Source organism: Kryptolebias marmoratus, linkage group LG11 (genome assembly GCF_001649575.2).
Source record: "Kryptolebias marmoratus isolate JLee-2015 linkage group LG11, ASM164957v2, whole genome shotgun sequence".
NCBI classification, from domain to species: Eukaryota; Metazoa; Chordata; class Actinopteri; order Cyprinodontiformes; family Rivulidae; genus Kryptolebias; species Kryptolebias marmoratus.
The window spans coordinates 10046798-10155195 of NC_051440.1; the positions used below are offsets into that span (position 1 = coordinate 10046798).

The 108398-nt window shown below is 40.1% G+C and overlaps 2 protein-coding genes across 26 annotated transcripts in view; both read right to left on the bottom strand.

Moving 5' to 3' along the window:
* Positions 1–9737: 9737 nt before the first annotated feature.
* Positions 9738–91000, bottom strand: LOC108230054 (neuronal cell adhesion molecule-like). 18 transcript variants are annotated; one of them, XM_017405884.3, is made up of 33 exons: positions 90833–91000; positions 87527–87638; positions 58279–58353; positions 34506–34684; positions 32857–32868; positions 32210–32315; positions 31482–31675; positions 31034–31156; positions 30571–30741; positions 29973–30029; positions 28827–28938; positions 28562–28746; positions 28224–28358; positions 26869–27012; positions 26662–26773; positions 26420–26586; positions 25807–25957; positions 25569–25693; positions 25270–25281; positions 24497–24598; positions 23568–23765; positions 23248–23318; positions 22792–23017; positions 22507–22622; positions 21921–22125; positions 21379–21501; positions 20791–20964; positions 18777–18836; positions 18427–18543; positions 16499–16657; positions 15752–15883; positions 15325–15403; positions 9738–11644 (listed from the first exon to the last, which is right to left on the bottom strand). In XM_017405884.3, exons 4-33 carry the CDS (start codon positions 34585–34587, stop codon positions 11398–11400), a joined length of 3897 nt encoding a protein of 1298 aa, XP_017261373.1. In that variant the 5' UTR covers positions 34588–34684; positions 58279–58353; positions 87527–87638; positions 90833–91000; the 3' UTR covers positions 9738–11397. The 18 variants fall into 18 exon arrangements, with proteins under 18 accessions (XP_017261373.1, XP_017261372.1, XP_017261371.1 ...); XM_017405883.3 differs by lacking the exon at positions 87527–87638; XM_017405882.3 differs by lacking the exons at positions 87527–87638; positions 90833–91000 and adding an exon at positions 62099–62236.
* Positions 91001–96057: 5057 nt separating this feature from the next.
* LOC108230210 (calcium-independent phospholipase A2-gamma) overlaps positions 96058–108398 on the bottom strand; it is a 25101-nt gene continuing 12760 nt past the window's right edge. For all 8 annotated transcript variants that reach the window (XM_025003750.2, XM_017406235.3, XM_025003751.2 and 5 more), the window contains 2 exons: positions 102078–102273; positions 96058–98498 (listed from right to left, as the gene is read on the bottom strand). In XM_025003750.2, coding sequence (XP_024859518.1) covers positions 98230–98498; positions 102078–102273 — 465 coding nt within the window. In that variant the 3' untranslated portion in view covers positions 96058–98229. The remainder of the gene's footprint in view (positions 98499–102077; positions 102274–108398) is intronic.

The following is a 108398-nucleotide window of genomic DNA, read 5'->3' on the forward strand; positions in this document are numbered from 1 at the left end:
AATTACATGTAACTAGCTAAATGTTGTAAAAAGTGACATCAGAAAATCAACACTACATTTTTAAACAGTGTTTGAAGCTAAATGTGACAAAATTTAGGCATGAATTTTTAGCACAAGCTCCTTTACAAACGGCGCCCCATACTGCTGCTCCCCCATATTCTAAAATAGGTGGACATCCTTATGTACAACAACAAAAACAGATAACATTTATTAATTCTAATTTCACTTTATTAGTTACAAACTAGAAAACATTATAAAAAATATAATTGCTACATTTTACACCTGTGGCAAATCTAGAGATTTTTTTTTTTTTTCTTATGGCGGCGAAGGTGTAGCATGAGGTTCCAGCAGGCAGAGGAAATTTATTGTCATGAAATACATCGTAGCTTTTATCTGGTAATAAAAAGGATGAACTTTAACCTGTCGCCTGCCGCTCGGGGGGTAGAGCATCTGTAGCCTTCCAATAACCACTTTAATGGTTGCAAAGTCTTGATTCTGTCTCTTCTGGTGAGGTTCCCAGGCAGGTTAAACAAGCTCGAAATTCAAGAGATGTGTGTGCAAATTCTAAGCCAATGAGTTTAGGACCGAGGTTGGAGTTCTGCAGAGATGTCCTTGACTTTTAGCATTGTGCAAAATGCACAAAAGCAGCCTACAAACAGAGCGCCAAGATATATTTTCCCAGGAGCGGCTCCAACTCTGTGCCACCCCTCTAGAACCACCACTGCCTCCTTCCTCGGCTCAAGTCCAAGTCAACATCACCTTGGACATTATTAAAGATGGATGAAGTGTTTCCACCTTCTCTCATTGTTCAAAACGGAAGCCAAAATGTCAGTTTTTGTAGGTTCTGCCTAGCTTGTAATTTCAGAGCCAGCAACTGTGCACTAGGGAAGTGAGGCTGTACTTCTGATAAGAAAGTCTCGTCGACACATCCTCCCAACTCTCTAACAGGCTGTGTGTAATTGGCAGCCCTACATAATGCAGATACTTGCTACATACCTGGTACGTACCAGGTACATATATTACAGGGTACTTGTTGAGTAAATACTTGGTACCTACAGGGTATATACTCCGTATAAATTAAAAATCTTGCACATACTGGGCTGTAATATGTATTGTTCTTCTCTTTGACATTCAGCAATGCCAACAGAAACCATCTGAATATGTTTGTTGACCACTGAGGAAAAATAAAACTCATTCTCCTTTTGACTCTGAGTTGCTCTCAGCTAAAATCTTTAAATGCTTTGGTTTGTCAATAATGTTTGTTTCCCACCATTAAGTTTTATTAGCCGCAACCAAGAATTAAGTATGATTATGCAGTCTGTGTCCTCAAGGTGTTTGGAAGACAACATCGTCTACAAGTTTAATCCTCACGAGTCTAAGAGCAGCTGAAGTCAGACAGCAAATCTGATGTGATGACAGGAAAAAAGAAACAAGAAGAATCTTGTTAGCTGTGTCTTCATCCTTCATAATTTATCCATTTTCCTTTTCAGTGTGGTGTCGTTAATGGTGGCTTTCAGTACACTCAAACACAGAGTGTATTTGTTTTCCCCCAATTAACAGAAGCCACATTTATAGAGACTGAAAGCCACTTTGGCATCCTTTGTCCAAAAATAATTGAGTCTGCTATAATAGAACTGAATAGTTGCAAAACTGGTTTTAATCTCATTCAGCCACTTCTCTAATAGTTTCCTCTATTTCCTGTTGTGATTTGGACTCTCCTATCTGATCCCATGGTGAATTTCCTCATTTGTTGTGAATAACAAATGATTATTTGGAGAGCAAGACTGTGTAAGATAACACTGTAAAACTACAGGTATGCAGTAAAAACAAAAAAGAAATCCAGATTGTTTCTGTGTTTTTAATATAGATCAAAAAATATTTATATTTCAATGAACAGGCCTCCATTTTTCACATTTTAGTTTGACTGTCAATGTTTTTACTGCTGAGTGATATCCATTATTTAGTTCACAGCTGAAGCCTCTCTGCATGGAGTTTGCATGTTGTCCTTGTGCATGTGTTGGATTTCTCCATGTACTTTGATTTCCTCTCACTGTCCAAAAACATGCATGTTATGATGACAGAGACTCTAAATTGACCTTAGGTGTGAGTGTGCGCGCGTTCGTAGTTGTTTATCTCTGTGATGGACTGGGTCTACCCAGCATCTCGCCCTAAAACACAAGGAGGTACCCACCAGCCTTCCTTAATCAGGTTTTATAGATGGTGGATTGGACCCAGAATGCAGGCTGACACGAAGAGCTTCCGAAGAAAAAAACGTATTTCTTGCTATAACAAAACTAAACAACATGAAATTGCAGGGAGACACAAGGAGGTAACCAGATTGCAGCATGAGCTGACAATTAACCAGCGAAGAAGAGAAGGCAGAGACTGAATATAAAGGCCTGAGGGTGAGTGGAAGATTAACTACAGCTGGACTGAACAGGTGAAGCGGGTGTGGCAGGCTGACTGGAAAACTACTGAGGAGATGAACTGAGGGAAAGTGAGCAGGGGCACAAGGATCAAAACTATGCAAGATATAATGGAAAACAGGGATAAGAACAGAACTGAATGAAAGTAAAGCACATAAGATCACAGAAACAGCACAAAACACCTAAATCCTGACACCCATGACCCTGAACAAGATCGAGAGGCCATAAAACAGGGTTGACTTATGGATTTTTGTCATTATAAACCAAGTTGATAGTTTTACTATGATATTTTGTCATTTATGAGGGGATAAATCTTGTTTTTGGTATATTTTTATATATGTTTATAATGAAACACAGTTAATATGCAGGCATTTCCTGTTATTCCAAGCCCAATGTTTCTATTGTGACAGTTATCTACTAGATATGTTTTTATTTTACTGCCATTACATGTAAAAAAAAATCTTCATTTAAATTTACTCATTGTAAAATATGAAATCAAACACAAAAAATGTTATCCTGAACTGTGGTAAATGGTGCAGTTGACAACTCCAGTAGCTGTCCACGCTCCATCTGAGAAAACACATTTAGGTGGAAATATGAGAGTTACTCTGCAACTAAACAGAAAGATCGAGAAAGACGACTGTCAAGCATAAACATCGAGGGTGAAGCAGGGCGGTGGAGCACCATAAAGATGGAACTTCAAATATATATTTATATTCTACTGTAAAAATTCCAGCAAAGTTATTTTTATTTCACATGAACACTGTCACCACTCGCACATTCAGAGAAAATACATCACTTGTTCTGGACATGTTTTCAGATGCCACAAACTAAACTTCATTCTATCAATTCTGCAAAATCTTCTGAGCCAAATATCTTTAATCCTAAATAAATAAATTGATCTGCATGTTTGCACACCACCTGGAGTGGATGTGAAACGAGTCGGCGTCGTTAACTCTCGGCCTGTTTTCCATTAGACCGATATCAAAAGGCCACCTCTTCTAATTACGACGCCTCGTGCTCGTGTCGGTCCATACACAGGACGGCCTCAATCCCCTGAGATTAGATTGAAATCTTGGATGTAAACACCAAACAGACAAATAATAATCCACTCTGGCAGATCCCCTATAAATAATTCAGGGAATCTTTGCGAAAGAGCAGAGTGGAATTAATTGAAGGACTTAACCTTATTGGATGAATTTGGGAGGGAAGATATCAAAGAAGTTGTTTTTAATGTTATCTAAAGCTGGAGATTACATTCTGGCTGTATCAAGCTGAATGTGGCAGATTTGTTGTTTGGTGGGTTTTACTCTGACTTTTGTTTTTATCGAAAAAACATTTTGTTTCCTCTGAGGTGGGAATTATTAATAATACAGAAGAAAAAAAAGGAGGGATTTATCCACAGCCCACAAGGATGGATCAGAAAAACTCCTACACTCCACAGGAGAGAAAAAAGAAAAGCTAAGGGGATGTAATAACTCCGAGCAAATTCACTGAATCCATAATTAGCAGGATAATAAGCGGCCCAAAAGAATACCAGTATTATTTTGTGTGTAGGTTATCTGAGCTCCAGATATAGTCAGCCGTCAGACAAACGCGTTTGCTTCTCTTCCTACATGACAGGGCAAATAGAGACAGACCCTGCTGGTGAATAACACTGTTACAAGGTCGGTCTCTGGGGTGGATAAGAGGAACAGCAAACACCCTGCTGTCTGAGGGGAAGAATAGGTGGCTGTCATGTACCAGCCAGGCAGGGGAGGAGGAGGGGGAGGAGGAGGAGGAGGAGGAGGAGGGATGGGAGGAAGAGTAAATGTGATTTAGCCCCAGTGATCTTCAAGGGGTCTCAATCAAAGGTCTAACTTCCCCCTCCTTCTCTCACACACACACACACACACACACACATATACAATCATCAAACTAAAGACACGACACATGTAATGGGGGTGGGGGTGTAAGAATCAGGATGTAGAATGATGATTATCTTGATGTTATAATGATAGAAACATAGGGGGAAGAAGTTTATGGAGAGGGTTATTGTTAGATCGATAGGACTGAACATTTCAGCTTTCGCAGTTTTGTGCACTTTATGAGCACATTGACCCCCTGAGAAGAAACAAGCTGTTTAGGTTAATAGAAACACCAGTTATAAAAAAAAAAAAATAATAGCATCATACAAGAGGAAATGAATCCCCTCCTATAGCTGTGCTGCCACTTAGGCTCCAAATACTTCGCTCTTGGCAGACGACTGTATGTGCGTTGTTATTATTTCAGCTTACAGGAACTTTCTGATGTTCCTCAAACGAATAGAGATGAAAGTGTCTTCCCAATCATTATGAAGCAACTTTTACAGGCTGGTTCAGACCTTAAAGTTCCGTGGAAACATTATAAACGATCAATATCTTACCTGTTGTAGATAGCTCTTTGAGCGACCTCAGTTTGGAGAAATTGTTCAATTTTGACTAGATTGAACTTTGTAAAATAAACATTGGGTGTGTATCTACAACTAAATAACTTTTCATTTCAATTCAAGATGACCACCACTTCTAATTAACATTAGCCAACACAAAAATGGCTATGACTCTCTATTTTAAAGATTCTCACCACATACTCTGAGGGTGACGTCTTATGATATTGCATGAGGTCGTCCTTGACATTATTTTCAAGGTGCAACCAATATGGCGGGCGTTACTTAAATAGAACTACATAGTGGTTTGCAAGCAGAACAAGCTGCAACAGAAGCTAGCTGGAGCATTTCCGGTGCACCCATGGGGCATTTCCAGCAGGAATATCATAATATTTCCATCAGAATACTTGTTTAATGTGGAATTTGTGGCAGTGTTAAGGTTCATAAAACAGCTTTTATACAAATGACTATAAAACCTTTCAAGATGGCAGCAATCCACTTTGGTCTTGGCCGTGTTTGAGCTCCCTGTTAATCAAACCACTTAGAATAAAACTCTGTTCAAAGAGTCATCAACAACAGGTAAGGTTTATTGTTCATAACCTTTTTAACAGAACCCCACCTTGAAAGAATCTGAACTATCCCTTTAAGACTTGTTTTTAGGTTTGGGATAGAATTAGATCACTGATAGGTTATGGCGTTTTTTGTGATGGTCAACATTAGGGTAATAAGAGAATGCATTGCGTCAAATGAGGTATCTTGTAGAGCTATAAAACAATAAAAGTGTGTGTGCGTGTGTGTGTGTGGTAGGAGTGCTGGCAAATCATTTGACCAGCATATGGAAATGTCACTGAGTAATCATAAACAATTATCCTCCCCAGCTTTTAGAGCATCAGAATAGGTCAAATTTACATAAAGAGACACAAAGGCTGCACCATGAACACTCAAGGAACAGACTCTGAAGCTCAGCACACTCTTTATCCATGTCCAATACTAAATTATAACGTTTTACTAATGCCTGCTTTTAGTTTCTTTGACTCTGTTCCTCAGAAGCACCAGGGATGCAAAGCCTTCTTTTTAAAGCTGTTTGTTCAGAAACAGAAAATCACAACAGGACTATGTCATAATGTTTTTTTTCTCCCCCCCCACTGCATGCGTGTACACTCTGGGTCGACATAAAAACCAGCTGCAGATCAATTCAGACCAGGCTCTCCACCCAGCGGTAAATCAAAGATGGGAGCTGGGAATGGTTAATGATGCTGTAGCAGACGAACAGCCAACGCAGGATGGAGTCACTGAGGGAGCGAGAGAGGAAAGAAAAGACGGAGAAAATGGGGTTGATGTGGGCTGGGAGGAAAAGGGGGCGGGTGGAGTTCAGAAGGGTAATGGGGCAGCTGCTTGGTTGGTGGCAATGATCATCAGTTGACAGATAAATGATTCTGCTGCTGTGGAAACAAATAGGGAAGCCTTTGAAAGGAGGGCCGCATAATTGAAAAAGACAAAGTGACACACTGCTAAAATGTGAGTTAATTTCAAATATTAGGACTTGAACATTATGTCTCATAAAAATACACCTGAGATCCACAATATGATGCTTATTTATGAAGACTATCGTCATCAACAATAAACGGTGTGCAACAGTTTAATGCCTACAAAGTAAGTAGTGTTTTTTAAAAGCTTGTTGATCAGTACAGCTGTCAAGGTTGAAGCAACCTCTTTTTATGTCTGAATGGTTCTCAGGTCAGAGATACAGTAAGTGGCAAATAAAACTCCTCTGAAAATGATCAGTTACTAAATGGGAAACAAGTGAAGAAGCAGCTGTGGAGTCAAAATTACATTCATGTTTAGACTGCTTGCAAAACATTTTATATTTGTAGATGGAAATGGTATTATGACCACCTGCATATAAGAACATTTCATTGTGACCATGCCATATAAATTCTTTATATTTTGACTTCTGAGATAGGGAATCGAGCAAGCGTGAATCATAAAACCTCTCTTCAGCTGATTGGTTCTGCGGTTCGTGCACACTCGGTCCGCGGGTGCCTCCTGGAAGCTGATTGGCTTGTGGGTCCGAATATGCACGGATCATTAGCCCCCATGAAGATATATGCACCCCATGTGGCTTTTTGTATTCTGTTGACTTGCAATTATAATAAACCACCACAAAAGACAATTCTCTTGTTTAAAGTCTTGAGTCCATCACTATTTCAAAGCAATTCATCACACAGCCGAAGAAAAACTTTGAAAGACTTTCAGAAAGCCTGAAGAACTATTGATCAAGACCACTTTTAAAGATTACAAGAAGGTTTGGCTGCTTGGAAGTGAAGCACAAAGAAATAGGAGACGACTCAAGACTTTTGCACGGTACTGTAAATGTCTAATTTCACTAGATGGCAGTAAAGTCAAGAGATGTAGTCAATCAAACAGCAACAGACTGATGAATAAATCTGTCACAGGCGGCTGAGAAACCTTTTGAGATCACTGTGGCAGAAACTGAACTGTTTAAATGTCTGAAATCTAACTAAACGAAGTTCACAGTAATATTTAAATTCTCTGAAAAAAAAATCCAAACCTATTCTTAGAAACTTATAGTTGTGGGAGAAACATTTCCCTTTTAATGACTTCCTTAACCAAGTTCAAATATCCTCAACTACCAAAAAGTGCTTCAACTAACAGAAGGGAAAACAAATCTTGCCAGAGGGCTATTTTTTTTTCCCCCCGAGAGCAGACTTCCTCACATCCTGACACCATTGCTGTGTGATAATGCAGCAGATGGCAGTCTGTTCTCTTCCTATTACTCTGAAAATATGACTGTAATGGAAGTCGAAGTGCCACAAGTGAGCACCAAACATGATGGAGGCCAACTGTTGTGGTCCATAAGGTCTTTGGATCGCTGCTTCACTCTGATGGGACTGAGGCAGATGTTGTCATCCATATTTACGCATCCGTTAGATTCTTCACACTAAATAGTTGAAGAAGTTTCTGTATGTGTGCCTGAAAGATCAGCAATCAGTAGATATTTCTCATGTCTCATATTTATGAATCCATCCTAATTATCTAAAGAAGGCATTTGTCAGTATACATCCTGTACATGATTAAGTACTTGCTTAGACACTGAATATGAAGATGTATTGTTTTTGTAATTATTTATTAAGCTTTACAAAATTTACAAAGTCTTGTTAAAGGGATAGTTCAGATCTTTTGTAGTGGAGTTCTGTGGAGTTGTTATCATCAGTTAATATATTACCTGTTATAGATAGCTCTCTGAACAACCACTGTTTTGAGAAATAGTTCAATTCTGATTGGACTGACATAGTGTAAAGGTTCCGTCATACTCCATAAGATGTCAAAAAGTCGGTTTGCTGTCACATGGTTGCGAGCCATTCGTTTTCACACAGACCTTTCATCGTCTAGGAGACACTTGGATCAGAACTTCGGGGAAGCTCCTCCCTCCTCCTCCTCCAGCGTTAAAATGGGTTTCTTCCCGCCTGTTTCTCAGCCCTCCTGTCCTTGTACAGATTTTTGTTTCCCTTACCACAACCAAACAATTTCATTCAACAGACTGAGATGGTACACGCTGTTTGGCATTTGCAAATTTGACAGTGAACAACAATGAGCAAACAAACGTACTTCCTCCCAGCCACCACAAGTTTGTTTTAAGTTTATATGTTTATAAGAACATATGAACTGGAACAGTTGTAAAAACTACTGGTTTTTTTTTTTCAAAGTAACACCATTTTCGTCATGCAACCCTGTGAATGAGAGACGATTTTGTAATTTCTCATGGAGTACGACAACAGCTTTAGTCTGAGGGGGCCAAGACCAAACTGGGTTGCTGCCATCATAAAACAACTCCAGTCTCAAAAATGTTATAGCTCTTTTGTATTACAAAGTTATTACAGCACAAATATTGTAATATTCCTGCTGAAAGTCCCCCAGGCTGCATTTAAAGTGCAGCAGCGACGATTTGTAGTAATAAATTTCTTAGTGGTTTTTGGGAGCATTATTTTAAATCACTAGGAAACTTTTCAGACTGGAGTTGCTTTTATATATATTTAGACCTCCAACTGGAACCTGGAAGTATGAAGCGAGACCAGCTTCCATGCAGGGTGGTACCAGTAAAAGTTTTAGGCTGCGCCCCCTTCATATAAACAATCGGAAAGAAACAAAAGTACACCTCAAATCTTTTTTTCCCTGTGTTGCCTCTTGATACATCATGTAGTTATTTGCCCGTGTATGTTCAAAAATCTATTTTTCTAACACATTCAGCTTTAATTGTAATAATAGTTAGTTATAGTTTATTTTAATTATTTATTTCATGCTTAAAATGAAGCTCAAATGACACCATGATCGTGTGCAGGAGATTAGGTGGGGTGTAAGGCCCCCCAGTTCCCAGTGCACAGACTGTGCATCCAAAAATACAACATGGCAGCTTCTGTAAACCCAGTGCTGCTGGCTTCAGCTCCCAACAATAAAACAAGGTAGGGACACTTGGACAATGACATGCAATCTATGTTTTAAGATGACAATAATCCACTTTGTGTCGTTAGCTCATCATTTAAATAGATATCTACAACAGGTAAGATATTTGTTGTTCATAACCTTTACACAGAACCCCACTTTTAATTATCTGAACAATCATATTAAAGAGGATTGTGTTCCCTTCACACCTAAACAGTCTGCAGAAAAGCTGCTCTGGATGTCAATGTGTTGGTGTAAAGATGTATTTTATTGCATAATTATTTCCTCTTGCTACAGTGAAATAAGTGTCTGCTGCATATCATACTGCAGGAGCAAATCATTTCTTTTATGGGCTATCATTGTCAGAGAGCGAATCATTGATGGCTACAATATGTCGCACTAAAGGTGCAGAGCCAGAACAGAGAAAGGACATTATGAGTTAAGAGTCAGAAAACTTTAGGCAGATTATCATTTATTTAGCTGTTATAGTTCCTGCAGCACAAATGTCAGACTTGCAATAAAAGGAATAAAACTTAAAATTGAGGAAAAAGAAAAATGTTAGTACAATTCTGTTTCGTAAATGCAAAACCATTTGCAAAACTGTCACAAAAGAAGAATTAAAATGGTAAAGAGTAAAACCAGCACAAACTGAGAAGATAAGTCTGTGCATCACGATGTTGATGGAAGATACCTAAGTTATAGTACTGTAATTAGAAAAACAATAATTTATGTATAAAAAAATCAGCCCAGTTAGTTGCATTACAATGTACAATTTGCACAGCAAGAAAAAAACAAAACAAAACAAAAAAAACCAGTTACCTTTATGTATATATTTTCTACAAGTTGTCTACATTTATTACAGTCCTATGAACAATTGAAACCAATTCATGCACAACATTGCCACTTATTGACTGCCATATATGCTGCTTGTCCCTGTACAATCAATCAAAGTATTTACAAATTCAACAAATACTCTACAGGTCTTAAAAAAAATGAAACTTGATGCAAGTTAAGAAAAAAAAAATCTTCATCCCATCCAAAGGCCCTCTGGGTTAGTTGGTACATATGAACAAATTTTGCCTAATAGAAACTAAATAATAACTGGCACGCACACACACACAGGTCTACATTCATCAATACACTGCAGATATAATGATCAATCACTCTTTCATGCACCACAATGTTTTGAGCTGATTCATTGTGAGGGTGATAATTCGGGGAGGAATCAAAGTTTCCATCAGGTCCTCGGGTTCATCTTCGCGGATGAGACATCTGCAGTCCCATTACTGTCTCCTTTACGGTACATGAACTCAAAGAAAAGAGTCTTTAGAACTGAATGATTGTGTGAAAAGGCACAAACTGCTGAAGTAGCACTAAGGGAAGCTACTGCGCTCTCAGCATTCCCTTCTGGCCTTCGAACTGAGCTCAATAAGCGAAAATCACGTGTAGAGAAAATACCCCCACACACACAAAAGAAAAAAAAACAAAGAAACTGACATGCCTATCAGTTTCTACATTTGAACATAGATGACGTATAAGGTAGCATCAGCGCTGCAAAATAAAGCCCCCTGCATGCTTTTCACCAAAACTCCTCCATACTGTGCATGATGTGCCCTGTGGGCTGCAAATGATTATTAGAAAAGCATCAACGTTAATGTATAACATCATCACAGCTTCCGACACGTCTCAGTTGAGAAAACAGATGGTGGAAAAAGCATTTTCCCCAATGCATTTAACACTCTTTCAATAGCAGATAATGTAGTAACCAATAAACAGACATAATCCAGAAAAGCAGTGTTTATGTGAGACTCCTTGCGTGGGAAGCAGCCTTTGTTAATATCAGCGTTAATAACATTTGAGTATAGGTGATGACTGAGAAGCCCCCCCCCCCCCCTGCTATTGACAGTTTCCAAATGTCTCTGTAAAGAAGCGAAAGCGTAAATATCTTCCATCGGTCTGTTTATGTTTTTTGAGTCATGTACGAATGCGGAAGGGATGTATGATGAAGAAGCCATGCAGCGCAGAGATAGGGGAGATGTCTGGGACTGAGGGGGGGATGCAGGCAGTCCGTGCAGCACACCATCCTGCTCCGCTAGCACCGATTAGCTACACAAAAGAGTTCAAGGAGTTCATGGCATTTATAGGAGACGGGGCCTCCGAGCTCTCGGGGCCCTCAGCATTGTCCCTGCAGGAGCTCTTCCCACTATACTGGCCAATAAAGGAGCCGTCTTCGTTGAACTGTCCGTCTCCTCCTTCCCCGTAGTCAACTAAACTGTCGTCACTGTCGTCTCTCTTAACTGTGCCGTTGGATGGTGTGCGGCTCCCCTTTAACGGTTTATGGTCCTCATTGTCACTGAGGGAGAAAATAACATGCAGATGTTACAGGTGAGATGAAGTGACAGATGCAACAGGTAGATTAGTGATCAATTTTTTTTGTGTAGATGGAGCATGCAGCTGCCAATTATTACTTTTAACCATGAGTGTGGAAAATAATGCTCTGTACTACTTTTCAACTTGACTTGCTCCATGTCTAAAACCCCGACCGTGCAAAATGTTGGGATCTTGTGTACTATGTAAATAAAACAGAATGCAAGCTCATGAACCAATATTTTATCTGCAATGAAACATAATAAACATATTAAATGCTTAGACTAAGAAATTGAACCATTTATACAAAAAATAGGTAACTTTGAATACAGTATTATGGCAACAACACATTTCAAGAGTTGGGACAAAGCCGTGATTCCCACTGTGAAGCATCTCCTCTTCTTTTATTGACATTTACAGTCTGTAAAAGTCCCATTCTTGTCTAGTGGAGGATTCTAGATGTTCTAGCTGGGTCTTTTTTAGTGATTTTGTTTTGTTGGATGGGAGCACAGGTTGTTCTAAAACCTGTATATACTTTTCTGCATTGATGGTGCCTTTCCAGATGTGTAAGCTGCCCATGGCAGAGGCACTAATGCAACCCCATACCATCAGAGAGGCAGACTTTTGAACTGTGCGCTGACAACATACCAAATGTCTCTCTCATCTTTAGTACAGAAGATGTGGCATCTATGGTTTCCAATGGATATTATGAACTGTACATGATGGAATATTCAGTCTTCCCAAGTTTCCATTAAGGAACTATACTGTAAAATCGTTCCACTATTTTTAGATGCAGTTTTCTCACAGACTGGTGAACCTTTGCCCATCTTTACTTCTGATCGATAAAGCCTCACTTAAATGCTCCTCCTTTTGAAAAATGCTCCTCCAGCTGTTTATTTGTAGCACTAACCTTTACAGCCTTTTGTTGCCCCTGACCCTTCTTTTTGAGATTGTTGCTGCCATAAAATTAAAAATTATTTAAAAAATTGTTTATTCTTTGTTTAATCATTTGATATGTTTACTATGTCCCATTGTGAATAAAATATGGGTTTCTGAAATTTGCAAATCATTGCATTTAGTTTTTATTTACATTTTACACAACATCCCAACTTTTTTGGAACTGGGGTTGTGAAAAAAAAAACCAACAGAATGATTACTTGGTTTCTATCAGGCAACAGGGGAATAAAGCTCAAGCAATCAGACTGTGTTCAAATTCCCCTTGAAACCAAATATGAAGGTGTGTGACCAAAGCATTGCCACCCTCCCAAGACAGAAGTTGCAATGAGAAACAGAAGATTTGGTGCAATGAAGTGAATAAAACTTGGAAAGCAAGTTTTCAGCCAGACATCCCTCCCCTAAAAGCAAGCATGAGAGTAATCACAAGTTGCATGAAAAGTTGGCAAAGAAAGTTTTCTTTGGCTCTCGGATAATTAAAAACATTCCATGAGTTAAACATCAGTGATGTATGATCACAAAGCCGTCATAATGTTGAGAAATCTTTTGAACCAATTACAAGAAACAAAGCCGTAAAATATCTCTAAGAAGCAGAATGGCACAGTGAAGCCACAGACCGTAATAGAAAAAAGGTTTTAATAACCGCTGAACATGATGAAGGCTTCATGAGCAAATATTAAACTGGATGACAGAAACTGTTTTTCTCCACAGTGACCTCAGTGTCTACAGGACCCCCCACCCTTACCTTTACTCAGACTTACACCCCCGAGACCAGATGGGGACATATCACTGAAATCCCACACAAAGTCACTCCTGTACATTATTTCACTACACATGTGGGAAGATGTTCTGCTCGTAGATTAGTGACATACAAAGAACAGATCAGATGAGTTAAGTTGTGCCTTTATTGACATCCAGTTCCTGCTTAGTAAACAAAAACAGCATGAGGAAAAAAAAAAGAAATCTCTCACAAAGGCACCATGTAGTTTGTACACTTTGCCTTGTGATTAGTCTAATCTGTTCTGAGTTGGTGACCATTGTTTTGGTTAATTTTTAGTTCAAAATACCACAGACTGGTGCCATTCTACATATGTTATTATAAAAAAGACCAAAACCAATCAACTAAGAAGTATTTTCCAGACAGCAACAGCAGCTGCTAGCTGTAGCACTTTCGGTGCAGCCTGGGGGACTTCAGGCAGGAACATCCTAATGGTTTTCCAACAATGAATGTAGAGTGAGAAACTGAGAAAAGGGTAAAGTTTAGCTGCAGGAGAAGTGCTACAGCTAGCAGCTGCTGTGGATGTTTGTGCTTCGGAATAACTATAAAAGTCTTTGTAAATAATTGTGTAATGTTTATGGTTTTAAACGTTTATAAAACAGCCATTATGATATAATACAGGTAAGCTAGAAGTTGTTGATAACCATTCAACAGCCCCCTACTTTAAATATTCTGGAGTATCCCTTTAAAAAAACAAATATGGTGCCTAAGACAGCCACCAGCAACTAAACTTTTAATCATTTAGAGCAGCTGCTTTCAAAAACTATCAAGCTGAACTATTTTAAGAAGGTATTCAGCTAGTCAGTAGAGGTATGTACAACTTTAGTCTGGATGTAAGTTCAGCATAACAACCATACTGCTGGTTTTGATCTTTTTTATGGAATTTATAGTCATTATAGAAATGTAGAATATCAGCAATCTTAACCAATAAAAACAGACCTGTCAGAAACAGCAGTAATCAGCTCATTCGGTCATGATTGGCTTCCCTCAAACATGCTTTTAATGTCATATTACATTCATATGCATCTCTATAACGTATTTCTATATATGCACAATATTTCCATTCAACACAGTATTGCCTAAAGCAAAATTAATGTTGTAAATCTGTGCATAATATATATATATATATATCTATATAACTGCATAAAATCAATTATTTTTTTATTTGTCTTAATACAAAAAGGAATATCATACAAAATATAAAAGCAAGACTATCTTATAAATTGACTTTTAAAAACAATATTCCAAAATGATAGATATACAGAATTAAAGTGCTTCTTTTTTTTTCTGTTTTTGAAATTTGGCGTGCGATTGGAGAAGCAGCCCACAGAGAAGATGTTGGCAAGCATAGCTGAATAACTGCTGGAAGTTAGAAGTTTAGTGCTTTTCTGTCCTATACGGGTCATGTAAGCAGAAATACACTAAGCAAACTGTTAATACTAGATGTTCTCTACATACAATGTTTATGTCTAGCTTATTGTTTGAGATTAGATTTGATGCTTAGAATCAGTTTTATCTTTTGTAACACATGGTCACATTGAAACCTCTGAAACATTAAATCTCTTAGACCTGAAGAATCCCACTTCGCAAATGACTCCACACTGTCATGTCAAGCAAACACAATAGTCCAACACCAGTGGCATCCGAGACATCCCGCAACCCAGAAAAAAAAAATAGTCTTGTGCTTCTTTGTTGTAGAAGGTCAGAATGGGGGCACTTCGTCTTGCAGTTGTGACTTGTGAGTGATTTAGTGGTCAGCTGTAATGTTTGAGAAGAAGGGAGGGAGTGAAGAGCTCCAGGCCCAGTCAGAGAGAGAGAGAGAGAGAGCGAGAGAGAGAGAGAGATGATCTGGGCCAGAAGTGGGCACAGGGCTGGGGTGAATGGCTAAAAATGGAGGCTCGGGGGGCTCGGGAAGCCAGAGCACCTTCTCTCACCTGTATTCCACAAAAGTACAGTCATCGTCTTTCATTGGCTGGAACTCGGGGTCTGTGTGTGCGTCCTCTTTCTCTTTGACTGGTGAAACACAGAGGGCAATTTAGATAAATGTGTTCGGTAAATATAATAAAACAATACGTTTTTGTGTTATGTTTCTTTAATGAAAGCATACTGCAAAAAGAAGGGAAAAGTAAAAAAAATGTCTCATTAAAACACGAGAAAGATGCAGAAATGATGAATGTCCTTACAAGCAATTCAAACAAAAGAGTTTGTTGTGATACACACACACACACTGCAATAGAAAGCTGGTTAAAACACTGTGAGAGCAAAACCAGCTAGAATAATCCTATTTTAAAGGGATTTTAAAGAAAACAGAAAGCTTTGCAGCATCGTTTTATTTGGGGTGATGTTTGTGCTGCAGCTCACCGGGGTATTTTCCTCCTTTATTCCTCTGGATGAAGCAGATAATGAGAAGAATCAGGATGAGCAGAGCGATGGCACACATGAGGCCAATGAACCATCCCTGAGTGGCGATGTCCACCTGTCTGCTCGCCACAGCTGGCCAGAACAGAACAAATAAAACAACAACATGATATTTATGACTGGAATCCTTTTTCAACTCTTTCTCAGCGACAAGAAAAGAAATATTCCCAATTAAAATCTGAAAGGGCTGCACATTATTTTGACAGGCATCATAGCTATTAGTAATATCAGCTTATAAGTGGAATAAAACTGCACATGCCTAAAAACAATCATGTTAGATGAGTTAGAAATCTTGGATTTTTGTTACAAGGATGGCAGTTCTGTGAGTATTTGTATAAAATCAGAGTGCATACAAAACCATACAAGTGCACAAACAGTGACAGATACACACAGAGACAACACTTACACACAAATAAGCAAGTTTCCTGTGTGTAACATTAAGTTAGACATTAGAACTTTAATGAACGTATACATTTAAATACCCAAACCAGGTGATCTAAAACTCTACAGAGTAAAACTGACAATAACCCGGCAGGATTTAAACCTGAAAGACATGCACACTGCTATAGGGTGTCTCTACTTCCAGATTAGACAACGACTCAAACTGCTACACGTTCTACATAAACGTCACAGTGTGAAGCACAGCTCGGCCAGAACAAGGCGGAGGCTTCGCCCCGACAAGTGCCTCACCTGGGACCGTGACAAAAAGCTCCTTGTAGTGGAGCTGCTGGTCGTGGTGACCCTCGGCCACCACCCGCACCTTATAGGAGAGGCCGACCTTTAAGCCTTTCAGCTTAACGTTCTGAGAGCCATTCGCAGGCTCTTTCTGCCAGTCCTCTACACCTTTACCTGTAGGAGGGACGTTGATGAAGAGAGGCATGTTTGAGGGGATGAAACACAACTTCAAAATGGACCGTGGAGGTGGTGACATTATGGGAGCTACGTGGTTGATAAAAACATCCACTGATGTGCGTAAAATCATTCATTTTCACGGAGTTCTAAAGATCCATTAGGTGTATGAATACACTAATGTGGTGGCCCTCAAAGCTCAATGCACTGCAACTTCAAAAAACCCACGCAAATCAAGAAAACTATTTAAAAATCACTGTGGAGACTAATATTGCAGCCTTAAAAAAAAAGAACATAATTATTTATTTAATTTTAGTCACAGCAGCAGCAGCACAGCTAGTGTACAACTACTTTGATCCAGACTGAAACAATATGTGTGTACCATACGCCTCAATGTATAACATAAGATGGACATCCAAGATAATTACTGTAGGGGAATTACATACAAACTACTGGAGGGATATTTATTAAACTCGTTGGTTTTTGGTAAAGATTTGCATAAAATATAAATGCAAATTCAAAACGCTTTCTTTAAATCTGCTTGAAGCGAAGTTGGTCCCACTGGTAGACTTCTCTCTTTCTGTCTTTGTGAAGAGTTTCAGTAACTGAAGGGTTTTAAAAAAAAACAATTCAGTTTGATTCATCCAGTTGTTGAATAGATTTATAAAAGAAATGCTTGATTATACTGATTATTTCTCGCTCCATAACACTGCCAAAAATTAATTTCCTTAACTCTTTGAAACTAGCTACACAAGTAAAAATAAAATCAATCACAAAAATGGACAGTACTGGGCAAAAGTATAGAGTCATTTCTTTTAATTACCCTGCCAAAGTGGCAGACTGATTAAAAGTTCTTCAGACTTTCTGAAGGTTTTTGAACCATTTTCTTTGGATTTGGGCTGTTTTTTCCACTTATTTTATGTCGTCTGATCATTTTCAGAGGAATGTTTTGGGGTTTTTTTGCTATAGTTTTTACCCCCTATTTCTTAAAGACATGACTTTCAGAAACCATTCTTCTGCTGTAGATACTTCTTATTTTTTGGCATGATACTGCACAATCAGTCATGGTCAGATACAAAAACTGGGCAGAAAATGAGTTAAAAAAGGCAGCAAAAGTTAAAGGAAAAAAAACTTGGAAAGATCTTCTGAAAGTCTGGAGAGCTATTGATCAAAACCACTTAATAAGATTAAAAGCAGGCTTGACTTCTTGGAGGCAAAGTATAAATGAAATATGGCTCATTTAAAACCTTTGCACAATATTATAAAGAAAAAATATGTTTATCTACATGTGAACTCTCAGGGCCACCATACACATTAAGGTAAAAATGAGCTAAATGTGAAATGTGTAATGACTGATGATCACTGGATTATATATTTCATGACATTTTTAAATGAGTTTATTCTATTATTATGGCGTTCATTAACTGAATGAATGAAACAGTAGGTGGGAGAGAGTCATACGACAGTGCTTTTCACCTCACTGCAGGTGAATAAAAACAATAGGAAGCACTTCAATTGGGATAAAAACATATTAAGCTGCTTTCTGGAACGTGTCTATTTAATATCCGTCCAAATTGTCGCTGGAATTGAGTACAATTTGAGTCAATAGCAGAACTGAGTAATTAGCTAACCAATCAGAGGAGGGTTAATTTATCACTTCTATGTCTTTGAGTTGTCATCAAAGCTAATATTTCTATTCAACCAGTTATGAAGCAGGAGTCTCTTCCCACCTATGCATGGAGCTGAGAAAAATGTGTTGCTTCGCTTACTGTCTACTGTGTATTCTACATATATGTTTTTCTCTGGGCCCCAGTAGTCCCAACTGATCAGAGCCCCATCTTCTTCAAGCGAGTAGGTAACGTTCGTGAAAGGACTCATTGGCCGCGCTGCGCACACAAGAGAAAAGACAAACATCAAGGAGGGTCCGCTGGTCAACAGACAACCCGCAGAGTCGCAAAAAAAGAGGCTCTATAGTTTCATTACATGCTGTAAGCGAAGCTACGCAAACCTACACAACAGCAGAACTGGGAAAACTACACTATCAAAACAGCAAACACAATAAAGCTTTGAGTGGACTAATCAGACATGGAGTTTACTAAGATCACAGCAGAATCTGTACCCTTATGTAGTGGACGAAGAGGAGGAGACCATGCAAAAGGGTGGGAGGTTTGGGTGTTTCCTGTAAACAACAATGAGAGGGTAAAGATGGCACCACACCCAAATTGTACACACACACACACACGCATGCATGCAAAAGACAAAGATTCACAAAGACGTCTTCCACAAGGACGCACACGGAGAACACAGCTCATTAGCATGCCGAGCAAACCCTTGCCATGCAGCAGGAAAGACCCAGCAGACACCCGCGGAAGACATATAAGACGGTCAAAGTTGTCAACAACAAAGGAAAAGAAAAGCAGCAGACCACTTTGAACAGTCTCGTCTGGTGTGTTTTTTAAATGGAAGTCAGAAGGCTCGTGTCACATTGCATCTCTACCTCAGTGGCTTTGAACTCAAACCCACACTTTGCTGGGTCACAATTTCACAGAGGCAAGGTGAAGGTCCTCAAAGACAAGGGCACGCTTGTGGGTCTGTTTTTCACATATTGCTCTTTTTGCAAAACAAGAGCCTGCCTAGATACACCATGTTTGTCTAAAGCCTGCTACTCGAGGTTAAAGAGAGAAACTGCACATGGGGAAACAAAGGGACAGGGGTTACAGTGGGCTGTAGCACCCCCCCTCCAGTTGGTGCCACTTTTAGATCAGTGAGACATTTAAGTGGTCATGCTGTGTCATAGTCAGGGAGGGGATTCATAATAGCATGAGTCAGGGTATCTAACAATGCAACTGATTCTAATCAGCTAAATATAGGGGTGAAATAATGCTTTATATGCAACATACAAAACAGGAAGAACAGAAAAAGCTTTGAAATTGTTCAAATGCAACAATGATGCAACAATAAAGCAACAGTTTCAGTTATTTTCATGGTCAGTTAAAGTGGTTCTTGTTGATGGTACAAGGTATAAAATTTCAGCAAAACGGGAAAAAAAAATACTCATTAAAAGTGTCATTTGTCAAATGTGATGTTTAAAAGACCTGTTTCATCAAACAGCACAAGAAATTAACATTGCAATGAAAAACATAAAAGAAAAAAACATGGTTTTTTTTTCTAAAGTTAGAAGCAACAAATGGCCTTTTTGTTACAAATTGTTGCTTAAGTTTTGATTTTCACACAATCAAAGTGACTGTTTCGGTCTTAAAAAGAAAAAAAACTGAAGACTGCTTTACAATTACAGTATTTCAGTGGTGGAGATGGAGTTTTCTTTTTAAAGCAACAATCTAAAAGCACACACAGCAGAGCTTCAGAGAACAATTAAAACATGCTGGGAGGCTCGTTTCCAGTCCACAAAGCTTTATTTAGAAAAGCCCGTGATTTAATTCTAATGGTTTCTAAATGGACAGATTTTTTTATTAACACAAAAATCAAACTCCAAATTTCAAGCTGATGTTTCTTTTTTTTTCACATAGCTAGCAAGAAATGAATATCCTAATAACGATGATTAATAACCTTTCAAAACATTTTCCTAATGAGTTCGTTTCAGTCGACAGTTTCAATACAGCATGATGTTCATTTCATAAATTATAATCCCATTAGTTTGTGCTTTGGAGCATAGCCGCCCGGTAATTTACAAGCTGCTGCCATGTTGATCGTGGTTTCTATGGTGACACCCTCAAGACGTCAAACAATATTCCTGAACTGATATCAAGAAGCCAACGTCCATCTTTTACACACAATCTGTCACCTGCTGGTTTTAGCTTGTGCACTTCGGATCACTTACATCAAATGTATTTTATTCTTTTCTTAATGAATATTCTTTATATAATATATATATATATGAAAATGCAGATATAACTTTTATGCCAAAACTGTTTCACTGCATTTTCATTTCATTCATTCTAGGTTTAGTGAATAGCACATTGTGATATGGTGCTTTTAAATGGAGATTAAATAGAACCAAACATTCACTCCAATAATGTTTGTTTTATTTGGTTTTACAGTCTTCCCTGACTATATGGTAATTACAGCTGCTATTCAGCTTATCGTCTTCCACTTGTCTGCATTTGATGACTTACCTTCGTCTGAGACGGCAGCTTCCTGAGAAACAGCTGGGCCTGCTCCACTGCTTGTTTTCGCACTCAATAAAAACTTGTAGCGTTTGCTGTACTTGAGGATGGGCAAAGTGACTGAGGTCTCATTGGCGGCCAGCGCCAGCTCCTCCTCTGGGCCCAGCTCATTGGAGTTATTGACTACAGGGGTGAGGGATGGATGACAGCGACGATGGGATGGAGGGGGAGGGAGTTGGAAAGCAGCAAGTCCAACAGAGATATAAGGAGGATGGAGGGGTTGAAGAAGAAGTGTCAGTGGTGAGAAAGGTGAAAAGGAAAAGATTTGGATATGGGGAATGTAGGATTCAGGGAGGAGAGGGAAGATAGGAGTGACCAAAGTTGATTTGTTAATTTGTGTTGTAATTGTAATGAAAAAAACAATGTTTTTAGGCTACTCTATTGATTTCCTGTTATCTGTTTAATGACCTGAACAGAGTGACAGCGTAAGACATGAAAAAGAGTGACATTGTAATCTACATACTACATGGAGGATGACATTAATAAACTCACTTATTTTCCTAAAAAAAAAAATTAAAAAAAAAATAAACAACTCACCGGGCTGATATTTAAGGGTATAGCCAGTGATGTGCCCATTGTGTTCAAGGGGAGGACTCCAATTAAGAGTTAAAGAATCCAGGTCTGTTTTAGCCACTTCCAGTGAGGTGGGAGGTCCAGGCGCTGCAAAAAAAAGAAAAGCCCCATTAAAGATGAAACAGTGTACAAGCTCTATAAAGCAACACTGAAGCCTATTGGGGGAAAAAGAAAGAAGGAAAAAGATGTCTGCAGATAAAGCTAGAGTTCAGATCTAAGAGTTTTTCTGTTTATTGTTTATGAAGAATTATTACCTTAACTGTTGTAAGAAGCTTTTTAAACCACCTTAGTTTAAAGAAATGAATAATAATTCTGACAGACGGATGAAAAACAGTCTATTCAAGCTTGTAAAAGCATCTAAAAAAAGCCATAGGATTTTATGTACAACTAAATAAGATCTTTGACCTTACTGACCATAAGATAACAATGACTGAAGTGTAAAACTGAACTTTCTAAACACTTATTTAATCACCTTTATTACTGTAGAGTGTGTGTCATTGTCCTACCTCCCTCAGGTGTCTTAAAGTGCTGCGTTGGGCTTGGGGGGCCCTCTCCTTTGCCATTATAGACCCTTACATGAAACAAGTAGGCACTGAAGGGGTGCAAACCAGGTAGCATCCCGTGGGTGTGGTTCCCACTGAAGGAAAGGATGTCCTTCTCCATGTGATCAGGGTTGTGTTTGTGCATGCCGTGTTTTCTCCAGTAATATACCTGCAAAAGTAATGTAATTGCTCAGTTGTTGCCATTTTTAAACCAGGTTTAATGTCTCAAAAATACATTTTAATAGTAACATTTTGGATGACTAACACTGGCTGCTCCTTATTCATTATGGGATGAAGGAGTGAAGTAAATTAGGCCAATGCTGCATTCAATGACCATGAAGAAACAGATTTTCATAACTGAGCCAGAAATAAATTTAAAAAAAAAAACACCACCAGAAGTCAAATTTCTAGGTTGGAAACTCAGGTAGGGTTTGATTTCATGACTTGTGTAAGATTTCAAAATTTCTCAAGAAGACTATGTACGTTCAAGATTTGCATCTATGTTAGTGGAATTTGTTTGGGATAGTGCATATATTTCATCATACTGTACCTTGTATCCTTTGAGATGTCCTCGTATTGAATTATGAGGCACAGCATCCCACAGTATCTTTGCCAGAGTGCTGTTTATCACAACAGCCTTTACATTGTCTGGAGTTCCTATCGGCACTGTACAGTTGATAAAAAAAAACAAAAATAACAGCACAACATGAGAGCAGGCAAGAACAAAAAGGGCAGAGTAAATGTTACAGGTTACACAACCAAATGCACCACCCCAGGCTCTTGCATGTTGTCATTTAGTACAAGTCTAAAGGTCTAAGGGGTCACTAGAACTCACGGTCCTCTCCCGAGAAGCCGAGGACAACAGCAGGCTCAGGTCCCGCTCCGTAGTTGTTCACAGCCTGAACTTTTATCTCGTATGGAGAAAACGTGGGCGTTCCAGACACGGTAAACTTGGAATTGCTGGACACGTTCTGCGTGGCCCACTCAGCGCCCAGTTTCTTCTGCCTCCAGCTCACTTTATAGTGAAGCCCTGGACCATTAGACTGGAGGTTGGACAGAGGCTGCAGAGGGGGAAAGATTTATATGTAACCTATTTTTAGAAAAAGTACTTCTGCTAAAGCACTATGCCATTTGTGATATGAGTGTATAACAATAAAGCAAAAATGAAATGAGAGAAAATGATACAAAACTTATACCACCACAAGGATATTTTGGTATATTTCAGTACTCTTTGGACAAAAGGTAACACCTCAGAGCTGACATTGGTTAGCCTAGTTAGTTACTTTATTACCTTCCATGAAATTACAAGGTTGTCATGTTCCGTTCCAATTCCATGCACCCCTGCTGGGTTCTCATCTGGAGCTGAAAAATAGATTATTAAAGACAAATCAACAACGTCCTGCAGGAAAAGCTACCATGTGGTTTAAATGATCATTCTCATTAACTTTTGAGATGAGGCATTAAGCTGCTGCTTATTAAAAAAAATCACTTAAATGTGTTCAGTTACCAAATAGTGCATCAAAGTTTTTCCAAATTTAACTCTTACAGGTTTGTTTGGATTATTCACATTAGGCACTGACAAATCACACAATCTGGGAGTCGACTGTGTACCTGCGGGATCGGTTTTGTACATTTTGGAGGGGCTGCTGGCATTGCTGTAACCAACAGCGTTAAGAGCAAAAACTCTGAAGGTGTAGTGGACGTAGGGTGAAAGTTTGAGATGAGCTGTTGTCATGGTTCCAGGAACCTCTGTAAGGTTGTGCCAGTGGCCTCGATGATGCAGCGAGTCTTCGTACTGGATCAGAAATTCTGCATTAAAAGAAAAAAAAAGAGATTATTTCTAGACTTTATTTACTGTCTGGTCACATACTTCCATAACAGGTTGAATGTCCTCAGGCTGTTGTAAATAAAAAAAGACTCTGAGAACATGAAGAGGCTTCAATTAAATTGTGGAATTTTCCAAGTTTCTATTATTCATGCTTATCTGCAACACGCTGAGTGAAAAAGGTCATTATTACTTAGTCAGAGGCAAAAGATGTTTCTCTGTATGCTGCTTTTTAAAAGATTTAGGGTAGATTTTTATTGACTATAAACAAAAAAAATAGTGGTTGATTGTTATTCTGCACAAATGGATTAGTTAGATTTTTAATATACAGAAATCTTACTCAGTGTTTAGGGGAATCAGCTAAGAGTAAGAGCTTGTTAGGACTAATTTGTGTCACAGTATCAAGCTCAAAAAGTACGTGAAATCTCAGGGGTTTTTCCCCTTTTAGAAGATGACAATATGTTAGGGAGAAACCTATAAAATAATGGGGTTGTCAGATAAAAAAAAGATAAAAAAAGCAAAATTAGGACTCCTAATTAGCACTTATTTGTTTGCTAACATATCTATGAGGCCCTGAATATATATTTATTACACTTCTTACCACCCTTTGAGTTTCACCTTCTGAGGTTTGACCACTCAATAGTTGTCATAATAGTATAAAACAGGTTAAGCCATGGAATGAACAGGTTGCAAACACAAACAGACACAAACATACTTTGAATAGGACTGTTATGTTCATCCCCCGGGGTCCAAGTGAGCTGAACACTTCTCTTCGTCTGGTCTGTCAGCTCCAGGTCAGTGGGTGGGTCGGGTTTTTCTGGGAGGAAAACCGCAGAAACAAGAAGCAGGGTACTTATTTCGGCTCGTGTTTTGCTGAATATTAGAGGATTGACTAAATTTCAAATGTAAAGCTTTAACCAAACAGTCTCGGTTACATGTTTATTTATTTACATGTTCCATTCGATTACTTTATTTGACCCGCTGATGATACACATGCAGATGATGATACACATTGCTTCATGCATAATGAAATGTCTGATGCTCAGCTTGAGAATCTTTGCTCCGCCTCACGCTCAACAGATTAAACCAACGCTCACGTTGTGATGATGAAGTGAAATGCATGCTTCAAATAAATCACTAATGAGTAAATATCACAAGGGGAATATACAGTATATCTGCCTTGAAATTATCTTTGACTTGAAGAGCAAGAGGGAATTTCTCCCCCTTTTTTTTTGCCTAATGTTTGTTTCAGCAATTCAACGCACTCAACACTTCATTTAGCAGAAATGGAAAAATCATAAAACATAAAATGGTAATGAAAAAAGGCTTTATATATGGAATGGATGAAAAGAGAAACAGATCAACGCTCTGAGAATGTCAAAACCACACGCTTTTTTTTTGAAGTCCTGGCATGCTGTATTTAACAGAAACATCCAGCAAACACCACAAGCACATGCTGCAGAGCACATCTGGATGCCGCAGGATTACCTGGTATGGCCTCTACGGGTCGGAGGGCAGGAGTGAAATAAGGAGTTTAGAGCTCAATCGGCCATAAGGAAGCACAGTAAATTATCTGGCTGGCTAAAAGGGCGGTCATCAAATATTTACGCTTCTGACATGATCACTGACTAAATCTGCTCTAACACACACAAACTTCTCACTAATTATCCTTAAAGGGCTGACAGTCGATCTTTGGTGAATATTAATAAACATGTTCATGTCTTCAGAAGAGCCCAAGATAAATAAACAGTTCATTTAAATTTAACTGTGGTAGTGGCAGCACATACCAACAACATTGAGCTCGGTGGTGGCCGAGTCGTGGTCCAGGGTGGTGTTCATGATGCACGTGTACATCCCCGCGTCGCTCTCCGTCACATCAACGATTGTGAGACTATCAGAGCCAACAACAAATCTGTAGAAAAAAATAAAGATATTTCAAGAGATTTGTTCTGCAAGAGGGCATTTAAACCCAACAGAAGAGATGAGATTCAAGAATCACCATCAAACATTTGAAAAAGTGCTGACCTCTCTTCATCAGGCAGCTCTCCGTTGTCTTTGAGCCAGGTCATGGTGGGGAAGAGGGTTTCGTCGTGGTTTACTTTGCACTCGAACACCACAGACCTGCCCTTCTGGACTGTTTTCGTTTTTTCCCGCTGCTTTTGGATTCGGGTGGGTTCTGAAGGCGGAACGAGAAGGACACCAACAACCAAACACAATCTTGTTAGATCAGGAAAGATTCTTCACTTCTCTACATATGGCTGGTGGTTATTTAGTCTTTAATATCTTAAAAACTAATAAATCTATTTTATAAATGTTGAAAAAATTACACATTTATGGACCCACTTAGAAACACTGCAACAAAACAAAATTATAGTTAAAGAGCCTAGCATTCCTTGAAAAGCATCCATATTGCCCACTGCCTTTGATGCCAGAGTTTTAAACAAAGATCACCCTATGCAGAAAAACAACAAAATTATAGCTGTTTTGGTCAAACCTTGAAAATAATGTCACGATACAGGCAAGAACATTATCACTCCACCTTTCGACAGCAGAAGATAATTACGACTTTGGTAACTGTTCGCTCGTAGGTCTCTCAGGGTAATATCTTTAAACATCTTTGGAGCAGAGTAACCCTCACCTTTGACCTCCAGGTGGACATGATTCTTAGAGATACCAAGCGCGTTGGTGGCAACACACATGTATTTGCCACTGTTCTGGGCTTGAGCTACAGGAATCTCTATCGTGCCGTTGTCGTGAAAGATGTAGTTGTCTCCATTCAGGGTGCTGGCGCTCAGGTCTCTGAACCTAAGACAGAGAGGTTGAGCTTCATGAAGAAACGTTTCACAACACTTTCCTCTGTTAAAAGGTTCATTAACTCACCACGTAATTTTCGGAAGGGGTGAGCCGAAGGAAGCGCAGTCCAACAGGGCTGGGTGATTTTTGATGACCTGGTAGATTTTGTTGGATGGTGTCATCACTCTGGGCGGCTCCGCTGCAACGAGCCAGCAGCAGTTGTTTCCATGTTATTACCTCCACAAAACAGGAAGAATAGAACAACTGCATTCGAATCTGGCGTCAGGAACTCACAGAGGACGTTGACGAACGCGTTGGACAGGAGGTAACCGTACTCATTGGAGACATTACACTGGTACACTGCGCTGGAGCCAGTTTGGACATCGGTGAAGATGATCACGTCGTCCTCCACTTTTCTGCTTTCATCTGTAGGTGAATCTGTTAAAGCAAAACATAGTGCTGTTGTTGTTGTTGTTTATCTTTCAGGTGCTCCCTTCTGCAGGGGTTGCCGCAGAGAACAAACTCGCATGAAAATCTGGTAACTGTTTTAGGCCAGATGCCCTTCCTGAAGCAATCTGGGCTCAAACCCGCAGCCTGAGGATTACAGGGCCATGGTACTGACCACAGAGGTACTGCAACCCTACAGCGTTATAGTGATGTACTCCTCTAAAATAGAAACACCTGTTGTTAAAAAAAAACATCTAATTAAATCTCTGACTCAGCACAGCTGTAACAAAATGTAGAACCAGTGTGGTCAAAACATATGTAAGACATTTAACTTTTCATTTTGGAACCGAGTCAAACCTTAAAGAAAATGTTGAGAATTTCTGTGAAAAAATCTGCTGTCATGATCCTTAAAGGGATGGCCCTGATCTTTTCAGGTGCGGTTCTTAGAAAAGGTTAGGAGCAATTAATGTCTTACCTGTTATAGCTTCAGTTTAGAGAAATAATGCTAACAGCTGGTCAGAGCGGGGCCCAAGACCAAAGGGCATTGCTGCCATCTCAAAACAACTCCAATCCTAAAAGTTTCACAGAAGCCCATGCAAATGCAATTTTAATAAACATTTCTATTGCAGTAAGTTTCAAATTACACAATTAATTACATAAAAGTCTATGGTTGTTTGCACAAAAAGCAGCAACAGTAGTTAGCTGTAGCACTTCTTGTGCTGCCTGAAGCACTTCCAACAAGAACATCATTATATTTCTGCAGGAATATTCAAGTAAGTTTAACAATTTGTGGTGTAAGGGGTTTTATTAAGTGTTCATATTTGGCACTGTGTATAGCATTTTTGTGGCTGGTGTTGTTTTAAGATGACAGCAATCCACTTTGGTTTTGGCCTCATTCAGACAATCAATCTTGTCAAAATTAAACTCTATTTCTAGCTCAAAAAGCTATTTACAACAAGGAAGATATTAATTGTTCATAAACTTTCCACAGAATCTAACTTCAAAAGATCTGAACTATCCCTTTAATATGTTTAGACTACTATCATATGTTTTTACAGGAAACTTCGCCATGGGAGAGAAAAATTCAAGGATCTCAAAGGCATCTGCAAATGTTTCCTATGAAATATGACAAAGTGTAAAAAAAACAGCTGCTTGTTTTAAAAACCAGGTAACTTTCAGTCGGAGCAGCAGGTTGCTCTTACTCTCTATGGGGATGCCATTCATGGTCCATGTGATTAAGGGTTTGGGTATGCCACTGGCTCTGCAGGTCAGCACTCCATTCTCTCCCGGAGCCAGAACGAGGTTCTTCGGAGGGCCACTGATCCAATAAGGGGCAGCTGGAAGTAGAGCAGAGAGCAGCAGCAGCAGGGTGGAGAATTAATTACCGAACACACTACCCTGCTGGTGTCTGTGCATAAATCAATTATGAGATGGAGGAAGATAGCAAATGAAGAGAAATAGAGAGAGAAAAAAATCAGAGTCTGTGCTGGTCTAGATTGGATTCCCTGATGGAATACTGCAAGTTTCTTCCCAGACACACCTTTGACGGAGACACTGATAGTGTGGTCCACAGAGCCAAACTGGTTCCTGGCTGTGCAGCGGTATACGCCATCATCTGATTCGGACACCTTCGTGATGCGCAGGGTCTTGTTGAAGTGCAGGAAGGATGTGCGCCTGGATGGAAGTTCGCCGCTCACTTTGGACCAGGATACTTCAGGAGTGGGACTGAATCCAAGAGACAAAAGAGTGAAGGGCGGGTCCTCGAATCTCTCAAACATTCAACACTGGTGGATTCTCTGACTTACAGTCCTTCAGCGATGCACTCCATCTCCAGGACGTGCCCTCGCAGCACCCTCATGGAGCTCGAGGAGCCCGGTGGGATGAGGAAGGTTGGTTTCCTTTCATCCATTGGGGCCTCTGCAGTCACACACACACACAGTGAGTCAAAAAGCCAAGGTATTACGTTCAGCATGAGTCCAGGATGGAGAGAAGGTCTGAGGCCCTGTCTGCTCACTAACCCCACACCAGTCTACAAAGGTGAAGCAATGAAACCTCTGCTGGTCTGAGATAAACTCTGTTTATGTACTGCACAAAATGCTCATGTTTTATAAATAAATGTGCATTTTAACTGCCATGGGGTGTTTTCAAACACTGCGTTCTGCGTGTATATTAATTTATCAAGAAACTACCCTCTCATTACTGATTTAAAAGTAGCATAAAATGTTTGTTTTTTTTCTACTAGCAATAATCTTTAAAAGTAAATCAATTATTAAAGCCAAAACAAAAAAAAATATTTGTGGTGACTGTAGTAATTTTCATGAATTTAAGGGAAATGAGCGTGTTTGAATGCTTCAGTGCTTGCTCAGACTGTTCAGACGGGACACGAAAAGACTTTTAAAGAAATGAGAAGTGAAACAGGTCAAAAATAATGATGACAGAGTGATTCAAAAGGTGGTGTTTAAATCAGGGATTGAAGAATGGAAAAATGTGTTTACCAGAAATAAAGACTGCATCCGCATAATTTTCCAAAAAGAGCATTTTAATTCAGATAAAATCTTTGTTAATCGTTCTTGTTAATCATTCACCTTACCCTTTTGAATATAAAATTACTTTGGAAATCTTTTAAAGCTCAAAAGAATCAGCATGCAGTGCTAATTTAAAGTGACTGAAGAGAAAGTTGACAGCTAGAGGATTCGGTGGGGGTTCGGCTGGAGAGAGCAGGAGTGATTTTTAGGGATGAAGGTCTGCGTTAGTGGGTAAGCTGCAGTTCTGAGCTGCCACAAGGAGGCGCCAAATATCACCCATGAATAAACCAGGGAGCTTCTTAAAAATAAACAAAAACCCAAGGATAATCGGTTAAAGGATTGGTGTTAGTGGGTGAAAGCCAGAGTTCGGAGAGCTACTTTAGGAGGGTGAGGGGGATTTAAAAACTAGGGGGTGTCAAAACTCACCACTAAATAAATCAGTGTCATTGTAAAAAGCTGCCATTGTGTCATTGATTGAATCCACTGCAACACAACAGAAAAATCACACATGCATCAAAGTGAAATTATTATGAAATTTAAAAAAAAAGATGAAACATTTGGACAAATTAACATGTCAACGTTAAAAAAACTGAACAAAACTTAAAGTCGTAGATGAGGAATGATTGGCATCGGGACTTCAACTCAGCATGTGAACCGTACATATAAAAGCGATGAGAGCAGTCTTTGCTGTGTGCGGAACGTCACTCAGAAGTGACAGCGAACACCTGCTTAGCAGATCGTGCAGAGAACCACGAGAACTCGGACAATATGTCTTTTCAGGGGGGACGACGGCCGCTGGCGCCTCAGAGGATGGCCTCGGAGAGAGGAAACACTGTTTGCCTCCCACGCAGTCATGTTAGCACACAGTGTGCTTCTGAAAGTGAACCGCCGCTCGCGCTCACGCACACACATCACACACAAACACTGCCGCTCTGTAGTCGGCTCATTCATACAAAAGTTCACCACGCTTTAAGAAGAATTTTTACTGCTGTTGACTGAGAATCGCACATGGAGCGAGACTTACGGTTGAGGACCCTGACAGTGATGGGTTGCTTCTGCTGGATGGTTTGCGTGTGTGTGAAGCGAGCGTAGCAGATGTAGTCGTTCCTGGAGTCCTCTCGGCGAACATTAGAGAAGTAAAGGTCACCGTTCAGGGACTGGGACACCCTCCTGCTCTGAGGCAGCTTCTGAAAGTCTAAAAGAGTACAAATATTTAAGTAAACTTGCATTGTTAATTAAAAAAAATATATACAAAAAGGGATGTTATAGTCGACATTATGATGAAACTCCTTCCAAAAATGTGTAATAAATACATTAGGAGATCAAAACTCAAGCAGCATGAGTTAGAAAAAAACTAATTTTACATGATTTGAAGTGAATCAGGTAACGAAATGAACAAAATAACTCTAACTTTTGTCTTAACCTGCAACATTTACAGACTAAAGAAACTTCATGTCAAAGAAATAAAACAGGAGTGAGTGGCTTACTATTGTCCATCCAGAATACGATGGGGGGAGGAAGGCCTGCAGGGGGTCGGCACGGCAGCACCAAGGAAACACCTTCCTGAACCACGATTGGCCTGTTCTTCTCCTTTGACCACAAGGGGGACCCTGGACGGTTTAACATGATGGACAATGTCAGAATTTGCCATGAAATACTGGCTGATGTGGTGTTGACAGAAGCAGTGCGGAAAGATGAGAGGATGATGCCTAACTGAGTCACAAAAAGCTACAGGGGAAAAAACACAACAGGATATTCAAACCTATCCGCTACTGTAGCCTGCAAAACAAAACATGCGTTTGCGCGACCTTTACCTTCCATGATTGCTTTAACGATGAAAAATTCAACTTATTTGATAAAGAAAAGAAAAGAAAGAAGAAGACGGTGTGAAAAACGCACTGTTCAAATTGATGAAACGCAACGAATTTTACTTACTCGATTGCCTTATGACTATATTGTTAGAGACAGCGGTTCCGTGATTGTTCCTCGCTGTGCACTGAAACACCCCCTCGTAATTTTCAGCCCTCATCATGCTGATATCCACCACCAGCGTACCAGAGTGAGGCTTCATGGTTACTCTGGGGTCCTCTTCGATCCTGAAGTGGGTCCCATCTTTCGTCCAGGAAAAACTGAAGACACAGACACGTATTACTGTGTGACTAACCATAAATTGTTTCCTTTTATTAGCTCAAACTAGAGCTAATAAAAAGCGCTTGTCTTAATTTGCTACAGAGTAACGATGAGCATAAGCAAATTTCATTCATTTTACCATAATCTTATCTGAAGCCGCGAGTTCATATTATTAAATGTGTGACAATGTTTGTTTGGATTAAGGTTAAGTGAAATAATAAGGGCTAAAAAAAACGGTATTTTGTCACTGTGGTTCTAGCAGTTGAAGCAATTTTTTATTTAATTATTGCAACACTAATTTAAAGTATTCAAGTCTTAGCCATATTCAGCCTCTGGTAGAGACAGCATGCCAAGAAATAAACACTTTTTTTTTAATCAAACTTTGAATGAACTCAAACTCTAAAAGTAGATTCAGGCTGAATGGATGGAAACCTGCTGGGAGCTGAGCGCTCTCTGTTCTGACAGATGGAGGGGTATTTTTTTATTCACCGATTAGCATCATGAATTTTAAATCAAACTGGGTTTTTTCGTACCTGGGATGTGGCTTCCCCTTTGCCTCGCAGTGAATTGTAATATTCTCTCGTGGATCGATGATGTAATCCTTCGGGGACTGGTGAGTTATTGTCGGGGGCTGAGGCACTAGAGGGGATGAAAAAGAAAGGGGGGGGGGGGTTAGACGTATAACCTTAACTGCATAACTAAGCCCTTTTTTGTACAGATGTATTGACCACACAAGCAGTCATTATCAAACACGTGGAGACTGAACCAAAGCAGAGGGCTGCCGACACACAAAAAAATATAAGCTTTCACAACATGTGCAACGGCAAAAAAAGGCATGCAGAAGACTCAGGCGCATTTCTTTTCACTGTAATAATTTAGCGCTTAGCGAATTCCTGTTAGCATCAGGGAGACATCTGATGAACTATGACGGAACAAATAACAGGAGAACCTCATGCTGTTTGCAATCTCGCTCCTGGGAAATGTTCTCTACCACTGCAGAAACACACAAAACCAAAACGAAAGGCACATAAAGAAATCAATGCATGCAAAAATCCACTCTAAATGACACTCAGCACCTTCAAAAAAATAAAATAATCAGCTAAATACTGCATACAGAACTCTTAACACACACACACAAATCAAAAATTTGTCATTGAGAACACATTCATTTGAGACTTACATATCTCCAGAACTTTTGTGTTTTCCCCCCATTGAAACAGCAAATAAGAAAAACAGCGTGACAGTAGAGAGAAGCAGATATTAGTCATAAAGAAATATCTTCCTACACGATTTCGCCTTCCCTGCAAAGTTTGCCAGTTCCTCGGCGAGGAATGCAAGTCTCCAGTGGTCAAGCAAATAATATGTCACAAAAATTCTACTTCAACAAAAACAGTGAGCTCAGGGGGTGAAAGTCAGCCCGACATCTGTTTTAGTCTTTTTTTTTATTTTAGTCAAAGCAGAGGCTAAAACAAGAAAAACAAAGAGTTAATTTTGAAGAGCTCAGAAAAAAAAGTATCCTGATGCCAGTTATAGGTAGAAATATAAGCAACGGAAAAGACTGAAAAGCCAAATGTTTCAAAGTTCCTTTTTTTGCAATAAAAATATTTAATGGTTTCCTTTGTAAAAAAAAAAAAATATATAAAATATAAAAAAATATAAAAAATATATAAAATATATATATATATATATATATATATATATATATATATATATATATATATATATATATATATATATATACATATATATATATATATATATACCAAGCAGAAGGTTATAGGCTTATTCAGAACATTAAAAAAAAACAGCAACATAAAAATATAAAAATGAATCTGGAGCATTTTAGGTAAGATTTCTGAGCCAAATTATTTATTTGCAGTTGTGTCTGCCACTGTGACATTGATAGAAATGATGGGGGAAAAAAAGATGAAAGTACCAACCCTGAAACTTGATGACACCTGGCGTTAAAACCACAAGGTTATTAACCAAACTCTGGATCTTTTAATCTATTATCACATTGCTTGGAACCTTACTGTATGACAAATATCAAGAACATATTACACATTAGTAGAACCCAGTGTTACACCCATTCTTTTCCAGCAGTGTGGGAAAACCTACAGTAGGGTGGCAAAGTATACTGAAAATTTTATGATCACTGCATTCCCATTGCCTGTGAAAAGTATTCACCCCCTTCATCCAAGGTGAATACTTTCTGGAGGCACTGTATTGTTTAGAGGCTCAGTACTCATAATGGACTGCTTGGACTGCAAAATAATTATAGGCTATTATCCTCCAATGTTCTGCACACCTATAATAAATATGATCTAATCGACCCTCTCTGGCTATGATGATTGTGTCCGAGATGCTAAAAGACACAGAGTGTTCTGAGCATCGCAATGACTAAACAAAAAGAAACAGGTGAGGAAAACACCAGTTTATCACAGCTGATACTGTCGTCTCCAGATTCAACTATGTCAAAGTCTCATGTTTTTCTAATATTGTGCTGCCCAAACCTGCAGCTGACCTCATTTCATCATAAAAACTTAGTTCTTGTCTGTTGCATGCCCACAGAAAACACAATGGGTGATACTTACTGATGATTAGACACAAATAAAAACATTTTTATTGATATTACAATCAATTTCTGCTTTTTATTCTACCAAAATCTAATTGACTGGTTCTTTAGAAGAAACTTGGGTGTGTTTTTGTTTAGTTAACTGCTTTCAAACTGACTAACTATTAGGTTAATGAACTACTGTATTAACTGTGCATCATTGTGGTACAAAAATAAACATTTGCATGGTGCGAGCGTGTGATCTGTCGCCTTACGGTCTAGCGGGACCTCCAATGCGATGGCAAGATGTCCCAGAATCAACACCAGCAGCGCTGCATCCATCCTCCTCTTTTCCATCGTCAGTTTGTGTCACAACGAACTGCTCTCAAAAACCACGCTGCCCCACCTCTCTGCTGCTCAGTCACTCCGTCTGAGGGCACGTGCACGTCCACAACTGCAGGGAGGAAGAGAAAAGAAAAGACAGAAGAAAGAAAAACCGTCAGAGATCGGAGGGTAGAAGCTGCTAAACTGCAGAACACGCCTCTGATAGTTACTAAAGCTATGGCCATAAATCGATGCTATTTGCCATGTACTGCATTTTGCTGGGAGCAATCGTTTTGATCTAGTGCACTCCAGCTGAGATCGACATGGGCCCACACGGGTTCATTTTGCTCCACTCATCACGTGACGCCATTAGGCTTCGCCGCCATGTCAATTCCTACCAGCAGCAGACGACATATCAAGGTTCAACACGAGGGGGACACACTTTACATTCCATTACAATTTCACTCTCACTTTTATCAATTCCAACGAGTGACTGATTGAGCGAACGGCAAATTGATCTGCAGTGAGGTCAGACGTCAGACACAGAACCATCAGTTCTTCGTGACACTGCTGTAGTAGGAAACGTCAGGTGTGACACGACAAATGCGGAATCTCTGGCTGTTTAATGGGGACAGATGGTGCAGATACAACAGGTTAAACCAGGGAGGAGTGTTTACATGTTTAATCAAAGTGATAAAATGTTAATTAGCCATTAATTTACCATCATTTTTCTTTGCTACTAAATGATCTCCTTTTGTCTTCATCACAACATGTCTTCGGGATGGAGCACGATGGCCTGTATTTAGCTAAAAATCAAAACATATGGAACACATTCCGCACACCGCAAAATACATTTTCACTTGTTGCCTGGCAGCTCGGTGTAACCGCATTACATCTTCTTTTAACAGAAGCAATTATTCTTTGAGACAAGGCTAAAATGGAATAATAGTCGAATGCAAATGCTGACATATCGAGGTAATCAAAAGGCGAGAACAGCCTTCAGTAACTGATAAGCCCCAATGCCAAACTGACTTTGCTTAGTTTAGTTCACATAATTTAATGTTGTGAAAGAAAATATTTCTATTTAGTTTGAATGTGAGAACAGTTGTCAGATGATGTGCGAAGCTGAATGAAAGCGGAATCATTTTCTGCCTTTTAATGACTGCCGTCTGACCTGTTTCTTTCCTTCCTGCTTGTCTTACCCAAGGCATCAGCTTGCGCTCGGTATTAAAATGTCACAGCTTCATTTCGAGCTCAGGAGGAGCAATTTGCTGCTTTATCGCAAAAGCACATTAGCAAATTTGGGATATTAATGATGGCCGCAGTTTAAAAAAATCAAACAGAGCCCCTTTAAAGTCAGAAGCGTGCATTAATGTCCTGCCTTTGGGCGTTGGGTGAAACAAGGTTTTAGATGAGGTAATGGAAATGGGACTAGAGGCTCAACAGTCAGACCTGGTTCTGGTCTGGTCCTCCATGGGGAACAAATCCATTCGTTAGTGCTGCCCTGGGGTCATAATTCAGTTCTGGCCCCAGAGCTGGTGTCTGGTGTGGTGGGAAGAAACCGAGGCTAATGTCTGGGACCTCCGGCTTCAACTACACCTCTCGTGGGAGGCTAGCATTGTTCGCCTGGCTCAGCCAATCGCAACGCTGTGTACACCAAAGGGCAGGTTTGTCCTGGGAATTGACACAAAGATCCGGGGGATCGTTTCATTGAGCTTGTTCTGAAGACTGCAGGCAGGGGCGCAGGATCTTTGCACACAATCTTTCTTTTATTATTTATTTCCAACATGCTATGTGAAATTTACAATCTTGTGGAAAAAAAAAAATCCATTATAAGTTATGCTTGCACTGCAATTATTTCTCTGTACATGTTTTTTTTTTTTAATTACAGAAGAGCTTGAATCGATCCATTTCAGGTGAAGTTAAAAGCAGAAACTGCCTGTGACGGTACGAGCATAAACGTGATAATTATAAATTTCATGGCAAATCCCCCGAAAACGTGGAGATTCTTATCTGAAATGGAGCCAGAGCTTCATCCTGGATTCATTTCCCAATTTAATGAGGTGTAGCAGCTCAGCTCCAGTCGGTCAGCATGTGTGTGTCTTTATGTGCCTGTGTTCACTTGAGTGTGTGTACAGTATGTGTGCTATAATTATCCCCGTGAGCTGCAGTGATATGGAGCCAACTGCTCACATTCTTGTCACAGCACAGTGGGGATTCAAGTGGGGCTTTTAAGACCAACAGACCATCCACCAGAAAAAGAGTTGTAATAATAAAAAATAAAGAAAACGGATTTTACACTGTTCAAATTATTTCAGTAACTACTCATTCTCTTAAGTCAAACACCTTCCATTTACTGATGTAGCTTGCAGCAAGGTAAGTGTTCTGAAATGTTTCAAAAGCCATTTCTTTTTCGGATGTACAATTCTTCAAACAGACACGAATATCAATCTCTATTGTCAGACCCTCTTATGCATCCTGTGCTGACAGAGATGGGAAAGCCAAAGTCAATAAAGCTCCCTTGCTGAGGGCCAGATAAATCCAAAGTAGTGTTTGGAGTGCTGTGCCAAAAGCTGTTAGACAGCTGATAAAATCGAACAGGAAATGGCCTCTTAGAAACAAAACAAAAAAATGACAGGCTAGTAAGGACAGTTCCATGGGGTATTTTTAAGCATTTTCCTTTTTTTTCAAATTGATAAGACGGAGGGGATAATAAATGCTGCAATCATTTCACTTTAAAAATTCAATACAGTAATTACAAAAAGTGAAAGATGACAACTACGAGGGCACTTTTAAACTTCTAATATAGTCAAGTTTGATGGTTTAGTAACAGGTATGAATAAACCACAGGTTAGTAATGTTTTATCTTATTTTGACTGAATCAATGAGATAAAAACTTTGTATCATCTCCAGATCCTGCAAAACATTTCTCATTCACACATTTATACACACATATAGTGTGTTTCTAATAAAGATTTTTACACTCTATACACAGAACTTTTTTTTATCTCACTCTTACACCAATAAGCATATTTAGAGCAATGGGGTTTCAGTGTTTTGCTGGAGGACACTTGGGCATTGACCAGGGGCTGGGGATCAAACCCTCAGTCCTCTGAATTTGGTCACAAGTGAAACATGAAGGCACAGTATGCTGCACCCACAACTTCACATCATCAAAGGTTTGCTTTTTTTCACATGACAACATGAAGCCAACATTCGTTGCATATCTGTAGATGCTTTGAATGCTTTGTATAAATATTCTTTCAGGCAGACACGGCATGTAAGAAGTCCCTTTGTTGGCTTTTTGCTTTCCTTTTGATAAATTTAGAACCATTGCCATGCTTAGTCAAAACACAACACTTTCTTTGCATATTCAATATAGTGCCTGTGAACTAACACTATTTTTCAACACATCATCCTTCATCTATAATTTTCAGCTCAGCCTTCGACCTCAAAACCTTGGCAAAGGAATGTATAGGCCATTTTTCAAATAGACAAATTCCTTTCATTGTATTTGTTATAAACTGGTAAAAATGAAGCGTAGACCTTGCTTTGACTTTCTTCAAGAGTCTTCATTAAAATCCTGATTTCCATAAAGTTATTTTTGTTATCTTGTGAGGATGTTGAGGGCCAGACTGAGATGGCTCAAGGCCTGCTTCTGGCCCCCAAGCCTTGTGTGGATTAAACTATATCAATTAATCTGAGAGAGAAAGAGACGTTTTGTGTGTCATTATCATTAAAACATGCATTGACAGGAAGTTGAAACAATATTTCACGCAAAGCATCACGTGTAAAGGATGAAACGAATAAGGTGTACAGGATAAAAATTCAAAAGCACAACAAATTTAAGATTTTTTCTCATTTACTTGTGTTTGCGTCTCCTTCATTCTGAGCAAAAAATTGGCTTTTTATCTAATAAATGCTTTAACTAGATGGCTTCCTGCTTTTTAGAGTTGTAAACTGATAGACAAACTATTTTCCTCTAATTGTTCTTTGTGCTTGAAAGGCAGACAGGGTAAGTCACAGTTTTCTTGTAATGATGCTGTTTTGTTTGCTTGTTTCTCATACACAAGCCTTGTTTGGCATAATGTAATTCCAGTTGTATGCCTCATGTAAACCAGCGCTGTGAACACTGAATTTTTATAATACAGTAATACAATTTTTTAAACAAGTTTGTGTTTAAACTGAACAGGTTTGTGATTTGAACTTGATGTTCATGACGGATGCAAAGGTTACGTTAGTTTCCAAATACTGTTTGTGACTTCAGCTACAAACAGAAATTAGAAGCTGTCGGGAATAGCTGCAAAAACACTAAACCAAAATCGAAACAGCTGCTTCGTGATTTGCAAATAGCTACCTTTTGTGTAAGGTTTCAATTTTTTTTTTGCATAAAATAAATTTGCAAGAGCACTAAAATCAATTAAACTCTAATAAACAACCTAATCACAATTAATGTCAGCAAAGTGAAAGACTGTTATGTTCATTACTCTCTGCAGCTACATGAGACCACCTTAACACACACCTTCCTTTTTATTTTGCCTGTGAAGAGAAAAAAACACTATTCTCTGTCACAGCTACATTGAGATGCCTGGCCTCTCATTCAGCTAGACTCTTCAATTACTTCATTGTCATTTTCCCATAGCCAGCTACTTCACCATCCCAAAACTAATTGGTTTTGTGCACATGTCGCAAATGTACACACACACACTCAGACACACACACACACACAAGGACATGTCTAAACACACAGATGAAGGTGTTGGGGGCACAAGAACTGCAAATGGAAGCCAACCACAGTGTAAATGAAAAGCAGTCAGCAGGGGAAAATCCCAGCCTAGTTTTCCTGCTCTGAGAACAGATTATGCTTCATCTTCTGCTTCATGCTAACCTCCAGCAAAGACACTGCCACTATCTACGCCGCACAGTTGTGATGCAACACTGCAGCCCCTGACAAAATCACCGCTATTGCATCAGTGGTTGACAAATTTACCATCTTTGATGAAAGATGAGCCTTTCTCTCATTGCAGGCACCCTAATTAACTCCCATAATCAGTGCTATTGATGGCTCATGCAATCTGGGGTTTGTGAAGCCTCGTATGGCCTTAATGGAGCAGCAGGGATCCCCTCCAGGCGAATGAATGGGGGGTATAATGATTAGAATGGCTCCATATTCAGGAAAGTAGAGATGAGAAAATGGAAATGGTTGGAAGAGTTTATTTTTTTTCTGACAATGCTTCCAATTCATGCCCAAAGGACTGCATGTACAGGAGCTATTAAACAGCCAAGGGAGGAGTGAGGAAGATAAAGAGGCAGCTTTTCATTGGCTTTATAAAACTGAGAAAATCTCAATCACTGTGTAAATATGCAGTGAGCATTTCCATCTGTTTGCTGAACTTTATCAATCTGGCAAATTTGCTTAATTTATCTGATCACGTTGCTTATTTGGTTTTAGTCAGAAGTGAGCAGTGGTATGAATTATAGCCGGAACGCATGAAGCTGGATGCTCATTGGCTCGTGCGGGCCTTTTATCAGCGATTGTTTGATCACAATGGAAATTCCATGGGCCGGCTTCAGTGTGGGTTTCCTCTAATCTTCTCATTAGCCTTTATAATTGGGAGACCATATGCAAATAATTGGTGAGGTTAACATATGAACTGGCATCCTGTTGTTCATGCGACTCAGCAGCTCCAAAAACAAACCAGAGCCCCTTTATGTGAACTGTACAATGCAAAACAAAAAGAGATCATCAGTCATCAGCTCCCCTGTAAATACTGTCTGGTTTTTCTATTCTTTTCTTTCAAACCTTTCTTATTGGTCAGACAAAGCTGTCCAGAGCTGCAGCGGCTTTGATCTACAGATCCCATGCAACTTAAATGCAAATCCAAGCTTTTGTCTTTGGACAGTAAAACATTTCCAAAAGTAAAGCCTCGCCTCAGATGTGGGCTCCATGAATCATACACAGTGTAAATATAAGCTCCGGTTTGGGCTTTGAGACAACAAAACCTTCCCAGGAAGCTTTTAGTAGGCAACAACAGACCTTTTTTAATCTTTTTCAGAGCAGGCACAGGTGTATTGAAGATGGCAACATTCCACTCGAAGGAGGTCCCGCAGGTGCTCATGCTGGTTCACTGCTGCAGTTTACTGGGGCGCTAAAGGGAACTGAGCAATCGTTAAAGGTATTTATTCCACCTGTACCTTTCCTGCTGTGGTGAATTAAAATATCTGTGAAAAAATGCTGTCGGCTAATGGAACAAAAATGCTTAAGACTGCAACTTCAGAAATTTATACTTCAGTGTTTTTCAAGCTAAATAGCAAAGATAGGCAAAGAGCATAAAGATTTTAGGTTCCCTTGAAGCAGTTTTTCTTTACCATTCTCCTTCGGAACCGTCTTACCCAACCTCCATGTGAGTGCTGTAACAAAACCACGAGTCTCCTGTCTTCAAAACTCCCTCAGCTATCAGAGTAAAACAACTCTTAACACTAATTGACATCTGCTGCAACATGTCCGCCAATTTGTTTAGTTCGCTTCCTTTCAGAGGACAGCGCATTGGCATTCGTGAAGCTTCCTCCACATACGGGCCAACAACACTCCAAGGTTTGCTCCCCGTCCCCTGTGTCCAAATGCTAATCAATGGCGGCGCCGGCGCTTCTGAGAGAGGCGTCCTGTTTAGCATGCAGATGGAAGCAGCACCTATACATGAGATGGAGGTGTTAAGAAGGGAATCCTGGCCTAGTTTAGGTTGAATGGAACTTAAAGGTGTTTTGCTTCCATTGTCTCACTGGAGACCAGACATATAACGTGTTGTTTTTAAGTCGTGTGATCACATTACACCAGCATTTCCAAGAGGTTCCTCGTGGTTGGAACTGATGTATAACAGCTTCTCTGTCTCCTGTTGGTGATATCCAAGTGCTCAAACTTGGCTAAAAAATGATATCTACCAAACATCTACGCATCTCGGCTAAAACTGCTCTAATTAAATATGATCTAAAAGTTTAGATCATACTCCATAAGGAGTCAAGAAGTTGGCTCGTGGTCACGTGGTTGCAACACGTTTGTTTTCTCACACACTTTTTATAGTCCACAAGACACTCGGTTCAGCTTAAATAATGCGTAGTTTTAAAAAAAACTAAATAAAAACAAATACACGTTAAACTTGGTCTTTTAAAATGCCCTGTCTTGTCAGAGCACAACCTATAATGTTTAATGTTTCTAAACATTAGACGATTTAGAGTACTGTTTCATGAAAATATAAACCCATCTTCATTATTTGTCTCCATTTTATATCTCTCAGCTGAACAGAGCAGAGTTCATGTTTTTGGATGATGACACTGGTTTTCTAACCACAGCATCTGTGACTAAAAGAGAGTGAGAAAAGAAAGACATTCAGAAAACTTAAAATCTTGTCAATCGATAGAAATTCCAGTTGAAATTCCAGTTGGTGGTCTCTGGCTTTCCTTTATTTATTTACAGACCTGGATAGCTTGCTTTACAGATTTGAAATGATTCGTGTGTCTTAATAATTAAATTATTAAGACTAAACTGCTTGGGCTGAATGCTGTTTAAATGTACCTGAAGATATTCAGGCCTACATGCTGGCTACATCTACACTAAAAACTGAAGTCTGCTGCTCACTGCAATATAAGAGCATTTTTCTGTGCTTCACAGTATTTCAAAATTGTTAGTTATTAATTTCAGCAAAGTTGGAAAAAGGGTAATTTTATAAATTACGCTTGAGTATTTGTCTGAAACCCAACTTGTGCTCGATAATTAATTGAGTGGGTGCCCTTTTAATAATAATTATTAGGGGAAAGTAGCATAAAACTGAATGAGCACTTGTGCTGCTAAACTTGACCTTTATTGGAAAATGCCATACCTAAACATTTTTTTAAATCATTCTGCAGTCTAAGCATTTTTTTTTCTTTTGCATGTTTGTGCATACATTAATATTCACGTCTAATGATGTGTTTGTTTGAGCATTTGCCTTTTTTTTCCACACTGAGCTAGTGAAGGATGTCGTGAACAGAGATTAAGTTTGCTTGCCCTCTCACATGACTGTGATGGGTGAGGCTATTCATATGCTGAGCAGACGTTCATTGTGCTGAGCAAATGGAGGAGAGTGAGAGGGATGCATGGTGACTGAATCCTTGAATAGCTAAAAGGACTCTCAAAATCCTCCGCATACAACATCACAAGATGCATTTTAGCTGCAAAAACCCAACAGTTTCAAATAATGTGTCTATATAAAACCAATCTCCTGTGGGAAAACGTGCAAATCCTTTAAGACAACAACAGATGTGTAGTATGAAATACAATATGCAAAACACCCCATAGATTTACAGTTCAGTGAATGATGGAAAATATTCACTTGCTAAATCTAGGTACTCTACATACACTTTTAGCAGAGTGGAGCCACACAAAATTGCACTCTGATTCCATGACAATTGCCCTAATGCTTTTAGAGCTCCATGCCAAAAAGTTGTCAACTCTCTCATCAAATAGACACATATAGAGGAAAAAAAAGGAGGGACAAAATAGAATAGACCCATTTATCAGCTCGGGAATAATGCTGGACAGAAACCATGAGCTTGGCATTTGATTCGCCAAAAAAATAAACAAAAAAGTCTTAACCTCCCATGGCTTTTACAAAGGACATATGATTAGAATCTCAGCTTGGCACCAACTCCACACCGGATGGCTTACTGCACGTTTGAAGTGTCTCTCAATGGAAGAACCGATATCTGGAGTTTACGTTAAGCTTAGATTCGGGTGTCACAAAAAGAGTCTGTGTGAAACAGAGAGTGAAGGAAATGTTAACTTCAGGCTCTAACAAACTAGAAGCTGTGAACTCAAATGAGTTCCTGTGAGTCACATTAGGCACAGTAGCACAATAAAACTGTACATGAATACTGTGAGTCGACAGCTGATGTGTACCCAGGCCTTTCTAGAACGGCACAGCTGTGTAATGAACACTCTTAGCGACGGAATTTGAATTGTGCTGATACAGTATGCAGGCAGGTAACTGTTGGTCAATTAGAGCTGTGTCGTGTCTTTTGTTCCAGCAAAATCTGCCAACCATGTTCAGATAATAAGTGTGAACACTGACTGTGAGCTGGAACAATCTGTTACCACACTGAGTTACCAGCACATGTAATGAAAAAGTGAGAAAGTAGCAGGTGGACCATGAGGCCTGCTGAAAAGAACACGTATGCTTTGGCCATTTAAATTCTCACAATAAGTCTGCTAAGTGGGCTGATTTCATAAGCATGAAAAACAGTGGGTTCCTAATTGCCTAATAACTTCAAAAAGTTAGGTAAAAAAAACTATTTCCAACATTTTAAAAGCAGTACAAGTACTGTGAGGGTGTATTGTTAGATCTATTAGAGAGCACTCTGCATCAATTTCATCAATACATCCTGGACAGGTCAGCAGTCCATTGCAGGGCCAACAGGGACAAGCAATCATGCACACACACACAAATACTTAAAGTCATTTTAGAATTGCCAATTAACCTTGCATGCAAGTTTTGGGGCTGTGGGAGAAAACAGGACTACCCAAAGAAAATCTTGCAACCTTCTTGATGTGCTAAATCTAGCGTTGCCACCACTTGTTTAATAAACCAATTAGATTTATTGCAATAATGCCAGCAGCTGGCATGTAAGAATTAGATTTAGTAGATTTGTGCTACTGCACAGAATGCCAACTTTGTGATCTCCATTATTTGTGCGCACTCGTTTCATTCCAACTGTGTGAGAGGCTTTACTGCTTCTTTGCAGCTGTCTTTCTCCTCTGTTTATCATATGTCTCATCAGCCCTGACGCTTGTTTTACACAGTAAAAAACTATCCACCAAGTAGTGCTGTGCAGAACAGGCATACAAACCAATACAAAGCATGGGTGAATGTGAAGTTACATGAGCTGCAGTCAGCTCATCATATTGTTAGTCCAATAAAAGCTTCACAACAGGTTTCAATCTGTCTTAAAAAATCAATTTTCATAGTTTTAACAGCACGTCACATGCTGCATGTTCATGCATACTTGTATTTCACTTCTTTAGGTTACAACAACATCACGTAAACAGAAATAAAATTAGATTTTTTAAATATTTGAAGTGTGAATTTTTAGGTAGGTAGGTACATTTATTTATATAGCACTTTTCAGCACGAGGCGACTCAAAGTGCTTTTTAACAACTATGAAGAGATTTTAGAGGCTGAATTGATGTTAAAGTTTGCCAACTTACCATCTTCAGAAAACACTTTAGGATGTTTTGTTGCTGTATATATCTCAAAGCCTTGGATGGCATTGGAAAATTTGTATTTTTAATCAAAAGGCTTGATAAAAAGTCATTGTAACAATCAAGCTTTTTTTACACAATTCTTTGAAACACAAATCAACATAAATCTTGCTCCTGTGCTTAAGGAAATGAAAGAATATCTTCATATGACTGTCAGTTCAAAACTTCCTTTGTTTATTTAGTAGTGTATATAATACGAATCAGTCCAAAGAAAAGTCGTAGACTAAGCGACAATCGCTGGCATCGGCAGAGCCAAGCTGTTCGTGTGGGCACAAAAAAGCTAGATGTGAAAGCAGGTGTCCATCAAAATCCACCCACAACATCAGAAGACAAAGTGTGAACAATGATTTGGAGCTCAGACATTTGCTGCCAGTGCGAGCTGCAAGAGCGCACAATTTTAAAAGTGTCACAAATCTGTGAGAAAAGTAAGCTGTGAGAAAATCCACTGCAGGTGGATGGAGGCACCGAGTTTAGATTTGATGAATGCCACCTCAACATTCACCGCTCACAATAGGCCTCTCCTACAGTTCTCTCGTCCTCATTGTCCTCCAGCGGCTCTTTCCACCCCACCCCACCTGTGCCTGTGAAAGGTCAGCGTAGAGGAGGGTCTTCACCCCCCTTCCCTGGACCATAGCTACCACTCCACAATCATCCACAACACTGGAGTCCAGCGCCAGGAAACTCAATCAAAGAGGGGCTTCAGAGGGCTAGAAACCTCTCAAACCCTCTATTGTCTCGAGAAGGTTCCCCCCACCCTGCCACTGGTTTATATGTAACACTGTAAGAGGAGTTGCTCATTACTGCCGGTCCCAGCTTCCACTTTGTCTCTTTTGTGTTACGTCCAGAAGAATCCAGTTGCCCAGCTGGGCCAATAAAAGAGAGTGCAGCTATGTATGAAAAAAAAAGAGAAACGACGATAAGAAAGTAATTTGCTGAAGTGTATGATAAGAAACATACATGGCATATGAATAAGATGCCGTGCGTTCACCTCGATGGTTTGACATAAAGCAACAGTTCAGCGTGAAACTCTGTCACGATGGAAGAGTATTTAAAACTTCTGTTTAAAGTCTGTTTAAAATCGTCCATTTATCCCTGAAGGTAGCGTATTGACAGACAGACACGACACAACGTGGGTGAATGTCAGAGCAATCCATTATCGCATAAAGAAAGCACTATGTAACAGCTCCCCCCTCCCTCTCTCTTAGCCCCTCCTCAGCTCTATTCACATACAGCAGGTGAATACAAATCTGTTCCCCTTCGCTGCTTTCCAAAAGGACTCACCATCCAATTTCAGATGTAGAGAAGACAAACAATAGTCCTTTCAAAGTGTGAGAAAATCAAACCATGGTCTTCATTATTGGAGGAAACAATCAAGAGATATACCTGCCAAAACACTGATGCAGTTCTAAAAACTGAAGAAAAAAAGTGTTGTTGTTTTTTTTCTAAAACGTTACATATTTACGCTTCATATTTAAAAATAAGACAAAATGATTCACACAGTTGCAAAATTGTAACAGAAGATTAATCTTGAAGACCCCATTTCTAATTACTCAAGAATAGCGAAGCTGCGTGGTTAAGGGACGATTTCCAGTCACCGTAAACCTGTTGATTACATAAATAGCAGTTTAAAATAGAAAATGTGCAACACATAGATTTTTTTTGTTACCAACTGTTCCACTTTTCTAATTTGTTTGACTTTTACTCGACTTCTCACTGTAGTTCTTGTTTCTACAAGAACAAAACTGACACGATGGAAACAGACTGACTCAAAACAATAATTTAATGCTCAAAATTATGACAAGGTAATACGTGGTAAATGGTAAATGGCTTGCACTTGTATAGCGCTTTATCTAGTCCAAGGACCCCAAAGCGCTTTACACTACAATCAGTCATTCACCCATTCACACACTGACGGCAGTAAGCTACATTGTAGCCACATCCAAAGAAAAACAAGGCCTGGTATTTTTTTAAAGGAAAGCATATTGCCAGTTGACCTTCATGCCAGAGTTTTAGACTAAGATCATCTTGTGTTGTGAAATGATGGAGTAGTAGTTGTTCTTGTCAAACCTTGAAAATAACATTATCTTGTGCAATACTGCAAGATGACATGCTCCAAGAATAGTGTGTGCTGTACGTGAATCAGCGACTACACCATCAAATTTTAGCTCAATTTCTGTAAAACTGACTAAGTTTTAACCATTCTTATGGGGATTTTATAGGGCAATTGGCTAAGAAGGCCATGTTAAATTGGGGGGACTGCAAAATTTAATAATTGTACGTGTACATCCAATAATTATAATAAGGTTCATTAAAATTCATTTAGTCGTTCAAGAGAAATTTTGCTAACAGACAGACACAAACACAGGCAAAACCATTATGGCTATTTGATGGTGAGCGATATTAACAGAAAATGTTTACATTTAACATTAATATTTATAACACAACATGTCACTGTCTTTTCTCACTTATATATTTACTACAAAGAAAAAACTCTAAAGGTAACTTAAAATTAAAAAAAAAAATTCAAATTTGGGCATGTGTACAAGTACTTTTGGTTCTATTAACAGTTTTAGGCTTAATTATAATGCTATGTTATGAAAGATGCTAAAAGCAGCCCCCTTATCTCGCTCGACAGTTTTTTACAACACTCAGTAAAAAATCCCCGTCTGGCTCCAGTATTTGGAATTTACCAATCGTACAGACTCGTGAAATAAAAGCAGTGTTAGGTTTGGAGATATCCGGATAAGGATTTGTTTTAACTTGAGGATGTATTTCTGTGTTTCTGCTCCGTTGGCTGCGCCCAGATCAGAGTCTAAACCTTAGAGTGTTGCTAGGCAACATAAAAAAAAGACTGGCGAGACTGTGTATTTTAGTATTTTTGAACATCCTGTGATGACACTCAAAGTGGAACCAGAACAAAAGTTCCAACGTTCTAACTTTGGTGGATCAAACTCAGGTCTCGCCGAGAGACTTGCAGAAACGCCCGCGTGTTGCTGAAGGTATTGTACGTTAAAGTGACAAACCATTATGAAGACAGATTCTGCTAAGAAGGAAAAAAAACACTCACAGAACCCCAGCTCTTGAGGAAAATCCAGGTAAAATTAGATATCCTGGGAAAAACGTTCTTGAAGTTAATTATCAGTATGATTTATAATATAGATTAATAAAAATCTCTGAGGATCGCAGGAGGTTTCTACTAATATACCTTATTATCCCTTCCTCTATACAAATTATTTGACCTGAGATCAAAGTTTTTTAAAACAAAGAACTGTGCAATTAAATAATGTTATTTTGTACTGTGTACCACGTAAAGTAATAAATTGGAAGAAATTGTGCTTTCACTAAATATTGGTACAAAACTGTTGAATTTTTGAATTATTAACTACTGAATTAGAATTTGAGAAGTTTGAAGTAATAAGTTACATTTCTTTCACATTTCTCTCCAGACTCGGATTAAATGTCTGGGATATGAGTTTGTGAACTGAAATTTTCACATGTGAAAAACACGTTAAGTGTACATGTCACATATTTGAAGCATAGGTGAAATGCATGTTTTGTACATTGAAAGTGTGCAAAAAAAAAACCACATGAACTTCAAAGGGAGAAAATCCCATTCACACATGTAAAAACATGTTAAATTTACAAGTAATATATGTGAAACACACGTGAAATGGGTTTTGCACATGGAGACATGTCATTTTTGTTTCGAAACCACGTTTTCGGATGTGAAAGCATGTTAACAAATGAAACATGTTTTGTACATGTGAAACGTGGGTTTTAGGAGATGTTCAGCACAATCACATATGGTCACTTATTTTTTCATTTTAAGTGCATGTGAAAAAAAGGTTAAACTTGTGCATTTTTCTGTAAAGGAATATAAAAATTGCTTACCAAATTGTCAAAAATCTACAAATAGATTTGAAATTTCTGATTTGTAAAGAGCAACAGTAGCACGAATCTTCCAAATACAGCGTTACAAAAAAAGAACAGGAAAAAGGTGCCAAAAAGAAAAAAAACTGTCATGATGATGAGCACCCCAAAAAAAAGTATGGAGGTCTCCGTCTATAAAATGTCAGGACCAGGTCAAAGAAAAAAATCACTGAAGACAGAAGCAAGCCTGGCCAAGAGGAAAAAGGACAGCAGGACCTTTTACAAAATGAAGAGGCTGCTTCTTCATCAGTCGACATTGGCAGAGAGTTACTGATTTTGTGCAATTATAGTTAATGGAAATTAGTTTGCAATTTACACATAGAAGTGGGTTGTTTTCTGTGTTTGAGTGTGGATAAAAAGATTTCTAGGTTCTGTGTTTATGGGGATATTTTTAGAAACAAACATAAAAAGATGAGATTATTTTGGAAAGACACGTGGATGGGGTTATTTTCCAGTAATGATGATTTATAGTGGCTGTGAATGTCAACATATTACTGTTTGGACAGTTTTTGTTGTTGTTGTTTTTACAATGTAGAAGACTATTATCCATCTGAAGGTGACAAGAGGAAAAGAAACCAGAAGAGGAAAGCCATCGATGCTGAAGAAGCACCTGAGAGGAGGAAGACAAAAAAGACAAACAAAACACGGGGAAAAAAACGACCCCAAAGAGGTCAGTGGTCCGTTACTGATGTAGCCTTTGGTTTCATGTGAGATATTTACAATTAAAACGCTTGTGTTAATGTGTGTCTTTCAAGGACAATATGAGGAGGAAGATCCACTCGGCGAAGGAGGATGTGGATCTGTATTTGCTGGTTATCGAAAGGCCGATAACTTGCCTGTAAATGTTACAAACACACTGACATATTTCAAACATTCAAGCACACAATTAGATCAGTGTGCTAAACAAAACTTTGTATCTTGTAGGTGGCTATCAAGCACACACCCAGGAAAATGTGTGAGCAACACTTGTGACTGTTTTTAATCTGTACGTTCACTGCTTGCTGGATTATAGATCATTTGTGGGGGGATTTTCTCCCTCACTCTCCTCTGTATTGGTATGTTTTAGGATGGTTAGCTGATGGACAATCTCTGGGAGTTTGCGTTTGTTTCAGAGATAGCGTCAGTCATTCTGCTTTTGTTTTGTTGTTTCATAATGAGTATGATTAAACTGAGTTCAGAATTATGAAACCTGTCACACCACCGCCCTGGCCTGTTCAGCTGCTGACATTTAGACGTTTCCTCTTTCAGAATATACTAAAACAGCTGGTGGATGCTGCGATCCACCATCAGTATAAGAGCCTCTTCCACCGAGACGTTAAGGTGGAAAATATTTTGATTAAGACGGGCTCAGATTGAAGTGGTCCTGTTCGAAGTGCTACACAAGATATCATTCAGGTCCACTCACTTTCACCCTTGGGCCAGAATACTAGCAACGACTTGATGCAGAATAAGCATGGTATTCCGTCTTGTGTGGCTGCTCTCATCTGCCCATTTGTTCCAACATCAGGCCACTGTGACATCTTTCCCACATGCTGGGGAGTTCACAACCTCATGAAAAACTACAATGCAACTCCTATCAAACTCTGTCAAGTACTGGTAACATTGTCTAATGCATCTATGAGGCATCTTCTGTGCCTGCTGACCTTCATTCCCTGTTTTAACTGACTGTCAGACACTCTGGCAACTGCCTGATAACATTTTCACTCCACTTGTTGTCCCTATTTACACCCTCTAGTGCCCATTCTGGACATTTTAGCTTTTTGCAAATCTAATCATACAATATTCACCCTTCACTTGTCTCCATGTGAACTAAATTACATCCTAACTCGAGCATTCCTTCTGAGTGCTTCAATTATTTTTGTTAGTAAGTGTGTAAATGTTTTGATATTACATTGAACTACTGCATCCCTGCCCATTGCTTCTCTTTTTCTTCATACCCTTCAGATTGCTGAGATTTCTTGAGAAATGTTTAGCTGTATCTATGGAGGAGAGTCCAACCCTGGAGCAGCTCCAGTGTCCCCCTTGGTTCACATAAAACACACACAGCACTCACATACTTTTAATTTGCTTATTTTCTAATATTAGTTCATTCAGGTCAGATACGAAGCTTGATTATAAATATAAAAACACAGGACAAATTTTGAAATAAAAATAAACTTGAAACAAGGTTAAGGTCCACGTGGTGGTTAGCACTGTCACCTTACAGTAAAAATGTCTCCAGTTTAAATCATACCTAGAGCCTTTTTCTGTAGAGTTTGTATGTCCTCCCTGTGCATGCATGGGTTCTCTCTAGGCGCTCCGGTTTCCCCCCACATTGTATAAATTGGATTTAAGTTTAATGTAAGTTTTATGTATAGAATCCTAGGATGACTTTTGATGGAAGTTGGCAATATAAAGTGAAACTTAACACAAAGGACATTATTAAAATAACCACTCAACTTCAACTAGTCTTTTCTTTTTACTCCAGGAACCCACATTTAATTAAAAGTCTAGCATTACCGTCGCCTTTCATGACAGAGATTTTAAATCAAGATGGCTGCCAGAGTCATCCACCACAACCACATCTCACAAGAGGTGTTAATGCTCGCAGTATTCAAAAGCTAATCAGCTGAAGATGTGCATCCAAAGATTACTTTCTGCAAGTTTCTTTAAAATTCCTCTCCTGGCTCATGAGATATTTTGGTAACAGACACACATGCACACATACAGTACACAGAAACACCTTCACCTGTCAGCAGACAGCAATTTAAGGAGAAAAAAAAAGAAAAGTCTTTTGCTAGGATTACCATGTCCAGGATTTCCATTTTAAAGCCTTTGGATTTAATGACTGAATAATTGAACCTGGTATTTTATGAGCTGAGAAACTTGCAATCAACCAAAATGAAGTAGCAAGGGAAAATAACATTTCCCTCAAGCAGATGGGAGTACTTTTGTCCAGAAGAAATGTGATGACCCCATTTTGAACTCAAAGATTTATCAAATTAAAGAGTGTTTTGGAGAAAAGAAATCCCCTGGTGCTGAGCAGTTGATAGAAACCGCTGGCGTCTTGTCAAGATTTAATGTGAACATGTTTCTAACTGTTTCTTGGGTGTGGAAGAGTGACATGTTAACTAATGAACACTGGAGAAACTAACAAAGTGTTAATGTTCTCATAAAGGAACTCCTTTTATGTTCTGTCCAACTCTTCATGTCAGATTATATGAAAATAAGCTTTAAAATAAACCAACCAGAGGCCTAAAATCTATGACTTTACTGGTATGAGATTGTCTCCAGTATCATCCATCACTTGGAGAGTTTGAGTGAGCAGGGTCAGAGTTTTGCCTCTACCGATCATCTGGCCCCGTCAGAAATAATGGTCCCGACAAGAACTGCTCCATCAGCCCTCATCTGTCAGACGGCGTTTCCGGAGGAAGTAGCGCTTCCATTTAACAGTAACAGTCCACCCAGCTTCCAGGAACAGCCTCTGTCATGTGTCTGCGTTTGGTGGGATGAGACGAGTCGCTAATGCAGGAGAAATGTATGCTGAGTGTTGGATAATGGTTGGTTGAGGTTTTAGAAGAGCTTTTTCAGACTGCCACTGTCACTCAGTGCAGGTATTCTGCACAGAGAAACGCTGACACTGAAAGGTTGAACATGTGACTTCAAGTTACTGGTCAACCTGACCTTAATTTCGTTCAAGCAGGGCCTTCCCTAAACCATACAATCTTTTTGCATCGAAAAAGATTAATTACAATTGACAGTTCAGACCTTTTAAAGTGGGGTTCTGTGGAAAGCTTATAAACTGTTAATATCTTAGCTGTTGTGGATCATTCTTCAAACAAGCCTAGTTAGGAGAAATAGAGTTCAATTCTGAGCTAATAAACTTTATGCTCCTGTAGGTTTGGCTCTATGTAGTTATTTCAAGATAAATATTATAATATTCCTGCCTAATGGTTCCACTGGAAGGTCTACAGCTAGCTGCTGCTGCTTTTTGCACTCACAAATAACTGTAAAATTGTCTTTAAATAGGTGTTATGTAAAATTGACGGTGGCGTAAATTAAAATTAGTATTCATATAAATCGCTATGAAGTTTTTGAACCTGGAGGCATCTGCTGCCTACAATAGTCAAGTTAATTGTTCACGACTTTTCCACATAACCTCACTTCAAAAAATCTGAACTATCTCAAATAACACAGAACAAAGTAATAATTAGGGCTGCACAATGTTTCAAAAATATCAGTTTGTGCAATATCAATATCACAACGGATTGCAATGAGTTACAAACTTGGAAATATTTGGAAATCAGATGGGCCCCCCGACTGCCCTAAATGTCCAAGACTGCCCTAAGCAAAATGTGGGTTAGTTTCAACTATTATCGGGATCACAACAGTCAGCAATAATATTAGAATTGCAAGTTTTTCTAACCGTGCAGCCCTGATAATAATCCAGCCCAAACTCCTATTTTTGAAAGGGTAATACACATGGTAGCTATGAAAGAACTTGTCGGTATGTCCTTCAGTAACTTAGATGTGATGCAACGTGTTAAATTAACCAATACTATAGAGTAAATGGGAAGAAAAATACTTGTATGAGGAGACTTGGAATAATTTACAAAGAGGTGGAAATGCAAAGACAAACGTTTGTTTGCTTGCTATTTCAGTGTGCTGTCACATTTCATTTTTTACTCTCTCGTTCCCAGGAGGTAGAGATTTCTCATTAGAATTGGCTGAGTTGCAGGTGAGCCAGGGGTTACATCTAAATTCAGGCATTTGTATTCCTCCACAACACCCAGGGAGCAGGCTGTTTGTAGTGATGAGCAGATAGACTTGGCCTTGAACCAGGGCCCTCGCCTACCATAAATCACTTGGTTTCTTAGAGGCCATTCCAAACATATAGATCCCACCAGCTTTAGATGGCATGAAGACAATCTTCACTTTCCTGAAGCCACATCAATACTCAGATGAATCAGACCCCAGGAGTGTGAAATAAAAATAAAAAAAAAATGACTGGCAGGCATTTGAAGATTAACACAAAAGCCTTCAGTCATGCAGTCTGTCAGGCCAGGTTTAGGTTAAGTTATGCTGGCTGTGTATATTCATCACAACCTGGCTTTAAATGTTTCTCTAGCTTTTTGTCAAAGAAAAAGAAACTACATATTCTTCTTAAAAAAATCAAACCGTTGGCTTTCAAATTAAAGAGTTACATGAAAAGACTTGATACAGATCTTATGTATGTATGCTAAATTTGAAGCCAACACCAAAAAGTGATTAGCTGAACTAAGCATTAAACTTGGAAGCAGGAATCAGCAGCTATTGTGGCTTGGTTCAAATACTAGTTCCAGAATATGATGCAGAGATAATTCACAACTTTCATTTCAGGCTGGACCAGACCATGGTACAGAAGAGGGACCAGAAGCTAAAATTTGGCCTTGAGGAAGGTTGAGCAAATGAAAATAACAGAGAAGATGGAGAGACGCACCTCAGATACAGAACAGACACTGCAGGCTGTCAGTTCGAAGTCACAAAGCCAACTTTCTCCACATCCCTGAAAGACAGTGAAGAAGAGCAGAAGCCCCTCAAGTGGGGCCTCACTGAGAATCTTCTCATCCTTCAGCCTGGTTTTGTCCCTCACTGTCTTTATATCCATCTATTCATCTACTTGTTTATTCATGTCTTTCTCTCCAACACTAGCTGTGGCTTCCTCCATCTCCCCGCCTGTCTCTGCTTCTCACTTAACCACAGACACAGAAAAGAAAAACACTGGCACATCCACAGAAACCTGCTTTCTCACTTGCAGTCGACATAACATACACGGACAAGACTGTTGACACAGGGACCAGTCAGAGAATTGTCAGGCTCATATCAAAGAGGCACCTCAGAAGTATCTCGATGCGTTCATCTGAAACAATGTGCGCCGAGAGCAGCCCAGGAGCCCTCTGTGAATGCATGAATCCCACCACTGATCTGCAGCTCGTCTGATCTCAGAACAGCAGCTCTGAGATCAGACGAGCTGCAAGGCTTCATGACCAAATGCGAGAAAGAAGCTGCTCCTCATTCAGTACATGGCAAATCTGCTCAGGTACCCTGGCACTGGTACAGTAAAACCCGAAAATACTGAAATGAGGTGTTACAGTAGGATTGGGAAACTTTTACGTTCTTACATTTGACTTATTGAGTATAACTTGTTGCTTTACTGGGAATAAATTCTCTCCCTTCTGTATTAGAAATATAATACTGATGATCTAATAAGGAGCTACCTCCTGTTTCACATTGCCTTTTTTATTCCTAATCTTTCGTGGTAGCTACTGAACAACTCTAATGGTGGACAGTGGAGACATAATGTAAAATAAGAAGAGAAGGGGATGGAATGCACCAAATAAATAAGGCTTTGGATAAATTGGAACAAGTGATGTTGCAGCCCAAAAGCCTTACATTTTATAGTTCAAGCCATTAAAAATGTTAAAAGTCAATTCTAGTTTGAATTACAAATGACATTTTCATGAAATATCTCCTGTCGTTAAACTCTTGGTCTTTCACATCCCAGACTTATCATCATGCTATCTTATTTTGTTTAGCTTGTTGAAGGTTATGGCTCTAGGACGTCAACAGAACCCCCTGTCCATAAACACCTCAAACAGGATCGGAGACAGGGGGAAGCCCTGGTACAGTCTCACGTGCATTGGTAAAAAGCCTAACTTAGAGGATGCAAACAGGGACCAGATAGTCCACATTAGAAAACCTGGGCCCCCCATACTCCTGCAGCCCCTACCACAAAATCCCTCAGGATACAAGGTCCAAGAATTCTCCATGTCCCCAAATCTCATGTGGACTGGACAATCAAACTCCCATGACCTCAGAAACTCTGCAATGGTAAACATCGTGTCTATTGTTCCACAACTTGGACAAAAACCACACTGCTCCTCTTGAAGCCAAGCTCTGTCAATCAGTCAGAACCTACTTTCCAACACCCTAGAACAAACGTTCCCAAGGAAGCTAAGCAATATGACCCCCATGATAATTGGATCACACTTTTTGGTCCCTTTTTTTGTTCTTCTTGCACCAAACATTATTTCTCTCTGATAGCAGGTCTTTTTCCTTGTTTTTTTATGAACTTTCTAAAACTTTCAAACACCAATAAAGATGTTCTGTCATGTGCATGTACAATAAATTTATATTTCCAGTTTTTCCATTGCAAAAACTAATGGGTCCCTATCTTCTATTGTTAAAATCCTGCTTGCACGGCTGCTCTCCTTACGCCTAAGTAACTGCTGAGCTGTGACTTCTTTTAGGATGCAAAACTTATGAACTCGTCAAAATGAAGTGAAATGAATCTGGATTTAATCATAAATATTGCCACTGAAAATCTGCTTACACCACCTCTCCTGGCTGGTGAGGTAAAGAGTTTATTTAGGAAAGCACATATGAACTGTATTAAAATCAACTGGCAGATATGATAGATTGTAAATATTTGCTGATATTACACTTTATGAAGTCCAAGCCCATTCCCATCATCAGTTGTACCAGTAGAGGCACATTTTCGACCCACAATCTTTTTCCCACCCAACCGTATTTGGCATCAAAATACTCGAACAGTCCCACACTCCTTGTGAGAGAAACTGGTAAAGTACAGCAGCATGGAGGTAAACAGAAACCTCTGCGGCCTTCTGTTGGAGGGCCATGGACCTGAATGCAGCTGTTCACAATAGACACTTCACGCCTCACTGTGTTTCTAACCAAAAATTCAGTCTGCAGCTCCAAAGTGTGGCCCTCTGTGATTCGGCCATTGAAAACTGTAGACTCAGCCTCTCTGGCCCGCAGTACGCATTCACAACAAGCAACCACCACAGTGCAATGACACGGGTGACATGGAAAGAATTCAGAGACAAATAGACTGATAGAAAAGCAGAGGCAGAGAGCAGGATTGTAAAGTTAGTATCTCACTGGCCTGTGGCTGTTGGAGACTAGTTGGTGACTCAAAAATGTTGGAAAATACCAAGAAAATATGCAAATTTTCCATTGCAGTCTCACTGAATTCTGTTTACGAGCAAGTGCCTAGCGAGCTGTGCATTTGTGTTTTGAGCAGCCAGTTTTCCAGAAATCCCTACCTGTTTCATGTGCACGACTTGTAAAATTGTATTCTAGGTCATCCACATTATTTTGTTGCCCCACTTCCACCCACATTTGTGCCCACTTTGGCAGCCACCCCTACATTTCTAATTTAATCTACTGGAGTACACTGAAATGAAGACGGGCAGATTTGGACCAGTTTTTCAATCATTATTATTTATCATCAGCAGGGTTTTCAGACCTGGACATTCAGGGCTGTAGCTCCGATGTTTTCTGTTAAAGGAGCGCTCCCATGCAGGTGTCAAAATACAGCTCAGTGGGATACCACCTTAACAGGCACATAGATGGATAAACTGGGAGTAAGCCCCCCACTGATACAAACAAAACAACTATGGATCCGACGGAGGAGGCAGATCAGCTTCAAACTGTTTGAGTCTGTTACCGCTCGACTTTCCTCGACTGATATGGTGCGCTGCGAGGCTGGTGTAGAAAAGCTCCTTCACAGTCCGATGGATAATCAACAAATATGTCAGCTCACTCAAAAGCATTAGATCGACTCAGTCTCAAGACAGCACAATGAGGGAATGAGTCAAAGATCATTAAGGATAGTTTACAATCCAGTTAATGTATGCTGGGATCTAATGCTTAGTGGTTAGAGCTGTTGCCTCCCAGCAAGAAGGATGCAGGATCGATTCCCGGCCTGGGGCCTTTCTGGGTGGAGTTTGCATGTTCTCCCTGTGCACACATGGGTTTACTCCAGGTACTCTGGTTTCCTCCCACAGACTAAAAACATGCATGTTAGGTTAATTGATGACTCTAAAATTGTCCCTAGGTGTGGATGGTTGTTTGTCTCATTTGTCTCTATGTGGTCCTGCGATGGACTTGCGACCTGTCCAGGGTGTCCCCTGCCTCTCGCACAGTGACTGCTGGGGAAAAGCACCAGCTCCCCGCGACCCAGAATGGAGAAGCGGGTAAAGAAAATGGATGGATGGATATAGATAACCTTTTTACCTCTGCACACTCCATTATGACACTTTATGTGTCAATGTAAACGAGGCAAAAGGGCACACTTTAGGATCTAATGACTATTTTAGGTTTCCTTAGTACTGACACTTACTGCTGATTCTAAAACAGGCTTGGTCTGTAAACAAAGCACTGAGGAAGTTGTGACTTTTTGCCTCAGAAAGTTTTAATAATTTGTAGTATTAATATTAATATTTTTTACACTCTTATAGTAAGGAGCTATTTAAACTAGGGAAGCTTGCAAGTCATGGCAACACACTGACTTGTCTGTGTTCACATCCTGGGGGGTACTAGACGTGCCTTTAAGTAGAACGTTTTATTTTGAAAGGCTAGAAGTTTGCACTGTTTTTGGAAAATGGTGATATGTGAGAAAGTGCAATGTGATGAGGAAAAGAAGGAAGATCTGAAGTTACAAATAATGTTTCCGACTTACTAGAGCAACTCAAATACCGTCTCCTCTTCTTCCCTGGATAGTTGTCTTCTTCTTCCCCCTGTGGTTTTCTTTAATCTGGTTAAACAAAAATGGGGGGAAAAAATAATACATTTTAACTTACCATTCAACTTTTTTTTCATCTTTTTATGGAAACAACCAACTTCAAAGAGAACCAAAGAACAAAATCCCACCTGCCTTTAAAAGTTTCCTCAGTAGGAAGTTTTGTATAGCACTTTCTTTAACAATGGGCACACTTCTTTATGTTTGGATTTATAATAATCTGCTCCCTTTCATATTGGGAGTCTCTTCCGCCCACAATCACACTGCAAAATGTTCCAACAAGAAATCTCTCCAAATCAAAGGCTTAGTTTTTAAAGGAGAGATTTTTTTACATGTAAATCATCTGTGGCTCTTTGGAAATGTACTTAAAACACACCCAACTGTGAAAAGATTTGGAGGTGAAAAGAAAGCAAACACCCAAGCTGCGTAAACCGGAGTGTGATCATGAATCAACAGTGTGTAGTCCAAGCTGATAGACACAAAGGCCTGCAGCTGAGAGCCGAAGGGGAGACACATCTCCTCTCGTCTTTCCTCTTGTCTTATCTGCAAGACCTCTTCATCTTCAATAAGCCCCATTTTCCGTTCTTATATTCTAATTTCCCCTCTCCTTTCCTCCTTTTTTTTTGCCTTTTACTGTCATCCTCACCCATGTACTAATTTCCCCTCTCAGACTGTCTTCTTTTCAGACTGTCTTCTTTTCAACCTCCACGTCTCCAGTTTTGTCTTAATTGTCTTCATCTCTCCTCCCCTTCACATCTCAGGGGTATCTCCTGCTTTCCAACCTGCCCTAACCAGCTCTCTGTTCTTCTGCCGTGTCTTCTCATTCATGCAGCTCAGAAAATATTCAGAAAATAGTTAATTTCTGAAACTGTTGTAAAAAAATAAAAATGTTTTGGAAATTCTAAACCGAAGACTGTTTTAGGTAAATACAACTTTTTTTCATTTCACAAGGTTTTGTCTTTTTATAAAACACTGTAAAAAAACAAAACAAACCAGAAAGTCTTAGATTACAGCTCCTTGGTCTGATCATGAACATTTCCAGTGTTTACTCACTAAAAGGTTTACTAAAGTTTTATTTTGTTTTTTTCCTGGATCAATTTTCAATTTCTTGACTCTGATTGAGAATTAGGAAGGTTGGCATTTAAAAAATTATAAAATCATTCCCAACAAAGATTCAGGCATTTTGACTTGAAATGCCTATGCATAGTTATACAAGAGCAGAAATCCACTTTGGTCTTGGCCCCGCTTAAACTAGCCCTCAGCTCATCAAACCGGTCAGAATGAAACTTAATGTCTCCAAACTGAGGTCCTTCAAAGAGCTGTCTACAACAGGTAAGATAATAATTATTCATGAACCTTTTATAGAACCCAAAATTCACACATCTATATAAGCTTTTTTATCATCTTTCATCTCCTCCTGTCATAATTTCTCCTTCAATGTCACACACCTTCCTTTATATCTGTCCTCTCCTTTCAACTCTTCCCTTCTCTCAGTTGTGGCAGCTCTATCCTGACATAACTTCTCCAAAATGAACAAAAATATGAAACAAAAAAAACTGTTCTAAAAGCCACATATGAAACAAAGCTTCATATTAAACCAGCTGCCTTGGCTATTTTTGCTGTCCTGCTACATTACGTCCTGCCTGCTATTCTCATCGTGAACACAGACACACCCAAAGGAATTGACAAGCAAAATGATTGAAAAAGCCAATCCAATTTACTGCTAGCAAAGGCTTATCGACTTCAGTCTGCTGTTCAAAATAAAGAGTCTGGAAGCCCAGCTGAGAGAAGCCGCTGTTTCCACTTGATTAAATACAAACACAACTTTCTGTGCCACCACACAGATGCAACAACAGGTTTCTATTAACCCAGTTTTACACAAATATCATGTGTTTCTTCAGTTGTTTTTCCTTTTTTTTTTTGGTCTTATTAAACAAGATTTGTCTCTGCAGCCTCCTTGTACATTCAAAACTTGTGTTTTCGTATTCTGTTCTTCCCAAACTCACATCATTTATTTCAACCATCTGTGCAATTCAGAAATTTCAAAAACCTGACTGCAGTCAGAATACGGCCACAAATTCAATGTTCCCACAGCACTGGATCTAAATTGTTTTTGACCCAGTTTTTTAAAAACCTCACTAACACAGGTGCTTTTCTCTCACACCATCACACTGTATTACTGCTGACACATGAACCAGCGTTACAAGACGTGCACCTCAGACTTGTTTAGGTCTTGCGTTTCCCGCTTGGCACGACCCAACTGATCATTTCTGCTTCAAAACAGCTGGTTTCAGCTGCAGTTCCCAAATAAGACGCGTCAACAAAATGACCTTTCCACATCCTGTTTGAACCATCTGAGTCCTGATCCCATCAAAAGCAGCCTCGCGCCATGACGTTGTGACAGCCGTCCCTCCGCCCCACCTCTGCCCTTCGACACCGCAGAGCCGGGCAGGGCTCAGTCCAGACCGGCTGCCATGGTGATAGGACTGAAAATAACCAGATAGCACGCAGACGTCGGCCGGTGAGCAAATGTCTCCAACTGTATCTCTAATAGGATGAAAGCAGAGCAACGCTTTACAAGAGGGGAAAAAAATGAAAGTAAAATCCAACCAAATGGGTTTCATAAGTGAAAAATAAAGTTGAGAGAAATAATTACTGCCTGTCGCCTCGGGGAAACATTTTACCATCTTTCAGCTCTTAGTTTTGGTTTTCTGGAACCACAATCTAATGAAGTAGACTATGTTGAATATTAGATAAGAAGTTCAGGAAGCAGTATATTATAAAACTATAAGGTAAAAATAAATAATAGTTGGTGCTAATTTCATTGTTTAACATGACAACACATTGAGCTGCACATAAACAGTTTATGGGTCAATGCATGCTAATTAAAAAACTGTTGAATTCAGGTAGAAATGTGGCAAAAATTGTTACACAGTTTAACAGTAACACAGTTTTAATGCAGAGAAGGGAAAATCGAAGCAATATCAAAAGCATCACAGCACAGGTCATATTGAGCTGTGAATTCTTTTCTTTCTCATATTTTTTCTTTTCTTCTTTTCTGCAGTGCACAAAGCCTCCCTCCAAGGAGATTTTTTTGCCTTTTTATTATGTTATATAAAATGTGACAAAGGTAAAAGTAAAGTGAAACGTCAACAGGTCGAACAAACACAGCTCACTGCAGATAATGCCAAGTGGTGTGGTCTCTAATGAGCAATGTTTTCTCCTCCAAACTGTGTTCTTTGTGTGTGTGTGTGTGTGGTGTGTGTGTGTGTGCGTGTTTGTCAAACAGGAGAATGGAGGCTCAACAACAGAGGAGCGGCCTGTGGGTTTAATTTTAGAGTCTTGGCTAATGAGAGCCAGAGCAGAGCTACAGATGACGCTGCTCCCGCAATGAAGTGTCCTTACCGCCAAAGAGAAGTAAAATAATTAGAGTTGAAAAACACTCTTTTCTTCCTCTGAGTGGAATTTACTTCAGAAGCCATGTTGGAAGAGAAATTCTCTTTTAGCTTTCTCATACCGTTTTGCCTTTTTTAGCAAACTTCTTAATATTAATTATAGGTTAGGAGAAGCTGTTTCTAATCTGACTTGTTTGTTGAATATTAGAATCCAGACAGTTTTATCCCAGTTGAAGAGACAAAATATGGAAAAAATAAATAAATAAAAAAAGATTTATATAAGAAGCTCACATAAAACATCAAAACTTGAACTTTCTTTATAATAGCGGCTAGATGACCATTAACCAACAAACAGAAGAGCTCACCTTTGTTTATGCATATATCAGTAAGGACAAATCCCCTCAGCTTGTCATTTTTCACAGTTCAGCGATCATAATCCCAGTGGCTGTGGATTCCTCGATGTATCTGCTCTCACTGAGTGACAGTAGCGAGAGAAGCTGTTTCCCTCACAAAATCAGCCCCCCAACACACCCATAACCCCTCCTCCCACAAACCCTCCCCTCCCCTCTCACGCTGGGATTAAAACAACCTTTTTGTCCATCCACAAAAGGGGTTAAACATTTCCTGGTATCACATGAGCGGCAACCAGAAACCACAAAGTTACCAGGTTGGGTCTGTGCTTGCACGGGGGGCATAAAACATGCATAAAGTTATTTGTTTTGTATCAGACGCAGCTGTCAGCAGAATAGGCAGATCACAGAGCATAACTTCCTCTTGGATGAATATGGCACGACATAAAAGCAAAGCTGACACTTTAATTTCATGTTAAGTCAAACAGCACTCGGCGTACAGAAAGAAATAACTGTCAGCTGTGCCGATTGTGCTCGTGTCAATGAAGGCTTCTGAATGTTCAATAGAGGGTGGAGGTAGAGGAGAAACGGAGCAGCTACTTAAATAAAAAGAAAGCGCCTCAGGGGCACATCCTAAGGACTTCCTTTCCCATACAGTTAGGAGCCAAAGAAAGTGCTCACCTACACTCGACAGATGTCCCTGTGCAATCTAATCTAGTTGACTCAGAGAGGGGAAGCTTATTTATTGCCGACTCCTCACCAGTATTATTGCAACCCATTTTAAAAGAATAGATGTGGAAAGTCTTTTGACGTCTGTTAGCTATGGTTGCAGAGGGCAACAATGGTTTGAAAGAATGAGCTTTTCTTTGTACCCAACCTTAAATAGCACTCCTCTCACAACAAAAGCACAGAAAATGTAACATTATCTGCATCAAAGAACACTGTCTATCCCAATGAACAAAGACTTGGACTCCTTTATCCTAGGCCCACATCTTTCCGCCCTCAGTTGAAATTCAGTTGCATTTTTACCTCTGGGCTGTTTATGCAGTTTTAACAGACTTAAATTGAAAATTTCCATTGTGTAAGCAACATTTTTATTTATTTATTTATTTATTTTTTAACTATTTTATTGTGCAAAAGGACCCACTTATGTTGTTTTTCAGGTAATGTTATTTAATACTGCTAGGATTCAGATTTCAACTACAAATCACATGATAATATTCTAAAACCATCAGCAAAACATCAAACTGCTGATGCGCACATCCGGTTGGCTTATAACTGGTCAAATGATCTGCTGATTAGCAAAAAAATACAACATGTAAGGAAAGTCTACAAAATGACAGAGGTGTTTTGCTTTGGGACCTACGTTTATTTATTTCTAAGCCAATAAATCCGGACACAAAACTTTAGATTTGACCATTTGAAAATGCCTAACCTTGATGTTGGCACCACTGCACAATAAAAACTGCTGGGCTATTTTGATAACTCGACTACTGAGTTAAAGCTGTTGTGTAAAATATTTGATTGTCCTGACCAAATATTGGGTCAAAAAGCCAGTGGTTGGGTTGGAGGTAAGCCACGTCATTCTAGTTATGTCAGTCTTGACAGGACTTCTGCTTTAGACAGTAATAAGTAAAGCTTAGGTGGGAAAAAAAAACAACTCATATGATGTTGTTCATAAGATATGATGTTTACCCCAACTGTATTTGTTAATAACTTTAGTTTGTACTGTAGACAACGAGTTGGTTTCCTAAAAGAGCATTAGTTGGTGCTGGCTGACACTAATAGCTGTTACCACCAGCTAGCACCAACCCATGTTGTCATTACCGAATAATCCCAATCAAACAACCCTGCTGAGTTAAAACTACCCAGGGTGTAAAACTTGATTGGGGCTGCATAATATATTGTAAACATATTGTTTTTGCAATATAAATGTGTGCAATATCAATATTGGAAGTACAGTATCTACCTGGACTGCAATAAATCATAGGCTTTTGTATCGTACCATGCAGTCACGCTTCAATCTCTGTCTGTCCAGGATTACCACACTAAATATGACAGAAGCTGAGATGCTAAAGCACGCAGAGAGTCTTGATATAACATAAACACTTGGTTAGGGTTTGAAAAACTTCACCATAACTAAACTGCAACAGAATACATTAGCAGAGGTTTTACAAGTTCTGACAGTCACAAGACTGCAAATATAATCTGAGTTAAGCTCAGTATTTCACAAATCTAAAAGCATCTTAATGTAAAAAATGTTGATAGTAAATTAGAAATAAAAAATAGGTTGCTAGCGGGTACTGCTTCTTTTTTTTACTTACATGTGATTTTTAGGTATTTGCAGTAACTATTTCTGTTTTGAACTGATGCTAAAATCTGAGTGCATCTTTAGTTTCTGCTCAGGTGTTTCCACTTGTTGCAGTTTTATAAACTTAATAATCCAAAGGTAAGTAGTCTCACAAGACATTCACTGTTCCATGCAACTGTACAAACAAGATTTTCCACCTTCTTGCATCAATGAATCCTTCAGCCTGGATGCTGTCAGAGCTTCTCTGCGCTACAATTTTACTTCTAATTTACTAATAACCAGCCTCATGGGGTTAGATATGTAAACATCACTCAGCATGTGAAGCTTTCTCAGGACCTACCATCACAGCATGAAATGCTATTAATTTAAAAAAAAAAATGGATCATGAATAAAAGCCTTCATGAAAGCAGACATCTTTCAGAGGAATGATGGATAGAGTTGAAATGTATGGATTATTGTATGAAATGAGTGAAAGGGCCATATTTCTCTGAGAGAAGGGCGTGATTGACCAAATCTAATGGGCATTATTTCTGCACAGTGACTCTGTAGAGTAGAGACACTGGGCGATCCCCGCCGGCCCATTGCTCCTGCAGACACACACTGAGATAGGGCTGCCGCCCTCCCTGTTCTTTGTCACGGCACCAATGGAATAACCATATTTCAATGGCGACTGCATACTTCAGTGGCAACTTTTACCAGAGCGAAGTTTGCACAGAAGTCTCAGGCAGCCGTCACTGGAGCTGAACGCTCTGTGTGTGTGTGTCTATGTGTGTGTGTTTATATGTGTATCCATAGTGAGGGCTCCTTTTGAGTTTCCTATTCAGAAACGTGAATGAGAGTGAAATATGATTGGCTCAGGGATGAGAATGAAGGTTTGGGTTCACAAGGCTATCTGGGTAGGGTGGTGGGGGGACACTTCTGAACAACTTTATTGCTGTCAGCGACAACTAGAAGACAATACAGGTTATTTAGTTCTCTAATGTTTGTCCCTTCAAGTCATTTTCGGTGCTCGTGTGTTTAAGCACTCTATACAACATGCTGTGTTTTCTTGGTTTTATGTCACGTTGTGTAGACAGCTGTTAAAGTGTTCTTCAGTTTAAACTAATAAAGCATGAAAAAGGTTTGATAGGACCTGACATCACTATCCTCAGGCAACTGCTTTTCTTTGTCTCCGTCCATGTATGCATAATTTTAAACTTGTTAACTCTGGATGAACTCATTACAATGCAATAACAGCAAGGAGATCTGGAGTCCTGAGCTATCGCAAAGCAAACCGATCATAGTGATGCCAGGGAGGTGGTTAATTATCCACGGAGCTACATGTAAGTAAAGGAATTTTTCAATATTAAAAAAATAAACATGTTGGATAAAGTTGCATTGATCCAACAGGCATCCGAAACCTCTCAGAGGGCACAGAGGAAAACAAAGTGGTTCTGTGTTCAGGGAATTTACATGAATTACAGCAAGGCACCCATAGAGACGGCCGTGACCCCTCCTCAGTTTTTTGAAACTAAACAAGACTCTGCTCCCGCCCATCAACACACACACACAATGACACACTGGTGGAGAATGGTGTTACTGGTTTCCATGGTGCCATGAGGCTCACTGACAGGACTGGAGTGGTAACATGCTAACAGACAACAGCGAGGATGATGGAGAGGGAAAGAAAAAGAGACAGGGAGAGAGCGGCAGAGAGAGCGCCGTAAAAAACAAAACAAAGCGAGTGTAGTATTGAAGAGATTTACCACACACAGGCAGCAGCCCATCCCCGAGGTTAAGGACCTGTGTGTGCCGTATTTCAAAGAGCCAGAGCAGTGACAGGCACATTGTCTCTTCCCCTTAAATAATTACACCTCACATGGTCATTGTAATCTAAAATACTATGGTATAAATTTGTTTTAATATAATTTGGGGGCTTTATTTTGTGTTTTCGTATAATTTCAGCCACTGAATAAATGGAAATTTGAAATGCACAAACAATGACAACCAGCAGAAAACACAGGATCACAGGGTTTCATACAAATTAACCATCCAGTTATTTCTGGGATAAAACGCAACTGGTCACTTCACGTTTGGATGCTGCTAAAAAGCAGTGTCTTTTAAAGTTAAATTTAAAAAAAGAACTGGTTATAAATTACATTTAAAGTTAACAAAAAGTCTGTAAGAGACAGAAAAGGATTTATGGGCTCTTTTAGACCAAACAGTCAGAGGGACAAACTATAAACAGATCCTTAGAAACACAGTTTGATGAGCTTCAAACGTCTTTAGGTCCATGAGGCACAGAGAAGAGAGGACACTTTCCACAGCAGATACAGAAACCATAAAAAGATAACTAGAGTCCGAGAGCACCTAATGTAAGAGTAGTTACTTCTCACTGTGTAAATTCAAAGTTGCCTGCCAACACTTTCCATAATTTTCTTCTGTTGTTACTTTCCATACAAATTGTCTCTGTTCCAATTATATCATTTTTTTCTGCACAGATCTCACAGAGATGTTAAAACTGTAATTAAAGAAAGATGCAACCAGGCAACAAATGGCAACACTTCATCATTCAAGGTGCAAAGAAGCAATTTAGATCAGTAGAACCTTAACTTCTCCTCTTTCAACCCACAAAATAACAATGAAAGAGGCTTGTGACTCAAACCATTGCTAGTTTATGTACAACTAATCCTGATAAACAAGAACATACTAACAATACAATGTGAACTGCTGTGATACTATTATTTAACAATTTATCATGACTGTGTTTTTCTTTTAGAGCAATTACATATGAAACGTGTCATTAACGTGTCATCTTTTTTTTATTTAACTTAATTTCTGGAAATAATCTTAGGACCCCCACTTGGTGTTTTATAACCCATGGGGGGTTCCTGACCCCAACTTTAGGAATCACTGGTTTAGCTTATCTCAGCCATAATTTACCTAAAGTAAAAGTTAAAGTTTGTGAAAAATAATTTCACAACAGTCCTTCAATCCAAGAGAAAATGTGCCCAACAACAGGTACAGACGGTGCGTCCCATTTGAACCTGGACATTAGAACAGCCAATGTTGGTTATTCCAGTTGGAATAATCAACTGGAAATGCCCCTAAAAGGGGAATTCCAACTTAAAAATGCTAAAGTTTCTCACTAACTCCCACTTTCAAATCCAGTATGGCAGCATCATCCCTAAAATGTGGAGTAATAAACGGTTTATTCTGTCAATTTGCACTTCAGTAAATCAGTTGCACACATGGTACTGTACAACCTCTATGGGTGAAGGCTAAATTGATTGTATGTACAAGGTGCAAAGAAATATGTTACCACCTCGTAATCCTAATAGCAGCTACCCTGTTCACTGAGCACAAGAGCTCATTTTCCAGCGCAACTGGAAAATGATTAAGTTGGATGACTTACGTTCTGACTTCAGAGGTAATCAGAACGCAGCATTAATGCAGACACTTCTGTTGTTAATTTTAATATTCACCTGCATTTCCCTTATTTAATTTTCCTAGCTACTGGCTCAAGTAAAACCTGTCACAATCTCTGATTCTCCATGGGGTTTTTTGCCATGGGTATCAGTTTTTCTTTTATTTCAATATTTTTGGTGACTTTTTTTTTTTTACCCACAGGACAGATGGTGCAGGCTTAGAAATACATTTCACATGCAGAAAGAAATGTTTTTAAGACTTGGCCACCCTTGTCGAAAGGAAAAATAAAAATAAATTACAATTTTTTAATGAGAATAAAGCACTTAGTTGACATTCCTTTGGTTTATCTGCAGGATTGTCAAGAGGCTTCCTCTTTACAATCAATCTGATTATCTGACCTTGCTGTAGCATTGCTTTTCTACTTGACATGAACCCCTCCTATGAGAAAATAAACAGAAGTCCTGCTCATTTCAGCTATTGTTATCTAACCATGTTGAAGCCAGCGACTCAGAGTGAGTTGCCAACAGTAGCCATAAAGCATAAAGCAATATGGCAACCATTCATGTGGTAACAAAGCAGAAGAGGAAGCACTGCAGCCTGCTTTGACTCAGTGTCTGTTTCAGGGCTTGCCTCCAACTGCAGAGTGCACCAGCTGAGGAGATGAGGGGAGGTGGAAAGTATCCAAGAGTTTTCTGCAGCAAAGCGAGAGAGAGGCCCACTGGGCAGGTCCTCCCCCCCACCTACCCCCCCACCTCTATATGCTCCATACTGTCACCCATAAGAAGCTCATCTTCAGCCCAGTGAGCAGCGAGCATCCGCGGGTGTCAATAAACACACACACACACTCTCACTCCCTCAGTATGTGCATGTGTGCTGATCCCTGCGTCCATATGCAGCCACAGAAGGCGTAGGGAGGTGTGCACCTCCTATGCCTCCCCAGCAGGACCAATTTCCATCCGCCGTCTGTGTGAGAGCGCGATCGATGCCGCATGGGGTGCGCCATCCAGCCTGTTCATTACTGCTGGAAATGCTATGGCCATAAGCAAAAACAACCTGGCCCACTGATGCATAACACAACATCCAGAGATGGATGGATAGGCGGCACTTTCTTTTACCACTGCACTTAAACATTAACCCTTTGGTTTACAAGCAGCTATGGGACAAGCAGACCTTGCTGCTCAACTGTCGTTTGTGATCTACATTTCATTACTCTTCATTAGTTTCATTAGCCAACCACAACAACAGCTGAGGGAGCTTGGTGTCCTCAGATTATATCTTTGATGTGCATGTTTGTGGCAGCAGGAGGGGAATTACATTTTTCTTCTTCTCGTCTTCTTCATCCTCGCCCATGCTGTGTGGCTAACTCTCACACCACCTGTCTGCTCATCGCAAACTCAACCTCTAAAGACCCTATGAGCATGTAAACAAACATGAATCATTTCAATTAATTATTTGGAAATGTATATTTAATTTGCATATTTAAAAAAAGATATTGGCTTCATGTTACATATCTGATGTGAACACGTCTGCACGAGGAGAATGAAGATGTTAGCAAAGATTCACAGCAGTCTGTGAGCATATTATTAGGGCAAAAACGTGAAAAATATAACAGAAATACATTTCAATTTCAACTGTAGTTTTCTTTTCAAGTTTGCAGCACTTCTGGGTTCATGTCACTTTTGCAGGCTGCTGTGAATGAGCACAGAAACGTAACAAAGACTGGTTTCTAAATACTGAATAAAAGCTTCACGCCATACAAAGCGGCACACCTGTTCAAATAAAAAAAAAAGAACAGAGCTTGAAAAGAAAAAGCCAAAAGAAAAACCTTGAACTGCACTTTATCTTTGGCTGCTGTTTGATCTACATGAACATGAAATGAGCAGGTCTTTAACGAGTCCAAAAACCAACAGGGATCCTTTGTCTTCTGCTTTTGTTCAGAAATATAGGAAGAAAATGACAGAAAAAACAACTTCTATTCACTCTGTTAATGCATATATTGCCAAAAATAAACAACTTTAATGTAAGTTATACAAGCCGCAGCTGGTGGGGTGGGAGTGTCAGCGACAGTATGTTAAGGTGCTCTATGGTACAAAGGAAGCATGAATCAGGCTGTTCGTGGCAGGCAGACACACACACACACACACACACACATCTTATTGCTCCAGGTGCTGAGAGAAAAAATGTAGGAAGACAGAAGGATGAGGTATCAAAGATAAGGAAAAAGCAAACAAAAGAAGCACAGTGAAGCAGAGGAGATGCTGTCTAAGTGGTTGGTGTGTGTGTGTGTGTGTCTGTGGTGTAAGTGTGTGTAGTGGACAGAATATAAGAAAGAGAGTGTAGTGTACATCCCTGCAGCATGAATCCACCAATGTTTGTGTTTGTACGGTCAGGTTGTATGTCTGTTTGACTTATGAGCAATGAAATATAAATTTCCTGTTCTGTGTGTGTCGACGTGTCTTCACAAACAAAGAACAAGTCGGGAAAAACACTGAAATGAAATTACATGCAGAATAGCTTGACTGTTGATAATTCCTCTTTCAAATTCATGCTAATAACTCGTCTGTTTGTTTTTCATTTACTTGATGCTGCTTGACAGAATGTGTTACATTACTTTTGATCATCATATATCCATCATATATTTTCAGAACCTTTCTACAGAAAAGTTATGAAAAATAATGATCATACCTGGTGTAAACACTTTTCTGAAAGATTTTGGTTGGGAGAAATAGCGATTAGTTCTGACAGCACTCACGAGCCAATGGCTAGTCCAAAAGCAGCCAAGATTAATGTGGATTTCTGCCATCTTAAAACAACTCCAGACTCAAACTTTTTTTAAGGGAACATGTGAATTGTTTAATCCACCTTTACGTCATTGTCAGTTTTACATTTTCTACGATTATATGCAAGCAACCATATAACCGTATAATGCAAGGAACCTCAGTCAGGAGAAGGTTGCCTGCTGGGAAACAAGCATGCAATGTCAAAATACAAAGACGTGAAGGTTTATAAAACAGTGTTTACATAAAATTGTGTGACGTTTCTGATTGTGGAGTTGTTTCACTCTAAGTTGGCAACAATCTGAATTCGTCTTGGTGCTACTCTGACTAGCCTTTACCTCATCAATCCATTCACAATTAAAAATATAGCAATCCTTAAAATGAATGCATATCATCAGCTGCCTTTCATGCCAGAGTTTTGAACTAAGACCATGTTGTGTTGAGAGATGAGAGTTGTAGCTTTTTTTTGGTCAAACCTTGAAAATAACATTACACACAATGTGATATTATAAGATGTAGTATGTGTTGTGAATGACTCTCAGCTACTACTGTGACCAATTTTAGCTCAGTATCTGTAAAACTGACTGAGGTATAGTTATTTTTGTGTCGATTAGCTGTGGTGACCATCTTGACTTGGCTTGACTCCAAAAGTGAATCAGTTCCAGATGTACACCCAATAGATTACTTTTTCAAAGCTTCAATAAAATTCCTTCAGTGGTTCATGGGATATTTTGCTAACAGACAAACAGGACTGACTCCTGCAGTTAACGCTAAAGTTTTAAGCAAAGATTTCGCTTAACAGGTAGGTCTTAGAGTAGGTGTTGTGAAGGAGTATCAGCTACAGCCAAACCAAATTTTAGCCCAATACCTTCTGAATTGACTGAATTATAGCTGTTTGGCTCCAGAGTTATAGAAGTACAGTTAATGATTACTTTCTGAAAGTTTCATTAAAATATGTGCAGTGGTTCATGAGATATTAACGGACAAGACACGAACGTACACACAGGCGCAAACATTATCATCCGCCTTCGCTTTTCACCAGCGGGTGATAATTAAACTCTATTTCACCAAACTGAGATCATTCAAAGGGCTACCTGCAGGTGGTAGGAAATTAATTGTTCTTAACCTTTCCATAGCACCTCTCTTGAAAAGGTCTCAACTATCCCTTTAGTAAAAACTCGTGCCAAAAAGTGATTTTTTTTTTTTAAAGTACCTTTCAGATTAAAAGCCTAGCCTTGGGCACTTTTTCTTTGGAGATGAGACTGTAAAGCGGACTCGCGCCGGCAACAGCAGCAGGGGGCAGAGAGAGTTTCAGACTGTCTTCATATTCTGCTCAATCCAATAAAAAATTATCATAGCAAGCTATTTAATGATTCGCTTACAGATTCTGTTTTCAGTACATTGCTCTGTCTGACAGGGAGACGTGTTGATAAATGTTTTATATATATATATATATTTAGACGGTTGGAGCTCACCATCAGATAGCTCTCAAATCTTTATTTACTGCATTAAGAGACATCTTTATGATGTCTCTTAATGCAGAAATGGTTTAGTGCAATAAAACACGCATTTACAGAGACTAAAATCATTATTTTTGATAGCTTACAGTTGTTTTATTCCAGGAAATAATGAAGTTTCCTTTACATGAGCTGGTGCTTTCTTAGAAACTCAGTGGAGGAAAAGCACACATTCCTTCATCCCTCCCAGGATTCCTCTTTTTTTCCTCCCTCCCTCCCTCACCTGCTGTCTTATTCCTCCTCCTTTCCTCCTATCCACCTCTCATTTCCTCACGTCTCCTTCCCTTCCCTGAGCCTGCGCTCTCTGGTGCAGGTGACAGCTCAGGCACAATAGGATGATATCACTGGCCAGTTCCCAGCAGCTTGTCTGCGAGCTGCACAATAACAGACTCGCTGCAGCGTGAGTTGGCGAGAGAAAGAGAAAAAAACAGTATATATATATTAAAAAAAAGGAGGAAAAAGAAAACAGAACGGGAGAAGGAGCGAAAACTAACTCAATGTGCTGCCTAACAGATAGCGAAAATGAAAAGATTCAAGCTTCGTGTGAACAGACGTGGTCACCGTGTCTGTATGGAAGGTATGCGCTGAGCCTATAGCTGTGTGTGTGGGCACGACTGCAGACTGTGCTGCCTTTTAATTACAGCATTGCTCCCTCCTCCTCCCTGACACACACAGAAGAACACACACACACACACAACAACCAGCACATGCCACACCTGCCACAGGGCAGATTGGATTTACACTGAATCAATAATTCATCCTCTCACATATCCTCAAACACACACAAAAACACAGCCTCTGAATGCAGGTCTTGTTATTAAAAAAGAGATAATGGTCTAACACTGTGGGATTTATCTAATGATCCTGAGAGGACCAGGAAATACCTTCAGTTTACAGGAATGTACCGTGTTCCTTACTGCACAAACTACTTAACAAACCAGGTACAAGCTCTGCAAACATAAACAATGAGAAGACTTTTCTGTTGTTTCTATTCTTAGAAACACCTGATTGGGAAAAAAAAACACTGTGGGCTTCCAATTCCCATCATCCATCATGGGCCACACTGACGAAGAGAAGCCTTTTTATCTCAGCCACTGTGGTCTGCATTCAGCAGACTTTCAGCTCCTCGTCTCATAAACCAACTAAGTACAGGATGCAAATGTTCTCATATTGTTCTGTTCTACATTCAGAAAATAATTATTCCTCAGCTGGGGGAGAAAACAAGGTCAGGTGTTGTTTTGGAGAAATTCAACCTGCCTCTTTATGCAGTTTGTTCTTGTTTAAGTGGTGTAATCAACTATTTTATCAGCTAAAATTGTGGTTTCTTGATTCAGATCAGAAAAAGTGTAGGAGAAAGCCATTTTCAGTGTCCAGTGCTTCCATTTATTAGAAGAATGACTAAAATGTGAGTTGTATTCCTGTATTTAATGAGCTTTGACAAACATATACTTTGTCATTTGTAGAGATGTGACGTTCAATCCGAAGCAATCCGAAGACGTTTTTCTTTTCTTCTCTTTCCTCCTCGTGTTTTCCTCACGTTTTCCTCCTCAGACGCAGACAACACACACGCTCCTCCTTTGCTGTTCCACTGAGACGATGGAGGACAGGCAAAGGGGAGGAGCGCAGCAGTTGTTGGGATTGGTGAGCATCCTCTCAGGAGAGGAGGGGGGGGTGCACGCTTGACAAGTCGTACACCACAACGCACGGCCATGCATCCTGACACAGGCCGTACTACGTCACTGACCGCGCCACGTGACTAACCGTTCAAAATTGAACAGCTCTTTGAAAGGAACAGATCCACAAAATCCAGCTTACTTCAAAGAGCCCCAACTCCATGATTTGCAAATAAATATAAAGTCCTTACTTTAAGAAATGAAAAGCTTAGCATTCCTTGAAGGAAAAGATAATACCAGCCGTCTGGCATGCCAATGTTTTAAACAGTAAATAGTGGCAATAACTAGAATTTTACTATAAAACTGACTTGTTTCTTGTTGGATATAAAACAGTAATACTGTTGAGAACATGTGGATACTAACCTATTTACTAACACAAAAGCGAGCATAGATCATTTTCCAGGACGGACAGTAAGGAAGTAGATTTTTTAACACTTAAAACAAACTTGTCTGACTCTGAGATGATGCATCTGTCTGTTAAAGACACAAGCTAATCTCAGCCAATCAGAATAACCAAGTACAACCAAACTGAAACAGCCAGTGGCCATTTTTATAGATCACCACATCAAAAACATCCACTCAGAACTTCCACCCACAACATTATGGGAAATCAAATCCAGTGCTGAGCTGATTAAATATCAAACATCGGCACAAATGGCCACAGTGCTACTGATCGAGCTCCTTCAGTAAGAGCAAATCTGAGCCACTAGTTGAGGAGGTAACATTTATAAACACCTTATTGCTTCTCCAATGGCCTCTTTGCTGAAGTAAACTCTTAATGGCTTCAAATTTCCTCGTATAAATGCCTTCAGATACCGGTGTTAGTGTAAAAGCTTATGTATCGATCAAATGACCCCATTAACGTTTTTGATCTAAGCCTTTATTGGAAACACTTAAAGCCGACTGCTTTAAAATGTTTTGAGAAAACAAACCCCTGCGCTGACAGCGTCTGATGATCCACTCATGGCAGATATGGGCTTTTATTAAGTACAAACATGCAAACACAAACAAAAAGCATCAACCTTACAGGAGACAGTCTACATGTTTGGGCACATATTAAAGTAGTGCACCGTCTCGTCTTTCCTGGTGAATTTTTATGATGGGAGCTTGAATATTTTCTTGGATCGAGGAATTTATTCACTTGGGATGTTAAGCACAGAAAGGGGGTTGGGGGGGCAGGAATTTTCAGGAGACAGTAACAATTGGGCTTTTCTTTCCATAAAACTGCATAATTACTGGGGTTAATTCAACACAGAGCTTGTGCACTATTGTTTTTGAATATGGCTGCCACCGCTTAAATGAATAAATTAGTGACAAAACAAAGCCGACAGACAAGCTCTGCCTGAATGCACAATGTCAGAGGCACAGGCACCAAGGAGAAGACGAAGCTGTGGGGGGGGAGAAAAAAAGTTCCTTTACTTGATTTCGTGGAGACAACAGCTTTGTCATTTGGAGGCATTTGGGTCCGAGTTCTCCCTGTGATGAGATTTTTTTCTGGTATCTGTGCAACATGCTCGCTTGTTCCCAACCTGCAGGGATTTCACACGGCTTCCACGCTGCTTGTTTGTTAGACTCCGCTGCTTGTGTTTACTTTGCCTTCTAAGATTTTTGCCTCCTGACAAGAAGAACTAACATTTTCCTGCAGTTGTGACCAGATGCCTTGTAGTCTTCAAACAAAACAGAACAAATGCCAAAGTAACTAAGAGCAAGAGTGTCGTAATAACAATCTTTTGAGGATGAACAGATCGAGTTTTTTTCACTTTAAAACTGAATGTGTTGGAAGCTGAGAATGTTGGCAAAGCTTGTTTTTCATTTACTCTTACAGTACATGCCACCTACCTATTAAGCTGAGACTGAATCAAAAAAGGTAGACAACTGGCTTTTTTATGTACCCTAAAAAGATTTTTTTTCCTCCCCTTGTTGTGCTAAAACTCTTAATTACATGGACAAGTTCCATAATGTTCTTATTCTAAAGTTCACTAAAAGTAAAACTTTAAAGAATGTATTCACAATTCCTGAAGCAATATTTCTAAAAATATATTTCTTTTGGAAATGCTGATTAGGGGACCTAAAGTCTCAGACAGACTGAGGCCATGCTAGCAACTACTGGAAAATGTAGTCAATAATCTATAAAAATACAACTTGCCAGGTAACAGTAACATCTTTAACATTATGGCTCAAGAACAAGAGTCGAAAGACACCCTTCAAAAGTCCTGAAATGGTGTTTGCTTTCACAAAGCATCACAGAACTGAAAGAGGAAAGCCGTATAATGCAGCAGCATTGTGAATTAGCCTTGCATCAGCTATCTGCCTCGTGCTGTTGTTTTCAAAAGCAATATATGCAGATGAACTATCATCGAGACTCTTTTACTGGAAGTCCAAACACACAGTGTTTCAAATACGAGACAAGGTGCTGAATGTAAATGTGAAACAATTTTTTTACTGGCTGTTCACACGTTTAAATCTCGCAGTCACCTGAAAGCACACACAAATACATCACACACTTGTGCTGTAATGGCACCACTCTCTTACACGCACAGAGCAGTGCTGTAATGGCACCACTCTCTTACACGCACAGAGCATTTTGGCTTTGTGACTACCTCACTTGATGGATCAGAGGTGTATTAGAGGTTATTACGAGCGTGGCGCCAAAGGGAGAAAAAGTTTTCTTCAGGCCTGGTTAGAAAGTGCTGTGTGAAAGGAGCTAGAACAGCACAATATTGGAAAAACTTGCAATGTGTGATATTATTATTTAATATTGCAATGATGATATCAAGTGCCACAAACCCACATTTTCCTCATTCATCACGTTCTCTTCTGTCATCACTTTCATCTAAAACAGGTGGGAGAATCAGTGCCAGTGAAATACATTGGACTGACCAAATATATCGTTAGTATACAGAACATGCTACTTGGATTATAATGGTCTATGATTTATTGCAGTCCAAACAGTTCTTTGCAATACTGACATTGCAATGACAATAAATTTGCATATATTGTGCTGCCCTAGTGTACGTACCCAATAATGAAGATCCCCTTTACATTTCTTAAACATTGTTGGTTGCATTGTGTAGATTTAGCTAATTTCCCCTAGACTGGCAGCTGCAGTTAGAGCTGCCACCATGTGATAACACACTCATAGATGAGAAGGATGAAACTGAGGCAGTGAAGCAACCAGATCAGTGGCCTAGTGGTAGAGTGTCTGCCCTGAAACTGGGAGGTTGTGGGTTCAATCCCCGGCCGGGTCATACCAAAGACTGTAAAAATGGGACCCATTGCCACCCTGCTTGACACTCAGCATTAAGGGTTGGAATTGGGGGGTTAGATCACCAAATGATTCCCGAGCGTGGCACCGCTGCTGCTCACTGCTCCCTCAGGGGATGGGTCAAATGCGGAGAACAAATTTCACACACTCAGGTGTGTGACAATCAGTAGTACTTTAACTTTAACAAAACCATACAAGCTACAAGAGCTGTAAAAAAACGAACAATACTGGTTTGACAAAAGGGCAGTGAGGACTTGGCATCATGAGAGGAGTTAAAATAATTTTAAAAAGACAGAAACTGAAGAAAAGCAGGTCAAATCTGGGAAAGAAAAAGAGACAGAAAAACAGCAAAGAAAAGAGATTCTGGAGATGGTTGAGACTGATAGTGAAATCCCAACAGCTGCGCTGCTACATTACATGCTGCATTCACCGCTTATACAATCTAACTAGACACGACAAGACTAAACGAGTGATTCACATTCTGCAATCTCTGCTGAAATCAAATTAGTCTAATCAACTGCTTCATACCTTACACCAACATCATTATTTCCAGCAGCAACATCTTTCCACTGAGATGGGTCTAGTCTTCATCTGGATTCCTGTGTGTGTGTGTGCCATTGCTGTTATTTTTACAGGCACTTGATATGACTGATGACCAGTCAGAGGCCTCGGAGAGCTCTTGTCAAGGAGGATAATCCCTCTGAGTAGTGCTGAGGGGCCAAAAAGACCTTGGGTTCAGGAGTAGGTCTGAGTGCTCTCTGTCAGTGTCTCCCTCTCATGTCTAATCTGAGGCGACAAGAGTCAGACTGTGAAGAGTTACTGACCACCCATCCTGTCTAGTTGGATACATCTGGCTTATAAAGTCGTTCTTTGCTTGAGTGCTTAGTTAGTGTCTAAGAACTTACAGTAAGTCCAGCAGCAGTTCAGCTTTAATGTTGTCTTTTTACCTACTACCTTGTGTAAGAAGTCGAGAAGACAGACAAGTGGGTATAAGGCGAGCCTTTTAAACTTACTAAACAACAAACAGCCGCACAAAGGAGGCCAATCATTTAACAGCAGGGTTGTTCTGTTCCACTGAATAAGCCTCTGTACTCTTGTCAGCTCTTTCCTTAGTTCTTGATTTTGACTTACCAAGCGTGAAGTTTTATAAGTTTGTATTCCCTATCTTATGAGGACACCAGCCAAATTGTTACAAACCATGGTCTACTACTACAGGAAATGCATTGATACTACTTTAATAGCATTCCATATTTCAGGTCTTAATGTTTTTTGGACTAACAGGAACTTTACTGCCATTTTCCCTCAATGTTGATGTACTATGGGTGCAACTGCTGACAAGCTCATCTGGTGTCGCAGTAATCACTGTGTTCAGAAAGTATAAAAAGCCCTGGCCTTAGAAGAATAGCCTGGATCAGCACTTTATTCTGCATTTCCTCTCTCCATGCAGAAATCACAATACCAGTTAAAGCTGTCCGCTTCTTTTCCTTCCAGTGTGTACTCATTATAGAGTGGCAAGTTAAAAAGCCCAACAGAGTGGCAGGCATCCTGATCCCGGTGTGCCTTTCACATGGTAAACAGTTTCAGATGGGCCCAGTATTGTGCTGTTATAATACAGCATCTGCTTCATGGCATGGAAAAAATGCATTGTCACCGAGTGGCATTGAAAGAGCCATTGAGGGAAAGCCAGGGCCTCACCAAACCGCTGAGGCTTTGACAGTGACACAGACTGGTGGGTGGTGGTCAAGCAACCTGCAACTCTAGTTGGACACTGGGGTTGTGAAGCAATAGGCCAGGCCAGAAAATGAAATATAGGTGCACACGACTCCAGAGACAAAAGATTCTTTGTCATCTGGTGGCGCTTGAGAAGAGTGTACTGTACAAACGAGTCAAAACTCTGCATAACTTCGGTGGAGCTAGAAAGTCAGCAATAAATATGTCCATTCTCAGTGCTGCAGCACAGAGGGTCAGAAAACTGCAGTGAGCATTGGAGCTTGGCCAGACAGGAATGAGACACTATGCAGACAGACACAGAAGATGCCCCTTATCCCTTAACTCACCATTAAACATTTAGAGCATCACTTCTGCACTCTGCACAGCTGAGAGCTGCAACTGTTTTATAATTGCAAAAACTTCTCTGTAGTACACAAGTGTTAGACCTTGCCATTTCTACCTACTCTAACATAAATTATCCAGCACAATGCACTTTTTTGTTGAATGGTTACATGCTTTCTTTATATTCTTTAGTAAAAGGCAAGGTGAAGGAAACATGGTGAACAAACAGCAAAGAACCATGACAGAAGCTGTTTAAATTAGCCCATAGGGAATAATAAGATGGTATCTTGTGCTGTGTTTCAACCATACTGCCAAAAAATGGTGAGAAGGAAAAGGCTATTCACACCACTTCATGATTAAAGTGGAGCAAATTAGTCTTTATTTCTAAAGAGACAAGACAAAGCTTTATACTTACATCAGAACTAAAAGATCCAGACAGTGTCCACTGAATACCTTTTATTGAGGTTGAAACTACTGACTGTTTTTATTGCTTTTCCTAGAAAAATATGGAATAAGTGTCTATGCAAAAGTGGAAGAGTTTCAATATCTTGGAGTCTTGTTCACAGGTGATGGCATGATGGAAAGATCGATAGATCGAAGGATTTGGGCTTTGTCCTCAGTAACGATGGCATTGCTCTGTATTGTTATCAAAATTGCTGAGCCAAAAAGTTAAGTTCCTGATTTCCTAGTCCATCTACATTCCAACCCTCACCTATGGTCATGAGGTATGAATCATGACCAAAAGAACAAGATCCAGGGTGGAAGTGGCTAAAATACAGATGAGGGTTAGAAGCTTGGTCTGCTACTGCTACCTGTACAACCTGACCTCAAAAAAGTGATGGATGGATGGATGGATGGATGGATGGATGGATGGATGGATGGATGGATGGATGGATGGATGGATGGATGGATGGATGGATGGATGGATGGATGGATGGATGGATGGATGGATGGATGGATGGATGGATGGATGGATGGATGGATGGATGGATGGAAACTTAAAATAAAAGCCATTTGAGAACTCAAACATTTATTACACGTAAGTTTATGCTCTGAGATTTGAAAGATAAAACACACGTCTATTGCTTTGAGTTAAAATGGGTTTGAAAAAACTTGTTCAAGGAAGAAGAGCAACTAAAGCCCTCAAACAATTCTCTATTATCATATCAAGCACATACCTCAGATTCTGCTAAATTTAGCATCACAAAACAGATAACTCCAGTTGGAATAACAGAGGCCCAGTGGTGAATGAGGAAGGTTAACTATGCAGTTGTCCAATGTTATGTAAAAAAGCCACTTTCATACCTCTTTACCATGTCTGATTTGGAAAAAAGAGGAGGTATGTCAATCAAACTGAAGTCCTATGACATGCTGTCCTGGTTAGATTATCTGTAGCCACCTACTCCGTTATGCATCAGTTCCACACAATGTGTCACTAAAAGACACTATGGTAAAAGATGGACCTTGGTCATAGAAATAATTTAGTTCAGTGGTAGGTTTTATTCAAGACTCTTCTTTTCATTATTTAAAGCAGCCATTTGGAAAGTATAATTCCACCAGGGCTGCTGGTGACACTGCTGATTCTCGTCCAAAGTCCTATATGAGCTGAATCAAAGCTTAGATAAAACAGGCAGAGTTTAACAAATTCAAAGGACTTTGCTTTAAAGCCATTTGAGCATTTTGCAGCTCTCACTTTGGCTGCATTTTTATGCTAGGAGGGGAAAAACAAATCTCAAACAATCAAATCCTTTGAGAAGGGAAGCAGAAACAACAAGCCCTTGCAAAGTTTTAACACTTGTGATGCAGAGATGAAGAAATTGCTCATATTGATAGAGGAATATTATACGCTTTGTCATATAAGAACACTGATATTTTGGAGAAATGAGAAAAGCAGCATTGGGAAAACAAGACCTTCACTAGAGGTGCACTGCTCTGAAGCTCAAACGAAGCCATAAATGGGGAGAATATCCCGGTAAATTACCCTTTCCAGTTTTTGCCCCATCTTGACCCTTACACCTCCTCACTTCTTCCACCCTGCATCTCTACTTCCTTTAGGCAAACAACTGATCAATAGTGCCCTCCTGCTGTGAGTTTTTCATGGACTGATAGGAAGCAATGACCATATTAAACATGCACTTTCACTCAATGGACACAAAGGAGTGAGTAACGAAACTGAAAAAAACATACACTCCCCATCTTAAAGTGGAAACAGAAAAAGGTGTTTCTATGATAAGGAGGAGGAAGGAGGTTCAAAATGTGCATTCAAAGCATGTTTTTCAGTTCGCTAATCTGTCTGTTTTTGATCCATACAGACACACTTCTAATTTGACTTCAAAGCTTGGTGGGGGACTGTGCATGATATGGGTGAAAATATGCATGAAATCAGTCTTTCTGTCATTATCCTTTCAGAAACTTGGCACTTCTTCCTGTTGGGCCCATTAACACAAACTCTAGCTTTATCAATATTCTTCAACTGTGAGGTTTGACTTGAACTACACTTATGTGATATCTCTGACTGCTTTCCCGATGACATGACTGACATATTGAACTCGTGGTGTCAGCTGCGTTTGAATTTGAGTGGGCGGATTCAGTGTAACTGGATTTCATCAGCAGCAGCCCCTCTAGTCCTCTCCAGTTCAAGATTATGGGAGTCTGGTTATCACTCTCTCCCAGGGTTGGGTTTTAGGTGCACAGCCAGGATAATCCTGAGCAGTCTGACTTGGGACACCTAAGGCTTAATTAGATTTTTTCTTCTTCTTCCTTTTATTAGACACAACTGTGGAGAATCCAATCAATCCGACCTCCATGTACTTGCACTATTCTGGACTGATTGGACGTTATATCACTTAAAAGGGATTAAAAGGCAACAGCAAAAATAAAAAATACAAAAATTGAGAAGTGTACAATGACAGCAACGGACTGTCTTTTCAATTGAAACATGTTAACTCCAAGGCGAATACCAACCTTGATCTAGATAACAGGGCGTTTTTAGTGACAACACTGATGGTCAACGAGAGTTAGCAAATGTAGAAATGAGAAATCCAAAAAGTGGAAACAAGAGAGTCAGACAGAAAATGAAATAATGAGAGGAACAGAAAGAGATCAGAGCATAATCTGTTCCCAGGGCGGGCAGCTACTGCTCCTTTATGAAATCACGTAGGTTTGAATAATTCTTTGAGCTCTGCACAAGTCATGATCTCAAAGGCTGGTTTTGGAAAGGAAGCTACAATTTTAATGATTATCCTTCAATCAAGAAAAACTGGGATTTTTACTCAAATGGAGGTTTTAACAATAATGTAAAAGCTTGAGACGTGGATAGCTTGCACACAGCTGATGAAATGCATATAGAAAGCACCCTTTGAGTATGATAACAGTTTAATCCTTTCTTCTAAACCAAAATACATTTCATGAAACGCAGTGGGAAACATCTAAAGAATAACCTTTGCCTTCTGCATATCTCCAAATGTCAACTACAATCAAAAAGCTGAGATCAAAACAACGAGCCATATGAATTCCACCTCAGTGGCACATTACAAAATGACCAAGAGTAGAAACGTCCTATTTTTCTCTCACAGGGACTGTAGAGGCGTGTGCCCTGTCACGCAGTAAGCCCTCTGAGTAACACATCCACCGTGGTTCCACTCACAGAAAGATGTGGTCATTGTGTGTTGAGCCCTTAGAGGCCCAAAGTCAACCAACCTTGAAGACCCAAGCATTAGGTCCGTTCCAGACCTGACTCTTTTCAACCTCCACCAACACAATGCTGACTAAATCCAAAAGAAGGAGAGACATTCATTGCCAAGGTCTGAAAATACAATGGTGCTATAGTGCAAAATGTAAAGAAAAAATGTAAATAACGATCAATAGTAATGTTTTTGCTTCTTTGAGGTATTTGCAATATGCTTTTAAAACTGCAGAGCTTTGGCTATCAACTTTGGCCCACTGACAAAGACTCATTGATGTTTCCACCCAGAGCTGAAAAAGCCCAGTGTTGCCCCCGACAGCCCTCAGCCACACAGACATTTGATTGGGTTATCAGGCCAGCCAGCCTCAGAGGACATCCTGATAAATGAAGTCGCCATTTGTCTGTTCGCCCTTCATCACAGCAGCCCCAGCTTTAGCCCACAGCATGAAATTATCTTAGTGACAATAATGCTCTTCCAGCCCCTAAAGATGCCCGGTGCTGAGAAAGCAGCAAAGAGCTGACCACAGGAAGATTATAGTGATTGTTACTCCTTTGATGCATTGCTTGATCCTAAATTGCTCTGGCTCAAATCCTTAACACAGCCAAACTGTGGTGTTCTTAGATTTCTGCAAACACACCAAATTCACAGGTAATTTTCCACTGATTTTGGTTTGAAAATAAAGTACTTTGATTTGAAACGGATTATTTGTCTAATCATCTGTGTTGTTATGATCGAATGTCAGAACTCAATGTTCATTTTATCAAAAAATGCTATGAATCTTAAAGTAATGAATCAATACTTATTTCCCCCCAATCTTTACGAATGCATTTAATTTGCCACCATCTTCCTCCAGTCAAAAAATTCATGAATAGTGCAAATTACTATCTTCACTAACCTTTTTCCTCAGTTTGTTTTCTAATCAATCTTGGATTATAAAATGACAGAAATGAGTAAATGCCCAATATACTGGATAGATGTTTCATCAAAACTGCTAAGAGTTCAAATTGCTGTGAGAAAATAACCAAATAATTTCTAATATGCAGTTTTTATTTAATAAAGTAACATCCACTTTATATGAAAATAAAACAGTAATACAGACACACATCAACATACCAACATAATCACTGTATTTTTAAAAAATGGCATATTTGCCATAGAAGAGTGACTCACTTCTTGTCATCATTATTTGACATTAACAGTAACTACTATTACATTTAAATCTCTGTAAACATGTGGTCTCTAAAAGGCACAGATGACTGGTTAAAAGCAATAAAAAAAGGGATTTGGTCAGCGGCAGCACTAAAATTTATGATTCAAATGGTTTTCTGACCTCAATCTTCCCTAATCATTTTCAAACCCCCACAAAGATTACATAGATTAGGTTTTTTTTACACAACATGTGGCACCAGTGTAAAAAAACGTGGATGTTTTAATTTTTCCTTCTTGTAGATTAAAAGGATGTGACTATCTATCTCCTGCTGAATGAAAGAATCTCAGACTTAGATTTATTTATCATTCATGTTTTGTTGTTGTGGTTTTTTTTTTTTTTTTTTTTTGGGGGGGGGGGGGGGGTTTTTTGGGCTGTTTTTTTTTTTTTCCCAGGAATCTTGTGGTTGTATTTGGAGGGGTGAGGGTTAAGGGATGAAAAAGGAGGAAAAGAAAAGCCCATTGGTCTCAGCACCACAGAAACAGAATCTAGAGCCAAGCTGTCATCCCACTTGGATTAAGGGCTCTTCACTGGTGGCTACCGAGCTGCTAACATGCTCTCGTAGCCGGGACCGGCTGTGGGAGGGGTCAGAGGGGTGGATCAGAGGGTAAGGGCATTAGAAAGCCTGGCCTAAATAAGACCTCGAGGTCAGCAAAACACATGAACCATGGCAAATTTGGGTTTCCATGTCAACTTCATTTGTGAGCTGACAGCTAAGTGTCCCACTCTTTTCCTGTTGATTCACTGTTGCATCCTGTGTCAGCACAATCCAAACCTTTGATTTGTTTATCTCTGCAAGCCCCGACTTCTATGAGTTCTACAACAGACTAGTAAGGCTTGTGCAGGAATTCTTAAGTCTGTAATTTTATAAGCAGAAAAGGAGCTCTGGTGATGTATTTGCTAAGCTTCTAAATAGCACAAGTGGGCTGCATCACTGTGCCAACAAAGAGTGGGATGTGTGGCACAGTCTTTCCTCAGCATGCAAACAGAGGGAAGATGGCAGCTTAAGAATGGATCAATCGAGAGCACGCTCTTCCTGAAGGCCATCGAATGTTGGCCGGCCCACATCCCTGCCAGTGGAGCAATGCCCACCTCCTGTTATTAAAAAGGGCAGGAAAGGGAAGCGCGGAGCATTGTTAAGTCCTGCTACTGGGCCACCAACAACCCTTCCAACATCTGCTGCCCCTCCAAAGTTGGACGGAGCTTCGCCCAGGCCTAATGCTGTCAGTCTATCTGCTGCAACAACTTAGTGCTCAAAAAGAGGCACAACTCAGGGTTCCTATTGTGCGTCTCCTCCAGTATAACCCCGGTATCACCCCTTACACACACACACACATTGCAAGAAAGAGGCGAGAAAAGCCGCCCGCCATCACAGACACAGAGACAGACCCCCTTTGTTCCCCCCTGCGCCTTCTCAGCATCGATGGTGGTACTTGATCTACCCCTCCTCCCTGGAACCCCAAAAGCTTCGAAACACTCTTTTTCTGTTCCTCCTCTTGTTTCTCTCAATGAGTGGCAAAATCAAAAAATAGGCGTTAGATACTGTACACCGAATGCACATTTAAAGCTCCAGCTTCATTTGCTGATGTTACACATCTAAACTCAAGGTTAGTTGAGCCGGGCTGGGCTGTAAATGCAACGAATTACACAAGTGAATCTGTTCGGGTCATAGAAGAGGGATAAAACCCAAACCATTAAATTCTATTATCCCAAAGTCTCACTTCAAAGGGAGGCTGATTGCTGCTGCTCCCTGGCAGTTGGTCTCGACAGAAAAGGAACATGTCTACATGTTTTGTCCTCACTAAAGGGTGCACTAACCTGACAAGGGTGATAATAGTGTTCCCATAGCAACCTTGAGTTATTAGGCTTGATGACTGTCATGCTGTAAAGCTCTGGTGTTATAATTTGGTCACAGTGGGGCCGTCCTGGGATGACTGCACTGACCTTTAGTCATCCGCCATCTGTCAAACCACCTACTGCCCAAAAACAGTCTGATATGAGACTAAAGCAACAACTATCACTGAAGCCAGTATCTGTAGATACTAAATTGATTAGCTTCCACAATTATTCATTCGGCTTTTAAAATGTTAGGTCACTGTAATTAGAACGCCCGTTGTTTCTGATTTTTCAAGGTGCTCGTTGTGTCCAAAAAGCGCAAAATGACATTCAGTTTTCATTTGCAGACAAACAACAATCAGCAAATATTCAAATTTAATTTGCAAGAGCCAAAGGATTGTTTTTGTTTGCCTGCATGCAGTAACAACCACTTGAGCATCAAAATAATAAAAACAAGTTGTTCTGGCACAAGAGACAAAGCCTCTCAAAAAACGAGTGGGGTTAATCACCAATTAGTCTGTCAGAGAAAGTTAAAACTGTGTATCAGAAGTTAGTAAAATGACACATTAAAATACATAGTAACATCCTGCCAACAAACCAAAATTCAAAGACATTCACTATATGCGGATATTAAACAAATAAAACAAAAAGCCTTCTTATTTGACAAGATGACATCGCAGTTTGTTTCTACAAATTGAAAAAGCAGGGCCTGAACTTAGTTTGAACTTGTAGACTGCATATTTGATTATTTGATTTTTTTTTTTGTTCTGGAAAGTCCCTAAAGACTCCAGAAATCATTTCTTCAGTTATTTGGTGTGAATCATTAGAGCTGCAAGGGAAAAAGCAATGTGTCTCTATGTTTTTGTATCTAATTACTCACTGGTGGTGCGAAGAGCAGAAAATAAATAATCTCATTTATCTTTTTTTTTTAAATTCATCTTCTGCCTGACAGAATAATAAAGGTCTAGGTTGTAAACATCAACAGTTGCAGCTGTGTGAAGTAGATTCACAAGAACGTGTCGATCCCTATTAGAGCTGCTGCCTAACTGGCTGTGAAACTCTAATTGCACCAACCACCTTCCATCCCCACAGCCCCGATTCAGAGAGAGAAATGCAGAAAGTGAAATGTGCATATACATAATAAGATGGATGCACCACATTCTCCTTTTTTAGATGTACACATCTGCCCCCGCATACATTAGTCCAAGTTACAACTGAAGAAAAGTATTTAAGCATTTGTGATGCAATGTGTGTGTGTGTGTGGTGGGGCGATGGGTGGGGGGTCTTCCCTGTGAGGTCCTCTAATGAGGCGCTCATCAGTCCCAAAGTGAGACAAAAGTGCTTGTGACAAGGAGGTCCAGGCGCTGTGAGTGTGCTGTGCTGCTGTGTGTGTGAGCGATCTGTCGGGAAGAAACACACCGGCCGAAGTGACACTAATGGATAGGCATGGGCCTCCACGAGTCCCTGGAGGTTTCATCTCGTCACAGCTGAGCAGCACAGCTCTTCTTTCCACAGCCACTGCTGGATCATATATACATGTCCCCAGAGCGCACTCAATCATTCAGTCAATCAGCAGGACTGACACATGATGGTGAATTATTGAATTGCGCCTGTGCCATTTTTTCACAACAAGAAAAAATATCGTGGCGCGTTGATCAGGGATGACTGGGTTTTCATGGAGTACAAGGGAAAAATGGGCATTGCTAGTTACCAGTTGATTTGTAGGACTACGGCTTTGAAGCCTGGAGTTTGTCAGTTCACTGTTGACATCTGAGGTTCATTGAAGCAGAAGTGATGTCCAAAAGACAGATCTGCTTGAGAACCTGAAGACAGCAGAGCACGTTCATCAGGTAGCAGCTATGAGTCAACACCCAAAACAAAAATATTTGAGATGTAATTGTTTTTATGCTGCCAAGGACAACATCCCATTTGTTTACGTGGAGGGTGCGTGACTTAAAACCTGCACTGGAACCAGCCTAAAGGGAAGCCGGTCAAGTTCAAGCTTATACAAGTTATATAATTTACCAAAACTTCATTAAGTCTTTGGATGACATTATCAGGAACATTTTGTGTTTTCAGGTTGATGGGTTTATATTCCCTGAAGCTATTTTTCCTACTAAATACTTCCTCCTGCATACCAGATGGTTTCCCATACACACAGGATAGGTTTCTTGTTTAATAAATAGTTGACAAATCAGCACTTTATGGCCACCTATTGAGTATAAAACTGTGGACCCATGAGATAAACACTGAAAAAGAGCATACATTTTGGCAAGATTTCAATGGGTAAAGCCTCCACTTGTCACTCAAAACAATCATATCCTAAATTATGACTAGCAACTTAAGGTTGCCTATTTACAGTATACACATTCATTCAATCCAGTTGTCATGACAAGCATTAGTTTCTATAATTAGAAACCAAAAGCCTTCTTGTGCCAGACTTTAAATGTGTTTACTGTAAAAGATGACATTTTCACAAAAATTTTATTGGGAATGTTTGCCTTCAGAGCGAGTCTCAACGAGTCATAATTATGTTTTGGCACTTCACATGAAGGTTCTTGTTAAATTCCTTCAGTGTGGATGCAGGTTTTGAAGAACGGCTCAAAATCTCGACCAAAAACAACTTAACCAACAAGGATAAGTACAAGGATTTGTAAATTATAATATTAATAATAATAATAATTCAAAGAAAAGAAAATTGTTTCTGATTAAAACTGTTTGCAAGAGAAAACAAAAGCAAAAGTTATCATCTTGACTACATGTACATTTTCCAGTCTAATGTGGGATGAACATTTTAGTTCTACATTGAACTAATCTCTATATTCAACAGCCAACCAATGAGTTACGTCCTTATTTTCTTAACTGATCAATTAACTATTTTGTCAAAGATTGTAAAAACATGGGAAAAAGCACAGGTATTCAAGTTTAATATTTGATGATATGACATAACCAACCAACAAATGTCAAATTAGATTTAATAAAATCAGAATTGCTGGTGAGTATGCGTAAAAGTAAAGCACTTTGGTACCAAAAAATAGCTTTTTGCAGTTCTGTTAATCAACTAACTGACTTCAGCTCATGTCTGCTCTGTTGGTTTGAACTGAATCAGTGTCTCCATTCTTTATCTAGAGAGGAGAGAAGAGTTATAAATCACAACATCAAACTAGACTTGAGCCGCTTTCAAAATGTTGGGTCTCTTGGTGCCATATGCTCTGTCCTCCTTTGAAATGTCTAATCACAGTCTACCCCCCCCCCATTGACCAGTTCCTAGAAGAAATGATGTCATCATCAACACAAAGTTACACAGAGGAACTCTTTCTGTCTGTGAGACACTTTGTTCCATCCTGCAGTCGGTGGTATTCACCATGCCACAGACAGCTGCTCACAGAACGAGCACTGATCCTTTCTCAAAGAATAGTCTGCGTGCTTCCCCAGCCCACGGGGTGAAATCAGTGGCATTTTCACTCCAACACCCAAGCTTTTCCCAGGCTGTGGTAGCTAGGCGGTCGGCGCCGGGGATCTTGTGATCTTGAGGCTGCAGGTTCGAGTCCAGGTTGTCTCTAGATTGGAAAGCAATTGCCGAATGTCTCGTGTCAGTTTCCTTGCTGTGGCGGCTCCTGAAGAAGAAGGCAGCCACTGAAACAACAACAACAACCCAAGCATTTCCCACACCAGAGATTGGTTTTAGGTCAGCAGAGTCACACAGGCTGGTGCTTTCTCAATAACTCTGGCCAACGTGTGTCATGATAATCCCTTAGTTATGCAAATCTCCCCCCCCCCTGCCTAGTGTGCGGATGGCAAAAAAAGTAAAGACGGCAGCACAATGTAGGTCACTAACTTGTCCCGATTTCTCCACGTTTGTCAAATGAGCTTGAACATTCCCGTTGGCACGTCTCCGGTAAGGTTTCTCTCTGAGACAAAGCTCCTTCCTGGTGAGCAGAGCGCCAACATTTTCGTGGCATTCAAGGGGTTCGTGCGCACGTAAAGCATCACCCTCTTTTGCCGCCCGTTTCCACATGAGCGCAGACAAAAAACACAAGGCGGATATAGAGGGATATTGTTATCTTCTCAAACAGATTAACTGTAGTCTGGGTGGTGTGAATAAGCAGGGCTAGAAAGTGTGTCAGCCTCTTTCAGAGGGAGCGGTGGCGTTTCAGACAATAAAGCAGAGGTCATTAGCATTGTATTAATTTGGCCAACTGAGCAGAGAGCGAAAGTGCGCACTCCAAGGCATGTGTGTGTGTTAGGGTGTGTGTATGGAGAGGCTGGGGATGAGCAGATGAGGCAAAGGGTGCTGTTGTAGCACGGTGGTGAGTTTCCCCCTCCTTTGACTGAAGCTTTGATTGAAGAGGGAGAAAGAGGAGGATGAGGAGGAGGGTTTGGGGGGAGCTGACAGCAGAGGATTGTTGTTTGTCAGCACAGAGTGTGTGTTTGACAAGTGAAAATAAAGGATATGGGACGTAATTAGGGGGGAAAATCTCAGGGGGACTATCATTACCAGATTGAGAGCGATGAAGGGAAATTAGACACAAACTGACTGGTCGGTCAAAACAAGATAGAGTTGTGATATGAACATGAAGGGAATTAAAACATGTGGGGAGCAAATCAGCTTACGGGACACGGGGGATTTGGGTGTATGAAGACAGCAATTTCATCAACAAAGGAGCAAAAATAAAGAAATAAATCAAACTGTCAGCTACAGTAGAGCTATGTCCTGGAAATCTACAGGATCTTCAAGCTGCCAAACCCTGACAGTTCAGAGCATGCACCTGCCTTTCTGCGCTCGCTCATTTGATCCCAGGTTCAGAAATGCAGAATCCAGTAAAGTATTTTGATTTATTTTTTAACGAGCCATGTGCATTCGCTCCAAAGAGGGCTGTTAGTGCTTTATTACAGCATCCAAATCAGCGTAGCCGGGCTGCTGCGCTCCTCTACAAACTCCTGCCTGGGCTGGAAGCTGCTCCGCACGTGTTTAATAGGAAACGCTTATAAAACGCTGGAATTGAACTCCTCTTACCTGCCTCTTCTCTTTCTTCTTCTTCTCCGGCGAACTCGCGCAGCCCGCTCCGGTCTCTTCGGCCCCTCCGCGACACTCGGGCGGTAGAGCCGCTGCAAGCTGTTTATTTACGTGGAGTCCCGTTTCAGCGCCGAGCCCTCCTCCTCCTCCTCTTCCTCTTCCTCCTCCTGCTGCTGCACTTGCCTCCTTCTCTCTCTCTCTCTCTCTCCCTCTCTCTCTCTCTCGCTCTCTCACTCTGCCTCCCTGGTCCTCTCTCCCACCAGTTTCACACGGGCGGGGCGGAGGGGTCGCCGCCTAGCTCCGCGCACTGCAGCGCCGCTGCTGATGCTCGGTGGCCCCGAGGCACTGAGCCGTGTCCCGGCAAATTGCAACACAAATAGACACAGGGACGGCGCTTCGGTCGCTTCGGGGGCCTCTAAATCACAGCTGGACAACAGCTGGGTGAGGTTCTAATCGCACAACAAACCAAAAGTTGTCCATTAAGAAGCTCAGCCATGCCAGGTTGTTGGTATTTAACAGCAGGGAGCAGCTTTTAAATTTAAAAGGATACTTTTTTTTAAAGTGGGGGACTTAGGAAAAGGTTATGAACAACTTAAGAGATAATTTGGTGATTTTTTTTTCTGTTCTGTGAAATAGTACATTATCAGTCACAGACGAAGAAAAGGGCAAAGGTCTTCACCCAGGCTAGGCTCATGGCTGTATAAAAACAAGGGGCCATTTTATTTGTTTTTCACACACTTAAAACAAGTCTTTCTCAAAAAGGGCATACTGGTCTGAAAGAATATCACCTTAGCCAATATTAAGCATGAACATTTTTGCATGACGCTCTTTATTCTGTCCTGTTCACACTATTTGTGTTACTGTACGAATGTGTGTGTGCCGAGTGCAGACCATTATGTGGTGCTGAAAGGCTGCTGAATGTATCAGTCTGCTCTGAGCTGAGTAAAGTTTGGGACAGAACTTAAAAAATGACCAGACTATTTCTTTATTGTCCTAACTCTTTGAACAACCGTAGAGTGTTTATTTCTGACCAGACCGACAAACTAAAAGCTAGCTGAAGTAGGGTCAAGGCCAAAGTGGACCGCTGCCATCTTAAAACTCTAAACTTAAAGTATTTCAAACCAGTCTATTTTATAAACTTTTACACCTCTGTCCAATTTGCATTATTCAATTATCCCGGCAGATACTTATATTTCCTGACAGCTCTTTTGCACTTGTATGTAAACAACAACAGGGTTCTATGTAGATCACCACGTAATGTGACACTGATGCCCGTCTGTATAATATAAAGTTCACATGAACCACTTCGACACTTTTGAGGCTTGAGTGGTTTTAAGATGGCAGCAACCCACTTTGACCTTGGTGCCGCTCAGACTAGCTTCTCAGTCCTTCAGAACTAATCATTTTTCGTTCAGTGATCTATCTGCTGTTTAGATATTTATTGTTCGTTAATTTACCACAAACTCCCATTTTAAAAGACCTTTGTTATTGCTACAACTGCTTTTTTTGGTATTGTTATAGTTCTCCTGAGCCTAGTTCTGCCAAAGGTTTCTTCCCGTTAAAAGGGAGTCATTCCTTTCCACTGTCGCCACCGGCATCCATCAACAGATAACTTTTCCTGACTGACATTCCATAATGTACTGCATGTGTGTGCATTGTATCATGATGGGAATAAATTGACTGTAACTGGATTTATAATTTTGACCGCACAAATGAACAGAATTGAACTTTTTTGGACAGCAGTTGTTAGGCGTCATCGGTATCCTGTTATCGAGAGGCAGGTTGTTCCGTTGATCACATCCTGGGATCAACAAGGATTCTGCTTGATGGGGCCATGTGACTTTAATGGCGCATTTCCGCCCTGTTCATTAGTTCATTGGTTTACCTTGAAGCCAGTGATGCTCTCTCTCTCTCTCTCTCTCTCTCTCTCTCTCTCTCTCTGTCTCCCTCTTCTCCCACTATAACTCATACTTTATCTCAGGCTTTGAAATGGCAGCCATCTGCTGTCACAGAGTCAAACCCACGGCGCAAGAGGCACAATTATTCCCATAAAGATGAGTCGGGTTTGTCAAACAAACGCGGTCTGCGGTTTGAGACGCTGTCCAAAAGCTGGTTCGCTGAGATAAACAAATTAGGTGGAGATGTGAAGCAAGAAGAGAATGGCTTCATGCTCCATGTGGCCACTCATCTGGGACCAGGCTGAGCTAAAGCGTAGATAACAAGCCAGCTGAAGGGCTTTAAAGGAGTAGTTTGGATCTTTTCATGTGAGGGTCTGGGGAAAGTTATGGGCAATAATTACTGCACCTGTTGCAGATATCTCTTTGAATCACTTCAGTTCGGAGAAAAAGAGTTTAATTCTCACTGGATTGAGGAAGCAACATAAAGCCAGAGCCGTTTGACCAAAACCATCCTCTCGAGGTCACGCCTCTCACCCACCTCTGCTTTCTTACTGAGAAACGCTGTAATTGTCCTTGCCTCTCATTTTTAGATTGCCTCCAGATACATTTACAGAGGTCTTGGATCTCATTATCGTTTTTCTCCACGCATAATATCTGTAAAATACTCTGAGGAGTTCTCTGAAGTTCAAGGATATTGCACCTTGGAGACAAAGAGTGGCACTTTGCAAGTTGCACAGTGACTGTCATCAGACATTCATTAAACACAAGAAAGACATCGGAGACAACGTAAAAAAAAATAAAAATAGCATGAGCAGTTTATTGTGCTCAGATTTGACTTCTAGTTAAACTAGGTTGCAGTAATATTTTGGAATTAAACTTTCCATATGTGATCCTGTTATGAATCGCGCACTCCAAAACGATTTAGGCGCTAATGAGCTGGGTTTGTTTGCTGCGGCTTAAATGTGAGGTGTAATTGAGGAGCAGCCACCACGAGGATAAGCAGTTGTTGCAAAAGAAACAAGGCGAGAGAGAGCTCTGCTTAACATCCTTAATACACAATTCAGCTATGAACTAAAGATGTATTTACAGTCTGGAGGTTGAGGCAAAGGTGTGAACGAAATGAAATTAGCGATGTGATTACTGCTGGAGGACCGGCTCACGTGTCAGATCTGTTTACATCAGAGGGGGGATGCATTTCGTCTCTCAGTGTGGTGTGTAATTACATTAGGAGTTCTTTATACACTACTGAGTGCAGGCGGCGTTTACCAGTTGAATAACCATATTACCTACAGGGGGCACTAACCTGATCAGAATAATTAAAAGGATAGGTCAGAAATTTTCAAATGAGGTTCTGTGGAAAGGTTGTTAACAATTAATATCCTACCTGGTGTTGATAGCTTATTGAAAGACGTGAGCTTGGAGAAATGGAGTTTCATTCAGAATTTAACAGTGCTCGCATGAACTGCAATGAAATTACTGCAATCAAAGTTGTTTTAAGGTGGCCGCAACAACCAAGCACCATCTCATAATACAGATCTTATTGTTCCATATTATCCTAACAGGGCACTTGGCTCTCAGACTGCAGGTTTACTTGTGGTTCCTAGAGTTTCTAAAAGTAGAACATGAGGCAGAGCTTTCAGCTATCAGGCTCCTCTCCTGTGGAACCACCTTACCGTTTCTGTCCATGAGGCTGACACCCTGTCTACTTTTAAGACCAGGTTTTAGACGTTCCTTTCTAACAAATCCTATAGTTAGGGTTGATTTGGGTTTCCTGAGCTATCCCTTAGTTATGCTGCTACAGATAAACTGACCACATTTCCTCATTCTGCTGCTGTCTTTATTCTCTCAACTCTCTATGTCTGTATGTGTAATTATCATTAACATGTGTTTTATATTGTCTTCCAATAGAAACCACACCTGGACCCATCATTCTATGTTTGTCTGTGTCTCTTTCCTGTCTGCTCAAACCTCAGCCGGTCAAAGCAGATGGCCACCCGTCCTGAGCCTGGTGAAGTGAAGATCCATCACAATCTGCTGGCTTCCTTAGAAAGATGACCTTTACTAATTGGCTCCTTATAAAGTCTGTGAATGTTTTTGTACAGTGCCCTGAGACGACTTTCGGTGTTACTTGGCGCTATATGAAGAAACTGAATTGAATGTTGGTCTTGGTCCCTCTTGGACTAGCTGTTAGCTCGCCACTCTGGTCAGAATTAAACTCTGTTATTCAAACCGAGGTTTGTAGAGCTGTATACAACACAAATGATCTCAGTTTAAAATTCTATTATAAAGGCAAAGATCGATATGTGTTCCTTCCCAAGAATGCTGGGTCTTAAATTTTTTTATACACTTGTATAGGTACAAAACCAGTTTCTTAGTGTAGAACCTCACAATTTGTTTATATATAGATGTTTGTTTTTGTGCAACTAAAAGATAAAAACCTTCTGTGAACTGTCTTCATCCGTAAAAGCAATGCCTTTTTCCTTCAGTTTGGTTACTCTAAAACCTCCGAAAACACTAAAGGCAAACTTCAGTTCAGTTAAATATATATATATATATATATATATATATATATATATATATATATATATATATATATATATATATATATTTCTGAATATATATATATATATTTGTTTTCACTGAGCACCAAATTGCTTTTCTCTGTACCGCTGTTAAACTCCAGGTAAAACTATGTTTGTAAATGTTCTGCACGCTGCAACGTTTCCTCCTCCGAGCACCTTTTCCCTGCATCTTCTGCCTCCTTAAGCCATCGCTGTGTTTTCACGTGTGTGTGTGTGTGTAAGCAGTCGGCGGGGAGCTGTGTCGGTGCACAGAGTTTATGCTGGAGGGAAATGCGATCCATCACCAGCCAGAGCTGTTATCCAGCTGCCTGAGCACAGCCTTGCAGTCAACTCGCCTCACCTTCCTCGATTTTATGACAGGTAGCTCAGGGATGAGCAGTGAAATTACATTCCCCTGACAAATACACCCCCTGCCTTTACAAGATAAGATTTGAGTTAGGAGAGGAGGGGGAAGAGAAAAGAAAAAAAAAAAAACACACTAACAGGAACAATCGGGATGTCGAACTGCACGGTTTGGTTGTTGTTCTGCAAATCAGAAGTTGCTAATTAAGCCAAGCACGTTGGATACTGAGCAGTGAAGGTGGTTTATCAGTCTTAATCTTTGTTGGGTTAATTAGACAGTTGTGAGTACACGATGCAAACTTAATATCTGCACTTCCTAAGATCCACAGACTGTCAAAGAAGCTGAAGACTCACGGAGATATTAATCGGCTTATCGTCAAATAATTAGAGAAGTCGGGGTGCATTATAGTTCAGGGACGGATTTTAATTACATTCTCTAACAGTCTCTGCGTAGGACCAACAGGAGAACAGTGGAATTACATTAATCTGGGAGCCATTTCACTTCAGGCGCTCTGGGAGTGACTCGCACATCGTGGTGTCGGTTATACAGTACTTGACCTGATTAGGCCTGGATGCGGACGTCTGCAGTGCAGGTTTTAGCAGCAAATAGGAAACAGTTTTGTTTTTTTCTCACCATGGCAAATCAATAACAAAAGGAAAAAAAAAAAGGAAAGAAAGAAATCAATTTCAATACAATTCTTCAGATATGACCCGAATCATTTCAACAAACATTACAGTACAGAAGAGTGGCAACTGAAACAAAAGGAGGAAGGGTGAGAGAGGCTTTTAAAGAAAAGGCATCAAACAGGAAGAGGACAAGCTGAAGACAGAGCAATAATTAAAAAAAAGAAAGAAAAAAATGCCTCGGGGAAACCAAAACAATCAAGTAAACATAAAAAGTGTTCGAAACATCTGAACCTAAAACACTCCAGAGCTAAAACAACACATCAACATTACGACAGCTACGCCCCGTTTAAATCCTGTTAAATATTATAGTATCATATTTATATTAGAATTACACACAAGCAATACTGTACTGCCTTAAGTGGGTCCTCGTCTAGTGATTTTATTCAATAAAAATGATACAATTTACCCGTAGCTGCATTGTTTAATGTACAAACCTGAAAAATGTTACTTATGCTACCCCTGGATTAGACAGTTTGCAAATATTTGTTACATTTTTGTCTTACAGCTATACAGACTGACATATGCAATACAGTAAAACTCTGTGAAACCCATCTGTAGGTTGTTTTAAAGGAGTCCACAGGTCCGTGAGGGTGTGTCAAAGTCATTAAAAAAAACTTAACAAAAAGCTAATAATTAGAAAGTGCACGCTTGTGAAAAGGTTCATAACTGCCTCAAAAGGTTCCTGGTGCTGAAAATGATATAGTTTCAGGACGGTTTGTTCCACAATAGGATCAGATTTAGCTTATCTATATCACTCCAAATATGTAGCCAGAAACCAGCAGCAAGCTGGAAATAAATTAGCTTTTAAAGCTAAAAAACAACAACAACAGGTGAACAGCTAGAGGGTAGGTTCTGTTTTTAAGGTTCAGATTTAGGCAACTTGCTTCCTCAAATCCAGCCTTTTTTTTCCTGAGGGGTCGTCCACACAGTAACAGGAATTCTGAATACACCATTTATTTATTTATTTTTAATCATTTCAGCCTTGCGTCCGTACGGTAACAGTGCTGTAGGAGCTCCAAAAATGTGTTTGCTGAAAATATGTTCCAGAGTGAAATAAATCTTAAAACACCACCCTTAATGCAACCTTTGGAAAACGATATTTAACCCTCTAATCTGACCTAAAACCCGACGCCATGCTCTTCTACTTGTGTTTAAATGTCCAACCAGCGTGCCACAAGCCTGCACGTCTTGTTTTCGGCTTCTGACGTATCGTCGCGGCAGCGTTACAGCGCCACACACAGGCCTGGCATAGTTACCACGGCATTTTAGGTCATTTCTGGTGCTTTTGTGTGAATGAAAACATTTCTAAAAACTGTGCCATCTTTACAAGAATATTAAAAATTTTTGAAAAGTTTGTTTCGGAAAACCTGTTTTTGTGTGGAAAAGGCCTAAACGACGTCAGCTTTCTGCTGGCCTTGACTTAATTTTTCACCAAACAACACCTGTGCTGATTTTAGCCATGAGCCAAGAGGCGCTAAATTATTATGAACAGATTTATGAATTTATGAATTTATGAATTATGAACGATTCCTGGAGAAACCTTTGCTAACGTAGGTGATATTTATTCCCTATTATAGGAGATTTTTCAGATTTAAAAGCCATTTTAAAACGTCGTCTTTGAAAGCAGGCTAAAATCAGACCAGTTTTCTTTGCCAGTGTGGCTGGCAGGGAAAATTACTTCTGTAGGAAGAGCCAAATTTGTTGGCACGCCAATGCTAAAAATATCAGTCAAAGTGTTGTTGAGGAGGAAGGAGGCGTTTGGCATGCTGGATTCATTCACACATTGTTTTTCCAAAACTACTGGTCAAAAAACCATAAACTTTGACACATTTATTGTGGTAAAGTTAAATATTTGTGTACAATTGGGAACTAGGAAAGCAGCATGGTTCTAAACCTTTGAGGATAGACTGTTATACATGTCAGCCTTAAGCTTGGCCCACTCTGTCACCCTCTGGATGGAGCTTTTCTCTCGAGTGAGGATGCGAGCGACTTTGCTAAGCTTTTCCTCGTTCCTCTCCAGGTAACGGACGCCCTCAGCCTGCAGCAGGTTGAGCTTCTCGTGCCGGCTCTCGTCCAGGGAGACGTCCTCGTTCAAGAAGGGGTTGAAGCGGAAATAGGTGTCCGCGGGGAGGAAGGAGTCGAGCATAGCGTGAACCTCTGGAGGACAGAAAGAAGGTGAGGGTCAGGTCACACGTGCAGCAAACTTAGAAACACCTCCCAACAGCTCCAACATGTCCAAACATTCAACAAGTGCGTGTGGAAGGGGGGAAAAAGGTCGCGGGAAGTCAAATCCTGTCTGTCAGCGCGGTGACAGCATTTCATGTGTCACTGACTAAGAGCTCAGGGCTGAAAGTCTGAGGAAGTTTCAGAAGAAAAAAACGTCTGGGCTTGTCTGTCAGAACTGTTTTCGTCTGCCTCGGATGAACGCTTTTTAAAATCAGCAGCGCTCACGCTCGCACACAGGGCAGCGGCGACAAACGTAAACATCCCAGGTAGGCCCAAAAAGTCTGTGTTCCCACAGTCGGTCAGGACGTTAAACACAGACACTATCAAAACTGGCCGCCTCTAAGGCCCTACCAGAATCGAGGAGTTTATCTAAAGAACGATCCAAGTTGTATCTGCTTTCATTACGCTGTCACAGCCAATCAGTGTGCTTTAAATGTTTGACCCTGTAAAAATAACTTTAGCCTAATAAAAAGACAGAGACAAGATTGGCTTAAGAGATAAGGCGGATGGTTTTTAGAGTCAGAAGAAGTGGGCTATGATGTGAGGCAGCCCAGTTCTCCTTTGATCACAATAATTGGTGGGATTTTAGCTTTTAGTTTGGACTTATCAGTATTTTGCAGAAGCAGCCACAGGCAGGTAAACTACAAGACAGAAACGGCTGCTGCTCTGGTTTTAATAACAGCAGACCTGGGGAGTATTTTCTGCACTGAAGAAAGAGTAAAGAAGAGCAAAAAAAGGCTTTTTTTTCCAAGGTGAAAATATGATTTCTTTCTTCTTCAGTTTGACTTAACCAGGAACTGAATTTTACCACCCGACTTCTCTGACAGCGGGTTATTGATCCGACTGGAACAGAGTCACTTAAGGCAGCAATAATAGACTGATAATTGATTCATCCTTTTTTTTTTCTCATATATCCGTGCTCGGGTGGCTTAGGTAACAGGTCCAGGAGGGAAACTCAGACTTCCCTTCCCCTCAGGGACACGCTTCACATCCTTCTGGAGGATCCCGAGGTGATTCCCAGTCCACAGAGGAGGCATAATCCCTCCAGTGAGTTCTGGGTCTGCCTTCATGTCTTTTCCTAATGGGATGAGTCCAGGAGGCGTCCTAATCAGATGCCCGAACCACCTCAGCTGACTCGTTTCAATACGGAGGAGCAGCGGTTCTACTCCGAGGTCCCTCCGGATGATAGAGCTCCTCACCTTATCTCGAAAACTTTCCGGGGTCTCATTCTTTTAGTTCTGATCCACATCTTGTGATCATATTTGAGGACCAGTCGGACCAGTAAAACGAGTTTTGTCTTTCAGCTTTCAATCGATATAATTTTTATAATATTAATTTAAAATTTTCAAAGTGCCTCCTCTGTCCCTCAGGTCTGCAGATCGTGATAAATCAGTCATGACTCGCACCTTCAGGGGAAACTGCCTCTTCTGTATCTGGGCTCTAATGGCACTGAATGCACGGCTTCTTGACCTGAGAGAATCTCTGTTGTTAATATTTAAATATGCTCCTATCTGCAAAAGCTTAATACTTATGTATTCTGTTTCGGTATTTTTATGATTCTGTATGTATGTGCAAGTCCATCCAAATGCACTGGTTTATCTTTTTTTTTTTGTTTTAGGTTCTTATTGGAAAGCACACAGGGTTGCTTTACACATGAAATGCACTTTGTAAATAAAGTCTGACTTGACAGTTTCCAACTGTTTCAGTGGAAATTGTTCTCGACAGCTTTGTAAAATCAACCGTAAGGTACATCGGATTACAACCTGAATGCCAATCACCGAGTGCTTTCCATTAGGAGAAAATATTACAAAGTAAGAATTGGTGTGGGTTTTTTTTTTATATTCACAGTCTGTAACTGTACAAAAAAAAGGCCAATATCACAGATTTGAGCCTTTGGAAGCCAGAGAAGGAGACTTAAAAGTCCCACATCCACTGTGGGTCCAAACAATCGAACCGACTGGAAGGTTAAAATTCTTTTGCAGGCCTCAGGACACACTTAGCATCCCAATTTGTAAACAAACCGGTTCTCTTCGTAGCATTTCAGTGCTGTCACAGAGAATTTGTAAAAGGCTGGAAACACGCAGCCGTCTCGTGAGAGAACTAACCCAAGGTCATTTTTTCCAAGACTTGTTGTAAACATTCACAGTAATGTTACACCAGGCTCAAAGAACAATGTTTCCCTGTCTGTTTGCTTGACATTGGGAGCTATGATTCCATCTAAACTCCTATTTCGGCCTTATCTGTTCCTAACAAGAAACTGAGCTCCGCTGAGACTCCCGAGACAAAGCAGGAGGCTTCTGAACACGGAGGGGAAAGTTTCAGATAAAACACTCCGACTTATCTGCTGTTTCCAAACATAAAAGCCTCCGCCGAAAGCTGGGGAGGTCTTAATTCCACATACAGGACAGGAGGGGCAAAAAATGCAAAGAGGCAACTGGGTCACCACAGCATCAACGGGGAGGGGGGCTGAGACAAATTTAGGCACAGCAGAGAGTGCCCATGTCCAGAGATGATAAGGAGAGGGAGAAGCTGCAAACAAACAGGCCCCAGCGGGATGAATCCTGGACCGAGTCAACAACAAGAGGGACACTTTCTGTACTGGAACTATAAAGTCTCATTTTCCTTTTACCTAGAATATATAACATTTTGTATACATAGTTTCTGGTTTACATTAAACATACTGAACCTAATCCAACACTGTCCATAAAAACTGTTAGGATGCGCACCAGCTAATAGCCAAATCAGTCTCACATGTTCTCCTTCAGGTTTGAATGAATTGTTTTTGGATATACAGGTTATTTAAAAAGGCCCTTTAAGTGTGTATTACTGAATCTGTATCTTAAAACTAACAGACAGAGAAAAGTATGAACTGCAGTCCTGAAAATGATGAGCAAACCGATCACCATGCTCTGATTTTCAACCCGACAAAGATGAGCTTTACTGAACAAAACAGTTTAAAAGGATAGTTTGGACATTTAAAAACGGGGTTCTTTGGAAAGGTTAGGAATGATTAATATCTTACCTGTCGTAGATAGCTCTTTGAATGACTTCAGCTTGAAGAAATAGTTTAATTTTGACAAGAGTGACAATCTAACGACAAGACTAAAGACTAAAGTGGATCTCTGGCATCTTAAACCAACTTCAATCTACAAGATTTTCAAACAGTTCATGCAAATGCTACTTTATAAATATTTACACAGCTGTCAATTTTTTATTACATGATTATTCCAGAAGAAATATTTTTAAACTCCTGCAGGAAGTGCCACAGCTGGCTGCTAAAATAGTGTTTGCAAGAACTTTTAAGCAATTTTTCAGATTGGACTTCTTTAAAGACAGCAACAATCTGCTTTAGTCTTGGCGCCACTTGGACAATGAGCTCATCAATCCTCTATTTCTCCTAACTAAGACTGCTCAAAGAGATTTTTGCAACAGATATTATTTGTTCGTAATTCTTCCACAGACCCGCGCTTTTAAATGTCTGACCCATCCCTGTAAGTGCTTCGCCCTTACCCTCTGTGTCTGTGGCACTGCTGATGATGTTGGTAAGCTTGGTCTTGAGGCTTGTGTACGTGGCGCTGTTCTTGCCGGCGGTTTCGATGCGGCCCGTCCCCAGCGACACCACGCACTCCAGGGGTGTGTTGGGCCACAAACACTTACACTCGTGGATCGCGAGCGCTGTTGGGTTGTTCATCAGCAGACCTCCGTCCTATGGACAAAACAAAAGAAGTGCCACTTTTACAGGCTCCATTTATATGCAGCGAATGGTCTTTTTTTTTTTTTTACACTACAACTGTGGTCAGAAAAGCTAAATAATTGGAGCTCGAAGCCTACATTTGTAGAATTGTAGCAGTCAGTATTTTGAGAGTTTTTGAAGAAATCAATGTACAGTTGAAGAGCTGCTTGAAAGTCAACAACCAGCTAAATTGTTGTGTTTCTCCCCCCTCGTCTCCACATTTTCAGCTTTGAAATCAAACAACCACCCAGGAGTGTTTTTGCCTTGGATCCATATTGTACCCAAGGCAGTGGGGGAGTAACTGTAGAGGCTGTGGGGATTGTTGAATAGGCATGAGACCGAGGGGCCGCGGGGCTGCGAGCTGGCAGCAGGATCAAACACACCGGGGCCAGTCCTCATTAAAGAAGCCCGGCTGGGAGCGGGGAGGGGGGGCGATGGGAGCCGCAGGGCCCCCCAAGTGTCTTGGGACAGAGCAATGTGACTGGATGGATGGATGGATGAGGAGATTTGATCGAGAGCGCTTTCTTGCTTTGAATCCGTGTAGACAAAAAAAAAAAAAAAAAAAAAAAGTGGGTGTAACAGACAGCGTATGTTACGTGGATTTACCCACACTGTGGAAAAGGAAGCCGTCTTTCGTGTCTCCAGCAGCCAAAGTAGCTGCGGAACGTGATGGAGGATGTTTTGGCACCAAGATTTCGAGACGGGGACTGAGAAAATCTGTCATATCTCCAAACGTCAAGGGGGGGAAAAAAAAAAAGGCAAATTGCTTCTGTAACTGAGGGCGCACATTAGGTGAACAATCATGGCAGCAAATTCTTCGTGAAACACTTTCCAACGAGAGGTGGCGCTGGGAACGTTAGTGCAGCCTTAGAAAAAGAGTCAAACAAAGCTAAAAGGCTGCAGACAATCACAGCTTTATTAAAACTAACCTTCTCACAGAGGTCTTTGAACTATTTGTTCCTGCATACTGACATTTTCATACCAGTAATGATACCAGATAATAGCCTCATAAAGCTAACAGCTCAAATTTATCATTTAATATTAATGTAATTTTTATAATTTGTTTCCTTTTATCTATTATTTCATTGATTTTTTTTTTTGAAAATATAACTGTTCTTGCTTTTATTTGATAAACAAAACCTAAGAAGGACATTTCTGGTTATATTTTAAAAAAAATTGTGCTTTTGCACACCCTCCTGAAGCCCGCAAAAGAGAGAGAGAGATAGAGAAAGGGGGAGAAGCTCTTGTGACTTTGGGTCAATTTGACCCGAAGGCCATGGGACGATAAAGCTCAGACATCAGGAAAACTACATCTCATTCATCCACTTCTACTTCCATTTTCCCCCAAAAGTAAAATTTATGAAATTTGCAAAACAGTTGTCCTTAAGAGGCAATAGTTCTTTTTTCTGAATTGAGCTTCTGAAGGCTGTAATGGTTTCTGGCTTCCTTACTTTATGACATTAAAGTGAATAATTTTAGGTCTACAGACATGTTAAAGTTCGCTGTTTTGATCATCGAAACAGTAAAGGTGAAAGAGAATGTGATCAACTTTCAGTCAGTCCAGCCAGCTCAGCTTGAAACATTTTATTTATGAAAAAAGGAAGAAAAAAAATAAAACATCACTTCAACGTGTGGCGAGAGAGTCTCATTATTAGGAGACGTTATTATAATTTTTCTGAGCATCGATTGGATCAGTTTCTGTATCAACTTATCTATTAGCGCTTGGAATATTTAATTCAAAAACAGAATCGCCAACCTCGAGCTAGGAGAAAATGTAAGGATGATTAGAACTATAAATATTTGAACATATCTATTTGGTAGCTGATATATTTGCATATGAAAAATTAATAAACTGATTTGCAGAGCGCCAGACAGAACTGCCTTCAGGTCTGATGGAAAACCTGAGTTTCAAGAAGTGATCTGTCTCTGATAAAATGCAATCCTTCCTGACCGACCTCTAAGTTAGGATATACAGTGTTTTTGTTTTTTTTTAAAGGAGAGCCAGCCTCACAGTCCAGCTGGCTGATATGGAAATCATACAAAGAGGGCTTAACTCTGTCACAAAGCACAGAAGAAGTGCTGAAGTGTCTGTTTGTCCAAAGCACATCATCATGCACCAGCAGCTTTTCTGGCAAAGACAGAGATGAGCGAGAGAGAGAGAGAGAGAGAGAGAGAGAGAGAGAGAGAGGAAAAGCTTGGACTGGAAAAGCTCCTGATGGAGATTTAAAAGTGACTTACTGCAGTGGGAACCTGACAAACCCGGCTGGAAACAAAACAACTAAGCAGTTTTCTTATCACTAACTCGCCCCTGTGTGAGGCTCCATTTTTCTGAGCCCCGGTGTCAATTAAGTTGCCGGTCCAGGTCCAGTTATGGGGCTCTTTGTGCCGATAGCTGGGGGCCAGTTTCACAGAAACACTGGTCTGTTTGACACCTTGTGCTAAGGCGTGCAACATTAGGAGCCGACTGCGCGGTGGTCTTACGGGGTGGGAGCAGAATGCTGCAACATTTCAGAGCTGACGATAAGTCTCCCCCCCACCAAAAAAGCTAAGCAAGCATATGTGTGAGATATTTTATTTTTTTAAAAAAACAAACAGGTTATATCTGTCTTTCCTTTTTTCTCTCTCTCTCCTCCAGCATCATAACTAAACTAGCCTTCTTCGCGGAGCTGACATCAGGTCAGAAATGCTGCTCTGGTAGTCTTTTGTCTCATTTAAAGCTACTTTTTTTAGTCACATTTCAATTCCTGGACCGCTGCCACGTCGCCACACAAGAGGTGCCTTTTTTGGAAGGCCGGGCCATATTTGGACAAGAAGTGAAACTAGGAAACAATGGTCCGCTTAGGACAAACTGCAAATGAGCTTTGCATACGGGTCTCTCAGGCTGGAGCTGCCCGTCACACACGCAGCGTGACGCGAGGCAAAGGTTGCTTCCGTTTCTGAGGATTCAGAGGCCTAATGCTGCTCGAACTGCCATCCGCCATGTGTCACTGGGTAAATGTCCTCAGGGGGTAGGACCTGTCAGATGTAGCTTTCTGATGGATGTTTCGCCCCTCTGAGGTTACATCAGATATGGAGGAATTCCAACTTTGAATTCTGGCTTCCCGAGGCACTCAATAATTTTCTCCTGACGGCGTCTCTTGATAAGGGGGCTCTGTGTTTACTGCGTCAGAGGACCGAGGCTAATCTGGCACTTTAAAAAAAAACTAATAACTGGTGCACAAATCTCAACTTCATTTTTATCTTTTGTAAACAAAGAAAAATTTCATTTTAACTGAGCGCCATCAAAAATGCCTTTTGCTGAAATAGTCAGCGCACCAGCTGGCTAAATACCTATCTGAGATTTATGTAATCTTAAAAGGTATGATGGATTTTCACTAATTGCTCCTGCAAAAGACTTGGAGTTCTTGGCCATCTTACATGTACAACCTAATCTGAGCAATATTTACACATTTTGTATTTATGTGTAGGTCAGGGAACTGAGAGTCCAATGCCAAACCCTAACATTACAGCTTTAGAAGCTGATATTTTTAGTTGTAAGTTTTGATGATCGTTTTGTTTTGCAGTGAAGTTCACGATCAATCCACCCCTCATGTTCAACAGCTGGCCAGGTGTTCTTTTCATCCAAGTATATTAAATCTTTTTTTTTTCCTTTTACCAACCAACTTTGCTCAGTCCAGTCAGAAGCTTTCACTAACCACATGCGGTTCATCCTCCTGTTTACAGATTTCTTTGTAAATGTCTGATAATGAGGAAATATTTTCCTCCAACGCCTCTTCAGGTAAAGCCACACGGATGCACGCTTTTTTTTTCTTCTTCCTCCATCAAACAAGGTGGTGATTTGGCTTCTCTGAACATCCTACAAGCAGTTCTCCAGAACCGAGGTGTGTTTGTCACTCGGACCTCAACTTGAACTCTGCGGTTCTAGTGCTGTTTTCCAAAATGCCACTGTGAACCGAGAAAACAGCTCCTCTCAGCCTTTTTTTCTTATGGACATCAATAATTCAAACTTTCAATTTGCTGCTTAGAGAAAGTAATGGCCGCTGATTGTTGGGAGGAGAATTTAAAACGCTTTAAAATGTGCATTTTGTGACCTTTCCGAACAGTCGCTGCGAGCAAATTTGCAGCTCTAACAATCTAAGTAAAGTCTGAGCTCTCTATGTAAATAAATGATCTGGAAGATCAAAACTTCTATGGGGGGGCTCATAGTCTTGTTCCTCTCCTAGTGTAAAATTAAGCAAAACAAACAAACGAACAAAAAGTTCACTTCATCACGCTGAAATGTGAAGTTTCGTCACTTTGCATCTCATTAGCGATTAGCTCATCATCTGCTTGCTTTAATATTTAAGCGCTGCCCAAACGTTTGCGGGATATTTTACACTGCAGTTGTCGTTAACTTCGGGAGCTTATCTTCACCATGCCCATTTGAGCTGTCTTACAGGCAAAGGGCTGATTTGAATTGGGGTAAAAAAAAAGAGGCGCTATCATCAGGATCAGTAAAAGTAATTTCATGCCCCGGAGTTTGTCAGCTCCCATTAGCCGGGACGGTAAACCTCATCCTCCTCACTCAGTCATCTCCCTCGCTTTGAACTGTGGGTAAACTTCAAAGCCCGTCTGTTTTCAGGTCCCTTTTTTTTAAGCAGCAATAAGAGAGAGCAGAAGGCACTTTACTACAAATGTGATTTTGCATTTACATCACAGTTCAGTGATGTGAAATGTGGTCATTACACCTTCTCTTCTGTCTGATTGTTTTTTGTTGTTGTTGTTGTTCCTGCTGGTGTTGGCAGGAACTGGACTGGGCGCTGAGCTCTGTCGTGAATTATAATGAAGTTCTGCAAATGAGGCTTCCTTTTCAGAAATAATTGGGTAGTTTTCAGGGAACGCATTGCATAAGTCCCGGGCATCGGAACGTAACTGTTCTCCACAGATAGAGTTTGAATTCATAAGAAGATAATTAGGCTCCAGACAAAGTCCCCGCTGTGCTTTCAAAACTTTGCAAACCGGGCGCTGCTGCCACATGCAGCACATCTTTATGTGTTCGTAAAGATAAATGTACTTATCGAGAAAAACTAATCCTCTAAATGGCATTCTAGCCGCATGAAAGACAGCATTGTGGTCGGCGGTGATAGGAATAAAATCTGTGTCAGTGGCCAGGTCAAGAGAGAGGTCTTCATGCCACATTATGTGATTATGACGACTGATTCTCCACTTGACCTTTTAGCTCCAAAGAGCCCCAGAGGTCACGCCCAGCTTCAAATCATCTTTAAACAGAAGACAAACCAGCCTGTAGGAGAGCCCGCTCTGCCTCAGGCAGGCAAAACAAGCAGAATATACTGTGGATGGTTATTTTTTCTCACACATTCAAAAATATAATAATTTAAAAAAGGACCAGTGTGCTTTAGAGTCATCCTGGACTGACAGCAGAACCTCATGATCAAATTCATTTGGTCCAAGCCCTTTAAATTTCATGCACACTATAAAAAAAAAGCCTTTGTTGTCATCGACTGCTTATTATAAACCTCATTTGCAAACTATTCAGCGACTGAAAGAAGGCTGATGATGGACTCGCGTACCAATAAATTGCAATTCAAGATTTAAAGATGTGATTCATTCCACAAAACTGCATCTGGAGGCACCGCAGTAACAAAAAAAAAGAAAAAATAAAAACCTCTCTTGCCCTTTCACAGTGCATCACATTGTCTGAGACAGAGGAAGGTTTGGGAAATCTATTCCACTGCAGACACTCGGCACGGTCACTGAACCGACCGAATCCCCAAACAAAGTGTCTCCGTTCAGTCAGTAGTTTGTGCAAAAATCATACACACGCACGCTGTCTGTGTCTAGTTCTGGGTTTTAAATGCCATGGAGGTATTTTTTCTGGTAAAAGCCGTACACTGTGTGTTTAAAATACAGTGTTATTTTAAAAAAAAAGTCAAACATTTCCAGATTCAAATTTAGTGTTTTCTCAGCCAGGATTGGTTCCCTTTAATGACCGAGCACAAATATCCAACGAATATTTGCTCAAAATGCCATAAAGAAGCACCGCCTGCATAACCAAAGGTGGATAATGCTGACAGTGAACTGACACTTAGGCTAAAAAA

What these genes read in the sequence shown, in the direction of transcription:
- LOC108230054 (XM_017405885.3), bottom strand. Translation starts at nt 34,587, where the DNA reads ATGGAAAAGAGGAGGATGGATGCAGCGCTGCTGGTGTTGATTCTGGGA. An exon ending in CGGCTTCTCGGGAGAGGACC is followed by an intron (nt 22,623 to 22,791) that starts GTGAGTTCTAGT and finishes TCAACTGTACAG; the next exon opens with TGCCGATAGGAACTCCAGAC. An exon ending in TCTTCGTCCACTACATAAGG is followed by an intron (nt 18,544 to 18,776) that starts GTACAGATTCTG and finishes TTGTGTGCGCAG; the next exon opens with CGCGGCCAATGAGTCCTTTC.